This window comes from Adiantum capillus-veneris, chromosome 20 (assembly GCF_014529385.1).
Source record: "Adiantum capillus-veneris isolate H3 chromosome 20, ASM1452938v2, whole genome shotgun sequence".
Taxonomy (NCBI): Eukaryota; Viridiplantae; Streptophyta; class Polypodiopsida; order Polypodiales; family Pteridaceae; genus Adiantum; species Adiantum capillus-veneris.
In genome coordinates, this window is record NC_140950.1 from 33,826,239 (window position 1) to 33,970,353 (window position 144,115).

General features: G+C 43.5%; 1 protein-coding gene across 1 annotated transcript; it reads right to left on the reverse strand.

The window, feature by feature from the left end:
* Positions 1-21,344: 21,344 nt before the first annotated feature.
* Positions 21,345-112,103, reverse strand: LOC147432342 (uncharacterized). The gene is made up of 10 exons (XM_086492323.1): positions 111,740-112,103; positions 111,344-111,402; positions 111,048-111,248; positions 44,585-44,672; positions 44,423-44,508; positions 44,229-44,307; positions 44,068-44,127; positions 34,749-34,870; positions 34,572-34,643; positions 21,345-21,944 (listed from the first exon to the last, which is right to left on the reverse strand). The coding sequence occupies exons 1-10, from the start codon at positions 111,809-111,811 to the stop codon at positions 21,842-21,844; spliced, it is 942 nt and encodes a 313-aa protein (XP_086348449.1). The 5' UTR covers positions 111,812-112,103; the 3' UTR covers positions 21,345-21,841.
* Between the last annotated feature and the right edge of the window lie 32,012 nt (positions 112,104-144,115).

Below are 144,115 nucleotides of genomic sequence, written 5' to 3' on the forward strand. Positions count from 1 at the left end.
TCCACTCAAGAGCTCCTTCTCAAGAGGTTGAGCTTGGCTTCTCAAGCTATAGCATAGTGCTCTTGCTTATGGCTTCTCCCTTTTGTGCTAACTACACCCTCTTTTTATTGCAATTTTGAGGGCTAGGATTCCTCCTCTAACCATGGTTGGGTTAGATTTTCAGCACTTTATCTACTTTCTTTTGCTTAGAATTATCAAGAAGTTGGTGGGGATAGATGAAGAAAGGACAGAGGAGAGAAATGGAGGTGATAGAACTTTTCATAGTAGGTTAGTGTTAGTAAATTAGTAGAGTTATTATTTTTATTAATTTACAAATGGAATTGGATATTTACAATGGGAGTATCCATGTAGGATACAACTAAGGAAGAAAATCTCTTAAGAGGTAAGAAAAGATGGATTTCTTACAATGTTGATGCTCCAAGTGTTTTGAGTAGGGCCAATTTTGACGCTTGTTGACGGTCCACTAGCTTTGACAATACGTTTTTTCTCCATCTTGACCTTCCTTGGGAGCCAAGGTAATTGAAGATGAGTAATCAATCACCATGATGCTGTCTTTCAAGAGAAGAGGCTGAATTTTGTGGTTTTTTTAATAGATATGGGTAATTTGGAGGGAAAATGAGACTAGGTGGTCAATTTTGGGATGGAAGTGTGTATAGGAAGCATGAGCTCACCATGGTTTCTCTTATTCTTAAGGTGAGGAGAAGGTGAGTAGGATGCAGAGAGGAGTGGTGAGAGAGGTGGGGATGATGAGTGGAGAAGTGTGTGTGAAAGAGGAAAATGATAAAGTGGAAGAGGGAGTGTGGCTGCATAGCATGGGAAAACTGGGGTCCATCAATAAAATCATAGCTCACAGCTTGTAGTTCAAAAAAATATGAAAACATTCAAGGAAAAAGTTCAACTCACGAGCTACAATTCTTGTCTTTTTCACCTTTTCAAATTCGGAGAGCAAGTGACCTTTAAAAATTCAGCAAAACCGACTGTTTTTTTCCACTGCACAAAGTCCTTGTGGGGTCCTTCTTTGGATGATTCTTTTGAATGCCTCCAAGAGTGAGCCCTCCATAATTCATGCATGTATGCCACATATCCTTGACCTTATTTTGTAAGTCTGTAATTGAAGATATTGTTGAGATCATGATATAAGTGAATAGTAAAACTAAGGAAATCAAATAATGAGGAGTCTTGAAAATATGTACATGTCAAAATACAAATAATATAGGTGGAAAAATATAAAGGGGTCAACTTTAAATGTAAATCTCTGTCATTAATAAAAGGATGAATATTTTTGGTGTTGTAGTTTATGAGAGTAAAAGAGAATAGATGTAGGAAGGAAAAATATCACAATAGTGAAAAAATATACACGTAAATAAAACTAGTTTTTTCGGATTTGTATTGGGGTGTAGTTACACCAAACATAAGAGAATCTTGCATGGAATTATTTCTATATGGAATAAAGAGTATGCAAATTGGTAAGAAAAATTATGGTAGTGGTGAGTCAATGTACATAGCATAAATAACACACACCTAGGTAGAAATATTTAAATAAATACCAAAATAATTATTTTAAATTTCCTTATATTTAGGCCCTATATACAATGAAAAATTTACACACAAAGAAGCCATAATATACTTTTATTTTTTATCTTTTTATTTATTTTTTGCTCAACTAGCCCAGTGACTAGCTAATTGAGTGTTTTTTAAGAAGATATGGGGAAAGTCCCCTAACTCACACACACCTATGTACAGTGAAATGGTAGGGATAGCCACAATGTTTGGGTGATTTTGGTACGGTGAGGTAGCTCACTATGGCAATTTGGATAGCCAGAAAACGGCTATCAATATATAAAAAAAGACCTCTTCGTTGCTCGTCTAGTCTTGGGCAGCTACCTTTGCCACGTCTCAACACCTATGCCTGCCACATCATGGTTGCCCCTTCCTCCATCCCTCTCCCACGAGTCTCCAGCCTTTCCTCACTTCGGCTTTCCACGTGGCTACATCCCTTGAGTAAATGATGGTGTTCCCCTTCCCTTTTTCCCTTCAAGCTTACCAACTGACACACCGCATGCCCGCAACCTGTAACCCCCCCCCCCCCCCCCCCCCCCCCCCCCCCTTCTTTTCTTACTTGGTTTCCTTTAGCTTGCAAAGGATCTTATTTGATTTGCCTTAATTCAAACGTTGGAACTACCTACTCCCTAGAGTGGTTGTGGGAACTAGGAGAGGTGTTCTTAGAAAAGGTTATTGCATTTTTTGTGTGTGAGAGGAGTAAAAAATTTTAAGGGAAAAAATCATACTCGTCACCTCAGATAGTGGTGTTTCAGGAGATATCTAGCTAAATATATTGTTGCACAACTTCTAAGACGGGGAAATCACATAATTTCTAGATCCAAGTGCTAGATTTTCATTCAATTGCAGCAATGGACCGCTTGAGTGAAAACCTCAAAGAAGACAGTGACTTTCGGCCTACCAACTTGCGAGCTAAGTGCAGACCCCAAGCCCTCCGGCAGTGTCAGTTATTGTTTCCTTCCATTCTCTATATTAAAGCCCAAGAGGCCGCTCAATTATTCATGATGTTGTTACTTCAAGTATTGTTGGCACCTCACATGGCCACGTTGTTCTCTTTGTTTTTGTAGACGTTGTTCTATCTTGGGGCTTAGGCTCTATCTATGTCACCATACATTGGCGCTTGCATTGTACTTTTGCTCCATTGCAAATATTTGGGGTGGCTTGCACTACATCCTCATGCTACCACATACATATCCACAGCCTCCCTTTCATAACACAAACACATACAACTGACGTTCTAGTTACGGGTTTTTGGTGTGCACCCCTCCAGCCATGTGAACAGTAGCCATGGAAGGTGCATCTCAAGATGAAAATGGCATGATGGCTTACAATTGTCCTACCATGATCCACACAAGAGTACGCATCTCTGCTATGATAAAAAATTAATGCAAGTATTAATGTGATGGTTGTGTGGTCGAGAAATGCTCTTCAACATGGATCATGAGGAATGTGTGCCATGCTCATAGCATCCTTACAAAGAAACACTAGCCTAAAATTGGCATCATTCGGACTCCCTCCCCCCCCCCCCCCCCCCCCCCCCTCTCTCTCTCTCTCTCTCTCTCTCTCTCTCTCTCTCTCTCTCTCTCTCTCTCTCTCTGTCAATTGTGAATTATATCACAAACACACACACACACACAATACAAAGCTCTCTTGGTCACACAATACAATCTTGCAAGCAACGAATTCATGTATGGAATCTAAAGCCAATACAGTGTCAACACTTGTGGCTATGAGCAAGGTCTGAGTCACCTGGATGGGAGAAGAACGCGAGCACTATGTAGGAGGTTGTGAGTGGGTTGGGCATGGAACTATGTACGAGAAGAGAGGTGGTGGCATCAAAGGTGGTAGCAAGGATGGATACCCCGCTCGTAGTTAGGCAACCCCACCCCCGTCATTCAAGGTGACCCTCCCACAAGTCAAGGTAGATTGGTGCAAAGTGCCCAAAGAGTGATAGTTAGGAATTTCCTCTCATATACGAAAGAAGAGGGGCAGCCAATGGCAACCACAACTCAAGTGAGGAAGCCACGATGGCATTTGATGTGGAGAATATGGAGAAGAAAAGAAGGCCCTTGTTGAATGTATTTGCATACATGTGGAGCCTCACTCTTGTTTTCTTAATATGATAGTAGATAGTATATGAAAGGGTCCATATACTCAAAGGGCCTAAGACAACCTTCTCTTTGTTGAGATATCACTCTCAACACATGTACACCTCAATGACTACTTGCTTGTATTTATCATTGGCATGAGGTAGTCAACACAAGGATCATTGCCAATTGTACTACAACTGGACTACACCAACATGATCGACCTATCGAGAGTGACGGCCACCTATCTTGTTAGCTCGATCACTAATGGTTTCACATTGACCATTATATATAGTTCTTATTATGTTGTATTTCCCACTTATTTTTTGTATTCCTTATCATCATTTTGAGTGGTGAAGAAGAAGAAGAAGCAAGCTTGTGCCTCTATGTCTATTTTGTGTTGTATTGGTTGTGTGTGTATGTGTGCACGCACGTGCATGCAAGCTTGCAAGAGCTCCAGCTCTCTCCTTCTCTGTCTCTTTACATGGTATTAGATCATGTTGTGTCTAAGGAGTTATGAAAGCCACGCAGAAGCAGTTGAAGAAGCAGCTAAGGGTAAGGGTTTCTCCATTCTTCTCCCATGCCCCTGAGGATTTTGGGAGGCCTCGACAAAAATCTCAAATTTGGTAATTTTTGTGGGATAATGTGGCTTGAGATTTTGTATATTCTTTAGGACTTTAGGGTTGAGGTTTTGCAGGCTTATTTCAATTTTAGGTAGATTTCAACCTCCACTCTGGAGTTAGAGTGTGTTCATGTTGTGAAGGATTATGGGGTGGCCTCTATAACACCTCCATAATCAGACAATAGATGAGAATGAAAATAGTAGCTATCACAAAAAGATGTAGACCAATCTCCACTCACAAATTACTCACCCTTGCACACACGCAACCTCACTTATACATGACTAACTTCCCTCTACATTGCGATAAACCTAGCTGTGATGATCAATCTCACTCAAGGAAGCAAAAACCCACTAATTTTTTTTCGTGGGGGGGGGGGGGGGGGGGGGGAATCAACAAAAAAACTAAGAAAAATCTATGCACGTGGTCATAAATACCACAATTTCACACCATCCTAAGAGCCCTTGCATATGCAAAATGGGGCTCCATAGATCCCACCATGCACATAAATTTATCAAAACCAATTCGACCAAGACTCATATTAAACATAATAATCTTCATCCGAAACACTCAAGAAAAACATGGAGAACATGGGGAAGCACTCTCCCATTCAAATATATAACAAAGGGCCTAGGGTAGACTCCTATCTTGGTAGAGTGAGCATGAGGCACATGGATCACACCAACTCAAGGAGTTAATTTTTGAACTTGGTTAGGGTTCAACCTCTAACCTCTGCTGCATGAGAAACACTAGTGTAGGGATCAAAGACAAGCACAATACCATTGGAAAAGGGTATCGGTATCAATTTTGCTGCTTGAGGCTTGAGCTATGGGGGTAAAGAGCAAGGGAGGTGCAAACAAGAATCAAACGAGGACGATTGATTGGAGAATGCATGAAGAAATATGCCACTCTAAGCTTTACAATTGCATTGCTAGCTTCATTATAGAGAACAATCAACCATCAATTGATAGGGTCACAGGGTGCTTTTTTTGCAATAGATTTTCAGGTTGTGTATATACAATGTTGAGAGCAGCACACAAGTGGTGGGTTAGTATCTAGGGTGGTGAAGAACAATGCAAATTTGTATTAAGAGACTTGAAGTGAACTATGTTGAGGATTTTCTAGATATGTTTGCTTCAAAGGAAACCTTGACAAACAAAAGCCAACACAAGGTGTGGGGCTTTATAGAGCTTAGTATTTTGCAAAGATTGTCAGGAAGGAAGGAAGGAAGGAGAGAGAGAGAGAGAGAGAGAGAGAGAGAGAGAGAGGAAGGATGTAGGTGGGAAGGGGGTTACACAAGAGGTGTAAATATATTATTTTCTATTAAAATTATAAGGCAACAAGTGTTGTGCACTACCAACAACACTATGACAAGGACAACGCATTTGTGGTGACAATTTTGTCCACACCTTCCAACTTTGAAGATTGTTAATGGTGACCATTGGATCATGTTAAGGAAAGATGGCATCAGGGGAATTTTTGGGTGTCAAAAGGTCTCTATAAAAGGAGTCCATGTCATCACCTACCCATTAAATTAGATATCTAGTAAAACATTTTCCAAAAAACTCCAAACTTTGTAGAGGTGTTACAAGTGACTTTGACTTTGTTGGTAAAAAATAATATTCCCTGTAGTCCCCACCTTCAACTTACAAACCCTATCAACTCATATAACACCAAATAGTTATGAACAAGTTGAATCAAAATCTCCAACCTCTGCAAAGTTCCATGTAGCCCTCACCTCCCACTTCCAAAACTTATCAACTCATATAACACATAATAGTTCTTGACAAGTAGAATCAAAATCTCCAACCTCTGCAAAGTTTGGATCTTGCTTGTAAAATTTTATTGAATTCCAAATTTCGAGTTAATGGTAAGTGTACAAATGCATAGTGGTGCAGTAGCAAAAACATCTAAATACACCATCATCACTTAAGAACAAGTGGATTTACAATATTTGACAAATAATTCTTGTTTAATCTTCACTATGAACACCTGATACCAGGTGATATAAATTAGTGGCAAAAATGAGGATCTTATAACAAAAACAAAGAGAAAGAATGTAAGTTATTTAGATTGCAAGGCCTAAAATTTTGATCACCACTCGTGTGCTCTCAAGGTAGAGCTTAGACCACATTATAGACAACAAGATCATTGGGCATACAAGAAGTAGGGATTGGATACTTACAACTGAGAATGCCTTGGCTCATGGCTATAACCCATAGTTATAGTGGTTGCACATAGGTGGTAGGTGAATGTCTAATGCTTGGGTACTTCACGCTGCATTGACTATGAAAGCTTACCATCTTTGTATTCAAGCCATAGCCTATTGGGAGCCTACCAAAAATCATCGTTTAGTAAACAGCATATGCATGTGGCCTAGTATCTCAAGGAATATTCTTAGAATATTCCCTAAAATATTCCTATTGCTTGGGCAAACAATGGTTGGGTACATCAAAACACTCATCAATTTTCAAGACAAATCCCACCAAAGACATGTTTTGTGAGATGGATCGGCAATCACCCATCAAAAGCTCCCTCTATCACATGCATTCAAGAGAATTTTAATATTACCCCAATATACATGTTATGGCTACATAGTAGACCTATTTAAAAAGACACCACTCCCCCCTAATGTATACATAAAAGTATACATTTTGAACTCCTACGATCCTTTTTTTCATTAACTCACGTGATATATTGATACACATTTTGAAAGGTGACCACCCTAGGTGAGGTTTAAGAAATACTCTCACTAGCTCTCTTTTTGGTAGTCCTACTTCCTTTTTCCTTCTTCCTCTATTTTTTCTCATATTATGAGCATTTACCTCCCCTTTCTAAGAGTTGCATATGCATGAGTGGTTGACGGTCTACATATTTTGATCGACAAATACCCTATCCTTTTTTGTCTTGGTCTTGTGATACTAGATGGAATCCCTAGGAGATTTTTAGTGGCTTGTAAATGTTTTTGGAACCTTTTAGCAACCTTTCTAGCATCTAAAATTTCCACTTTTAGTAACCTTGTCAGCATCAGCATCTGACATTTACATTCTCTCTAAATCTTTATCTCAAGCATCTTATGCATGTTTCAATGATAATCCACTGTGGCATCTATGGCTTTGGCATTGCCATTCTTGCAGATGTCATGGCCCGTTTTGTAACAGATCGTTTCTCCCTCTAGCCTAAAGATAGAATATTTCTTGTGGCAAGTCATTTCAATCATGGAACAATGTTTACAAATGATCAAAATATCAACTCTTTTCTTGATAAGAAGATTTAGACTTTACCAAAATAATAAATTTGGTGATATTACCCCGCCTTTACATCATAGTCATCCTTGACTATGAGTGCATTAACGGAGTAAATACACATATTGCACTGGATCTACTTATTGAACTATATTATTTTGAGATAAATTGCTATATTGTCTGATGTTTGAGAGAATTATTATGCTCCAAGAATGTGATGAACATGTAGCCCTACATAATTTTGCAATAACATGCTAAACTATTTCTTAAGAAGTATAAAGTTGTTGGAAGCTTCCATGTAAATGATCATGCATACTAGTCTCATTGTACATAATGAAGACAATAGGCAAAAAAGATACAAAAGTCAAGTCCATTCAGTATGTGTGGTACGATTTTGGAAGGGTTTTTTTGAAGGGAATCTAACAAAGATGCACTCTAGAGAAGCTTTGTGAATGAAAGTTGTGTGTGTTTTGTGTGTGTGTGTGTTGGGGGGGGGGGGGGGGGGGGGGGGGGGGGGGGGGGGGGGGGGGGGTGTGTGTGTGTGGGGGTGGGTTAGGGCAGGTGGTGGCCATGTAGGCGGGTGAAAAGGAGGAAATGATGTGCCAACAATGCACGAAGGCAGATGCGATTGATGCAAGAGGGCTCACACGAGCCGCACAGGGCATCGCTGTAGGCAACGACGCACGGGGGAGGGGGGGGGGGGGGGGGGGGGGGGGGGGTTGATGGGGCACGTGGTGGCTATGTAGGTGGGTGCAAAGGAGGAAATGATGTGGCAACAGTGCACGAAGGTAGATGCGATTGATGTAAGAGGGCTCACATGAGCCGCACAAGGCATCACTGATGACAGGCAACGACATGTCGGGGGGGGGGGTACGTGAAAAACGAGTAGAAGGCGGGTACAGAGGGAAGTTTTTTTTTTGCTTTTGGGTCGGCTATGGGGTAGCACACACCTTGTGGTGCAGTGGCTCGGGCCAGTTGACAAGATTGGAGGCTGGAGGTCTAGGGTTCGACGTCCATGTAGAACGGGTTTTTTGCTAAGCGAGGTGTGAAGATTGCAAGTGGAATCTCGTGGAATCTCTCAAGATTCCACCTTATGGAGCAAGTAACAGCTTATACATAGATGTCTTATTCATCACTAAACCCATGTGTGTGGTTATAGTTTTCAATTGATGAGAGAGAGTCTTCAAGTTGAGCTTCCATCATCCATTTTACATCATCAAAAGAGTAACTAAATAGTCAATGCTTCACGACTCTCAGCTCCACCAAGATTACATTTCCAACTCCGAGGAGGTTAAAGTTATCCGTTTTCTCAATCCTCATATGCAACTCAATCAATGCTGCTACTAAATGGACAAAGATACAGATAAGCAAGGGATCTTAGGTGCTTACGCAGCCTCCTAGAAGGAAGAGATCTCAGCAATCCAATATGTACAGGTCTCCCTGGAAGAGTCAAGTAATGGATTTCAAAAGTGAGGTTGGAAGAAAGACTATCAGTCAAAGATTTGGAAACTTGAGTAAAACCCAGTCATCATCATTGAATGTGAAAGGATGGAAGTGCTTATCTATAGCTAATTTTGTTTCTATCGAGAGTATCTTATAACATCTAAAACTTTTATACTATGAGATCCATAAATCATGCTCATCAATATTGAAGAGGCTTGTTGTGTATTCTAAAAACTAAAAACAGGAAAAACCTTAGATCTTTCATCAATAATCTCAAATGGAGACTTTAAAATAGGAGGAATATTAGATCTTCCATCAATAATCTCAATGGAGACTTTTTGATAGAAGTATGCAAATTTGGGGGGAGTATCTACCAGTGGTAGAATATGCATATAATAATACATTGCATACTTCTACCAAAAAGTATCCATTGAGATTATTGATGGAAGATCTAATAGCAGTTGTGGAGTATCTACCAGTGGTCGAATATGCATATAATAATACATTGCATACTTCTACCAAAAAGTCTCCATTGAGATTATTGATGGAGGATCTAATATTCCTCCTATTTTAAAGTCTTCATGGAACTCTGGAACTGAGTTGTTGCATGTCTACTACTTTTGTACCTCTATATTGTGTCAAATATGCTCATACATGGGAGCTTTTTAATACTTTTGATAGGTTTGAGGGCTACATATATATATCTGTAACTCCAACATGAACTAAGAAAGCTTACAATTAGTGGTAGTAATGAGCGTGGCTATATAAATGTTAATGACATATCACTAGAATGAGAAAAATGTGAACTTTTGTATGTACTTCTATGTCTAGGCAAAAAAAATATGGGAGCTAAGATAACCTTGCCATGTGATCCAAAACCCATTGAAGTTTATGGGAAAATTAGTTTTATAGTTTAAAAAAATCCCTATCATTCTTATTATGTGATTGACCCCAAAAAATAGCTATGTTGAGTAAAATGGAGTAGCATATCACATCCAAAGGCTTACCATGACCAAATGGTGATCACGAACTTTGTAGGTTACTCATTTTTTTCATAAGTATTGGTCTCTTAACTTCAAGCGGGAGAAAAGATTTTGCAAAAAAATATATATTGGAAGAATCAGAGTTTTTTTCATCAAAACATTGCAAGGACAATTTTATGTCATGTTAGGTTACCAAACTAGTGATAACTATTTACATGGTAGCTACTAGCAAGAGAGCCTGTAACCAAATAGCTCGATAACTACGAACTTGGTATCTATCACACTGGCTAGGTGGGAAGAAATATGGTAGAGAGCTACCATCATATAGTAGGTAAGAAGATGCGAAGTGTTGTTGAAAGTGGAGTCTTCTTTAAGAGTATGAAATTGAGGCGAACTTGAGAAACGAGCCTTAGGAGATAATATATAGTGCAAAAAAATAGTGTGCTACCCCTCGTTGGTTTATATTGCTAGTCAAATTGCAGCAGGGTTGATAGCAAGCCACGTATTCTCTATACATGGCAACCCCTACCACCCCACTCGCACAAAGCACCAGTCAAGTCCGTAGAGGCAAATGTGCTAAGCAATCTACTATACGAGGGCGATTGAATGGTTGTCCAATTTTCCTCCTTATCCATATGAATGAGTGTGTGCATAAGAAGAGAATTTTAATGTTGTGGGAATAGTAATCCCAAGAGGAAAAGAAAAGGAGAGAAAAGGGAGGGGGGGGGGGGAGGGGGGGGGGAAGAAAGAGAGAGGAGATATCTCAGACTGTCCATTTCTTAGTAGGGGCCAGGGCCATGGAAATATAACTAAGCTAGTCTATAGAAGAGTGTGTAGAGTGCAAGGAGTGAGATAACGAGAAAAATAATGAGAAAGCGTCAACCAGCTCATGGCTCAAGAGCACTTTTTTTAGTAAGTTGACACTCTCTCAATATCATGGGCGCATGGGCGCACACTTGTCTCTCTTTCTCCCTCGGAAGCAAGCAAGACTTCGTGCTCTCAAGCCTCAAGGTCAAGGAACACGTAAAAAGACTACATCATGGCTCTGTCTCTGTCTCTCTCTCTCTCTCTCTCTCTCTCTCTCTCTCTCTCTCACACACACACACACACACAAGGCTTTAAGGTCCGCATTCTCATATTGTCAATAGACGTATCAAATGGCGCGTTAAGCGCACACTGCATGCTTGCATGCTTGCCAACTCTAAAGATCTTCAAGCTGGCTTTCCACAAATTTCATTAAACAACCCAGCCACGCAAACCTTCCTAGACAGAGGTTGAGAGAGAGAGAGAGATCCACAAGAAGTTTTGGTCCCACATTGTGACTTACCTCAACATCATGAGCTTCTGTTCGGGAGGCGTCACATACCTAGCTAGGTACGATTGGGGACAGGGGGCCGCTGGCCCGGTGGGGGGGTCGGTGGTCCCGTGCCCCCAATCGTACCTAGCTAGGTATGCGGTGCCTCTCGAGTAGAAGCTCATGATGTTATGCATTGTATGAAAAACATTGAGAAAGACTCCGTTTTCCTACATGAGAAAATTTCTAAATCTTCTTGTGAGAGAGAGAGAGAGGAGGGGGGGAGAGGGATCGACGACAGACGTATGATCGGCGGGGCATGTGTGATTTAGGTCGTCCAATCGTCGTGGGGGGGGGGGGGGGGGGGGGGGGGGGGTGGCAAGATTTTATACACGTGGCCACGCATGCTCTGTATCAATGCGCGGCAGTTCGGGATGGATAGGACTCGAGATTGCAAGGGGGGGGGGGAGGTCATGGGTTCAACGGGTTGCCGCGATGCAGGGAACCCTAATTTTTCCAAGTGTCACATATAGTTGGGGGGTCCACACAAATTCTCAATGTAAGAATTATTGACAAGGCATCTTTAAGCAACCTTCTTCATACATTATTTGATACCACTATTCGATACATCATGAATTTCATGTCCAAGACCATCCAAATTTCTACAAGTCATCATTTTATGGCTCCCACCATTCAAATGACATTACAATAGTACATCAGACACACAGGGAATGAACTAGACACACCAGCACTTTGAAGGGTGACTCCAGTGCTCGAAGATTTAGTGTAATCCCATCTACAAATTTCAAGATTTCTACCTCTACATTTTATATTTGAACATACACAATTCAAAACAAAAAAGCTATTACAACATTTAAATATAGTCAATTTTTCCCTTATATTTCCCATATGTAAGTTTGCCAAGTTTTTGGAATACGAATTTTTTTTTTGCACTCGGGACCGAAACTCTACTTGTCATTTTCAAGGACTAAAAGAAAATCCTCGTTTCTTTCTACACAAATTGGAAGGGCATACTACCTTTTTTTGAATTTCTTGTAATTCTTTTGGAGGATTTGCTAAGGATGTGGAACTTTGTTGGTCAACACCCCTTAATACTACACTAAGTGCTCCAACCGGTTAGTATTAGAACATATGCATGTATCTAATTCACCATAATCTCACTATTAACCCTCTTATGCTTAGCCACAAGTAGACCTTGAGCTCCCATAAGTTGTAATCAATAGCTTGCCAGCATAAGAAATACCAGAACCACTAAAGGATCAATGCTTCAGAATTCTCAAAAATCTAACAATCTAATGAGCACTCCTCCACTAGATACACAACTAATGATGTCAATACAGTTTTTCAAAGGCTTAAACTGTCGACTTTGTGATACTTACTACAAAAACATTTTTTTTCAAAGGCTTAAACTGTTGAGTTTGTGATAGTTGTTGCGAAAACATTCGCTTAAAGTTTATTGTAGTTGAGTAGTTTAACAAATAATTGATTTAGTTAGATAGTTTAGTTATTGTTTAATCCCAAGGTTAAGTTTCCTCTTAGATTTGATAAAATCATTCAAAAAATCAATGATAATGCTTATAGGCTAAAATTACCTCCTCATTAGCATATAATTGATTGTTTTTATTCAATTCTACTATGTCCATCTAGGGGTAATATTCATATTGCACTTGTGAGGATTGATAATCCTCCTCTCTTAAAAGAAGATGTACAAGTATTGACCCTTTAAGGATCATGATGTGGCTATCGCCTATGTTGGACGACATTATCATAGAGGTTTCTTAAAGTATGCAGACCATTCACTTGTGAAAGCTCAATGGAATCAAACATCACTTCTTTCTTCTGATATCCGTCACTCATATCTACAAATCACACATTAGACAAAACACAGACCTCCAAGTGAGGTAGTGTATGATTAGCCTTGTGTAGAGCACAGATCGAGGCAACACAATTGTGTTGAGTAGCAGCTGAGGAAACATACATTTGAACTTTCACATTTGCACTTTGTTAAACTTTGGACCCGTATGTTAAAAAAATGTAAATAAAATAATTTATTTTTTCCCACTTTGGATATTTTGTTGATGAGAAAGACGATTAAAGATGTCATTGGTGTGTGTTGGAAGATGAGTAGATGCAAATATGAGGACTCATTGATTTTGTGCATCCCCCACTTTTACAATAGAGAAAAAAGTCTATTTAGCCCTCATCTAGCTCTTAGTTTACTCTTTTAAATTAAAAAAGTTAATTTTTTATCAAACATGGAATATACCTCTCTTTTGCATGGGGCCAGGTTGGACCCAATCTATACATGTTGTCTTCCCTTTTCTGAGTTTTGTGTGTGTTCTCTATGTGTAGCTATTCAGCGTATCACCGCGCATAATATAGACACTTCCAAAAATAGTCCACATATGATTGCACATTCTCATTGCTACTTTTTTTCATAATATCTCATTGTCTTCATGCTTTGGATTTGTATTTTGCAAGCAAAATTTTACGTTTAAGAAGCTTTTGAATTGCATGCCATATGCAAGGATGATTTTCGTGTTGCTCCATGGCATTCCACTAGAGATCATAACTATTAGTGAGATGGTTAACATCACACTTCACCGCGCCACACTGGCGCAAGCGCTCATCATGAAAATAATCATCCAACTAGCTAACCCATGCAAATATAGTGCTCCTTCACTGGTGGCATCGTTTGTACCATCAAAAATCTTGAAAGAGAAATCCTTTGAACTAATCTTGCTCTTTTTTTTTAGAATGCATGTGCTCAACGTTTCATGAATGTAGTAGAATAATTATAATTCTAACAGCAGCATGTGCATTCATAGGCTAAGCTCTATTACAGATGGCGTAATTATTTGGCTATGCCAAGGGCTTAAGGAATATGTGCCATGGTGTAGATAATAGCAATAATTAAGAAAAATAATATTAAAAGTATTAATTTCATTAAGTGAGTGTTGTCCATGGTTGAAGTTTTGTCCATGTCAATGCATGTCAGTTTGAGAGCGCATCAAGTTTCGATTGTGTGTGTGTGTGTGTGTGTGTGTGTGTGTGTGTGTGTGTGTGTGTGTGTGTGTGTGTGTGTGTGTGTGTCCAACAATTTGGTAGATAACATATTTTCGTCTCGACCTGCATCAATGCCACAAGTCCTTACCTCAACAGTCAGCAATTGTATATGGAAGAAAATTGAACTACAAAGATTGTTTTCTCTTGCACTAGCATGATCTTTTCTTTCACTTGATACAATTGATGAGCTTACAAGACTCTCTCTCATGCTCCCTGCCACAACATGGATTCTCTACATGACTTAATCTAGGTAACGCTTGCGGTCCGCTCTACAACTCTAATTGGGCACCTTTTTTTTTTGTAGCCCCATTCTCCTATACATAAGCCCCAAGATACTTGAGCATACTAGCTCTTCAACTCATCAAAAATAAAATCCATGCTCATCCTCACTTGACACTTGGCGATTTTGTAGCTTTTACACCCTCTTCAACTCAACAAAAAAGAACATCCATGCTCATATTCACTTGACACGTGACAATTTTGTATCTTTTACACCCTCTTTGCTCAAGGAAATAGCTGATAAACCCACATATTTTAGCTTCTGGATCCAGCTTTGTTTGCACCATACCTAGCCTATGCACATAAGGAATACATCCAACCACCTTAGAGTGCAGCCAATAAGATTTTATGCCAGTAAACTTCTCCTTGGGCATCATATTATGTACAGGAGTAGTGGAGTCCTATGTGAGTACTACATTGGCTTGTACACTCTTCTATCACTCTTTTATGAAGTTGACACAGAGGTGTAGCTCTATTGTTACATAGATGTGGATTGGGTTGATAGTTTGTCTGATTGGCAATCTACCTACAAGTTGTGCTCCCACTTAAGAGTGCTTCTATCACTTGAAGTATCAAAAAGCAATCCAAGTTTGCTTTATCAAGTATTGGGATGTTGCAAGGGCAACACGTGAGGTAACATGGCTCCATATGCTACTTGGAGAGTTGGGCATAGAGGTTCAAAGGCACATTTAAGTTATGCACGCATGCGCGCGTGCACACACACACAATCTTGCAATTTGATTCATGGGGAAGTGCATGTTTAGAGGGATTTTACAAATACCAATTGAATGCACATTCTATAGGTGACTTTAGGCCTAGGGAGTTGATGTTTCGAGATCATTTTAAGAGCAGAGGTTGCAAGTGGACTTGTGGTCCTTGTTGAGACTCCAATAGTCTAAACATTAAAAAGAAAGTGAACAAAAAGAGCGAGAAAAGAAAAACAAGCAAAAAGGCCGGATCTATTTTACGTGCATGTTTATCTTGTGAACATTGTAATATCGTAGCACTTATGGATCTTATTGTTGTACAACCTACAATTGGGACATTTCTTTTCAAATGTAGCTCTTTGTTGGATGTTCTCAACAAAGAAAAATCAAGATTTATAGTAATTTGGTATCATCATAACTCACTGCTTTTCTAGAATGTGAGTAATTGAGAGAGTCCTACCCCTATTGTGGCCTCGTCATCCAAGTATTTTTTGCTTTTGGACCATGCAATGGTCCTATCTTCCCTTTGAGGATCCATGAGCTCGCCATGAAACTGGTTTCTTCTTCTGTTGTTTCTGTTGTTGAAGCAAGTTTAACAAAGGACGTGTTGGATGGTGGTGGCAGCTTCATTCTGCTTTGTGGCATCCTTTGGTAGCTGTGCTTTAGACTTCAAGGGTGCATGGATCAACCCAGACACTTTTCCTAGTATAGATGGTTTCTTTGTGGGTTTGTTTCTATGAGATCATGCACTAGGTGATTTGTCTTAGGTGATGGAGACTAGGGCCCCGCCCTTCTTGCAAGAATATGCAGTTTTATTTGGGTCCTGTTACTTAGGTTGTATCAAGATGGGATCCCTATGAAATCCCTACATTGTGTGTCCACTTGTAATTCTTTTTGGGTATGGTCTCCATGGGTCATGTTGAGCATGGAGCTGCAATATGGGTGGTTGATATTAATCTTGATATTGAGTGAGATTTGATAGAGATATTTCAATTTCTTGGATCTAGCTCCTACATGCACTTCAAAAGTTTGAAATTTCATCTCGTTCAAGATGTTTGATCAACATCAACAATTAGACTGAAGGTAGAAGGCAAACTTTGGATTTAAATTTGTGACGATGTTTTTTCGTTGGCTTTGATTTGAGATTGAGGACATTTACCTATAAACATGTCATACCTTTGGTGCTATAGGTATACTACAGTTGGTGCCAAGGAAGAAGAAAACCCGGAAGTATATTGTCGAAGGAGTGTAGTCAAACATCTTCAATCTAAGGGCCATGTTGAAAGGAAGTTTCAAAATTTTCACACTTATTATAGAATAATGACACATGTTTTTCTTCCACATTTTGCCAATTATTGTTGTATCAATTGAAATTGTAAGGGGGTGAAAACATGAATGGGTGGCACACTTATAAGGGTGGGATGTTGCTTTTCAATAGCTTATATTTCAAAAGTGGGGAGTGATAAAAATTTTAAAAATCAATTCTAAAATGTTGCGCCCAATATAGATTTAGATTCTCCTTTTAAAGAGCTATCTAGTGAAATATACCATGCTCTAGATCTTTTTATTTTGGTCAAACACTTCCAAAAATAGCTATGTACTAGACAAAGCTTTTTTGTCCACCCACTCATAATTTCACCCAAGGGGTATAGACGCGGCCCATGCAGATGCAAAAGGTAAGATCACCTTGTCAGTGTGTTTATGCCTTGCACTTTAGGCTTCTTGTTCTGTTGAATTATGGGGGACTTCTAGTCTTGTACCAAGTGGTTGTTTGTCAGATGTCTATGTTTATTATAGTCGGTCTTAAGGGGGGAATGTTAGTAAAAGGACACCTCCCAATGCACCACTAATTTTGATGGTTGAAAAAGAGTGATGGCGCTCAATTGTTTCGTAAGCTTCAAAAATTCAATATAGACATTTTATAGACTCATTAGAAGAGATCTTTGCTCCTACTCCATCTCCTCCTCCCCACCTAGCCCTCGAGCAATACTAGCACACTCACATACATATCTTCCAACACTCAATCATATTAACACTTACAATCAACGATGAAAAACTATCTAGCTTTGCTGCCCAATCATTTGCCCTTTTACAAGAATACTTTAAAAGGAGCCACATTAAGCTCCTAAATTCCAAGTTTCCTCATGGTGTGATCATACCAAGCTGATGTGAAAAACTATCTAGCATTGATAGACATATCTCTCACCACACAAGGATTAAAACCCCGGGGGCTTCACCCTTAAGAAAATTATTATATCATGTCCATTCAAGGGTTTAAAAGAACTTCAACCACATATGCATATTTTGATGCATAAAATGGTCCCTCTTTCTTAAGAAACTTCTATTTATTTTTTTTGAATTGCATTGACAAAACATTTATTTTTTCAGGTCCTTTTCATTGAATATACCCTTCCTGTTGTTACATCTACTAGTAATGAGGAATAATTTTGAGCTTAGTTTTATTTTGTGAGGATATTCAAATCAATGTGCCTCACTTGAAGAGATGTAGAATGTATATTAACATATGCACAACTGGCTAGACAAATTGTCCCAACTCAAAGAGGGTAGAGTCATGGATAGCCAAACTATTTGTCTTCACTTAATATATAGGCAATAACTTACACATTGGTGCAGTAGTATTGCAAAAAAGTATCACATCATCCAAGTCTTGCCTCTCTCACAAGAAGATTTAGAAATTTTCTCATGTAGGAAAACAAAGTCTCTTTCAGTGTTTTTCATACAATGCATACCATCAGGAGCTTCTACTCGAGAGGCACCGCATACCTAGCTAGGTACGATTGCGGGCAGGGGACCACCGGCCCCACAGGGCCGGTGGTCCCCTGCCCCCAATCGTACCTAGCTAGGTATGCGGTGCCTCCCTCACAGAAGCTCATGATGTTGAGGTAAGTCACAATGTGGGAATTATTGTGAGAATTTATCCAAAACTTCTTGTCTCTTCTGAACCCATTTAAATCTAAAGAGTCCTTCTATGTGTGCAAGTCTCATGATCATGCATTATAAACAACTCTCAATTCTATGTGTGCAAGTCTCATGATCATGCATTATAAACAACCCTCAACTATTACATGTATGGATGATAGAAAATACATCAAAAATATCAAAGCCAACTTTCTTTGCACATTGGCAATGGAAAATGTTAGTGTTTGAGGAGAACATGGGTGCTAGAACATCTCGTGATGGACTTGTTTTGTGCACGATTGAACAATCATAGTGGGATGGTATAGTTTCAGAGGCTCATGCATTGATTGCATTATTTATAAAGCTTCCCAATGATATTTACACACTCAATCAACACAAACAACAAAATAACCTTACCTACTATGTATGCAAGTCGTAGTGGTGCAAACATTGTTTACCTATACAAAGAGTTAGGCAATGGTCACACGAGACTCAGTTAGCAGTTATTTGGATAGATAACTGAGCTTGCGTTGTGGTCATGCGTACGAAACTGTGCTGGCTAGCTTTACTATGCTTGCAAACTTGCTACTATGCCTATTTGGGCACAGTTACATTTGGTGAGGCTCAATTACAAGTTACTGGAAACTGAGCCTCGTGTGACCACACCATTAGAACCAAGATTTTGCAAGAGGAGGTTGAAATGACGTATTTCTTATGGAAATTTTAGATTTAAAAGGAGAAATTGATTGTTGTTGGTGAGGGGCCATTGGTCCTGTATTACAAAATCCTTACCAGAGTTTTGGGCTCCACTTGTTAAAATTTAATTTCTCTATTCTATTTATTCTTAGCTATATTGATGATTAAATTATCTAAACTTATATCAAGGTGAACTACAATAGGCAAGGGTCACGTATCAACAAGTTGGAGACACATAAAAGCATCTACCATACGCATTAACCTAAACACATCAAATTACAAAAGAGGCTCATGATGTCCTCTCTCTATGTATAATCTACACAAAGTGGGAAATTGGGTTAAGTAGTCGAGCCTCATGACTAACGCCTCATGACTAACCTGAGGTCTTTAATGAAGACCCGTGATGGGCTCAACGGCCACGAGCTAGGCGCACAAGATGTAAGGTAGACTTGGCCATCCGATTTTAAAGGGACGTGTCCTAGTTTACTTTTGCCCAGCAAAGTTCACTTTGTAGGTTCAGAAATGGGCATAGGGGGCACCTAAAGGCACACGCCTACATGGTTAGGCCATCATGTTGCCATAGCTTAAGTGACGGCCATGGCGCCTTGTCAACGTGTTCAATTTGCTTACCATCTACCCGCCTCGAGATTTACGCTCCTAGCTCCCGACCATTGATCATATCACAGGGTCTTCATTAAAGACCCCGTGTTACTTAGTCTTGTGGGGAATCACGGGCAAATATAGTCTACAACCTCTAGTTTATAAAGCATAAGCATTATGAAAAATAACTAACACATCTGAAACTCTTTAAGAAGTATTTCTTGCAAAGTATGCAATTTCTCTTTTATTTTATGCTTGAGATGCCTGAAAATTGAAATAACTTTTAAAGAAGAATTTTCTGAAATTGGCATCCTTGCGTTTAACATGGTACATTGCTGAAAGGGAGAATTTCCTTGCACCGCGTGCAAAACTCAGAAAGATGTCGATTTTTCTCACCAAGGCGACCCTGTTGAGACTGATTTTGATGAGATTTGTGCAAGCCGACGATGCTCTTCTCTCATCTACAAGCAACTACTCCTGGGAAGCTTTCTGAGCCAAGGCCTTGGAGGCTATGGAGGATCAAAATCCCATGGCTCTGATACCATGATGGGGAGCTAGATGGGGAGGAAGAGATAGAGACGTGCACCACAAAACTTCTCTTCCATTAAAAAATTAGTCTATAAAATGCATATATTAAGGTTTTGAAAATTGAAGCTCATGAAACTGAGCCTCACCATTGGTGGTGCATGCTCTAAGACCTTATTCTCACCGGAGGTGGTCTTTTACTCACAAATACTTGCTAGAAGGTATATATGTTGGTGCTAGATAGTTGTTCACTCAGCCTTGAGTAACAACTATGGGAGCACGTGGATACTAGGAGTTGATATGCCCTGCCTTCGGTTTCTGGGTGCATAGTCCTGGTCATTCTTCTTGTATACCTTTTTGGTGTATGAGGGGAGGGGCCGGGCGTGCCCTACCCAACTCCGAAAACAAAACAAAAGTAGATATGCCTTATTTTCATGAATAGAGAATATTCTTACTTATATATCAAAAGTGTGGGTTCTTGAGCTTGGCTTGGATTAAGCATCAATGTGTATTAAGATTAAAAGCATCAATAAAAAATTTGGATTGCACACAAATTCACATGTAATTAAAATGCAAGTTGAAACTTGAGGGGTGGATTTGAGAGAGAGAGAGAGAGAGAGAGAGAGAGAGAGAGAGAGAGAGAGAGAGAGAGAGAAGAAGAAGAAAAGAAGAAGAGAGATCTAACGTCAAAGGAAACTATCCCAAGAAACCTTGATTATCTAGCCGAAGAGAGAGAGAGAGAGAGAGAGAGAGACCAAGTCATGCAAACAAACTAATTATGCAACAAATCCATCAATGAAACTTTATCATTTGAAGCCAATGATATCTCAACTCCCACAAGATTTCACTCTGAAAGTCGTGAAAGTTCATCACACCCATCCTCTGATTCAGAAATAGGTGGCAATCCATGCTTGTAAGAGTCAAGGCCAATGATGTATTTTGGAAGTCTACTTTTTGAGGCGATGGCACAGGATAGGTAGCACTCTCTTTCTCTCTCTTTTTAAGATAGCATAGAGTTGAATCACTAAGTTTAAGTAGATCCCTAGGATACTAGCAAGAGCCTGTCACCAATGAAATATAAGAAGTCTATGTACATCAAGGTGGCATAAGAGAGGAGCACAAGATACTAGGAAGGAGCATAGTGCTAGGAAATCCTCATTTGGGCAGACCCATAGGCAATGTGAAGAGTGAAAACCACATGCAAGGCACCAAAGGATCTCAGTTGAATCAAAGTCGTCTACATATAGACCACTCTTGTTCTAGCGAATCGCACTCCTCCAAAACTCTCAGATTTGGAAATTAGCCAAGACAGATCGATTGTGGGACTCAAACTTACACTTGATCCAATTTCTCACATCTAAATGGATTTGAACCCATTCTTACAATCCCATTCAAGCAAGACACAACAGTACACCAACTCTACCTCTCCGCAGTTCTTATCATATATGAGTAGCACTCGCAAAATCCGGATGTACCTGCCCATACATTTTCGGCATCCTTAATCCATCAATTGAGAGCAAAAGGGAAGGGCTCGATGTCTCCGCTGTGTGGCTATCTGAGTATGACACAAAGCTACCATTCCAATTTAAAATTCCCATCACGATGGTTGGCTTTGTGATTTTGGCTTATCCAAGAATCGAATGATGTTGCAGCTCTTAATTCTGAGTTCCATTGCTTCTCCACCTGAGAACCTGAAATTTTGCAGGCCTTTGTGGAATATTGAACATCTGACAAGGATTATAACAAACTCAGAAATAATTAGACTGGCATTAACACGCTTGCAATTCCTCTTGAAGCTAGATCTTGAAAGACACATGGCCCTCCTCTTCAGAAGTAATCTCCTCGTTCCAGCGGCCTACATCCTTTCCTCCAAATATAACTTGTTTGATACCCAAATAGCTGAAACAAAAAAGCTGTAAAATAAGTCCTCTGCGCTCTCCACATTGTGACACTGTCATTAATATCATGTTTCTTGCCTCACCCCGTATACCTTGATAAGTTCAAAATAGTCTGAACTCACAAATTAAAAGAGGGAATAAAGCACTCGTAAAACTTAAAAGCAAGGGACACAAGAAAAGAAAAACAAAAAATTAAATCATTTTATTTGCTACGAAACAAAACTAGATAAAACAAAACATTATTAACTTTAAAATGTTTTTAGAAAAGGCATGCGCAAAGTAAGTTGACACAGCTTACTTGGTTAAAACTTAAAATAGGTTAACACTTAAAACAAGTACTCAACTTTAAACAAAAAAGGATAAGGCATCTTAAAAACTTAATCCTAGAAATCAAACTTCACACAACAACTTCTAAAGAGACAAATTCATAACTCCTAACGCAAGCTAAATACATAATCAAAAAATAAATACTCCTACAACCTACGAAGAAGAGGCTGCAAATAACCAAAGAAGTACAAAGATCCAAACTTTTGACAATATGTGACCTCAACTTCCCTGCTTGTCCAGACAGGAAGAATAAGATAAAGGTGATTATCACCTTTATCATGCATACCTTGGACAACAGCTATGACATCCCTACTCACGTCGCCAGTGCCCAAGAGTAGGTGCAGGTTTGTATAGAGGTCATTTATGCTTTGAACGTACTCTACAAACCAACGACCTGAGTTTCTATCACCCTCTAAAGGTGATGGGCATACTCAGCCATGATAAAGGCTAGCATTTGTCAAGCTAGAGTATAAATACTAGAAGCGCTAGAGATCAAAACAACAATTTTTAGTGTGTTACTAAGTCAAAAAGTAAGTGGGCTTTTAAGCTCCCCACTTTTATTAAATTTACTACTGATTATCTTGAACATTCCAAAGGAAGAAACATTAAAAATAAACTTACTACAATGCAAAAATGAACGAACGTTTTTCATGATTCTTTTAAATGAGTATCCTATCTTAACAAGTAAAGAAATAAGATGACACGATTGAAAACAAAAGCAGATTTACTAGAACAAAGACAAGAAAATCTAAATAATTGAGAGCAAATGACACTGTACTTAGCTAAAAGAAAAATGTTCGAAGAAATGTGAGGCTTACGGATGATATCTAGATTGGCATATTTTGGTTCAAGGCATTTATCATAGATATCTACTAATAATCCCAAGGGAGTCTGAAAAATCTTAAGGTCTAAAAAGGCACAACAATCACTATTTGTGGTACAATTAAGTTCACAAAACTCCTTAGGATAAATTCCTCCACCTACAGAACTCGAATTCAAGTACATAAAATCTTGAAAAGGAGGAACGTCAAGAACAAAAAGATCATCTACAAAGCGTCTTACATTGCATAACTTGTGCAAAAATATTGGGCAAGTGTTAGCAAGGACAAGACGTCCATAAAATCAAACTCGTAATAAAAAGATAGAAATTAGCAAGAAAAACAACACAATTAGTGCCCAAGGGATACCAATTGTTTGCTTGAAAAGAGAGTCACCAACAGTTATATATAAATTATTCAAAAGAAAATCTAACAAAAATATGATGTCAATGTCATCTACAATCCTGGTAAATCTCTTTCTTCCTTTGTCTACATTTAAATTCCTACTTTTTAACCATAAGAAGTCAAAGTTCAAGGCTGACTTTTCTACTAGCAATGCCTTGTACCTATCCTTCTCAAGCTTGTATGCAAAAACTTTTGAAATAAGCGACTTGACTCTGAATTTGAGGTCCTCCAAATTTAGCTTTGTATATAGCGTTGTAAAGTCAAAAGTTTGGAGACATAAACGAGAAGATTTCTCCTTAAGGCTTCTTAAAGAGTTCATAAACTTTATAACAGGAATCATACCTACTGAATCAAAATCCAACTTGAATCGGTAGGTACGTCTGCTTCCTTTATCAGATTTTTCACAATTCATTTACGCTAGGTAAAATGGCTTTGAAACAAAAACTAAACCATTTGGAAACATAGGTCAAAGAGGTGTTACAAGAAGCAGCTATAAATCTAGGCTTTATAGGGTTCTTGTGGAACTTCCAAACGGTATATAAAAAAGGTAATTTAGGCTGGCACTCGAAACCAAAAGACTTACAAAAGTCTTGATGTTTCAAGATAACCTTTTGCATTGAAAGATCACAACCATTGTAAGTATGAGAGTTTACTTCACCTAACAAGCATTCTAAATAGAACTTTTTGCACGTAACAACAAAGTTATTCGAACACTTATCTACGTAAGAGATTACTAAATCACGAGGAAATTTCCTAAGAGCATCACGATCAAAAGAAGATAAGCTATTCCTTCCAGACGAAACGCTCCTACAGCAAGATGCTAATTTCAAAGAAGCTTTCTTGAGGACTACAGACTTCCAATGGTTAAAAACGCCTTGAACTCCTAAAGACTCCTCACACTTTACTACGAAACTAGAAATTCCTTTCTCTGTGGCTTTGAGAAGGCAAGAGTCATTCGAGGAAGGGAGCCTATATTTAGTACCGCTTGAGAAAAGGTCTTTCAAGGAATCCGAAGGAAGAATAGAACAATCAAAGATAACTACATGACCCAAAGCTCCATTTAAATAAGAAGAAAAGGCAAATTTACTACAAGGGCAATCAATACTTGAGATTGCTAGCCTTTCTTGCTTTTTAAGATTACGTCCGATGTCACTATAGTTGAAAGCCAATGCATGAAAGAATGGTGATTGGGTCGGGTGTGTGTGTGTGTGTGTGTGTGTGTGTGTGTGTGTGTGTGTGTGTGTGGAGGTTTCCCACTTGTAAATTAATCCCAAAGATTTACAAAAAATGTGTGTGCGCGCGCGCATCTCGCCTTTGGTATCTCAGATGCATATCAATATGGACACAGCTTGGTTTTGCTTTGTTATGCGTGTTCAATGTGTCATCCAAGATTATGGCAGGTATTATTTGTCGCAATTAAAAAAACAAGTTAAACATGCAAAAGTTACTTGTGGCAGATTAATGCACTTGGCTATCGATTCCTCTCTTATTGAGACCCACATGGCTGAGTCACTCTCTGCTCGCACTATGTTTTGACATAATGATGAGATGAAATTGGCCAAACGGCAGACTCCAGCTCGCCAATAGGCTTTCATAAATAAAGACTGCGCTTCTAAACAATTCTTCCAACATTTACACCATTCTAGGCAGTCTCAAGCTATCCAGAGAGTGAAACTATTACCATGGGGTGGACCTCCTCCTTACAGGAGCTTGCTGTAGCAGGGAAAGTGTCGTGCTCTCTATAGTGGGTGCTCCTCATTGTAAACCTCACTCCAATAGGAAGAAAAAATCACACAGCAATGGAACAACTCAAAGCACAATAACAGACTCAGAACTTACTGTAACTCAACAACTCATAGAACCATACAGACTCTGGCTGACATCACACTCAGTTCCAAGGCCAGGATTCACAAGTACAATGGGGGTGTCGAGGTTTCAATGAGCAGGGAGGGTGCAGTTGTGCGGTGTTGGACTCAAGACTCAAGACTTAAAATGCTAGACCATAGAAAGTGGATGATGATCTCGACAACTAGAACGAACTACAAATATACACAATCATAAAGGGCCACCAACGGCTAGCAAAATATCCCAGTCCAGCTAAGTCTATCTCCAAATTGTGGTGGTGCCACGATGTCCACTAGACCACCACCCATATCACTCCCACGTGTCATTGCCTGGGCAAATGTCCGTCCAGTGTGAACTACAAATCAACTATAACTAATTGTCTACATTGTGCCAATGACACCGTCTCGGTGAGAGGTAACACTGAAACTGCTATGTAGACCAAGTTAATTGAAAGGAACGACAATCCCAATATTAGCAGTTTTTCTGGTACCTTGATCTGTTGTAGGTTAGCTACTGCTTCCAAGAAAGCTTCATCAATATCGGAGAGCAGAGATGAAGATCCTCGCTTGCCACTAGAGGATGGCTTGTCGACAGCTGAAAGCGGGGTATCCACTGGTGGGATAGTGGGGGGAAGAGTAAAACATGTTGGAAGGCTAAGACCTAGGGATGCCCTCTGGGCCCGAGTGAGGACACCAGTGCGCTCCTTTACCAGCTAGAACATGTGATTAGGGGCCACCACATGAGTAGAAGGTGACAGTTAAGGGATGGTGCTAACTGCTATCAAATTGATTTTGAGAAAGGTGAATTCAGGTTGCCAGCGAAACCGCGAAACGCGTTTTAGCAGGTTTGAAACGCGAAACGGGTGAAACGGCCGAAACGTTTCACCTGCAAGGTGAAACGCCTAGAGTGAAACGCCTTTTTTTTTTTTAAATCCCTTTTGAGAATTTGGGCATTAAATAATTATTTATTAATTATGTATATGCTATTTCAAGGTTAACATAGCATGTGTATTTACTCACTGCACTGTGAACACCTATTTTGTCTATACATAACACTATATACACACAAAATTGGCGTTTCGGTCTGACGTTTCAATGAGGCCTTAGCCTAGGGTGAAACGTTTCAGGTCTGAAACGTTTCGCGGTTACGCTGGTTGGCTCTAACTTGGGCTCGAAGACACTGATGCGCGTTATTTTGGACACTCCTTGTTATAGTGATCTTGGGCCTAGGGGCAATGTTCGCAAAAAGGACACCCTTCTGGCAAAGGACATTTGCTTTGGTAATGCCCATATTCCCCGTATCTGTAGCACAAAATGGACCGATTGAATGGGCGAGTTGGAGGACGAGGCGGTCTTTGCTCCTGCTACACGGAGCTGGAAGCTGAGGAGCATTAGCTTTCAGTGGCTAAGGGAGCATTAGCACGATAAAAGTTTTGAGATGGAAAATTGCTATGCATACCTTGCATGGGGGGTGTATTTAGCAAAGGTGACATGTAGTTTGGATGGCCATAGGGGGAAACCATGTTGGATGCACGTGCCAACCCTTGTTGAAGAGTAGGAGCAAGAATTTGTTGTATTTGTCGCAATCCATTTCGGTAGTAGCAATCCTTGTCCTCATGTCCAGACTTTTCACAAAAATGGCAATAAGCCCGAAGGGGGCATTCATGTGGAGGGTGCCTTGGAGAGCAACATGAGCTACACCAGACCACAATCTTAGACTCCTACTGAGCCCCAAGCTCTTCTAGCTCCCGCTTGATCTGGTCCAAAGCCTCTTGATGTGGAGGCTTCTCTTGTCAAAAAGAGAAGGATCTCTCCTCTTGAAGAGCACGTTGTTACGCGCATTTTGAGAACCCCATTTTTTTGTAAATTTGTACATACGGACATGACATCCGATGTCAAAAGTGTGTGTGGGCTTTATTTTTGTGGGGTTTTTAGCTTGCTTTAGCAAGCACATGTACATGCACTCCAAGTCGCTAGTCTAGTGACAGTTGTTGGGCTATTGTAAGTGCCCGTGAGTGAGTTTTTTGAAGTGAGCCTTGTATATAACTTAAACTCATGTACAAACTTTAAAAAGTTCAGTCAAATATCATAAATTTGCATGTTTTGGGTCGTTGTGGCTTCTTGATGCTTTTGGATGCAGTTTTTTGCCCTCGACTAGCTTTCCTATGTGTAGTCGGGCCATGGCAGCTTGCTGTTCGCGCCAATTTTGCACATAGAGGTACATAGAATTGAAATTTGTGGTCTTCAGAGCTTTTGTTGTAGAAAATGCAGAGAATTTTTGAGGCTTGAAAGCATACCTTTTGGAGTTGTGGTTTGGGAGATACACTCTATTTCCCACAGCGCACAGGATATGGCATCTTGCAGGCAGTTTGGTGTATGGTAGGTTGTGGAAGCTCTCTTGTTTGGAGATGTGTGTACACTTTAAAATTGTGTTTTTGAAGAGTTACTTGGTGAAGGTGAAAGCTCTTTCTCTCAAGTGCATTGGTCGGCGTGTGCTATAAATCCATGCCAGGGCAAGTGCTTCCTAATTTTCATGGTGGTCTTTTGGGTGGACGTGTGCTGGTAAATTCCCAAGAGATCACTTGTCTTTGAGTTGTGGGTTTTTTGAGGTTCTTTTGATACCGTTTGTGGTGCTGATCTTGTGTCTTCAACGCTCTTGGGAGACATTGCTATAGAGGTGCCCCTTGCTCTTGTTTTCCCAACAATGTTTTGGTGCCCGCCACCGAGGAGTTGCTTCAAGTGACCTTCAGTTTACAAGTTTGATTGGATTGTTGGCTTGAGTTAACTTCAATTTGGATGGTTCATACATAAAAGTGCAACCATGGTTAAGCTTAGTGATGCATTGATTAGGATGAATGATGCGATGAGACAATTAAAGCTAAGCAGGTTAGAAGACTTGGACATGCATTACATGAGGTTTTGCTCTCTCAAGCAAGAGTTAGAGGTGCTTGAGGATATGGTTTTGGATGCAACAAGAGAGAGGTTCTTGTTCATTGGTACTCTTTCAAGATGTATGGGCATTGAGGTTGCTTGCACAGACTTGTTGGATGTGAGAAGCATTGTTGATTTCTTGAAGCAAGAACGATGGTTTGAAAATGTAAATCAGTCTTGTGCTTCTTCATGGGTTTCATGTGAGAGCCCCTCTATCACTATTGGTGATTGTAGCACTGATGTTGAGGTTGATTCAAATGTAGAAGATGATTCTTTGTCTCTTGATGATGTACATTTTAATGAGGAGTTATCTGCAAGTGGTATTGTGAAAGAAAGAACCTTGGAGTGCATGTATGACAAAGAGGGCAACAGTATAGCTTATTTGGATGCATGTCTGAATGATTGTAAAGATGAGGACTTGTCTAGCTCTATGTGCTTGCGTTATATGCCTTTGGATGATTTTGGTTGTGATGTAGATGACATGCATATTGAGATTATGGATGATCTTTTCTCTCCTCCATCTTATGAGTTGTTATGGTACCCTGATGAGTTGTGGGTATGTGGACCCATTTGGGATACTGAGATTAATGTTTGTGATGTTGATGAGACTATTGGTGAACATTGTGAGCAAGAGGATGGTTTGAGTGATGTGGATTGTGATGGTAGTCTTGATTGGGGCTTTCATCACGCACAAGTTGAGATGGATGAGGAGATGCAAGTTAGTGTGTGCCATGCATTGTCAAGGGTGAAGAAGCTTATGAAAACCTCACATGCATGTGTGGATGTTGAAGAGGATTGTAGCTTGGAAAGTTGGGATAGCCATGATGACATAGATACAGTGGATGTTTTGTCTTGGCTTGATGTGAGTGATACATCTCATGATGGCGAGAATGTTTATCCATGGTATTTTGATTTGTATGACATGTACGTTGATGGTTGGAGCTCACTAGTGATTGATGATTGTTCTTATGACTTTGAAGTATGTCATTATGTGTGCACGATGGATGCAAGGGATAATACTTTTCCATTTGATCGTGGTAAGGGTATATGGTGTTGATTCCTTTGTACATAAGCTTTTGCATAGTCTACTGCTGAGCATGAATGCTCTAGCAGACTAGGGGGTTTGGCAAACCATGTTACGCGCATTTTGAGAACCCCATTTTTTTGTAAATTTGTACATACGAACATGACATCCGATGTCAAAAGTGTGTGCGGGCTTTATTTTTGTGGGGTTTTTAGCTTGCTTTAGCAAGCACATGTACATGCACTGCAAGTCGCTAGTCTAGTGACAGCTGTCGAGCTACTGTAAGTGCCCGTGAGTGAGTTTTTTGAGGTGAGCCTTGTATATAACTTAAACTCATGTACAAACTTAAAAAAAGTTCAATCAAATATCATAAATTTGCAGGTTTTGGGTCGTTGTGGCTTCTTGATGCTTTTGGATGCAGTTTTTTGCCCTCGACTAGCCTTCCTACGTGTAGTCGGGCCATGGCAGCTTGCTGTTCGCGCCAATTTTGCACATAGAGGTACATAGAATTGAAATTTGTGGTCTTCAGAGCTTTTGTTGTAGAAAATGCAGAGAATTTTTTAGGCTTGAAAGCATACCTTTTGGAGTTGTGGTTTGGGAGATACACTCTATTTCCCACAGCGCACAGGATATGGCATCTTGCAAGCAGTTTGGTGTATGGTAGGTTGTGGAAGCTCTCTTGTTTGGAGATGTGTGTACACTTTAAAATTGTGTTTTTGAAGAGTTATTTGGTGAAGGTGAAAGCTCTTTCTCTCAAGTGCATTGGTCGGCGTGTGCTGTAAATCCATGCCAGGGTAAGTGCTTCCTAATTTTCATGGTGGTCTTTTGGGTGGGCGTGTGCTGGTAAATTCCGAAGAGATCACTTATCTTTGAGTTGTGGCTTTGTTGAGATTCTTTTGATACCATTTGTGGTGTTGATCTTGTGTCTTCAACGCTCTTGGGAGACATTGCTATAGAGGTGCCCCTTGCTCTTGTTTTTCCAACAACGTTGTAACTTCAATGCTTCTAGTTCCTTGCGTAAAGTAGTCAAGGGGTCAGATGGACTTACCAAGATTACTGAGGCAGTCTCTACTTGAGGAGGGTCGTTGAATGGCTTCCTTGCCCCTTCTATCCTAGTAGCAGCAGCGACAAACTCCTCCAAAGTGGCTTCAAGTTGGAGAAGCTCTCGGAGTTTTTGTTGAGAAGTCTTGGGGAGAGCCTTCTCCACCCACTTTTTGACCATGAATTCTCTTGGTTGCTGGGGAAGCTTGGTGAACAGAGACTTTGTTATTGTCATGAGTTCTGCAAAAGTCTCATTTGGCTGGAGTACTAGGTTTGCCAACTCATCCAGAACCCATCTTGTAGTCCCCTCCTTCAGCAATTTCCATCATATGCTGTTGCCCCTATGGGTAAATCTATCGGTGAGGCTAAACAAAATGGAGTCTCTATTGCTAATGTGGCTCCCAATGTGAGAAAAGGGAAAACCAAGCCTCCTCGATCTGTTGTTCCTAGTAATGGGAATATTGTGAAAGGCAAAAACGTTGGGTCCACTAATACTAGCGGTTGGGGGTGCCTAAAAAGACAGTAAAGATTCACACTCAACCCTCCTCTCGTAATTATCCTCCACTTGTCAATGCTAATAAGAATGCATCGTTCAAGCAATTTCCATGTAATGATAATCGCACGTTGGTTGATGCATGGGAAAAAGCAATGCATTCCTACAAGGATGTACTCATTGGTAAGGTTTCCACTTCTCATACACCCTACGCTGAATAGCGGATTGGTTCTAGCACGGATGTGGTGGACGAAGATGTACCCATGGGTACTTCTACTTAATTCCTTACATTCATTTGTCACTTGTACATATGATCTCCCATGCATAATCACATTAAATGCATCTTGTACAATGTGTGTGGGTTATGCAACCTTGCTAAATGGACGGCTAACCTGGCACTATGTAAATACATGTAGGGCGGATATAGTTGTTTTGCAAGAACACAATCAGCATGAGTTAGTTGGTGAGCATTCCTGTTTTGTGGGTTATTGGACTGTGTATGTCAGCTTGCATGGTTATTCGGGATTATTGATGATGGTTCGTCATGAGCTTCAACCAATTCTTGTAAGTAACAACCAACGTAGCCGCTGGATGATTGTGCAATGCTTGTTGAATAGTCAGATCTTTGAATTTAGAGGCATCTATGCATATACAACCTTTGGGCAAAGGGCCGCCTTATGGCAAGACATCTCTTCTTATCCATGGATCTCCAACGCATTCCGTTGTGACCATTTTAATAATATTTCTGATATGCATGATAGCACTGCAGGCAATTCATACATGTTGCTTGTGGAAAGGCAAGCATGAGATCATCTTCTTGCTTTTGCACAGATGCTTGATTTATGGAGTTACTTGTATCCGGATGTCTCGGAATTACTCTTCAGCATGCTACTCGTTCCTCTTATCGTACACGTCTAGATCGTTGATATGTGCTCAACTTACATCAGTATGATGATTTTGTATGCGATATGAGGATGGATTACACCTTGCAGTTATCGGATTATCACCATGTTTTGCTGGCATTATACTCTAGGTGATCCCTTTGTGATCGACCTCCTCTTTCTCGAAAGTGTCTATTGCATATAAACAATGCTTATCTCGCTCATGAGGCGTTTTGAGATATGATTTTTGGACTTATCCCCCCCTTGCTTACCCATATGCATTTTGATCTTAACCCTGCTTGGTTCCATTTCGTTATGCGGGTGCAATGAGCGATTCACGACTATGGTAAACAATACATGCAACAAATCCGCTGGAATGTTAATGCTAGTATGGTCTCATTCCACCTCGCCAAATCATTGACAACTTGGCTAATGTTCTAATTGGCAATGGAGTATGCAAAATACACGCAGCACGATGTACTTGTTATGCAAGTTGACATTGAAAAGGCTTTTGACACTATGCAATGGGACTATGATGCGGTGTCTTGGGTTCGGTCCTGAGCCAATATCGTTTATTTCTTGTATGCTCGCAGTATGTCTTCGGGGATTCCTGAAGGTGAACTAACGGAATCTTGGTCTCTTCGTTGTTCAGATAGGCACGGTTGCCCCCTTAGTGCATTGTTGTATGCTATTGCCACTCACCCCCTTGCGATGTATCTTGATTGTTTGACCTCCACTGATCGTCTTCATGGCTTGCAGTCACCCTTGAGTCAACTTTATTGGGTAGGCTTATGCAAATGACTCATTGTTTATGCCTTGCAATCACCATGCTGATGTCCAAGTGATTATGGATGCTTTGGAGCTGTATGGGCCTTACAACTGGTCTTAGAGTCAATTTCTGCAAATCAAAGCTTGCATAATCTTTTGCGGCCAGGTGAGATCATTCCTTCGAATGTGACTACGTACGAGGCATTTGGGGTATCCAATTGGATGGAATGTCACTCGCACTCAGAAACTGGACTCAGTTACGCAACGCTTGAATGTCAAATTGCGTTACTGGAAATTATCCACATGGCCTTTGCATGTTCGACTGCAAATCGTTCAAAGTGTCTTGATGGCTTACGTTCACTTCTATTTGCCATTGTTACATTGGCCTTGTCATTGTGACATTGGCCTCGTCATTGTCTCAATTCTCTTATGATAGCTATTTTGTCTCATTTGTGGCGAACCCATGCTCACAAAAAAGGCTTGCGTTTCATGTTGATTGGGAAACTTTGTACTCCTAAGCTCTTTGGTGGCCTCAATATCTTGGACTCGCACAGGCATGGTCTTGTTAGAAAAGCCATATTGTTGCCTACCCTTGTGCAACAAACTCAGCCTAGGACTCTTATGCTTGCCTACTTGTGTCAACATGCTGTTACTTACTCCTTTGGTCATTGGCAATCATCTCTCTCAAAGGTAGTGTTTTGCAAGATGGAAGGGCACATTCCTGGATGTCCGTTTACTTCCAATTTGATTTCTGCTTGGAAAGATGTTACAATTCATTTATCATGGCATGGTCGACGGTAGCGGGAAGGGAATTCGCTTCTTTTGGAGAGTCCTCATTGGAGTCAGGCATTTTCCCTTGCTTTGGTTGACCGTTTGCCTCAGCACGCATACTCTCTCTCTTAGCGGGAAGGGAATTCGCTTCTTTTGGAGAGTCCTCATTGGAGTCAGGCATTTTCCCTTGCTTTGGTTGACCGTTTGCCTCAGCACGCATACTCTCTCTCTTATCGTGGCCTTCGCATAGTTGGTGATGTGGCTGATGAGGTGGGATAGACTTTCCAGTTTCACTTTGCCACTCTCCGTTTTGGATTGAGTATGCATTACCTTCAGCTCTAAAGAGAACTTCAGCACTTGCTGGTTAACATTTTACCCATTCTGACTTTGGCTGATGGTAGCCTCATGTCTGATAGGAATTTCTGTGACACGCCTTTTGAGGCCATTTCTGCCAATCGGGTTTATGCTCTTCTTCTACCACAGCCTTGGCTTGCTGACCATTGTAATGCCTTATGGTCCATGCACAAGTCTCATAATTGGAGGAGGAAGTCTCTCTATGCCCTCTGGAAGAGCCACTTGCCTTTGAAGAAGCGATTGTTTCTCTGGCCATGCTTGCTTGGAGTTCTCCCGGTGGGCACTTTTCTCAGTGCAATCATATCTACTCTTCTCGTTGTGCCCGATGTTTGACTTCGGAAGAGACTGTTAGTCACCTGCTTTACTAGAGGTTTTCATCGCCGCATATCAGCTTGTATGCTGCTCCGTTTCCCCTCTATGGTCTTCCACAAACGATTTTGGCTTTTGGCATTCTCCCGCCTTCCTTGCAACGATTTGCGGTCTTCTTTATGTGGGTCAGATTTTGGGCTTATTGGACCCTATGGCACCAACATAATGGCTGCATCTTCCACAGTTCTGATGTAGATCCTTTTCCATTTTTCAAGCATTCCCTTGGGCAATCTTTACATTTTTCCATGGAAGTTGGTGATATCACCCTTGAGATACATCAGCTTGCCTATGAATGCTTTTAGCCCTCTTTCACAGCCGAACACTTTTGTGTTCTTTCTTTTGTATATGATCCTTTCCGTGGGTTTTCCTCGCCTTGAGGTTTCCCACTTGTAAATCAATCCCAAGACTTACAAAAATGTGTGTGTGTGGTTTTTTTTTTTTTTTTTTGGGTGGGGGGGGGGGGGGGGGGTTGGTTGGGGTGTGTGTGTGCTTGCACATGCATGCGCATGAGTGTGTGTGTGTGTGTGTGCGCGCGCGCGTGCTGAATCAGTTGGTGCCAGCACTACAGGCAAGCATAAATTGCAATGCAAAGCTCGACTTACTCTGAGCTAATGGATGACAAAGTATTAACAAGCACATCCAACGCAAGCGGGTCTGAAGTCCCCAAGTCCACCCTGTTAGCCAGAAACAAGCAATCACAGAGACGTTGCACCAATTAGAATCAACAATAACATGCAAAACAGAGGATAACATTAGGTGGCATTTTGACAACTCCATACCAAAATCTTCCCCAGTTATGCTGAAATTCCAGTTCGCCAACATTAACGAATCGAGCGGGCAAAAAATCATCGTCCTTATACTCCTTATAGGTTAGGCGCTCGTTCACAGGTATTTTAGTCAGCTGAAAAAGAAATCATGACTGACCGAGTCATTACACGAAAAGAATCAACATTGAAAAAAGACCCTGCTTAAAACACATCATTCAAACGAAGTTTGCCTTCAAATGCTTCAAACTGCAGAATGATTGTGCATATACATAAACAACCAGGAACAGAATATCGCACTTTTATCCTTCAAATCTAACAAAAATAGCAGATAACCTATTCTATGCTCATAAAATCACAGAATAGTAGTAAGGAAGACACCACTTGTTTCACCAATTAAAAAGATCCACTACCAGTTGATCAAACACCCAAGGGGTTACAATGATGCACCTTTGTAAGGTAACGGAGTTGGGAGACTCTCTCAAGGTCCAACAATGACATACATTTCAGAGTAGCCCTTATTCTTGTGCCATCCTCTGTCGCAAGAATAAGGGCCCAACCTGCTAGGCACTAATGAAAGCCCGCTGTCTTTGCTCCAAGCTGTTTGAGCTGCCTTCCAAGAGTTCATACTAACCTCAGTGGTCTTTATGGTAGGCACCAAAAGATCCTCAAATACGCCAAAAAAGAAAGGCCACCATATGAGGTTAAGATTCAAGAACCAATGCCGAGTCCCAACGCTACTCATTAGCCTCCAAGTGCCACTTATCCCACACTCAACTCCAAAATTGCACTGCAAAGTGTAGCAAGTGGTTATGTCACAGGCACACTGGCTTTGTATGCCATGAAACATGGTACTACTAGCGAAGGCTACCCTTTTCGTTCGACTTGGGCTAGTGGCTCCCCTGTGACCTCAAATCGGCATGTAGATGGTAAGGGAGTGGTATGAGGAACACCCAAGACCATGTTGGGTCAGGAAAAGGGGAGTAGATGTACCCGAAAAGCAATGTACAGTGTTGTTGGGAAGAGGCAAGGGGCAGTCAGTAAGAGATGGAGAGAGAGACAACAGGTAGCAGCACTGCTAATAAAGAGTATACTGTTGGTGATGATTAGCAATCCCGAAGGCAAGACTCAAGCGGGGAACGCAGTGAGGAACAGCTCTTGCACAGTCAAACTGTTTAGTAAACACCAGAAGTCCCAATGACCGCAGCTCCTGCCTGGTCCGGTCAAATCAGCTACCTGCTAAGCATCGTCATGAATAGCAGCAGACATGTGCATGACGCAACAGCAAGAGCGCGAAGCAAGGTAAAATCAGGCCGCTGACAAAGGGCTACAGGCAGCATGCACACAGCAAAGGCAACCTGTCATGGGTCAGCAATGGCGAGCAGCAGCCAACCGGCAGCGCACAGGTGAGTAGACCAGCAAGGCAACAGAGCTGATAGCAGGGGAAGGCAGTGCTGATAGCATGCAGGCTGGGAAGTTGACACAGTTACTGATGGTGAGAACGCAATGTGGAGCGGCGTTCAAATCAGCTCTTGCCTGGTCTGGTCAAATCAGCTACCTACTAAGCATCATCATGAAAAGTAGAAGACATGTGCATGACACAATAAGTGCACGAAGCAGGGCAAAACCAGGCCGCTGCCAAAGGGCTACAGGCAGGATGCACACAACAAAGGCAACCTGTCATGGGTCAGCAATGGCAAGTAACAGCCAGCCGGCAGGGCGCAGGTGAGTAGACCAGCAGGGCAACAGAGCTGATAGTGGGGGAAGGCAGGGCTGATAGCACGCAGACTGGGAGTTTGACACAGTTACTGATGGCGAGAACGCCATGTGGAGCGGGCGTTCAAATCAGCTTCTGCCTGGTCCGGTCAAATCAGCTAACTGCTAAGCATTGTCATGAACAGTAGCAGATGTGCATGACGCAACAAGTGTGCGAGGTTGGGCAAAACCAGGCCGCTGACAAAGGGCTACAGGCAACATGCACACATCAAAGGCAACCTGTCATGGGTCAGCAGTGGCGAACAGCAGCCAACCGGCAGCGAGCAGGTGAGTCGACCAGCAGCGCAACAGAGCTGATAGCGGCGGAAGGCAAGGCAGGGCTGATAGCGCGCAAGCTGGGAGGTTGACACAGTTACTGATGGCGAGAACACAATGTGGAGCGGGCATGAGTGGCACGCAGCAGCTTCGCACTCACACTTAGCCATTTGTGATTACGTTTCGCAGTAGTCTCTCTCTCTCTCTCTCTCTCTCTCTCTCTCTCTTGCGCCCCCCCCCCCCCCCCCCCCCCCCCCCCCCCCCCCCCCCCCCCCCCCCAAAAGTCAGGGGACCCTATGAAGCCTGGGAACTACCGCACTGTCATGATTGGACACACATTGGCACGGTTGTACGCATCCATCCTTGAGCACCAGTTGAGTAGATGGGCAGAGAGAGAGGGTGTACGGGCTGCAGGACAGGCAGGTTTCAGAAGAGGTTTCTCTGCTCTTGATCATATTCTGACACTCAGAGCCATTATTGAGGAGGGGAGATCACGTGGGAGATGGCTCTTTTGTTGCTTTGTGGACTTCCGCAAAGCCTTCGATACACTGCCCAGAGCAAGATTGATGCACAGACTACAAGAGATAGGGGGGTTCTAAAAGAGTTGATTTGGGGGATCATGGCTCTTTACAAGTCAGTAGTGGGCCGGGTACGCACTCCAGAGGGGATTTCTGATTTGGTTCACTCCACTATTGGGGTGAAACAGGGCTGCCCGCTATCTCCTACACTAGTTGGCATGTATGTGGATGAAGTTGCTGACTACATTGAGAGGGATGGTGATAGAGGAGAACAGTTGGCAGCGACATGGATCCCACTATTGTTATATGCTGATGATATTGTGCTAATTTCCAACTCCTCTGAGGGGATGCAGCGTCATTTAGATGCTTTGTACACATTTGCCCATGATAGGGGATTGTCTGTTAACCTGGGGAAAACCAAGGTTATGGTGTTTTAACACCAAAACCACCGTGGGTCAGGAGGTCAGCACCTAATTTTACAAATGGCCAGGAGACGGTGGAGTATACAGATGCATACACCTATCTTGGGGTAGTCTTCAATGGACCGGCATTTTCATTGAGGAGAGCAACAGAGACTAGATTGACGAGAGCTTATGCAGCCTAGGAGGTTTGGAGAAGATGAGTTCACAGGTTTAGTTTCACGAACCTCAAACAAAGCTGTGGTTTTTTGACACTCTAGTGGCTTCAGCTATGCTCTATGGGGTTCAGATATGGGGGCCCTCAGTGAACCACCAGGGTAGATCTGGTAGCACTAATGGATGGAGATGTATGGAGAGGCCTCTAGTCTCTATGATCTCTCAGATGACTCGGGCTAATGCCTCAGTGCCACATGAGATTATTCGGGCTGAGCTAGCTGCCCCTCCTCTCGTAGTTGAGGCCCTTACTAAATCAGTTTCCTTCATGCATAATTTATGGGACCTTCCCAGAGACAAATATGCTCGGCTAGCACTTGAGTCGTCCCACGAGCTAGCGCTACAAGGGGACACAACATGTTGGTATGGGAAGATGACATCAGTGGACCACCAGGGCAGATCTGGTAGCACTAATGGATGGAGATGTATGGAGAGGCCTCTAGTCTCTTCTCTCAGATGATTCGGGCTAATGCCTCAGTGCCACATGAGATTATTCGGGCTGAGCTAGCTGCCCCTCCTCTCGTAGTTGAGGCCCTTACTAAATCAGTTTCCTTCATGCATAATTTATGTGACCTTCCCAGAGACAAATATGCTCGGCTAGCACTTGAGTCGTCCAGCGAGCTAGCGCTATCAAGGGGACACAACATGTTGGTATGGGCAGATGACATCAAGGTTTCAGTCACATGGCTTCAGCATGAATAGGCTGCCTCCATTCCAGTACACCTTGAATGCACCCTCCCTCTCTCTCAGACGGACAGACACCACTAGACTTATACGTCAGGATTTCATTCAGCTAGATACCAGAAGCACATGGATACAACCAGCACAAGAGTTGGGCTGTCACAAAAATACGGAAGCGTAAACTGACTTTTACTTGTACTTCAAATACTCGAGAGAATTAGAGAGAGAGAGAGAGAGAGAGAGAGAGAGAGAGAGAGAGAGAGAGAGAGAGAGAGAGAGAGAGAGAGAGAAAGCTCGACACTTCATTTGGGGACCAGAAGATGGGTCCCAGATTGACCTCCTCACAAGGTCTGGAGGTGTGGCTGTTGAAGGTGTCTCTATAGTCAAAGAAGAAGAAGCTTCCTAAAGCATAGAAACATTATGAGTCAACATATGCTTCCTGTAGCCAACATAGGGAGAGTTCCTCAAAGGGTGAGTCATTTGACACAGCGGGTGTTTTGAATCTGGTTGAGGGTTTAGATGAGGAAGAGGTGTTATCTACTCAGTTTATGTACTTCAGTTTTGAGCTGGGACGCTCGTTGCTACTACTGCCCCATCCCGCCGCTTCCCCTCCTCTACGTACCCCATCCCACTCGCCCTCACTCTCCCTCTCTGCGCGCAACCCAAGCCCCCCCCCCCCCAAAAAAAAAAAAAAAAAAACTCGCTCCCTGCTTGGCTGCTTCAGCCCTCCCTCTCTCTTCCATTTGTGCTGTCCCGCGGAACTTTATCTCCTGCTGGCAGCATTTCTGTCCCCTTTGCCTAGCATCCCCCCTCCTCCCTGCTTGCTCGGGCCATTTCCCCATGGTGGGCTCACAGCAAGGAGATTCCTGCCGCCCTCTCTTCTCGCAATAGCAGACACAAATGGAGGCATCTACTTCTCCTCAGAGGGACTCAGCCTCACCCGACACCCCAAAACCTACCATCCGACTTGCTCTCTCCCCGATGGAGCAAGCGAGTCTTGGAGCGCCTTCAAGCCACCTTTGTCGTCCACAAGATTATTGGCACCCGACCTAGCAGAGGCGAGGTGCGCGATCTCCTCCAAGTCTGCCTTCTCTCTAAGGTGGGAAAGATCATTGATGTGCAATTGCTCAAGCGTGGCTACTATCATATCGAGTTTGAGACGCCTGAGTTGGCGACTATCATTGCGATGAGTCCTCTAGCCACCCGAACAGTCAAGGCCCATTGTCGACAGTGGCACCATGGTTTTGTTCCAGCTTCAAATGTTCTTGTCAAGAAAGCAAATATATCCATTTCGGTTTGCTTTCCCAGGTTGAGAAGAGAATACCTCCCACTTTTGTCCAAGATTGATTCCATCATTGGATAGTCTTGGAGACAACCTGCACGGCAATTATTGTTACGATACACGTTTTGGTTGGGGATACCCCCACTCTCCCGAAGGTAGTCCTTTTGCCTAGGGTGAGTGGTCTGTGGTTTCGCCAGAGCATGGAGTATTCAAGACTCACGAACCAGTGCGAAGGCTTCTACTCGGAGAACCCAACCTGCAACATAGACTCCGCCTACCAAGCTGATGGCTGGAAGCAAGTGCAAGGCCAGCAACATTGGGTTTCTATGTGGAACCGTTTTGACCCTCTACAGCAGGATGAACATAAGGAGACTCCTTCCACATCGGCCTCGTGACGGCCAGGCCCCCCCCCCCGCTCACCGCCCCGCCTCCACCTCCCTCTTCGCCACTCACACCCCCCTCCCCCGCCCCTCCCATCTCACCCACCTAACCCTCAGCTTCGTCTTCCGGCCCATCTCACACCCCACAACCAACTCAGGGGGCAAGACACTCCATAGCATCTCGGAGATCTTTTGGTAACGCTTTTGCCACGAGCCAATTGGCTCGAGAGGGACTACCCTACCTGAGGACACCACTATGGTGCGCGCTTCTCCCTTTGAGTCGGTCCCTGGAGAGTTGACCAAATTTGACATTCACCGGTGATGGGATGTTTTTGACTACGACTTTACACCCTGTCCTGGCGGCCCATCTCCTGACCTCGAGGCAGCTTGCTTTAGAGTGCATGTTCTTTTTGTGGCAGCCAGAGGTGCAGACGCCTTGGACACAATGGTTGGTGCCTTTTTCGATGAGTGGCACGGACCACACATAGTGGCCTATGCACATAGTACTGGATTGACTACATGTCCAAGCTCATGAGTTCTCTTATCACACGGGGGGACCTCAGAGTGGCAGACTTCATACAGACCCTATGGTCTTTGGCCAATTATCTGTGACAACACCTAATGCAACAGGTATACTTTTTTTGCAGACACCTAGAGTGCACCTTGCTATGTATATGTAATGAGGATACCTGGACACATTGTGGTATACTTTTTTTGCAGACACTCAAAGTGCACCTTGCTATGTATATGTAATGAGGATACTTGGACAAAGAATGTAGCTCTACAGATTGCACGCTCATCTTGGGCATGGGTGGGACAGACACTTCATTCACGCCTATCTAGGGGTCACTCGAATGCGGACTACTCCCGTCCAAGCCGGCCTCGAAGACTGTGAGGTTGGCTACTACGACAGCATCAGAGAAAGCCTGGATTGGATGTAGATGAGACTCGCTGCTTTGAGCAGTCCTTGCTATAATGATCCTTGGACTCTGGGCAATGTCGGCATGGTGGAGACCCTCGAGGAAGAGGACACTTGTCAGCTGTAGCGGAAGGGTTTAAGGATTTTTGCTCGAATCTAGTACTTCGCACAAACACAAGGCTACTTCACTTCACTTGAAAGAAACTGAATTTGAACACAATGAGAGAGAGAGAGAGAGACAGAGAGAGAGAGAGAGAGAGACACCACCGCATGTCGGGTCCCAACCACCCTCAAGCCAGAGCAGGTACTTGCTTTAATTACTTGCACAAATGCTGAAACAATGGCTAGATGCTGAATAATGATGCTGAAATGCTTCATGCTGATGCTTCATGCAAAAACGCTAGGCTAGATCTGATGCTGACACTAAGGATCTGCAAAACACTAAGGGTGATCTGATGCTATAGGCTGAAAACGCTGATCTGGTGAAAATCGCTGGGCTGAATCTGATGCAAAAACGCTGGCTGATCTGCTGCAAGAACGCTAGGGCTGAATCTGATGCAAAACGCTAGGGCTGATCTGATGCTGTAGGCTGAAAACGCTGGTGCTGAACTGCTGGGCTGAGGGTACTTACAATGATGAATGTGCTTGTGATGGAAACGCTGGTGACAGCTTGTTCTGCAGGTACTGGATTCTATTGTCCGAAAGCCTTGGGAAGAGCTTTCTCCACCCAGTTCTTAACCAGGAATTCCCCAAGCTGTTTGAAAAGCTAAGCCACTAAGGCCTTCGTGCTCGTCATGAGCTCTGAAAAGGTTTCATTGGGTTGGAGCTCTAGGTTTCCCATCTCATCCAAAACCTTCTCTTGGAAGTCACCAAGTCAGAAGGCCTCACAAAAACTTCACCTTAGTGTCGCCCAATTTGCAAAGTGATTCTCAGCAAACTGACTATACCATTTGTCTGCTAAGCTATCCAAGGTCGAACAAAAAAGCACTAAGCATCCTCATGGTTGAGGCCACGACCTCAACACAGAGGGACAAACCTACTTACATGGTCATTTGCATCCTCTGCAGAAAGACCCTGAAGGTAGGAGACTTAGATTTTTACTTTAGCCAGAATGCTTGTCAGTTATTCCATTGCCACCTGCTCCAGTGCTGGTTCTGGAGAGGGTAAAGGAGATTGTATGAAGTGTGGCCGAGGAGATGAAAAGGGTGATAAAAAGTGGCTGAGCTGGATACCTGGGGAGGTAGTGGCAGTGGGGGCGTGGTACTTCTACTAGGTAAGAAAGGTTGATGCTTTTTGTGGTAATATTGCAAAGAGCTTTAGAGGGTTGGAACGATCTTTAGCCTGCCTTGCATGTGTCATGCATGAGCAGCCTAAGAGTCAACCACTAAGAGGGAAGAGAACTTCCGAGCGCTATTAGACCTCTCGCTTGCTCGAGTCTAGCTAGACCAGCTAGACCTGCTAGACCAAGTTTCCCCACTCGACCTGCTAAACTTTCTCGACCAACTAGATCAAGCCTGTTGGACTCGCTCGACTAGCTGGACCAGGTCGATCTACTCAACCAGCTGGACCAAGTCGACCAGCTAGACTACGTCGACCTAGTAGACCTCTTGCCCAGCTAGCCCAAGTCGACCTGCTAACCTACTACTCGTGCTAGTCGTCCCAACTTTTCCACCTTGGCTAGCTGTTTCATTGGCTGCAATGAGCAATGGAGTGAGACTTCAGTTGAGGTTCCACCAGGGGTGCCAAAAATGACAGCACCTATAGCAGGAAATGTGGGTGCTCCTCGAGCAGTATGCAACAAACCTTACTCCATGGCACAAACTAGACAATTGAAATGTGACATACAACAGAAATGTAGGATGGGGTGAAGAAGCTGCAGCGAGTCATCAAGAAACCAACAGCCACTCTCCAAAGCAAATTACCAACAACTCAGAACTGGAGCAACAAAGGAGGAATTCTCAGACATTGAAGAAACCAGTCCACTTGCTCAACGTTGCTCCTGAAGACTGCAAAATCCAGCGAATCTCAATCAAGAAGGCAGGAGAAAGAACCGGACAAACTCTGATGCAGACCAAAGTGTAGGGTGACTTAAGAAGGGCAACGAGAGAGGCCCCGCTCTCCACACACAAACAAACCAACACCCAAAAAGCAACAAGCACACAAACAAGCAAATGTCACCCCACAAGCCCATCCCACCCACCTAACCCACACACATAACACACACACACACACACACCCAAATACTCGACTCACCCACTCGCACACCAAACAAACAAGCACTTACACACACGTAACGAACAGAAAAACACGCACTGTCAAACTCACAATCACAAACACTCAATACTTTTGCTTTTGGGTTGGATCATCTAGGCTAAGAACCAAAAAAAAGGTTATTCCATTGGCTCAACTCCTGGAGGATAAGCAAAATCATGGTAAGCCCAAAGCGACCAAACTAGTAATGGTAAGCATATCTCTCCTATTGCAGATTTTGCATTACCACATGGTGGTGTTTAGTGTCACACGTGGTGTTTGATACAGATGTGCATATGATCATTTATCAGACCATAACAGACACAATTACTTGGTTCCTTATTGCTAACGGATGTTTCTTGTCCTTCAGGACCATCTGAATGAACCAGAAAAGAACTAAAAAAAACTGATGAAAGAGCTCTTTAAATGAACTCTATCTAACATCTTTGGAACACTCAACTAAAAAGACACCAACAGTCAAGTTGCAACACTTCAAACTCTTGCAGCATTTTGCAACATTACATAACCCTATGCACTAAAACAAGGAATAAAGAAGAATGCCGAGCCTGCGATGAGAAATAAAATCCAGTTGTTTAACCTTAAAAGTTACTTGAATATGCTAGTTGGTAATCATACAGAACCTGTGTATTTAACGAATTGTAACCGCCAAGACAGCCCAGCACGTACCATGAACGTAAAGCCTGGCCAATAATGGAGTTTAGTGAAACTATCCACAAGTCCTATACCTCATGTTCATAAAATTTGTGAAGCTTTGCAATGTACATTTCACTTAACAGCTTACACTTCCTATGATATCAATGTCCTTTTCTGAAGGACCGCTGTAAAGTTCCATCCAGATATAAGAATCGGTGGCATCAAAACTGCACAAATTAAGCTGCCAATCCGAGTCAAGACCTTCAGGATGCTCAGCCACTACATGAGCATGGATTATGTAGAGGCAACTCACAACAATGCTGGCAAGGACAGAACACATACTCACAAAACGACACTTTCATAGGAACAGAAGAACCAGTTTTCGCTTGAAGTATATCCTTCTCCTTTCTTTTGATCCTTTCATTAACCTGTCAGGATTCCTTGCTTTTAGGTCACAAATAAGTCAGGAAATTCTAGCTACATTGAAGATGCATAAAAGCTTACACGCTTTCCCATTTCCTCTGGATCTTCAAAGCTATTTTCGATGATTTCTTGAATTTCCCTATCATCTTTGAAAGCCCCGTCCAAAAAGCTGCATTTATGAGTTGAATTGATAAGGTCCCTCTCATTCATGACAAGATGCAACAATCATGTATGTCATTCCCTTGAACAACTCCATACAATGCTTGTTACAATATGATTTTGATTTTACGGGAAGAAATTGCCAATTATTTGTGCTTAAACAAAAGTAAATGTCTAAAATTCTAGACTACAAGAAGAGCTATATCAAAACACAAATCAAGAGACATGAGTCTTCCTATAAAAGATAGAAAATTCATAATTTAATTATGTAGAAGAACAAACACCGGTTCCTCTTTATAGATAAATTGCACAAAAGAAAAAGACAAACTATGTCAGCCAAGAATAATTGACAAAAGCTCTACTTTAAAGTCATGAGGCAAAACACAAAGACTTGATTCCTTTCAAACTATGATAATGATACAAATCTTATGCATATAAACTGAAATCAAATTCTACAACATGAAGACGTTGAATGAAGCAAAGTTACTATTTTGTCAATAGTTATGTAGGAGGCACACAGAAATGAAACGAAATGGAATGTTATATCAAAAGGCCAAAATGACCTATGAGACCAAACTAATAAAATCTTGGTGGATCTAATCCAATGTCTAGGTACAAAAACAAAAATGAAGTGAAGTTAAGTGAAAGATTAAGATCATCATCATCATCATCATCAGTGCCTGAGGATGCCCGGCATTGGGGCGTTGTCCGAGAAAGTACTGCATCGATCGCTGAAGAGCTTCATCAATGTCCGCCTCTGAAAATGATCGTACTGGGCGTCTCCCATGTCGTGCTAGAACGGTCCTAACCCTCTAATGGAGCCTCTCCTTCCTCTCACTCTCAGTCAGAAGCAAAAAAGGACAAGAAAGAATGGAGGACGAGCGTTTGCCCCGTTCCTGTGCTTGTAAAGATTCTCCCTTAGTAATAAAGATATTCTCTTTATGGGGGGTACCAACCCATCTTCTTGTCCCCAATGATGTGTCAAGCTTTCTCTCTCTCTCTCTTCCCCCCCCCAATTCTCTTGAGTATATGGATAGCAACTAAAAGTTAGTTTACGCTTCCGTCTTTTGTGACAGTGATATCAAAGCAAGGTCATCTCTCTCTTTCTTAAGGGATTGACGACTCTTGGCAGACTGCAAAAATGGAAGGAAGTGAGATAGAGTTCACTCTCTTCTAGCACCACGTGGCAGAGTTACAGAAAGCTCTCTCCAATCCAGAAGTTCAAAAGATTCTTCATACCCTTGAAAAAGGGAAGAAGAAAGTGCCGTTGGAGTCAGAGAAATCCCGCACAACCCAAAGAGACAAGAGCCTCAAAAAGACCCTCTAGTCGGAACCTCCCGCATGCAGGAAGTGCAATCGAAGGAAAGAACTCATGTCAAGAAGGATTCTAGACATAGAAAGAAGGAGCATCATAAGAAGAAGCACTGCAGGTAGAAATCATTCAACTCAAGTGACAAAGATGTAAAATTTGATTCCTACAACAGACGGCGGGATAACGACAAAGCTCTAGCTTTCATCCGCCAGTTTGAAGTCGCATTTGCAAAAGGGAATTTTAAAGAAAGGTCTAAGCTTCACCTTGTCAATATGTACCTGAAAGGCACATCCAGCAGTTGGTGGTTGACTCGATCCTCAAAAAACGCAAGCATCAAGATTGGACTGGCTTCAAGAAGGAATTCTATCCCTTCCTCCCAACTATGAGGAAGAAGTAAAGAAAGAATGGGATCGGCTTTCTCAGTTAGAGAACGAAACTGCTCCACAATATGTAGATAAGTTTTGGGACATTCTCTTGAAAGTTACCTCATTCAAGAAGATTGAAGATTCGGAGAAGATGAGGAAGTTTGAAGCGAGGTTGCATGAAGCTTTATCCACGAGGCAACTTACAAATACTTATGGAATCACCTCGCATAGCTGATGCTATACACCATAAGGGAACTCCCAGGAAGCTGGAACAAAACACTTATCATACTACGCAGAAAGCTCTTAATAATCAGTCCACTTCTACTTCTTCTTATCAAAAGAAGAAAAGAGCTGCCTCAAATGCAAAAGCAAAACCCAATCAGCCCAAGAAAGGGAAATATCTCTCTCTTGCAGAATTGAGAACATATATTAGTGAAGGGAGCTGTTTCAAGTGTGGACAAATTGGACACATGAAGGGTGATTGCCCCACTAAAACCCCGCAGCCGCCTTCTTCTAATGCAGTAACAAATGTGTACAGAAATAGAACAAAGGATGGTAAAGAACGCTCTCTTCTAAAAGCATGGGCAGCATCAACAACTAGCGGGCAATGTTTGATCCAGGCTGTACGGATAACTTCATCTCTACGAAGCTTGCCGAAGATCTCAATTTACAGCCCAAACGCTTTGGAGTCTCTATTAAAGCATCATCTGCTTTCAAAGGCCAAAACTCCAGTTCTACTCCTATTATAAGGAAGCTGACTTTGAAGGTAGATAACTACAAAGATTAAGAATCTTTCTTGCTAGCTCATTTGAGGGATGTGATATAATCTAGGGAATGCCTTGGCACTACAACATGCACCCCATCCCTGATTATGTTCAAAAAACCATGTCCTTCGATCATAAAGGAAAGCAATATGTTGTAATTGTGGATGCAGGTGAAGGGCGTATTCCCATCGCCAACCACATTGCAATTAAGAAAGAAATGAAAAAGTGTATTTCAACGTACTTAATTTTTGCAAGAGAAAAAGGTGTGTCTTCTTCACAACTTTCTTTCTCTTTAGAGCAAAATGAAATTAAGTTGTTAGAAAGTTTTAAAGATTGTTTCGTAGATGAACTTCAACCTCGATCTGAGGATAATACAATTGATTTGATCCCAAGGAGTTCTCCTCAAAATCAGCCCCCTTATAGAGTCACTTTACTACAGCAAGAGGAGATCCTCAAGCAGGTTAATGAACTTTTGGAGAAGGGTTTAATAAGGCCTAGTACTTTTCCATGTTGTTCACCTGTCCTCTTAGTACACAAAAAGGACGGCATATTCTATATGTGCATAGGTTATAGATCTCTAAACAAGATCATAATCAAGAATCGACACCCAATCCCTCGAATTGTTGGCATTCTTGATAAGTTACAAGGAGCAAGTGTCTTTAGTCGTATAGACTTGAAGAGCCAATATCATCAAATCTGCATTGCTTCTCAAGATGTGCATAAGACTTCATTTAGAACAACCTTTAGGTTGTATGAATAATCAGTGATGCCTTTTGGACTCACTAATGCACCAACAACATTCAACAGAATGATGGATAGAATTTTCTATTCATAAAGAAGATTTACAAGTCTTCTTTGATGACGTCTTAATCTTCTCAGAGACAAAAGAAGAACATTACAAACATCTTGCAACAGTGTTTGAAAAACTATGCAAACATAAGTTATTTGTAAATGCTAAGAAAAGTGAATTCTTTTTAAAAGAAATTCATTACTTGGGCCATATAGTATCTCACAATCAGGTGAGAATGGACCCTGACAAGATTCAAGCAATTGTAGAATGGACTACGCCAACTACAGTACATGAAGTTTGAAGTTTTCTCGATCTCTTTTCCTATTATCGGTGTTTCATCCGAGCTTTCGCCGCCATAGCCGATCCTCTCCATGAGTTGACGAAGAAGCGGATTTCATTCCATTGGTGATTTGGAGAAAACCAAGCTTTTGAAAAGCTTAAGTATTTCCTCCATCACAGACCTGTCCTCACCGTCCCTGATCTTCGCAAACCTTTCGAGGTGTATTGCGATGCATCTGGAGATCGTGTAGGAGCAGTTTTGAACCAAGAAGGTCACGCCATAGCTTATGAGAGTCGACGCCTTAGAGATGCAGAATTGCATGCTTCCATTTATGAGAGAGCTAATGGCAGTAACTCACGCTCTTTCCATATGGAAACATTATCTTTTAGGAGCTAATTTTGTAATTAAGACAGATCATCAAAGTCTTCGCTACTTTCTCACACGGAGAAAGTTATTAGAAAAGCAGATGAGATGGGCCAACTTTCTTCCAATGTTTCATTTTCAGATTTTGCACACTTCTAGAAACAAGAATACGCCCTCTCCAGACATCCTAAGGTTGCTACATTGACAACTATATTTCATGAGGAACTAGAATCTCTTGGTGAGATGTATCCTCAAGATCCAGATTTTGCTACAATCTAGGCCGATCTTCAAGCAGGACATTCAAGGCCTCTTTATTCTATCAAAGATAATACACTCTATCATCAACAATCTATATGCAGCTCCGCCCTTGCGACATAAGGTGATGGAAGAAGCACATATTTCTCCCTATGCAGACCATTGAGGGGTTTTTACAACTACTACAGCTCTTGAAAGGTTTTTCTTTTGGCCAATGTTCCGGACGGACAATGAAAAATATGTTCGAAAGTGTTTGGTATGTCAAAAAGTGAAATATGACAGACATAAAGTTTATGGTCAGTTTCAGCCACTCCCTATGCCTGACACGCCATGGGAAAGCATTGCCATGGATTTTATTACAGACCTTCCTAAATCAAAGAATGGAAATGATGCAATATGGACTATTATAGACACATTCAGTAAGCAAGCACATATCCTTCCAATTAAGAAAACAATTAAAGCTGATCACATGGCTAGAATCTTTCTAGCTCAGATTTTTAAACATCACGGATTGCCAAAAACTATTGTCAGCGATAGACATCCTCGTATGACTAGTTTATTTTGGCAAGCAATATTCAAGAATTTGGGAGCTTAGCTTGATTTTTCGTCAGCTTATCATCCTCAATAGATGGTCAAAGAAAAATCGCTAATGCCTGTGTTTTAGACCTTCTCAAGTGCTATGTTTCGGAAAGACAATCCGAATGGGAATAGTACCTACCTTTACTTGAGTTTGCGTATTATAATACCATGCATTCCTCAATTGACGAATTTGGGCGCGATATAGATACTGCCTATCAACAAGTAAAACAAGCAATTCTTTGCACTCAAGAGCAGCAAAAGACAAAAGCAGACAAGCACAGAAGAAATCTCACCTTACAGAAGGACAACATGTTCTACTTAAGTTTGAGAAAGCTAGATTAAAAAAGCGAATTGGAAAAGGGAAAGTTGTTAAACTTTCCCATAGATTTTACAGCCCTTTCAAAATTACAAATAAAGTCAATGAAGAGACTTTAAGATTGGATTTTCCCTCTCATTGGCGCATCCATAATGCTTTTCATATACGTTTCCTCCGACCATATGTTGGTTCTCCCATGGCTCCACTACAAGAAGACCCTCCAGAAGTCAAAGAGACTGACGAGATCCTTCAACCAGAACAGATAATACACCACTCGGAGCGACAACTAAAGTCCGGGAGACTACATCGAAAGTATTTAGTCAAGTTTAATAATTACACCCTTTTAGATGCTAAGTGGATGACTGAGTCAGATCGCAAGGATTACCCAAACATCTTGCACAGTTATGTTGATGCTCTACAATTGAGGTTTAGAACCAAGAGGGATGTAGCTATGTCAATTTTTGTAAATAGATAATTTATTTACTAGAAAAAAATTTATTTAAGTAGTTGTGTGCACATCAGAATAAAACAAGTAGTTCTAGGGCCTTAGGTGCGTCTAAATGTGGGCCAAAGCACCTCATGGAGACCCTAGCAGAAAAATATCATGAAATCCTAGAGATTGGGAAATCGGTCTTTCAAAAGGGGTAGACAGTAGCCTCATATCTTAGGCTCAAAAAATTACGTGCGTCAGTGCGAGCACAAGAATGAGATGGGGTCCTTAGAATAGAGATCCTAAGGCCGGGATTATTTTTAATAAGGCCTTAGGATAAGCTAATTAAACTAAGTTTAATTATTTGTGCTCGAGCTAAATCGTCGGACAAGTGTGAACAGGTGATGCAGAAGCAATGCCGGTACGGTATTATGTCGGGGAGCATCTGATGTTTTCATAAGTAGCGTTCATTTGATCAATTATGAGTTAATTGCACATTTCATTAATGGCTTAGGAACTTTTAAAAGTTAAAAGTTAAATGGTTTTTGAGTTATTAAGTGTGCCACTTGGCACACACTTACACATGCAAACCAAAGTTACTCGGAACGCGGAACGTGGAACGGGAACGGCGACGGGCCTCCCTACGGAACGAGGGAACGGGAATGGGCCCAGAACAGGAATGGCGCGGAACGGGAGGCAAAAAAAACACCCAAATATTGTTTTTTTTAGCGTTATGTGTTTGAATACAAGTAGTACTAGAGTCCTTTGACTCTAATACCCACAAAAAACACGATTCGAAGACCATTCAACCTTATTATGACTTGATTGGGATGTGCAGCGCCCAGAGTACATAGCACATATACAACATTGAGCAAACACAATGCCCATACACAATGCTCTCAAATAATTGCAAGAGTAGTAGTCAGAGATAACACTTTGGAATTAATTATGGCTAACAAGCCTCAAGGGCCGCCAAGGTGCTACAAAAATTTAAAAAACCAAAGGGGGGCAAACCAATGACCACAATACCAAAAGACTGAAGGTGACAAATACCATAAAGATGCTAGTAGCTACAAATGGCAAAGAGGACAAGGCTCAAGCAGCCATACAAAAAGGTAAGGATAAATGGCAAAGACTCAACACTCAAGAGCCACTAGCCTGAGAGGCCTCCCAATCCGTAGTAGCCAGCTATAAATCATGCACATCCTCCCATTCCTCATCATCGAGCTCTAGGCCCGGCTCGATCTCGGCCACGGATGAAGTACCTGGTGTTGGTGGATGTGCATCTCCACCTGCCTGAGGAGCCTCTTGCTCCATCTCCCACTGTGTAAAAGAATCTGTCTGTTTGTCTGTACTCTTGCAAAGCATTTTCAAATTTGCGCTGACGAAGACAAGATCATTAGCCTTCTCCACTCCAAGCCGATTCCTCTTCTTGGAAGCAATGTGGCTAAAGGTACTCCACAATTGCTCCAAGCATGAGGTACTAACTGACTGGCTGAGAATACGGATCGCCAATCTCTGAAGCTCAAGGCCATCATAGCCATAGTCCTCCCACCATAGCACTGAACCTTTTCCTGCGATCAATCTGAGCATCTAGACTGCCAAATGACCCCCGCATCTCTCTGTACTGTCTCAACTCATCTCTGACAATGTGTCGCCCATCTCTGTCTAGAACCATCTTGTTTAAGATCTCTGTAAATTGGTTCATGACTTCCCTATCTATCTCTTGCCTTGCACCTTGGAACTCTGCATCCACCATGTACGTTGCCCCGTGTAAAGGAGAGGCATATGAATTCCACCTTGAGATGCAAAGCGCATGGATCTCCTCATATCGCTCTACGTTCAACTCAAGTTGTGCAAGCTGCTCAATCATGCGGTCCATTGCCTCATAAATCTTGCCAATGCAAGGATCCATGCCATCCAGAACTCAAAGCAAATGAACCACCGGTTTTACCTGTGCGTCTAGACTCTTGAGCTCCTTCCAGAACTCAAGATCCTCTGCCTTATCCTTGCACAAAATCCCTGCAACTATCTTTGCATAGGGGGAGGTGCACGCGGAGGGGGTAGTACGAGAAGAAGAGGCCATGGATTATCCGTGAGAGAGAGAGAGAGAGAGAGAGAGAGAGAGAGAGAGAGGCTTGAGCAATGAGACGTTAAAACTTGAGATAGAGAGCTTGAGAGAGAGGCTTCAACTCTTGAAAGTTGAGACCGAGAGACAAAGAGCTTGAGCCTTGAGCCTTGAGGGTTAGCCCAAGAGAGAGAGAGAGAGAGAGAGAGAGAGAGAGAGAGAGAGAGAGAGAGAGGTGGAGAGCCTGAGCCTTGAGCCTTGAGGGTTAGCCCAAGAGAGAGAGAGAGAGAGGTTGAGAGCTTGAGCCTTGAGGCCCTATGCCTTGAGAGTTGAGAGCAAGGGAGAGAGGGCCTTCAACCTTGATGCATTTGTGAAGAATGGGGGTAGAAGGGGCTATTATATAATCTATGGAGGTGTGCACTGTAAATGGACGTTGCTGCCCCAAAAAGTCAAATTTTTTAAAACTCAAAAAAACAGCCGTTTCTAGCCATTGGTAGCCGTTCCGATGCGTTCCCTGCCGTTCCAGTCACAGACCGCCTGCCGGAACGTCCGTCCGTTGTGGAACGTTCCCTTCACTCCCAGCCGGCCGGAACGCCGTTCCGGTGTTCCAAGGCCTCTAAAATCCGTTCCCCGGTAACTCTGATGCAAACTCTCTCTCTCTCTCTCTCTCTCTCTCTCTCTCTCTCTCTCTCTCTCTCTCTCTCTCTCTCTCTCTCTCTCTCTCTCTCTCTCTCTCTCTCTCTCTCAAATATGGTCAGGAGATTGTGGAGTATACAGATGCATACACTTACCTGGGGGTAGTCTTTATTGGGCCGAGATTTTCCTTGAGAAGAGCAGCAGAGACTAGACTAACTAGAGCTGGTGCGGCTCTGGGAGGAATGGAGAGGATGTGTTTGCAGGTTCAGCTCCAAGAACCTAGGACAAAGTTATGGCTCTTTGATACTCTGGTTGCCTCTACTATGTTATATGGGGTGCAAGTTTGGGGACCTTCTCTAGGCCAGGAGGGTTGGAGGCGTATGGAGAAGCCCCTGGTATCCATGATCTCTCGGCTGATTAGAGCCAAGGCTTCCGTACCACATGGTATCATTCGAGCGGAATTAGCTGCCCCCCCTATGGAGATTGAGGCGCTGACTAGATCAGTCTCCTTTGTACACAATCTATGGGATACTACCAGAGAGAGATATGTCAGGGTGGCTCTAGAGTCCTCCAGACAATTAGCTCTTAATGGGGATACATCATGCTGGTATGCACAGATGGCATCATGGTTTCAGACACATGGTTTCACCATGGACAGGTTGCCTCCTTTTCAATACTCTCTACAGGCACCCTTGAGGTCTTTGACGCGGGTAGAGATTAATAGACTCATTCCTCAGGATCTGATCCAGCTGGACACGAGGAGGACATGGATAGAGCCGATACAGGAGTTGGGCACAAAGATGGCTTTTTATAGAGAGCATTTTCTCCACCTCACAGGGGATGGGTTTGTGATTAGACCTAGCTATCTGGACATGCATCTTTCTCATGGTGTGCGATGTGCCATTGGCCAGATACGAACGTCCACTCATCAGCTCGAGATTGAGACTGGCAGATTCAGAGGGACACCAGCAGATAGCAGGATATGCCGCTTATGCCATCTAGAGCTAGAGACAAAGGTACATTACATATGTCACTGCACAGTGTACTATGAGATAAGAGGCCGTTTTCATTGTCTATTCAGAGAAGGTTTTGGGCCTCTATCTAGGGTCATGAGATACGAGGATCAGAGATGTCTTGGGCTATATCTACTTGAGCTACACAGGCATAGAGAAACTTTACTGAGGAGAGCTGAAGAGAGACAACCCCAGAGACAAATCACAGATTTCTTTACACTAGATATTGTACACCCAGAAGAACAGACAGAGGAGCAACCAACAGTGGAGAGGTCTACCCGCACTACTGGCATTCTCATTGACCGAGCATTTGAGCTAGGGAGATCTAGACGACCCCGATGGAGAAGAGGAGCTACACAGTTTCGAAGGAGGCTACAGCAAAGGATTCGAGCCATACTTTTTCGTCGTCCAGAGTGCAGATGAAGATGGATCTCTATGAAGATAGATCTCTAATTCCCTCCCAAATTGTCTACACATTGCATAGTTACATTGGACGGGGGGGACGGGCCCTAGGGCCGGGGAACGGCCGTAACCAGGGCCGGGAACGGCTGGGAACGCTGAGGGACGGACGGAAAACGGGCCGGACGGGCGGGTCGCAGGAGGGACGAACCGGGGACGGCCGAGGCCGGACCGGGGTCGGACGGACCGGACGAGGATGGCAGGGGTCGGCCGGGGTCGGATTCAAAAAAGTGACCGTTTTTGACCGTTTGCAACGGCTCTGTGCAGCCCCAACTGCCATATTTTTTAAGCCTTGGCCCTTGGGAGGCTATAAAAGGCTCCCTTGGGCCTCTTAATACTCATAGTCTCAATGCTCAATGCTCATTCCATTTCCCTCAAGCTCAAGGCTCAAGCTCATTCCATTTCCCTCAAGCTCAAGGCTCAAGTTTGGACTTTGAAGCTCTCCTCTCCCTCTTCTACCCACTTTGAAGCTCTCCTTTACTCTCTCTCTCCACACAAGCTCTCCTCTAACCCTTCTAACTTCTAAGCTCTACTCTCTCGAGTCTCTCCACCATCATGTCATCTCAAGCCAACTCCACTTCTCAAGCCGCTTCTTCTCGAAGGAGGCCCGCCATGCAAACGTGGTCGTGGTGGGATGAAGTTGACTTTAGCTCGCGTGGCAAAGGTGGCGGTGCAAGACCATGGACGTGCAAGCTATGTCCATACAAGAGATCGGGTGGTTCAAACAAAGTGCGAGCCCATCTTCTTCATGAACCCGGTCACGAGGTGAAGTTTTGCCCTCATGTAGCTCCCGAGAAGAGGTTGGATCTTCTTGAGAAACTCACGGTGTATGAGGTTGCGGAAGCGGCCAAGAGGGGCCGTTTTGTTGCCGTTGATCCCTCCGCCACGGCGACACCGCGAGAGCAAAGGGAAGCCAACCTTGACGACATCTCTCGAACCTTCAAGAGCCATGGATCTACACCGTCCTCTTCCCTTCCGCATCGCCAAACCACTCTCAACGAAAATTGGAATCCTAAATTGAAGGAAGAGGTAGATAGGTCGGTTGCCCGATTCTTCTTCCACGACCACATTGCCTTCCATGCTTCGCGGTGAGTTTCCCTTGGCATATGCACATTGCAATCTTCCATTTTGTATTCATAATGGGTTATAATTTCTCGACTCTCCATACTAACGCAACATGCTCTATTTTGTGTGGATAGGTCTCCATACTTTCGAACCATGGTTACGAAAATAGGGGAATATGGCTCCTCTTATGTGCCACCTTCATCGGAGAGGCTTCGCACCACCCTTCTTGACAAAGAGAAGCTTGCCGTGGAGCAAGCGGCCCAAGCAACAAAGGATTTGTGGGAGACCAATGGCGTCTCTCTTCTTGTAGATGGATGGAGCGACACCCGCAAGCGGTCCATCCACGGGGTGGTGGCCTACTCTCGGGGGGAGATGTACTTTGTGGAGTCACATGATGCATCCGATAGTGGCAAGGCCGCCGAGATGCTTGCTGCGGAGTGGACAAGCACCATAGAGATCACCGGCCCGGAGAATGTCCTTTGTATGGTTGCAGATGGAGAGGCGTCAAATAGGGCAGCCGGAGCTATCATTGAGGGCATGTATCCCAGCATCCATGTCACATTTTGCATGGCGCATTGCCTCAATAACCTCCTCAAGGACATAGGGAACTTGTCATGGATTTCACCCACCATTGGTGACGCCTCTCGAATTGTCTCCTTTGTGCTCAACCATCAAAAAGTGCGCCATGAATTCTCAAAGAGGAGCCAGTTGTCTTTGCTCAAATATTCAGAGACAAGATTTGCATTCAATTGGCTTATGCTAGGCCGCTTGTCTACATGTGGCGGAGCCTTAAGGGGCCTCTTTCTCAGTGATGAGTTCCAGGCCATGCCGGAGTCTACATCAGCAGTAGGATTGAAATGCCGAGAATGGGCCGACGACGCCGCTTGGTGGGAGGAGGTGAAGACTCTTGACGCCATGGTCAAGCCTATTCTACACCTACTTCGAGTGGTGGATGGCTTGCAGCCATGCATTGGCAAAGTCTACGAAGCCATGGATCGGATGATAGAGGCACTTGAGAAGCTTGTGCCTGACCCTGTTCAGTATGCGGAGATTCATGGCTTGTGTGAGTCGAGGTGGAATGGATACTACTCTCCACTTCATGCGGCAGCTTATGTGCTTGACCCTGAGTTTCAAGGAAGGCGTCAAGAGACCGACAAGGAGGTGAGCAAAGGATGGCGGCTTGCATTGGAGCGCCTTGAGCCTAGCAGTGACATTAGGCGCAAGATTACAGACGAGCTACTCAACTACAGGCAAAAGAAGGGCTCCTATGGATGTGTAGATGCACAGCTTGATCGCAACAAGATTGGCTCGGTTTTGTGGTGGGAGGACTATGGAGGAGATGGCCCACATTTGCAGCGCTTGGCTATTCGTGTCCTTAGCCAAGCATGTACCACTAGTTGCTTGGAGCAACTATGGAGTGTGTACAACCACATTGCCTCTAAGAAGAGGAATCGCCTTGGCGTTCAGAGGGCCAATGATTTGGTGTTTGTGAGCGCTAACTTGCGCATGCTTGCCAAGAGCATCACACACAAGGCAGATCCTTTCACTGAGTGGGAGATGGCACAAGAGAATCCATCTATGGCCGATACTCTTTTGGAGGAGCTAGAGGAGGATTTTGAGCCTCAATGCGAGCCTCCCGAGCCGGAGCCCTCATACGTTGCTGACGACCTCGACTACGACGACGATGTGGATATTCAGCAGGCGAGCACTTCTTGAGTTTGATGATCATTGATCACTCGACTCTCGAGTCTAGACTCTTGAGTCTACGACTCTACCTACTACATAGCCCTTTGTACTTTTTGTTATCCTTGAGGCCTCAGGCTTGTCCTAAGTCCTTTAGGCTTTTTGACTCTTGAGCCCTTGTGGCATGCACTTCTCATTTTGTATCCATCGATCATCGATGTTTTATTAGCACATTTCAGCCTATATGACTCGTGTTCTTTGGTCTATTTAGTGTAAATTTATGGTCAAAGTGATGCTCTATGTGTGTGGCATGTGTGTAGGTCAAAAAATGCCAAAAAAACTCTCTTTTTTTTTTTGCCGTTCCGACCCTCGTCCCCATTTCCTGACTTTTGCCGTCCCGACCCCGACCCGCCGTCCCATGTAACTATGACACATTGTATAGCTCAGTTCACACATCACACGCCTTTCGCCTTTCACACCTATCCGCTTAGTTTAGGATTCCGCAGTATTTATATCTTGTTATCCCTAGTTGGATTTATTTTGTTAATCTGACTTGGTATCACATACACCGCATTGTAACTTCCTAATCTCTTTGGTCACTTTGGCCTTTTGAAGACGTTAATATAACATTTCATTTCTCTCTCTCTCTCTCTCTCTCTCTCTCTCTCTCTCTCTCTCTCTCTCTCTCTCTCTCTCTCTCTCTCGTTTTCTAGCGCCCCCTCTTCTTGATGGATATAAAAGACCAACACCTCTATCACTAGAGAGGCTAGCAGTGCACACACCCCCCCCCCCCCCCCAATGTGAGCATGCTCTGCTCCTCATTGAAGCTTGAGGATCAACCCTTGTGGAGTATGTGGAGACCTTGAGCTCCCATCACCTAGAACAAGGTTTCTCTTGATCATAGGCTGCTGTGGAAGAAGAGTGGTCGCGGGAAGTGGAAGGAGACTCGTCTTCTCTCGCGATTAGCTGCTGTAAATTCTCCGTTTTCAGACCCTAATCACCTCTATTAGGGTGAAATTCAGCAGAGCACTCGTAGAATCTCAATCTCCTCTACCTCCCCTACGCATACACGAAGTTTGGTGCAATTCCATCGCGGAAAAGGGCTCCGTTTTGGCATTGGTGAGTGCCAAGGTAAGAATTTCAGGTTATGTGCAGAAAATTACAGCCAGTGAATGTGTGTGCATTTTGTGTGTTTTCCTCCTTGTGTTCATTGCAAGAATGATTAGATATGAAAGGGACAAGTTAGCAGAAGATGGACTCTCTTCTTTGAGAGCTTCAGAAAAGATTTGTGGAAGATAAGACACTCATTTTAATGAGCTTCCAAAGTCTTACAGAAGAGGGAAATAGCCTCTTAGCAGTTATGTTATGTCACGCTTACAAGAGAGGGGATCTAGCCTAGACGCCGTCGGGATAGGCGTTCAGTGTCCGGGCGAACGTAGTGTGAACCCGGCCAGTGTGGCCGGCCATTATTATAAAGGGAGGCCAAGGCCTCATTTGTAGTTATCGACCACCACTGGCAGAGTGCCAGTGGTTAGCCCATGAGGCTAGGAGTGCGCGAGGTCACCTTGAGGAGGTGAGGCCGGGTGGTATTGGACGCTCAGTCTTACAGGTGCATGCCTACGTCCTCGGACGCTGCCCCAACACGGAGGAGCTACCGGATAGTGGCTATGGTCGGGTGGTTCGTCTGGCGCGTGTCTGTAGGCAATCCGTGTAGCCAGGAGATCCACTCCGCTTGTTTGTTTCATGGTATTAGAGCTGGCTTGGCTGCAGGAAGGGCCGTGTGCGCACCTACGGATCAATTCGAGTCGGATAACCTTAATTTTGCGTAATTCTTAGTGATTAATTACTAAAATTACTTGTTTTTCTTCTCGTAAGCATGTTTGCAGGTGAAAATTGGCGCCGTTTTGCTGGATTTTTATTAAAACACGGCAATTTAACAGGTGGGGGTGCTGAAAATTGAAATTTTTTGGTGAATTCTATTGATTTTCGATGAAAATCATAGAATTACTTGTTAATTTGCTATTAATTTACAGCATAGAGAACTTTTTGTGCTTTCCTATGTGAAGCACTGACAGAGAGAAAACACTAGCTCTCCTTCTCTATCGTCTCCAGTGTGGAGCAAAGAGAGAGAGTTACCTCTCTCTACCATAAGGCTCTCCTGCATAAGGGCGTGGGAAGACAACCGTTGTTGCAGCAAGGGAAGAGAGTCACCAGCGTGAAAAGTAAGCATCCACGTAGGCAGCAGCATCATGATCTCTTCGTGTGTGGAGCACAAGCGAGCACGAGCCAAAATCCACGCGTTCTCCTCGCGGGCAGCTCTCTCTCTCTACCTCCACACGGCACCCTTCGCAGCCTCAACGCTGCTGATTTTTGCTGCCTTAGTGTTATATTTTTTAATAGGGCCTCCTTTGTTTTGTTATGGCCAGGACACTGAGTTTTTTTTATTAAGGGTGTTAAACCTATTGATTATTAAAAAAAACTTACTTCCAGAGATTGCAAAAGCATACAGAGAACTCATTTTCAAGCCCTCTGCTTCTCTTCCGAGCCTCCTTTCCCTCACCCACTCACGCTCACAAGCTCTCGCCAGCACTTGCTAGCCTTCGGACGCTTACGCCAACGCCTAGAGCTCCTCAGAATTCGACTTTACGCGATCAAAAAGTGCAAAAAAAGGCCCGTTCTTGACTGAAATTTCCAGTTTTTCACCCAATTTTGCCATGGGTTCTTCCAGCTCGGATGCACAGCGTGACGACACACCAGGTAACATTCAAATTCCGTTCACGCATGCTCTGTAGACATGGATCACAAGCACTTTCCAGAGCTTCGACCATCATATTTCCGCCCTGGAAAACGGGAATGTTCAGAGGAGCATTCGCTTGACCTCACTCAAAGGGTCCGTACAAGGGTTTAACGTCCGGCTTACCGCTCTGAAGATATAGCTCGGTCGACGACTGCATTTCCGAGGGCGAAACCCATCTCTAGCAATTGCAGATGCAGGTTGCTGCTTTTGGACGTTCACAAGGTGGTCCTACTGCCACGATTCCGTACAAAACCACTGGTTTCTCAGGAGAAGAGAAGGAATGTACAAAACCGGCCGTAAATAATTGGCTTCACCAATGGACCACGTATTTCGACCTCCATGGGGAGCATGATGAACAGAGGATTCAGCAATTTCTCTTTATCTGCGCAATAAGGCACTTATCTGGCGGCGCGACATGGCAGAGAAGCCTACAATGTGGACTGATTTTTGTGTGAAGTTCAAGAAAGACTTCGCCAAAATGGATCCCTTGAAAGCGTACGCAAAATTGCAATGTCTTTCGATGAAGACTATATATGTTGATAAATACACGAAGCTTTCAAGGAAGCGCTCACCTTTTGTAAGGTGGATTTCATGCACGTTGTGCACATGTACCTGCTGGGATTACACGAGGATTTCCATTGGGCCTTAATCAAAGACAAAGCCCCGACTGACGTTGAGGATGCAGTGGCAAAGGCCAAGACGTTCCATTTGATAAATGGAGCGAACTATGAGAAGAAAAGATGTTCAGACCACCAATCCGGCAAGGGCATTTCGAGGAAGCGACCTCGATTCAAGCAAAGGTCTAAATCACCGTCGAGACCTTCTCAAGAGAAGAAGAAAGCCAGGAATGTTGCAGTTGCTGATGCATTGAAGAAGGGGGCTTGCTTTGGATGTGGCCAGACGACCACCACATCAAAGATTGTCACAAAAAGAAGACAAAGAAACCGCACGGTCGTCCTTCGGTTCAAATTCACGAGATCTTACGTAACTCTCATGTTATTCAAGTTGAAATCCATCATTTAGCGCACAATTCATGCACTGATTGTACTTTTAGCACCAAAGTGTTTGATAAGCACGATCTTCTCCGTTTCCCCGGGAAGATCAATGGTCACGACGTGACAGTACTCCTTGATAATGGAAGCTCACACAATTTTGTGGATGCAAAATTGGTGCAGAAACTGCGTCTGCAGACGCGGGACAATGACCATGAGTATCACGTGAAGCTGGCTCATGGCGAGGATATGGATGTATGGAATCAGATGGTTCAAGATTTGTCGCTCGAGCTAGCTAATTACAAAGAGAACCTGGATTTCCACATCATGCGCCTCGACAGAGCATATATTATTTTACGAATTCCATGGTTTTATGATAAACAAGACTCATTGTACATAGACTACGTACATCACTCTCTTGTTTTTGTTAAACAAGACATGCCTCGTGTATCTGTGTCACTTTGTAATCAGATTCCATGGTTTTATAATAAACAAGACTCATAGTATATAGACTACGTACATCACTCTCTTGTTTTTGTTAAACAAGACATGCCTCGTGTATCTGTGTCACTTTTTAATCAAATTTCTGTAGATAATGGTTTGCAATAACAAATGTTACTGCTTTGGAAATGTTTAAAGATACAAAGTCTTTTGATGTTGACTATTATCAATGTCTAATATATGCTTGGTTTGATTCGTTAGTGCTTGGTACTTCTGTCACTGAATTTCGTTAAAAAAAAAATAGTGTTGTGTTGAACTATGAGATTCCAATGAATCAACCTTATCCGAAAAATCAAGACTAATTTCAAGGATGTTTTTCTGGATGATCTACCTCATGCCTTGCCGCCTTCGAGAGGAGTAGATCATGCCCTTAAGTTAGCAGCTCGTAGTCAGTCTTTCTCAAAGCAATTCTATCGGTTTAGTAAAATCAAGGAGGGCGAGATTCAGCGGCAGCTGAAAGATTATCTAGACAGAGGTTTTGTCTCCAATATCAAGAAAAATTAATAAAAATAAACAAAAAGGGCCATCTTTTATGTAATTTCTGATAGTATATACACTATTTACACTCATCCGGAAGATTATATCAGCTGAAATTCCCCTGCTGATGATTTTTAAGGGCATTATTAGGTAATTTTGGAAGAAACCACACGTTAACATCCAACTTTTTTCTCCCTCTTCAAACATTGCACTTAATTAATAAAGTGTCCTTCCACCCCTCCTATATGGAGTACTCCGGGACGACTATGTGCATGGATTGAACAACGTGTCTATGCATAGCCGTGGTTGGCTCTACCATGCTTTGAAGGTCAACTGTCACAAGACAAGCACCACGTGCCAATAGCAAAGAACAGACTGAACAAACTTTTAGCACTTCAATAACAACTGAACTGAGAGAGAGAGAGAGAGAGAGAGACGACACGCGACACGGAGTGGCGGAATTCCATCCCAGAGAGTATTGGCCCCAAGCCTTGGCGCCCCTTTCGGTATTTCTTTATATTGCATCAACACAGTACAAGCCGGTACTTCAAACTCTGCACCTTCTCCCGGAAGCATGCCAGAGTGAAACCGGCCTGTTCAATCCAAAAAGGGCGGTAGACTTTACTTCAAACCTTGATTTAGCTTTCACCCATTATTAGTCGTCTATTTTACCTGTACTTTCAAGACACAACAAAGGGGAGAGGGATACAGGCTGCTAGATTGCACCTGTATGAGTAGACGGACACCAGATTGGCCCCTAACTTAGGCGCCCCTTTCGGTATTTCTTTATTGTTCAAAAGAGGGAATAAACGTTGTGGTTCCCTACAAGCTGCCCCGTACAAACTCGGCTGAATTTCCACTGTTCCAGCCCGATTTCGGCAGCATAACTGTACTCGAACCCTTCACAGTCAGTATTCCCACGCATTAAATGACTTTCCCGACGCATACGGGCACTTTGCAAAACCTGGCGAGAATCTGCAGCACGCTGAATTCTCTGTTTTCAGCCCTGAAAATGCGCCAGATCACCTGTACAGCGGTCCCCTTGCCTCCCCGAACCTCCTGGGGGTATTAGGGTCTGTTTAGGGCCAAAACCCTAAACCTGCAAAAATACACAGCAGGCTGTAATTTACTGTCTCGGGCTCCGTTTCGCATGCCAGTCGCATCCTTAGCAAGTCCTCGAGCTCCCGCACCTGTAGGGCTACTTGCCCTTTGAATCGGACGAGATTTCTGGCGTGAAACCTCTCCGAATTCACCTGTACCTGCGGGGGATTAGCCGCTAGCTAATCCAGTACCTGCGCAAGAGGCTCTTGCCTCGGCAATCGCACATGAACCCACACAACAGTACATTGGTCAAATGAAAAGCCCACTAGAGGGGCATAACATACTGCCAAAGGGGAGAGAGAGGGCAGTGCGTAGCGTGCAGGGCATCACTCCTCGCACCGCACTGTACATAGGAGGGAAAGCAAGCACTCCATAGCTCTTAACCTGTGACAGGAACTTGCAGAATGAGCCTCCCAACTATAAATCACGTTTTTGCCTTCTCTATAAGTAGTAAACTGGCCTCAGAGTGCCAAGTGTCACTCATTTGTGCATTTTCCCGCTTTAGACCCTCGGGTCTAAAAATATCTCACCTGCAGCCTCTGTTGACTTGGCCACAGAGTAACAAAATGATCCCCATGTCAAACTGCACGTAATGACGCGAAGACATTTTCAGGTCCCAAAATAGCAGTTCCCTAAATTTTAGGAGATGCTTCCATTGTATCAGTCTAGGTCATCCGACCCTCTTTGTACACTGTGGCCACATCCAGAACTGAAATGTAGCCTCTGTAGCAAAGGATTCCACTTTGGCTAGTCAATGACCCCACTTGGCTAACCATAGTCCTTGTCCAACCTTAGTGCTCTCTTGCCCTCAGGCCTGGACTCCCTCTGGACAGTTCCACACTAGCTATGCAATGCAGGGCAGTTAGATTTCCCGAGGGGTGTTTCCAAAAAGTGAAAGTAAATAGATAATAAGAAAGAAATCAACAAAAAGGATAGATAGTAGTCACACGCTGGTGACACAGAGAATGAGCCCTAACCTCAGATTTAAAGGCCCTAGGCCCCAAAAGCAGTTATACATGAAAAGCCTTCAAACTCAAAAGCTTTTGGTCCAAAAGCAATGTCAAAAAGCTGTCAGCGTAAATCACAGACATTCGTACACCCTGCCAGTCATCAACCAGCGCAAAAAGCGGAAATCCATACAACATGCCATGTCATCAGCCAGCATGATTTTCGAAAATCTGCCACGTCATCAGTTTTTGTGTGTGTGCGGGTCCTGCTTTATTTTAATCCTTTATGTCACTTGGGGCCCCATCGAACGGGGTCCCCATAAGTTGGTAGGACTTCTTCTTCTGTTACTTGTTCTTCTTAGGGTTTAGGCCCCTCGGCCGACATCTGCAAGTTGTCCCCCTTCTTCAGGGCTTTGACACATCAACAGTTTGTTACATCTCCCCTTCTTGAAAGAGAGTAATCGTCCGCGATTACAACATATCTGCAAAACAACTCAAGTTAGCTTCTCCTTTCTGCTCTTTTGATCAAGGAGTTAGCTTCTCCTTTTTGCTCTTTTGATCAAGGAGTTAGCTTCTCCTTTCTGCTCTTTTAATCAAGGAGTTAGCTTCTCCTTTCGTCCAGATCGGAACTCTTGATATCCTAGCGTAGTAAAATTAGCCATCACACCCAGATCGTACTGTTCTCTTCCACGGGTGTCTTGATGCACTAAAATTACATACACGGGCAATCTCATCCAATTAGGAATATTCAGTAATTGACACATCACAATGTAACACAAATGCTCACATATGCATGTTACAAGAAATAGAAACATAAAGCCGCCGATGAACCCCCCCCCCCCCCCCCCCCCCCACAAATAACCATCTAGGTCCGAGCCATGAGTTGTTCAACGACTCCCTCATCACTCCTCCCGTAAATAACCTAAAAAGGTCCGGGCCATGAGATATAGAGGCCTTTTGACAACCAAACGCCCCCAAGACTGCAGCCTATGTCGTTTGGAGGTGCTGAGAGTAACCACTACTCAGACTTCTTAAAACTCCCCCCGTAAATAACCACACAGGTCCGGGCCATGAGTAACAACAACAATACTCCCCCCATAAATAACCACAAGGGTCTGGGCCATCTGTAAAAACAGCACTTCTCAATCATTCAATACTCCCCATGCAAATAACCACAAGGGTCCGGGCCATGAGTATGAACAAGCATTCTCAAACATCATTTCTCAGTACTCCACCTGGGAGTAAAATCACTAATCATTGAAACCAGTATTAAAACCAAAGTCAAACATTTCAAATCGGCACCAAGACAGGTTCAAAACAGATACCATCCATTTCAAACAAATTCCAAATAGGATCACCAAACAAGTTCTCAACCAGATTTCAAACTTAAAAAGCAATCTCAACATCAATCGAGCTCGAAAAGTCGACTGACTTTCCATCCTAGAACCTGCACCAAAATTAGGGTTAGGTTCATTCCGTAAGGTCGTAGCCGAGCACAACATGGTCCATCAGCTCTTGGACATACAGTGTTTCTTTGGTGGCGATGGTAGTCCCAAGATAGCAATCGCACTGGACCTCTAAGGTCATCTGATCGTGAAGAGACATCTATTGAGAGATGTCGAGAAATTTCAAGTTATAATCTGCTAGGGTTTCCATGGCAAGCATTTCGGGATACCCCACTCTACCAGAAGTTGCACTCCAAAGGAAGATATCAGAAACCATATAACTTCGGGCAAAATTTTCTTGAAAGCTTGCTAAGTCCTTGGAGTGTGCTGCTTGGTAGCTATAGACATCAACATCTGCATGACACTGCCTCTGAGAAAAACAGCAGCTCGAAACAAATCTTGGATCCTTCTCTTGCAAGTGATCTTAATGGCTTATGCCTTGTAAGTCATGAGCGGTGAAGACGGGAGCGCGCCCGATGCGCGATGAAGTAAGGGTGGGAGTGGCTAATAAGTCCGGGTTGGAGTGCTAATAAGTCCGGGTTGGAGGACGAAGTGCCTCAAACAATAGCTTTGTCTGCTCTTTTGTAGGATCGGTATGCTTTCAAAAACGCACACGCCTGATGCTCTGATACCACTGTCACAAGACGAGCACCACGTGCCAATAACAAAGAACAGACTAAACAAACTTTTAGCACTTCAATAACAATTGAACTGAGAGAGAGAGAGAGAGACGACACGCGACACGGAGTGGCGGAATTCCACCCCAGAGAGTATTGGCCCCAAACCTTGGGGCCCCTTTCAGTATTTCTTTATATTGCATCAACACAGTACAAGCCGGTACTCCAAACTCTGCACCTTCTCCAAGAAGCATGCCCAAGAATGAGCCCTAACCTCATATTTGAAGGCCCTAGGCCCCAAAAGCAGTTATACATGAAAAGCCTTCAAACTCAAAAGCTTCTGGTCCAAAAGCAATGCCAAAAAGCTGCTAGCGTAAATCACGGAAATCCGTACAACCTGCCACGTCATTAGCCAACGCAAAACGCAAAATTCCGTACACCATGCCACGTCATTAGCCAGCGTGATTTTCGGAAATCTGCCACGTCATCAGTTTTTGTGTGTATACGGGTCCTGCTTTATTTTAATCCTTTATGTCACTTAGGGCCCCATCGAACAGGGTCCCCATAAGTTGGTAGGACTTCTTCTCCTGTTACTTGTTCTTCTTAGGGTTTAGGCCCCTCGGCCGACATCTGCAAGTTGGCCCCCTTCTTCAAGGCTTTGACATGTCAGCAGTTTGTTACATCAATGCAATTCAAATCATTATGTGGTGCAAGAGTTGGGTCTTGAGTAGTTAAATCAAGGGTTTCCGTGGTCGAGGTCAAGTGAATCTCTATGGGGAGCGGCTGTGTTACTTTCTCGAAAGAAGGATAGCACCATGCGCTTCTGTGTGGATTACAAGGGCCCATTAGAGGTGGACTATTGTTCAGAAATGGAAAAATCTGCGTGTCGGAAATCGATGAGGTTCGACAAAGGATTTTGTTTGAAGGCCACGATCTTCCTAGCACTGGGCACCCAAGCATCCTGGTAACTTTGGCATTAGTCAAAAGATATTTCTATTGAACAAGGATGCGCTCTTACATAGAGAGCTATGTGAAGAGATGCACTTAGTGTCAAGTCAATAAGGCAGAGCGCCTTAAGAAACATCCATTGGAAATCCCAGATGACAAGTGGCAAAGTATTTCCATGGACTTCACCGTTGGTTTGCCAAATACTAGTTAGGGCAATGACGCCATTTAAGTTGTGGTCGATAGACTCACAAAAATGGAGAAATTCATTCCAACGAAGACGACAGTAAAAAGCCATGAGCTGGCGGTTTTATTTGTCGATCAGCTTTACAAGTTGTATGGTCTGCTAGAGGATATAGTCAATGATTGAGATACTAAGTTCACTAAGCGATTTTGGCGAGATGTGTTTGCTCATCTTCAGAGGAAGTTGAGTATATCGTCTTTTGACCATCCTGAGTCCGATGGACAAACAGAGAGAATTAATCAGACGTTAGAGGACATGTTGAGAGCCTCTCTCTCACAGGCAGTCCGATTGGGAAAAGTATCTTCTACGATTAGAGTTTGCCTACAATAGTAGCAAGCATTTTGCTACTAGATTTAGCACATTCATGTTGATGTATGAATTGAGCCTAAATCCCTAATAGCTCGTGATTTCTTCTATGACATGCAAGAAATGCTCAAATTAGCTAAGGATAGTATAAGAACAGCTCCTGATCGAGTCACTACTTATGCGAATCAAAAGAGATCTCCCAGGACTCTAGAGGTGAGACAATGGTTCTATCTGAAGATATCCAAGGATTCCAAGACTATGCGAATAGGAAAGCATTGTAAGCTTTCAGCTAGATATTGTGGTCCATTCTTGGTTACAATGAAAATTGGCCAGGTTGCCCATAAACTGGTTCTTCCTTTGGTTGTTAAGTACATCCAATGTTTCATGTCAATCGCCTTAGAGTAAAATTAGGCAAAGCCGATGTTGTTGTGCTTATCGAGGAAAATGTATGGCAAGATATGCAAACTAAGTATATTCCTCAAGAACCAAAGGCTGTTTTAGATCATCATACCCGTCATTCGCACCAAAAAGCTTATGACGAGTACCCAATTAAATGGAAGGGTCGATCTAAAAGGTTTGCTACTAGGGAATCGGTTGGAGCTTTGAAAGCTCTGTATCCCCACTTCATTGATGAGGACATCAATGGTTCTTAAGGGGGGAAGTATGTTATGTCATGCTTACAGGAGAGGGAATCTAACCTAGACACCGAAGGGATGGGCGTCCAACATCCGGGGGGGACGTAGTGTGAACCCGATCAGTGTCTCCGGCCATTATTATACACGGAGGCCAAGGCCTCATTTGTAGTTATCGACCACCACTCGCAGAGTGCGAGTGGTTAGCCCGTGAGGCTAGGAGTGCGCGAGGTCACCTCGAGGAGGTGAGGCAGGGTGGTGTCACAAAGCGATGATGTGGCAGTACTGCTCGGGACACAGTTGATGACGCGGCAGAAATTGTATGGACAGGCTGTACGACAACTGACGTGGCAAACAGTATGGCTTTCCACAAATTGCGCAAGCTGCTTTTTGGGGCAGATTATGGAGCCATTTGCTTTTGGACCAATTGCTTTTGAGTTAGATTGCTTTTGGGGCTCTACTTTTGGCATCCCTTGTAAGAATAAAACGAACCAAGGGGCCTCGCTCTTCAAGGCATCTGGACGCAGAGTCTGAGAGCAAAGGACCCCTCGGGGATTGCATTTTGCTCAAGCATTAATATAATAAAGAAATACCATAAGAGACACCAGGTTCTGGGGCCAATACCTCAGAGCACGGAACTACGACGGGCCATGTCAACTCAAGTTTTAAAGTTGTGAAGTATTTTAAGTGATTCTCTCGTGTGTCGTGCCGGATTTCCGACTTGGTGTGCCCAAGTCTGTGACAGCGGTATCAGAGCATCAGGCGTGTGCTTTTCTTAAAGCATACCGGTCCTATCAAAGAGCGACAAGACACTTGGTCACTTTTGAAATTGATACTGAAGAACCTTCGTGCCCCAACCCCGGACTTATTACGCACTCCCACCCTTACTTCATCGCGCATCGAGCGCGCTCCCGTCTTCATCGCTCTATCTTACAAGGCATATGCCATAAAGAATCCCAGATTACACATGGGTTCTTGTGGAGAATCTGACAAAGATAACACCTCTCAGAGGAGATATTACAAAGCGAGGAGATACTCGCTCCATAACAAATTTTGGAAAGAAACTGAAAGGGATACTGATAACTTGTTGTCTGTGTGCAAATGACTAGTAGGAACGAGGAACATGCATATGAAAGCGTTTGGAAACATGGACTGGACATCGACTCTTTTGCAACGAGTTGAACCATTTGCTTAAATTTTTGCTTGTTTTGCAGGTGAAATCGAGAATAAGATGATGAAGAATTGGGAGCGATGACAGCTCCGCAATAAACCCGATCAGGATTTGAGATATAAATCATGAACTTTGAATGAATATATATACCTAGATGAATCCAGGATAAGCCCAGAATTTTGAATGAATGATGATGATTCTAATGCATCAAGATTCCCATATGAATGAGATGACTAGATACTATTGTTCCTACGGGATTAGATGGCTACACAGGGATCTAGGTGCATTAAGACTTCTAGAATGAATGACTGAAACATTGTGTTCGGTATGAACTGCGAGAGTACATGTGTGCGGAAAAAGAGAGAGAGAGAGAGAGAGAGAGAGAGAGAGAGAGAGAGAGAGACCACAAACGCAAGATATGGTGAAGAGGGGGCAAACAGTCCCCCCATGACTACCATGAGCAAAAGACCCAATACACAATGACCAGATAATGGAAGTGGGTACCCCCCTGGCCCCATAAATAGGTGCCCAAGGAGAGGTAGGGCAATGCCAAATAAAATCCCCCACGACCCAACAAGAAAAGAAATATATATATGAGGGTGCCCGGACAAGGTGGACGGCCGGCCCAGTAGTGGGCGGCCAAACAATGCAGCCTATATGCATATGCAAGCATGGGTGGCCAGCCCGAAGGCACACTAGTTGTACATCTATGCCCTAGACCTGTGAAGTAGCAGAGTGGTGTAAGTCTAACACCCCTTCTCAGCACCGGATGCTAAACAAACCGCGTAAAGCCGAAGATGTAAGACAAATGATGAAGATGTTTGTTACGATGCCCATCGAAGAACAATACTCCAAGAGTGTAGCAACAGTCTGGGGTGTCACAACCTCCGAGAGATCTCCATGGTAAAGTGCCGTCACGAGCAGTGTAGCAAACTGCTGTACTCCGCCGATATAGGGTGAAGATATTGCATGAAGGTCCCGAACTGAGTGTGAAAACAACTCCTTGTCATAAAAGAAGTGCCAATAGACCTGCAAGTGTCCTGCCCAATAGGATCTATGGTGTTTGTAGTCAAACCGTCTAAAGAAAATGGGGAAGCCCAGGAATCGTCATGAGAATGACCGGAATCCTATCAATGCATGAACCTGCAACCCAATGTGGCCAGGTAGCTAAGTTGTGTAAAACTTTAGGAAGGAAGGCCAGATGTAGCAATCTGTGTTGTAAACGTCCTCTAAATCAAGGAAAGCCAGACTAAGTAGTCTACACTGTAGAAGCTACCGTAAGCTGCAACAGTCACCGAGAGACCGCACGGACCACCACCGGATGGTGTCTTGTGAGTAGGTAGGGTAATCCAAGATGAGGGGAAAGCCGGACTCAAGAGTCTGTTGTGCGAAGGGCCTCTGAGAAGAGGTGGGGTCATACCAAGTTGTCTGCACCGTAATCATCCTGTACGACGAAGGGAAGCCAGGCTGAGCAGTCTGCCCGTCTTGCCTGTATCTCTTGCCTCCAATCCTACGGTGTCAACCAAAACAAAATCTGTGCCAACAACGCCACCAAACCGGAACTCGGTGTGGCTCTCAATGTAAATGAGCTGGGAGTGGCCTGCTGCCCAGGTCGGGGGATAAGTCTGTTGTAAGGTTACCGAGGGTGAGCGTAAGCAACTCTGAAGGTAGCAATGCAAATGATCAAGAGTGTAGAAGAGCAACTGCACTACCATCCAAGCCAAGCTCCGGGTGACTCCAGATGTAGTCGCAGGATGCCTGATCTCTCGCATCTCGTGGGAAAACTCTCCAAGAGAGTCCAAAGCACTGAAGTCCCACTCCAATTTGTAGATCCAAGCAATGAACCTGTCCAAGAAGAAATCCAAGATCCTCTCTCTAAGTCCATGTAGATGCTCCAGTGTAAGCAAGCGATCTGGCATGTCGAGGTCAAGTGGTAAGTATCTGTCCACCCAAAATGGTGGTGTCTTCTCTGGGAATGTCAGAACCCCATATGCCATGAGCATGGCCATATGCCGTGTGAACTCCTTTGATGAGTGCATAGGTGTGTCCATAGCAAACCACAAGTCACCACCCCCTCTCGAGTGCGCAACCACCGAATGATGGCTGGAATGAATGAATCTCCCAAGGATCGTAAGCCCGTAGATAATCAAGCCGATGTCGAAGATCCGTGTACTGCAACAATCATTGAGAGACCGCACAGACCACCATCGGATGGTGTCCTGGCAGGAGGTAACTTCATCCTCTGTGAAAAACACAAGCCAAGAGGTTGTTGTCCACCCAAAAACACAACTCCGAAGTGATGAAAACGCTGATGTCCAGCGCAAGGTTGCATCCGTACGTACGTATGGAACCTTCCCGTATGGTACAACCGTACGGTACGGTTCAATACGGTTGAATTGGTAGCGATAGGGTGCGGAATTGGAACGCCAGCCATTTTGGCTTTTGGGTAGTCTGGAAGGCTAATAGCCAAGGGTTGCATGCTTAATACTTATTGCACGTAACGATTTCAGATTTCCAAACAAAAGCAAACTGTGGAGAAGTTCACAGACAGGAGTACAGAGACTTGTACTTGAGCCTTTCCTGCGTAGAAAGGTAAGCTCCGCTCTCTTTCTTGCTCCTTCCACTCTTTCTTCCTACGTTGCGTGTACTCTTCGCGACCCCCCTCCCTCTATTCCTCATGTGTTTGCACTCTTCGCAGAAATTCATCATGCCGCGCAAGACCAACCCCAACTGGCAGCTCCACACTAATGTGTTGAGTGTAATCACGACCACTTCCCAGCAAGGTTCTGGCACGCGCTTATGGCAATGCAAGTATTGCAGGGTCCAACACACTAGTACCATAACGCGAGTCAAGAGGCACTTGACAGGCATTGGGTGCACTGATCAAATTGGTGCATGTGAAAAAATACCAAAGCCTTTGAGGGAGCAACTCATTGAGGAGTATTTTCCCGGTGGTGCACCTACAGTGCAAGGTACTCCCAGCATGCAGGATGCTTTACACGATGCTTTTGTTGGAGACTTGGAGAGTCTGGGTACGCAGACACAGGTCGGGGAAGGGGAAGGTTTAGCTTCCACGGAACCCCCTGCTGGTAGGAAGAGGGCACGTGTTGGCGACGATGATGATGACCTCTTGCCACGTGATACAGGTACATCTGACAAACCAAAGCAGACTACTTTGCCTAGTCGCATCTCTTTGCAGGCTTGGGCTAAAGAGCGTCAGAGGGCGGCAGAGATGGAGATATGCCGCACTCTTATTGAGTGCAACATATCTTTCAATGTTTTGCGCACAAATCAATGGAAAAGAATGGTAAAAGAAATTGCACATGTTGAGCCTATTGACACATGGACCGGTCTTGATTACACCAAGATGCGGACCACCATGTTAGATGAGCAAACGCCTTAATTGAAAAGGCACTTACTCCAGTGAAAGCAGGATGGAAGGAGTTTGGATGCACCATTATCTCAGATTGGTGGGCCGACATTCGCAAACGCCACATAATAAATCTTCTTGTGTCCTCTTGTTTGGGAACCTATTTCTTGCGTGCTCTAGATGCAAGAAAAGCAAGGGAGAAGATCACAGCTCAGTTTATATATGGTCACATCAAAACAGCGATAGAGGAGGTTGGCAAGGAGAATGTTGTGCAAGTGGTGACAGATAATGCGGCAAATTGCAAGGTAATGGGAATGATGGTCGAGGAAGAGTTTCCCGGCATAGTGTGGACTCCATGTGCTACACATTGTTTAGGTTTTCTTATGGAGGATATTGGGAAACTTTCATGGGTGCAGCCCATAGTTGCAGATGCTACAAAGGTCACCACGTTCTTCCGCAAAAAGCATCAGGCTCTTGCCATTTTTCGCAGCCATAGCACTTTGGATATGGTGCGACCTTCCAAAACCAGGTTTGCGTACATTTACTTGGTTTTGCAGAGGCTCTACAAGCGTAGAGATCCACTCCTTCAAACAATTGTGGATCCAAAATGGCGGCACGGGTCTAAATCCCAGGAGGAGCCTACAAAGCACTTGCAGAGGCAGATCCTTGATGAGAGTTTTTGGCAGGAGGTGCATGCTCTTTCAGTGGCACTTCAGCCTGTGCACATCCTCCTTCGACTTACGGATATGGAGGGATTGACCTTGGGTCTAGTCTTTCATCTGTTTTTGCAAATGAAAAACCATATCTCCAAATGCTCCTTGTTGACTGCCGATCGGTAAGAGGTTCCCCCTTATGTACTATGATACTATCTATCAAAGAGTGCACACTATGGACTCTATTTGCTATGCTCAACTCAATTTTCAGCCGATCCGATATATTGAGTGTGTGGAGAGACGATGGACTTTCATGAGCCATCCCATCCATGCGATGGCCGCCATGCTTCATCCTCTCTACAGGTTGCCAGAGCAATGGAGTGATACCTTCCTCAGCACAAAACAATCTAAGTATGTTGGGCTCATGTTCTCAGAGGATGATCGGCTTCAGATAAACAAGGAGTTCACCAACTACATGAACGGCATCGGCGCTTCTTTTACGAGGGCAGTAGCCTCAAGGAAGGAAGCCACAAAGTTTCCTTTGACGTGGTGGCACTCTTATGGGAGGGTTAATCTTCCTAACCTCTCACGCCACGCTCTTCGTGTTCTTTCTCAAGTATGAGTCCATTTAACATTATACTTTTTCATCTTTATATTATAACGAGAGCATAAACTTAATTCCACGCGCAGGATTGCTCGGCTGGAGCATATGAGCGCAATTACAGCTCTTACTCTCTCATTCACACAAAGATTAGAAATTGCCTTAGCACTTCTCAATTGGAGAAGTTGTGTTTTGTAGAGCTAACATGAGGCTCGTGCGGAGTAACCAATCTTTGGGGTAACTTTTTTGTTCACTACCATTTATTTTGCTCTTCAACATGTGGATGTGACACAGCTCAAGATGGTAGATGATCCTGCTCCAAAGAAGATGGACCGATAGATTAGAGATGAGCAGGAGGTGATTCTCAAAGACCTGCATAGAGAGCTTCAGAGTGTGGATCGTTGTGTGACTAGATCACATGCACGAGCTCTCAGCATTCCTCTATGCTCGACGCTTCCAGACCCAGACACAGTGAGACGAGAGAGTATTCGTAAGGGGAAGCTTCCTGTTCGTTCCTCTCACACACGAGCAAATGAAGCTGTCCAGTTCATTCACACCGAGATTGCTGATTTCTCTGAGGAGGCTAGCGGTGCAGAGGTGCTTGTTCCAGATGCCACGGTTGTTGAGCCAGAGTTTGATGAAGAGGGCAATGTCCTTGATGATGGGGGCATGCTCTCTTCCAACGATTCATGTTCGGCATCTGACATAGACTTTTGAGGCTATAGCCATGCCGCCTAATAGCCTATGTGCATGCTTTGGCGAGCAACAGACTTTTATTGTGTTTCATTATTTTGATTCAGTTTGTATGGCATATACAGTGCCAGCTTGTGGCACATGCCATAGACATTATACTATTAGATTTACACTACTCTGTTGCTTCACAGGTCTAGGGCATACTTGCACGGCTAGTATGTCTCCGGACTGGCCACCCATAGTCTAGGTTGTACTTGGTCCGGCCGCCCGAGTTTGGGGCCGGCCGCCCACTTTTGTTTGGGCGCTCACATATATTTCCATATATCATTTTTCTGTTGGGTCGTGGGGATTTTTATCAGGCCTTGCCCTACCTCCCCTTGGGCACCTATTTATGGGGGCCACAGTTACAGGGGACGGGGGGGACGGGCCCTAGGGCCGGGGAACGGCCGTAACCGGGCCGGGAACCGCTGGGAACGCTGAGGGACGGACGGAAAACGGGCCGGACGGGCGGGTCGCAGGAGGGACGAACCGGGGACGGCCGAGGCCGGACCGGGGTCGGACGGACCGGACGAGGATGGCAGGGGTCGGCCGGGGTCGGATTCAAAAAAGTGACCGTTTTTGACCGTTTGCAACGGCTCTGTGCAGCCCCAACTGCCATATTTTTTAAGCCTTGGCCCTTGGGAGGCTATAAAAGGCTCCCTTGGGCCTCTTAATACTCATAGTCTCAATGCTCAATGCTCATTCCATTTCCCTCAAGCTCAAGGCTCAAGCTCATTCCATTTCCCTCAAGCTCAAGGCTCAAGTTTGGACTTTGAAGCTCTCCTCTCCCTCTTCTACCCACTTTGAAGCTCTCCTTTACTCTCTCTCTCCACACAAGCTCTCCTCTAACCCTTCTAACTTCTAAGCTCTACTCTCTCGAGTCTCTCCACCATCATGTCATCTCAAGCCAACTCCACTTCTCAAGCCGCTTCTTCTCGAAGGAGGCCCGCCATGCAAACGTGGTCGTGGTGGGATGAAGTTGACTTTAGCTCGCGTGGCAAAGGTGGCGGTGCAAGACCATGGACGTGCAAGCTATGTCCATACAAGAGATCGGGTGGTTCAAACAAAGTGCGAGCCCATCTTCTTCATGAACCCGGTCACGAGGTGAAGTTTTGCCCTCATGTAGCTCCCGAGAAGAGGTTGGATCTTCTTGAGAAACTCACGGTGTATGAGGTTGCGGAAGCGGCCAAGAGGGGCCGTTTTGTTGCCGTTGATCCCTCCGCCACGGCGACACCGCGAGAGCAAAGGGAAGCCAACCTTGACGACATCTCTCGAACCTTCAAGAGCCATGGATCTACACCGTCCTCTTCCCTTCCGCATCGCCAAACCACTCTCAACGAAAATTGGAATCCTAAATTGAAGGAAGAGGTAGATAGGTCGGTTGCCCGATTCTTCTTCCACGACCACATTGCCTTCCATGCTTCGCGGTGAGTTTCCCTTGGCATATGCACATTGCAATCTTCCATTTTGTATTCATAATGGGTTATAATTTCTCGACTCTCCATACTAACGCAACATGCTCTATTTTGTGTGGATAGGTCTCCATACTTTCGAACCATGGTTACGAAAATAGGGGAATATGGCTCCTCTTATGTGCCACCTTCATCGGAGAGGCTTCGCACCACCCTTCTTGACAAAGAGAAGCTTGCCGTGGAGCAAGCGGCCCAAGCAACAAAGGATTTGTGGGAGACCAATGGCGTCTCTCTTCTTGTAGATGGATGGAGCGACACCCGCAAGCGGTCCATCCACGGGGTGGTGGCCTACTCTCAGGGGGAGATGTACTTTGTGGAGTCACATGATGCATCCGATAGTGGCAAGGCCGCCGAGATGCTTGCTGCGGAGTGGACAAGCACCATAGAGATCACCGGCCCGGAGAATGTCCTTTGTATGGTTGCAGATGGAGAGGCGTCAAATAGGGCAGCCGGAGCTATCATTGAGGGCATGTATCCCAGCATCCATGTCACATTTTGCATGGCGCATTGCCTCAATAACCTCCTCAAGGACATAGGGAACTTGTCATGGATTTCACCCACCATTGGTGACGCCTCTCGAATTGTCTCCTTTGTGCTCAACCATCAAAAAGTGCGCCATGAATTCTCAAAGAGGAGCCAGTTGTCTTTGCTCAAATATTCAGAGACAAGATTTGCATTCAATTGGCTTATGCTAGGCCGCTTGTCTACATGTGGCGGAGCCTTAAGGGGCCTCTTTCTCAGTGATGAGTTCCAGGCCATGCCGGAGTCTACATCAGCAGTAGGATTGAAATGCCGAGAATGGGCCGACGACGCCGCTTGGTGGGAGGAGGTGAAGACTCTTGACGCCATGGTCAAGCCTATTCTACACCTACTTCGAGTGGTGGATGGCTTGCAGCCATGCATTGGCAAAGTCTACGAAGCCATGGATCGGATGATAGAGGCACTTGAGAAGCTTGTGCCTGACCCTGTTCAGTATGCGGAGATTCATGGCTTGTGTGAGTCGAGGTGGAATGGATACTACTCTCCACTTCATGCGGTAGCTTATTTGCTTGACCCTGAGTTTCAAGGAAGGCGTCAAGAGACCGACAAGGAGGTGAGCAAAGGATGGCGGCTTGCATTGGAGCGCCTTGAGCCTAGCAGTGACATTAGGCGCAAGATTACAGACGAGCTACTCAACTACAGGCAAAAGAAGGGCTCCTATGGATGTGTAGATGCACAGCTTGATCGCAACAAGATTGGCTCGGTTTTGTGGTGGGAGGACTATGGAGGAGATGGCCCACATTTGCAGCGCTTGGCTGTTCGTGTCCTTAGCCAAGCATGTACCACTAGTTGCTTGGAGCAACTATGGAGTGTGTACAGCCACATTGCCTCTAAGAAGAGGAATCGCCTTGGCGTTCAGAGGGCCAATGATTTGGTGTTTGTGAGCGCTAACTTGCGCATGCTTGCCAAGAGCATCACACACAAGGCAGATCCTTTCACTGAGTGGGAGATGGCACAAGAGAATCCATCTATGGCCGATACTCTTTTGGAGGAGCTAGAGGAGGATTTTGAGCCTCAATGCGAGCCTCCCGAGCCGGAGCCCTCATACGTTGCTGACGACCTCGACTACGACGACGATGTGGAGATTCAGCAGGCGAGCACTTCTTGAGTTTGATGATCATTGATCACTCGACTCTCGAGTCTAGACTCTTGAGTCTACGACTCTACCTACTACATAGCCCTTTGTACTTTTTGTTATCCTTGAGGCCTCAGGCTTGTCCTAAGTCCTTTAGGCTTTTTGACTCTTGAGCCCTTGTGGCATGCACTTCTCATTTTGTATCCATCGATCATCGATGTTTTATTAGCACATTTCAGCCTATATGACTCGTGTTCTTTGGTCTATTTAGTGTAAATTTATGGTCAAAGTGATGCTCTATGTGTGTGGCATGTGTGTAGGTCAAAAAATGCCAAAAAAAACTCTCTTTTTTTTTGCCGTTCCGACCCCCGTCCCCGTTTCCTGACTTTTGCCGTCCCGACCCCGTTCCCGACCCCGACCCGCCGTCCCATGTAACTATGATGGAGGCAAGGGGGTACCCACTTCCACATCTCTCATCTCACATAGATCATACTGATTGTACTGAGGGTCTACTGCTCTAGTAGTCAATAGGGGGGTTGATCGCCCCCTCTTCACCATATCTTGCGTTTGTGTCTACACTCTCTCTCTCTCTCTCTCTCTCTCTCTCTCTCTCTCTCTCTCTCTCTCTCTCTCTCTCTCTATTTTTTTGGAAAAAGTCAGGGCTGTATATTACTGAGTACAATATAATCCCCAGCGGATGCCAAAATAGCCTATCACGTGGGGTGTACAAGCTGAATGTAAGGAGGAGAGCCACTATAGTGACAACTCAACTAAAACAATCTCATGGTGGTCGGTGTGACGAGTGGAGGAGAAACCACCGAGGAGGGGCATAATGCCACGTAATCTGGCCACCTGTAAGTGTGAAGAAGAGTGGGGATCGTGCCCAATGCCGAAGGAAGGCAAATCGGCGAGCCTCGGCTGCTCGAGATGCACCTGAGGAAGAATCCCACTGCCTAATCAGGGTGTGAATGATGTCCAGCCAAATGGCAGTGAGGGTATCCTGAAGGAGCTGTGGAGCCGCACTTAGAATGTGGAGACAACGAGCTCTCCAAACATTCCAAGTGTAATACTAGTGATGACTGAAAAACCCTCATCACGTGTCTGAGAATCCCCTTGCCAAGCAATCTCTGGTAGCATAGCCAAAGTCCCTCGCCGATAACCAGCCGAGGTAAGCATAAAGGCTGGATCTGTGTCTGAGCCCTCGTAAAAAAGATGGGGGCCGGGCTGAACGCCTGCTCTGCTAAGTAGAAAGCAAACTGCAAGCCACACAACATGGGAAGCTGAGCATGACCAAAGACAGTGTGCAGGTGACTCAAGGAGTCGCAAAGGACAGCGAGTACATAACGGATCATGACCCATAGTAGCTAGCCAAGTCCCAACTGGAAGTCCCGCATGTGCAATCATCCACATGAAAAAAGAAATACAACGAGCCGCATGTAAATCCCAGATGGCGGACCAAAACTGCTGCAGATAGGCATGAGAGAGGCCTGAATGTAACCAGAAACGCATACGAGTGGGCTGCTCTGGCTGTTGTCTCATCAATGCTAACCGTCCAATCCTGACAGTGTACTCAAAGAAGGATACAGGTGCACATGTGGGGTCAGAGTGGGGCCAATGCCACTCTCCTGGGTCCCAATAAATGAGATAGGGCACGACCCTCCCACACCCAAAGCCTCCAAAGTGCAGCATCAGCGGAAGCGAAACGGGGGTCAACACAACGACGCTTTCCGCGGGAGCCAACTACTCTGATGGCCTCCCATCGAGCTACGGGAAGGACAAGGTGCGGAGAGGTGGCATCATATGTCAATCTAGCATGAATCCCCTCAGACTAGTCAGTATCAACTATGAACAACATGGTGTCTAAACGAACTAATAAGAGAGTGCTCTGAGCAAAGAGGCCTTCCCAGCCACAATGGGGAGGCATCTGAACCGTGCCTCTCATGACTGCATCCCACTGTGAAGGAACGACGGAATCAATCTCAAGCAGTCTGTCTGTCACCCCGCAACCAATGTCATAATGTTCTGCCACAAAATCAGCATCTAGCATCCGTGTCTCATGAAACAACCGCATAGAGGCAGCAGGGCCGGCATCCCAGGCAACCCAATCAATGTGAGTCCTCTCTCCAAGCTGACGCGGTGGATCAACCGAAGAATCAAGAACTGCAGCATTCCAAATGAGAGGGTGGCGCTCAATCTCCTCACGACATGAGGGAGGTGAGCATATGATAGCCCGTCGCATGGAAACCCAAATCTGAAGGAGTGATCGGATGAAGGGGGAGAGGGAGGTGGAGGACAAGGGGGCATCAGTAAAGAGAAAACGATACCCTGTCTGCCAAGTATGACCATCTCTAGTGCCGAGTCGTGGAGTCACTGCACAAAGAGCGGCCTAAAGAAGCATCTTCCAAGGTTCTTGTCCGGGAAAAAGACCCCGAACAATAAGCTTGGTAAGGAGGGCGCGGCTCTGTAACTTTGGATCAATAATGCCAAGGCCTCCCTCTGACCTAGGACAAATAATCGTGGACCAGCGAACTCAAGCACGGGTATCAGTAGTCCCATCTATGCCACTCCATAAAAAGTTCCGCACTAGGCGACGGAGCGGAGCTATCACACCAGAATGTAACATCCAACAAGAAGCTGTATACAATACTCTAGCCAGAATGACCTGGTTGGCGACCAATGCACGGCCAGCCAACGACAAATGACGTGAAGACCAATGGCATAGCTTCCTGCGAATAGACTATAGTACGGGTGCAAACTGCTGCTGTGAGGTAACATCTAATCCAACCTGAAAGCCCAGATATCTACATGTCTGACCCGGTCGCAGCCATGTGAAACCATCAGCTACCCCCCAAGTAGGTATGTCATCGCTGCCAATCAGTAACCCATAGGATTTATGCCAGTTAATGCGTGCACCACTGGCAATGCAAAAAACCTCTAGGGCCTCCCGCATGGCATCAAGAGCAGCTAGCAAATAGCGTAACATGAGCATAGTATCATCAGCAAACTCCTGATTGATAAGGTCTGGAGCTGTAGGTACTGGCATGGTTAAGCCACAAAATGCATGACTCTGAGAACGAAGAAAGTCGGACATAGTCTCTCCTACAAACAGATACAGATATGCTGCTAGAGGACATCCCTCTCTCTCTCTCTTGATGAGCACGCAGCGGTGTGTGCAAGTGATAGAGCACGCGAAGAAGTGCAGGAGTTGTGACTTGTAGAGGAGGCAAAGGCCAGCAGAGGGGTAGCGCTAGAGAACGAAGAGAGAGGGAGAGAGGTAGCGCACGATTTTGGAAGGGGAAGAATAGAGTGAGTAAAATGACTCACCTTCCCTTTATTAAAAGTATAGGACCAATTTTAAAGTTAGTGACCAAGTTCAATGTGAACTTGGCCAAAGGTTAATAACCTATAAACTATACACAAAAGGGGGCCATTTGGGCCTTCAACCCAACAACCGTCCACTTAAAGGCATAAATGGCGCCTTTAAGCTACGTGACTCCCACCATCTCTATGCATAGATGATGTTGTGCTTTGGATAAGCACTTAGTGAGAGCATCTGCGGGATTTTGTGATGTATGGACCTTAACCAATGTAATAAGGCCATCCTCAAGCACTTCTCGTATGAAGTGATACCGCACATCAATATGCTTTGTGCGTGCATGAAACATGGCATTCTTTGCCAGGCATATGGCACTCTGGCTATCACAACCAAGCATACGTGCCTTGTCAGGCAAACCAAACTCGCTGCATAGACGTGCTAACCAAATGGCTTCTTTGGAAGCCTCAGTGGCTGAAATATATTCAGCCTCTGTCATAGACAATGCAACAATCTTTTGCAATCTAAAACACCATGAAACAGCACCTCCCGCAAGAGTAAACACATAGCCACTTGTGGATTTCCGTGTATCCACATCACCAGCCATGTCAGAGTCACAAAATCCCTTCAACTCCAATGGTCCTTTACCATAGCAGAGGCATTTGTTTTTAGTCCCTTTCAAGTACCTCATAATGGACTTCACTGCATCCCAATGCAACCTGCCTGGATTAGCCATAAACCGGCTCACAACTTCCACTGCATGGGCTATGTCAGGCCTAGTAGCAACCATAGCATACATAAGTGAACCACAAGCTGAAGCGTAAGGCACACTTTGCATGACATTGGCTTCTTCCTTTGACTTGGGGCAATCATCCTTGGAGATTTTAACATATGGCTGTAATGGCACGCCAAGGGGCTTTGCTTTAGCCATGTTAAATCTGTCCAGCACCTTTTCAATGTACTTTTCTTGCGACAAATACAATAGGCGCTGGTCCCTTTGCCTTCTAACACACACTCCAAGTATATGTTCAGCTACCCCAAGGTCTTTCATTGAAAATGCAGATTTCAGCTGCCCTTTAAGAGCATCAACAGTGCTTTTCTTTGCAGCTATCAACATATCATCTACATAGAGCACAAGAATGATAGGGCTGCCATCCTCATCACGTTTGGTATACAAACAATGGTCTGCATGGCTTCTTTTGCAACCACGTTTAAGCATGAAGCGATCAAACTTCTTGTACCATTGTCTACATGATTGTTTCAGCCCTTACAAGCTTCTATTGAGCATACATACCAAATGTTCCTTGCCAGGAATAACAAAACCCTCAGGTTGCTTCATGTAAAGCTCTTCTTCCACATCACCATGCAAGAAAGCGGTCTCTACATCCATTTGGTCCATTTCCAAATCAAGAGCAGCCACTATGGCAAACAATACACGCAAAGTGGTCATCTTCACAACAGGAGAGAACACTTCCTGAAAGTCTATGCCATTGGTTTGAACATATCCCTTTGCAACTAGCCTTGCCTTATACTTGGGTTTCGCATCAACAGTCTTGATTTTATACACCCATTTGTTAGGAATAGCTTTCCTTCCTTTGGGCAATTCCACCAAATCCCAAGTATGATTACCATGCAAAGCTTTAATCTCTTCCTGCATAGCAAGCTCCCACTTGTCGCTGTGCTCACATGTCTTTGCCTCTTTATACGTAAGAGGCTCTCCCTCATCTGTCAACATAATGTAATGCAAAGAGGGATCATATCTGCTCACAAGCCGTCTTTGACAAGTAGACCGCCTCACCCAATGAATGATCCACATTATCCGGCAATGGGTTTACATCAGGTGGCATGATAAAATCATCAACAATGGGCTGTTGTACATCATTTTCAGCACCATTTTCAGCATTGTTTCGTGGTTGCAAACGCCCTTCAGGAGCCTGAATTTGCTGCCCAACATCATCTGGCTCAAACACCACTCGATCATCTACATTTTCAACCATATGTGGTGCATCCTGAGGGTCAAAAATAGGCCTAACAGGTGGCTGGTCATGCTGAAATTTGACCCTTCTATGGTGATGCTTTGAGGCACAATTGTTTTGAAGCAGCCTTGCCTCATTAAAAACAACATCCCGGCTATGTACAACCCTTTTAAGTTGAGGTAACCAAATCCTGTAACCCATTTCGCCTTCTTCACCATATCCCATAAAGAGGCCTTTAATGGACTTGGCATCTAGTTTACTCCTCAACTCAGGTCTAACATGCACAAAAGCCTCGCAACCAAAAAAGTGTAAGTGATCATATGAAGCAAGCTTGGCAGACCAAACCTCTTCAGGGATGTCACCTTTCAAAGACATGTGAGGGGATCAATTGCATATATGCACTGCAGTTTTCAAAGCTTCTCCCCAAAATCCATGAGAGAAATTAGCTGTGGACAGCATGCATCTCACCTTCTCACAAAGTGTCCTATTGAATCTTTCAGCCACACCAAAGGGGCTGTATGGCACAGTAAGCTCCCTCTTAATGCCCAAATTTTCAAAAAAATTGTTAAATTCGGCACTTGTGAACTCCCCCCATTGTCCGTACGCAAGCATTTTAGCTTTCTACCTGTTTGGGTGGTCACAAATGCATGAAATCTCTTAAACGCAGCAAAGGCTTCATCCTTAGATTTAAGTAAATAAACCCAAATTTTCCTAGAATGATCATCAACAAAGGAGACAAAATAGCATGCACTTCCCATAGACTTAGTAGGCATGCTACATACATCAGAATGTACAAGATCAAGCACACAAGATTTACGAGAGACACCAAAGTAATAAGAACGCTTTACTTGCTTGCCATATTGACATTCATTACAAAAGTCAAGCTTTGTGCCTTTAGCATCAAGCTTGTTCAAAGTACAAAGCTTAGAAAGGCCCTTTTGGCTCATATGACCAAGCCTCTTGTGCCACAACTCCATGTGAGTTAATTTCAGCCAATGCAATAAACTTGTCCAACACGGCCTTTCCATGCATGCAGTAAAGTGTCCCTTTCTTTGTGCCCTTTACAATCAGCCTTGAGCCTTTAGTCATTTTCCATGATCCTCTCTCAAACAAGATGCTGTAACCATGCATATCCATCTGACCAACAGAAAGCAGAGTCTTCTTGATTCCCGGCACGTATCTAACGTCATGCAAGACAAGCTCATTTGTGCCATCTATGGAGAGATGCACAGTGCCAATACCCTCAATGGAACATGCATGATTGTTTCCAATTTATACATGGCCATGCTTGCCTGCATCAAAAGTAGAGAAACGCTCCTTGATAGCAGTCACATGAAATGAAGCACCGGAATCAACAATCCAAGTCTGGGATAATGCATCATTGACAGTCAACAAAGCATCAAGAAGATCACTCTTAGTGATCTGCATGTCCTGTGATGAACATTAAGAGAGGCATCAATGTCATAAGCATCATCATCTGACAAAGTGGCACACAAGATGTCCTCTACATATGACAGCTCCTCAATCACAACACTAGAAGCCACATTGGCCTTCTCTTTGTCCTTTGAGCTATCCTGTGCATCTGGCTTGACTTCCTTCTCTTTCTTTTTGTCTCCGCCATTCTTTTTCCGTTCTAACTCGGCTTTATAGTACCTGCAATCGGGTTTCTTGTGACCTTTCCTGCCACACTGATAGCAAGTCACATCACCCTTGCCTTTGCTGGCATTTCCCCTTTCCTTACTCTTACTCTTACTCCTTTGTGCATAGGCATTCTTCTTTTTTGTCCTGCCTCTAACCATGTTGGTAGAGCTGCCTCCCTCTCCACTTGCTTTCCTCCTGATTTCCTCATTCAAGATAGAACCCCTAACACCATCAAAGCTCAAATTGGGGTTATTGGACAATGAAACCACCAATGTTTCCCATGACTCATGGTAAGGTCATAAGTAAGAAGATAGCTTTCAGCTTAATATCAGAAGGAGACAAGCCTGAATCCTGTAACTGCGACAAAGTACCTGCGAACAACGACAAGTGCTCTGCAGCGCTCTTGGACTCATCTAGTTGCATGCCAACAAGTTTTCGCATCAAATGCACTTGGTTGACTGACATTGTATTCTCATGCATTCCCTTTAACTTCTCCCACACATCAAAAGCACTTGTGAGACCTTTCACATCAATGACTGTTTCATCGGTCATGGCCATTTTAATGTATGTAACACCCTTTCTGTTCAAGCTAACCCATGCTTCATCCGTCATATTTTGTGGCTTTACCTGTTCAAGTGCCCCTTCACAATCCTTAAGAAATAGGATTCTCTGGATCTGTCTTTCCAAAGGTCGAAACCTGTTCCATCGAACCTCCTAATCTCGAAGAGATTCTTCACATCGGAAGAAGATGAGGCCATAGTTGCACGAATAAGAGGACTAATACGCTGAATTTTTGGACAAAATGCACAAAAACCGGAGTATAGTCTCACAGAGGTGTGCACTACAGCTCCAAATGGTCACAAGAGCAATTTGAGGCAAAATAGGTCGATTTAAGCACAAAAAACACTTTAAGAAATTTATGCGCAGGAAATTTCAGCGACCGAATTTGTGCTCAAAAACAACAATTTTAGTTGTTTTTAACCTCACAGAACATACATAAGGCTAATACATAGTCTTTAGAAGCATGTATGAGCAAAAGCCCCAATTTGTAGCATCAAATTGCACGAAATTGAGCCACAAATGGTCATACATAGCCAAAACTTGCAAATGTGCGTAGATTGCATCAATTTGCATTTTCCCCTCGCATCATAAAAACACTTGCAAAAACCTGCGTAAATCTGAAATTTGCTAAAAACACCTGTTTTGGGAGCTGTTTTTCAGCAATTTCAATGTTTTCGAGTAGCGGGGACTTAGCAAAGATGTTCCCACACCTTAATACATGATTTGCAAAACCTGTATTTTGCTGTCATAACCTGTAATTTGCTAATATTGACCTAATGTCAGCCTGTTTTAGGTCAATTTGACTTGCCGAGAGCTCTCTAGTGTCCAGAGACGAGTCCTTTGGACATGAAATTGCAAAATCTCGCGTGAAAGTTGACCTCCTTGGCTGAAAATCAGCGTTTGCAGGTTTGGGAGCAAACCCTAATTAGGCTCTGATACCAGTTGATGAGCACGCGGCGGTGTGTGCAAGTGATAGAGCACGCAAAGAAGTACAGGAGTTGTTACTTGCAAAGAAGGCAAAGGCCTGCAGAGGGGTAGCGCTAGAGAACGAAGAGAGAGGGAGAGAGGTAGCGCACGATTTTGGAAGGGGAAGAATAGAGTGAGTAAAAATGACTCACCTTCCCTTTATTAGAAGTATAGGACCAATTTTAAAGTTAGTGGCCAAGTTCAATGTAAACTTGGCCAAAGGTTAATAACCTTTAAACTATACACAAAAGGGGGCCATTTGGGCCTTTAACCCAACATCTCTCTCTCTCACTTCCGCGCATGCACACTCTCACATGGTATCAAAGCTCAGGCATCACATGGTATCAGCAGTTTCAAGCTCTGCCTGTTCTGAGGCGCTTCATCGCATCAGGTTCTTCTCCCAAGGGACGGATCAGCAAGTGTTTTTGGCAACTGGAGCCAGATTTGCCATTGTTTTTTACATTAGCCAAGCAAGCCCAGAAATTGCAGAGGACCTCACCTCAACCTGCGCTTTGGACTCTCTTGGAGAGTTTACCCACAGGATGCGGGAGATCAGGCGACTACATCCGGAGTCACCCGGAGTTTGGCTTGGATAGTAGTGCAGTTGCTCTTCTACACTCCTGATCATTTGGATTGCTACCTTCAGAGTTGCTTACACTCACCCTCGGTAACCTTACAGCAAACTTATCCCCCGACGTGGGCAGTAGGCCACTCCCAGCTCATTCACATTGAGAGCCACACCGAGTTGCAGTTTGGTGGCGTTGTTGGCGCGGATTCTGTTTTGGTTGACATCGGAGGATTGGAGGCAGGAAATACAGGCAAGACGGCGCAGACATCTCAATCTGGCCTTTCCTCTTCTCAGAGGATCTTCAGAGCGCAGACTTCTCAGTCTGGCTTCCCTTCTTCATACAGGATGATTACCGTGCAGACAGCTTGGTCTGACCACACCTCTTCTCAGAGACCCTTCACAACACAGACAGTTGAGTCTGGCTCTCCCCTCATCTTGGATTACCCTACCTACTGACAGGACAACATCCAGTGGTGGTCCGTGCGGTCTATTGGTGACTACTGCAGCTTATGGTAGCTTCTACAACGCAAACTGTTTAGTCTGGCTTTCCTTGGTTCGGAGGAGTTTACGGTGCAGATTACTACATCTAGCCTTCCTAGAGTTTTACACAGCTTAGCCACCTGGCCACATTGGGTTAAAGGTTCATGCATTGACAAGCTTCCGATCATTCTCATGACGGTTCCTGGGCTTCTCCATTTTCTCTAGACGGTTTGACTACAGACACCACAGATCCTATTCGGCAGGACACTTGCAGGTCTATTGGCACTTCTTTCACGACAAGGAGTTGTTTTCACACTCAGTTCGGGACCTTCACGTAGTACCTTCACACTGTATCGGCGGAGTATAGCAGTTTGCTACACTGATTGTGACGGCACTTTACCACGGAGATTTCTTGGCGGTCGGGACACCCTAGACTGTGGCTACACTCATGAAGTATTGTCCTCTAGTGACATTGCAACAGACATCTTCATCATTTGCCTCAATCTTCGGCTTCATGCGGTTTGTTTAGCATCCGATGCTAAGAGGGAATGTTAGATTTACAGCACTCTGCTGCTTCACAGGTCTAGGGCATACTTGTACGGCTAGTATGTCTCCGGGCTAGCCACCCATAGTCTAGGTTGTACCTGGTCCAGTCGCCCGAGTTTGGAGCCGGCCACCCAGTTTTGTCGGAGCTCACATATATTTCCATATATCATTTTTCTATTGGATTGTGGGGATTTTTATCAAGCCTTGCCCTACCTCCCCTTGGGCACCTATTTATAGGGGTGTTAGAGATGCAGCGGAAGTGAATGTTGAACTTTGAGTGCTCCGAATTGTGCTCAAGGTTCCTTTTACTTATGGAAGGGAGAGCCTTTTGTTCCTTTAGTGAGAGAGTGCAATGGACACAAACAAAGTGGATAAACACTGTGAATGAAGGTGTTGAGACTGAGAGATAGAGAGAGAAGAATACGACACCAGAATGTTGTCAAACCCTCCTCCGAAGGCCCCACTCTCTAACGCGAGAGCTGTCTACTTATGATTGCACAAATCTCTACAATGCTTGGACTTGCTCACGATGTCGACGACGATGAGACGGGCTGAAATCTGAGAATGCTAAGGGCTGAAATCTGTAAATCTTTATCTGTTGAATTCTAACTCTATGTCGATGACGATATCGATGGCGACGATGTGACGACGACGCGCTGAAAACGCAGATGCTGAAATCTGCGTTTTCCGGGCTGAATCTGCAAACTACGCGGGATCTGACCGTGCGGCGAGGATCTGTTGTGGTAAGGTGAGATCTACGAGGTTTGGGGTTCTTCTGCAATGCTGAAAACTGAAAACGCTGATGCTTGTGGGGATTCCGTCGTGAAGATCTGCAAAAACGCTGAAGTGACTTGCAGATGCAAAAACACTAGGGCTGAAAATGGTCTTGCTGGGGAGAATCTGCTAATGCTGGGGAGTCTGCTGCTTCTTGCTGCTGCCAATGCAAAAACGCTGGCTGATCTGGTCCAAAACGCTAGCCTTCTGCTATGATGCAAAAACGCTAAGGCATCTCGGGATTCTGCTGAGAAGTTGCCTATTGAGCGAGTGCTCCTACTACCTCTTCTGCCAAAAAGTGCTAACTCTGGTTTGCTTATATATTACCTTAGCAAATTGCCCTACCTAGTTCCCAATAAAAGTTACTTAAAAATAATAAGTGAAAAATGTCAAAAATAGGAAAAATAGGTATATGCACTGTAAAAATGCTCTTGATGGGTTCTGATGAAAATCTGATGATCATGCTGTGTGCAACCAGAGAATATCCATCTACTCTAAGTGTCTGGACATGCACGGTCAGCGAACACTCACAAAAGTGCCAGATCACTTCCTATTCTAGATTGACTTGACTGAACTGAACCCTGTTTATGATGTAGCTTGTCCACGGACACATAGGGTTGGATGTGTCACGTGACATCCCCTCCTTTTCAAAGTGAGATACTGGTACCGAACTGTATGGCGTTGAGGGAGATCGCCAATAACATCCGGAATCTTGGAAAGGACTCTTCGCCGGCCCACTCTGATGTGTGGGTCGTGCCATATTTGAACTTCATAAAGGTCTGCAATGCCTGCTTCTTTGGGCCGCGCCGAAAGCGACACAAAGTCTTCTGAGTCTCCTTCAATGCTTCCACTTCTTCTATGGACGTAGGTCCACCTTCTTCAAGAATCTCCGAGGCTGAAAATTCATGAAACCACTTCCAAGAGAAAAACATGAACATACCCATTCCATGTAAAGTGACTGGAAAAATTCTAGGCCTACGAAGAAGAAATGGCAGCCATAGATCGTGACTACGAAGAGGAAATGGCAGCCATAGAACGTAAGTACGACTTGGAAGAAAAAGAAATTCAAGCCAAATTTGATCGTGAGAACAAAGCAAGACAAGCAGAATTTGATCGCGAGACCAAAGCAAGAATGCAAGAGATGTTGCGACTCTTTTCTAAAATTCAAGCACACATGCAAGAGAATCGGGAAAAGGAGACTCTGAGTCTCTTCTTCTCCAAAGCATGACACACAGGATTTGCATGATTGTGAGAAGCATGATGAATTGAATGACAATGATTTGCATGATGATTTGAATGATAATGATGGGCATGATGATTTGAATGCCGACGATTTGCATGATCAAGATGTGATTTCTCACGAGCATGATGAGTTGCATGAAGATGATGTGATTGTTCACAAGGATGATGTGTTAGTTGATGCTTTTTCTAGCGAAGCTAACCTCGTTGTAGATTCGATCAATCACGAAGAACCGATCTTGGCTCTCGAGTCGAGGTCCACAGAACCCCCACAGGAAGATTTGATCAAACAAGAAGAAGCGATCTTGGCTCTCGAGCCTAGGTCCACAGAACCCTCACAGGAAGTATTATGTGTTCGCATGATTGATACGCACGCATTGATCGAGTGTTTCGTTCGTGATCATTTCCTGTCTTTTAGTCAACATCTTTATGTGATCCCTTTTCCTAGACATGACATATTGTACGTTGAGCACGTTTCACTCATGGATTAGCACGAATGGATGCGGATCTTTCATGAAAAGCTGAAAAGTATCTATGTAAGGAAGTCACATTCCATGTCTCTTCCTTGGCATGACACATTCGTAGAACGAGCACATGAAAGTATGAGCACCAAGCATGGGCATTTCCGTTGTGAATTGCCACAGTAGAGAAAGATTCGATCTCATTGTTTGCATGTGTTTGATGAACGGTTTGTCACTCCGTCTCTATGTTCATCTACATTGCATACACAGTCTTTAGAGAAGACAAGATTTTTTCCAGTCACTTTACATGGAATGGGTATGTTCATGTTTTTGTGTTGAAAATGGTTTCAGGAATTTTCAGCCATGGAGATTCTTGAAGAAGAAAGAAGCATGACTCTAAACGAAGTTGAAGCATCGAAGGAGCCACAAAAGACTTTGTGTCGCTTTTGGCGCGGCCCAAAAAAGCAAGCGTTGCAGACCTTTATGAAGTTCAAGTACCGCACGACCCACACATCAGAGTGGGCCGGCGAAGAGTCCCTTCCAGGATTCCGGATGCTATTGGCGATCTCCCTCGACGCCATCCAGTTTGGTACCAGTACCTCACTTTGAAAAGGAGGGGATCTCACGTGACACATCCAACCCTATGTGTCCGTGGACAAGCTACAGCATGATCAAGGTTCAGTCAATCCAGTCAATCTAGATTAGAAGTGATCTGGCACTTTCGTGAGTCTATTCGTAGACCGTGCATGCCCAGTCACTTAGTGTAGATGCATATCCTCTGGTTACACACAGCATGATCATAAGAATTCCCATCAAAATCCTTCACGGGAATTTTCCAGTGCATTTAGCCTACTTTATCTATTTTTGACATTTTTCACTTATTATTTTTAAGTGAATTTTGTTGGAAAGTAGGCAGGACAAATTGAGTAAGTTTGTATATAAGCAAACTAGAGCTAGCACTATTTGGCAGAAGAGGCAACAGGAGCCAGCTCAACAGGCAGCTTCTCAACAAGACCTTGGCGGTTTCCCCCACCAAGCAAGAAGACTATCGCCATCAAACCCCTTCCACTAGCGTTTTTGGAAAACTGCTCAGCCTGGCGTTTTTGCATCAGTACACCATCGCCAGCAAGTCCCAAGCATAGCGATTTTGCATCAGCATCCTCGCCACCGGAACACAGCAGATAGCGTTTTTGAAGACCAGCAAGATGGCATTTTTGGAATACATCAGCCCAGCGTTTTTGAAGGTCCCGATTTCAGCCCTTGCAGATTCAGCATGCAACGTTTTTCATCGTTGAAGTACCTGCAAGATCAGCCCTAAAAGGTAGCAGATTCAGCCCGGTAAGAACCTCAGTTTTCAGCCCTAAACCTGCAAATTTTCAGCGTCAAAGACCCACCGAAAACAGCCCCCAAATCAGCGTTTTTGGACTAGTCGCAAATTTCAGCCCATAGCGTTTTTGGACAGCAAGTAGAAAGATTGCAAATTTCAGCCCTTAGGTCGGTCTCGTCCTCACCGTCTTCATCGCCAACATAGCTTAGACTTGCATCAGCCTCATGCATACCATTTGTACCAGTTTGTGCAATCATAAGTAGACCACTCTCGCCGACGAGAGAGGGGCCTTCGGAGGAGGGTTTTACGTCTCTGGTGTCGTATCTCTCTTCTCTCTCTATCTCTCAGTCTCATACACTTTAACGTACAATGTCCATTCACTTTGTTTGTGATCATAGCATTCTCTCATTAAGAACGGAAGGCTCTACCTTCCATAAGAACAAAAGGAACCTTGAGCACAGTTCGGAGCACTCATCTTGAGCAAAGCGCAAACATTCATTCCGTTGCACCTAACACGAATAGACTCACAAAGCCAGATCACTTCCTATTCTAGACAGACTTGACTGAACTGAACCCTATTCATGCTATAGCTTGTCCACGGACACATAGGGTTGGATGTGTCACGTGACAGTGGGGGTACCCACTGCCACATCTCTCATCTCACAGAGATCATACTGATTGTACTGAGGGTCTACTGCTCTGGTAGTCAGAGGGGGGCTGATCGCCCCCTCTTCACCATATCTTGCATTTGTGTCTACTCTCTCTCTCTCTCTCTCTCTCTCTCTCTCTCTCTCTCTCTCTCTCTCTCTCTCTCTCTCACTCACGCGCACTCTCACATATACTTGTAGTTGAGTTTCTACCTGTGTTTCATGTTTTGTTTCAATTTGTATGACATTTACAGTGCCAGCTTCTGGTTGACGCCAGAGACAGTATGCTTGTAGTTGGACTTGGTTTTATGATTTATCATTGAGGCTTGAGACATTTGAGTTTTATGTCCAATTATCAATATATTTATTCTCAGTATTGTAATTTGTAATGTAAATTTGTTTATGAGTCTATGGGTTTCTCACTAAAACATGGGTTTTTTACAAATGGTACGTACCTTTTACGTACATGAAAGGTGGTTCAGTACGGTAATACGTTCCGTACGTACCTAAAACATGCCGTACACTACATACCTTTCCACCTTGGTCTAGCGAGCTCATTCGCTTCCGGCATGGTCCGAAGCGGTGCAGAGGGTCTGGGGAGGGTGGGGAATCAATGTAGCAACCCTGGGTGGGCTGAAAACACAGAAAAACAACAATGAATGTATGGCTGAAATCTAATGATATGGAGACGAAGGTCGCCGGCAAAGCACCGGATGCTAAGGTGGGCCAAGGCTAGCGCTGCCCTCTTCGCTGAAAGCGTTGCCCTGTTGTCCAAAAACGCAGGTATTTCAGCCCTGCAGACACAAATCTGGCTCTCCAAAAACGCAGATGAAGCAGAGGGGTTTTTCAGCGAGGAAAGTGCCCAAAAAGATAGCGCTGGCAGCCAAAAGCAAAAAAACGCAAGGTGTGGGAAAAAAAAAAAACGCAGGTGGAGGGGGGTCCTCCACAACAAAAAAAACGCCAAAGTCCATCGCATGCCTAGCTTTTGCAAAACGCTGGCAGATTTGCAGAAAACGCTAGCTGATTTCATCCCTTGGGAGGAGAACCTCATACTGACGGTGAAGTGTTGGTCCCATGGAGAGCCAGAAGTTGTTGATACCATGTGAGTGCGCGTGAGAGAGAGAGAGAGAGAGAGAGAGAGAGAGAGAGAGAGAGAGAGAGAGAGAGAGAGAGAGACCACAGATACAAGATATGGTGAAGAGGGGGCGATCAGCCCCCCATGACTACCATGAGCAGAAGACCAAATACACAATGACCAGATGATGGAAGTGGGTACCCCCCTGGCCCCATAAATAGGTGCCCAAGGGGAGGTAGGGCAATGCCAGATAAAATCCCCCACGACCCAACAAGAAAAGAAATATACAAATGAGGGCACTTGGACAAGGTGGGTGGCCGGCTCAAAAGTGGACAGTCGGACAATGTAGCCTATATGCATATGCAAGCATGGGTGGCCAGCCCAGAGGCACACTAGCCATACATCTATGCCCTAGACCCTGAAGCAACAAAGTGGTGTAAGTCTAACATGAACTAAGTGTGTGATTTGTGAACTACATGGAAATTCCCCAAGATCAATTTGATTTATGTATGAAATTAATGTTATCTGGAAGAACTTGCTAGTTGTGTGCAAATAATAGGTGAAAACTGAGAATGAATTGATGATGAATTCAGAGGAATGACAGCTCCAGAATGAACCTGACAACCATAAGAATCACGAATTTTGAGTCATGAATGATTCAATGGAACTGTCGTGCGCGCATCAAGAGTTCCAACGGGATGAGATGGCCACACAGCTAGAACTGAATGATTGAACCACTCTATTGAATATGAACTCAGTGTGTGATTGATGGATTGGGATACCCGGAAATGATTACCTGCACATGAGAATGCTTGAGTACAGATGGAATGATTGACCAAACGTCTCCAACATTTCGGTCTCGGAAATCTATGGACATCAGTGAGATCTGGGATAGATCTAGATGTGATTGCTAAATGCGTAGCCAGGAATCATGGTCCTAGATCAGAATGGAATCCATGGACGTAATCGCAATATGGGATAAGTTAAATCGACATCAGTGAGGTCTGGTGTGGATCTATAGGTGATTGCTAAATACGTTGCCAGGAATCACAGTCCTAAATTCTATGTGATGTGATCTAAATGTGATTTGAATGTGATGTGAATGTGATATGATTGCTATAACAGACTTGGACACTCCAAGTCAAGAATCAACCGCGACAGCACCAAATAACCACTTCAAAACAATTCACAGATCACAATAGATTTGCACTGGCCCGGCGGAGTTCCGTGCCTAGAGATATTCGCCCCAAAGACTGGCGCCCCTTTCGATATTTCTTTTTATATTAATCAAATCAAAGTACAAGAGTGTGGCTAGGGTTTCACTCTCAGACTCTGCGTCCAGATGCTCTGAGAAGTGAGGCCCTCACCACTAATTTAAAGGTTACAAGGGATGCCCAAAAGCAGAGCCCCAAAAGCTTCAAATCAAAAGCAATTGCTCTCTCTCTCACAGAGAGTCAAAACTTGAAAGCAAAATCATTCTCTCTCTCTTTCTCATATTGTAGAGAAAAAGCAAAATTTGCGTTGCTCATCATTTTCAAAAAAAAAAAGAATAATAATAATAATAATAATAGCCTCTGCGATTTCCGGAAATTAGGGTTTTTGGCAAAAATTAGGGTTTGCAAGAATTTTAGGGTTTTTGGCAGAAATTAGGGTTTTTGCTGTCCGTAGCCACGTCATCACTTTGTGACATACCCCCCTCTTGAAAGCATTGTAATCGACCGCAATTACGCCTGCAAAACCGACAAAAGCCATAAACCGTCTTAGCAGACACTGACTGTTAGTACCTACGTACTAGGAACACACATCTAGCACATGTACAAAATCGACAGTCACATCACAGGACATCACCAAACATCACATGGCATTCGACATTCATTCGGATCTTAGACCATGATTTATCGGCAATGTAGCTAGCAATCACATCTAGGTCCAATCGGGACCTCATCGATGTCCGATTGACTAACCCCTATTGCAACCATGTCTATTCGAGATCAATCAGACCAAAATGCTACAGCCATTTCGTCTATCAGTTCCTGCACTCAAAAGAAGTCAAGAACAAATCACTATCATTATCAGGGATTCCATTTCATAAAGTCATCCAACAGAATATTGTCAGCTCTCAGTATCCCTGAAGCTCAAAGAGACATCAGTGACTTTAGTATCAAAATCAAGGCATCTGTTGACAAAGGAACGCCCCTCTTATGCATCCTATTGCACCAGATCTTCGGCCAAGCTGAATTTCTCGGTTCCGTTTGGAGTAGACTATGCTAAACCAAAACATTGAGGTAAAGTTTCACAATCCGAGGAGTATCTGCTAGGTCCTCCTCCTCCATCCACTTCGCATCAAATGGAGGAAAGTTCTTGAACTTAACCAAGAACCGCCTTCGGACTTTACCTTTCTTCGTATCGTTATGTGCCAAAATCTGTTCAGGAACAAGGATCTCCTCATTTTCTTCCACTTCGGGTTGCTCATCAGGCTCCCCATCATCAGGCACATCACCCTTAACAGGTTCAAGAGACTCACATGCAATGCATTGTGAATCCTCCAAGTATCTCGCAGTTTCAATCGGAAGGAGACATCATTTATCTTGTCAGTGATCTGGAAAGGTCCGTAGTATCGCATACTAAGCTTTGGAAAAAGCCTCTCCTTTCCCTTTTTCTTTCGTAGGCGTGCCTTCTCAGAACGTAAGAGCACCCACCCAATCATCCTCCTTCAATTTCAAGTCGCGACGATGGCGATCCGCTGCCTTTTTCTGTCGTTCTTGAGACTCCTGCAAAGTCTCGCAAACCTTGGCTAAAGCCGTATCCAAATCTCGCGAATATTCATCCGCTTCAAATATCTAATCTTCGTGCTCAGGAAGGATGGAACCTTCGTAGCACTTTCAACAATCTCACATGGCGTCTTCCCCGTCGAAGAGTGTATCGTGTTATTGTAGGCAAATTCCACCAAAGGTAAGTTCTTTTTCCATTGAGTCTTCTGATCCGAGATACAAGACTTCAATAAATCTAAAATCACTGAATTGGCAATCTCAAATTGCCCGTTAGTCTGCAAGTGGAACGATGACGAGAACTGCAACTACGTGCCAATGTTCTCCCAAATTGCCTTCCAAAACAAACTCATAAATCTGGGGTCTCTGTCGGAGACAATCGTCTCAGACGTGCCATGTAATCGGAAAATCATCGTGATCATTCTGTGTTCTCGGGAGATCAAAAATGAAATCCATTTCAATATTTTCCCAGGGGCAGGTGGGTATGGGTAAAGGCTATAACAATCCCTGTGCCTTATGCCTGTCAAACTTGAGCTTCTGGCATACTGCGCACAACTCTTCCATGTCCTTTTTGAGTCACGGTCAAAAGAAGTATCTCTCTACCCCTTTCATGGTGGTAGCAATGCCGCGGTGACCCGTAAAAGGTGGACAGTGGCATTGACTCATAACCTTATCCCTCAACGGCTGTGTAACGCACAACATAGTCTTTCTCATCAAGTAGCCTTCCCGAAGGGAGTATCCCGCTACTGTCTCCCCATCCCGTATCCGTGTGAAAATATCTGCAAAATCTGTATCTGTGGCATACTAATCGACCATATCCTCGAAGCTCCTATGATGTATCGCGGAAATAGCCAGAACCAACGGTTTCCGAGACAAAGCATTTGCCACCACATTCTTTTGTCCCTACACATGGACAATCTGGAAGTGGAACTGTGACAAGATGTTCGCCCACCGCATCTCTTTTCCGAAAGCTGCTTCTATGACAAGAAGTAGCGCAAACTCTGATGGTTTGTAAAGACAGTAAAATCCGCTCCGAGTAGGTAATGCCGCCACTGAGTAAGAGCATGGATAACCGCCAAAAGCTCTTTCTCATAGATCTGTACTGTCATCTCCGGCCTAGAGAACAAACGACTCTCGTAAGCTATGACATGGCCTTCTTGCATCAAGACTGCACCCAGACTACGACCACAAGCATCACAATATACTTCAAATGACTTCTGCAAGTCCGGCAAAGTCAAAATAGGTCCCGTAGTCAATTTCTCTTTCAATGTCCGAAAGGCAGTCACCTCTGTGGGTCCCCACGAAAAAGGTACTCCTTTCTGTGTCAAGGTATGCAAAGGGGAAGCAACCTCTACAAACTTTCGTATGAACCGCCTATAGTACCAACACAGTCCCAAGCAGCTTCTAACTTCATGGACGTTCCTCAAATCGGGCCAATCACGGATAGTCTCTATCTTGGCCGAGTCCATTTGCACTACTGCTCTGCTGACACAATGTGTCCCAAAAAGTGTATCTCTAGTAGGAAAAATTCACTTTTCTTTGCATTAATCACTAATGTGTGATCTCGTAATGCCTGAAAGACTTGAAGCAGATGATCTCTATGTTCTGCCTCATTCTTGGAGAAAACAATGATGTCGTCAAAGAAAGTGCCAACAAATAGCCTGTACTCTCGAAAAATCATGTCCATCATCCGGTTAAATGTTGCAGGAGCATTGGTTAAGCCAAAATGCATCACCAAAAACTCAAATAACCCAAAAGTCGTCCGAAAAGCTGTCTTGTGGACATATCCTGGCGCTATCCTGATCTGATGATATCCACTCTTCAAGTCAATCCTGCTAAAGCACGAGGATCCCTGTAACTTGTCGAGTATATCATGGACCCTAGGAATCGGAAATCTGTTCTTGATGGTGATTTCGTTGAGAGTGCTATAATCGATGCACATTCTCCGAGATCCGTCTTTCTTCAAAACAACAACACTGGAGAGCAATACGGTGAAGTACTAGGCTGGACAAGACCCTTTTCCAAGAGGTCTTTCACTGGGTTCATAATCTTTTCATTCTGTACTCGGCTCACACGGCAAGGTGGCCGATTCGGTGGCGTGCTTCCAGGCATCAGATCAATGGTTTGATCTGCAGGCCCTCTAAAAAGCAATCGGCATGAGTGTGGAGAAAAATCTTGGCGTTCTTTTGATCAGGTCAAAACATATTCAACCTTTATCCATCGTTCAGTTCTCTCCCAAAAGAATGAGTAAGAAACTGAAGTTCATAAAGTACAATCTCTAAGCCCTTCATTTATCAAAGTCGCTTTCTCGGAGTCCACCATGGCGTAGTTCTTGTGGTACCAAGGGATCCTGAGTAGAACGTCACTCGCGTGCCCTGAACACCCCTGTCATTGCAAACGAAGTTTGCCAATGCTCGGTGTAATGGCAACATCCCATCCAGGTGCCAGTCGAACTACCTCCGCCTGTGGCATCAGTCTATCGGGCGTAATTGCAAATCAAGCCGCCAATTCCAAGTGAAAAGGAGTTGGTCTTGGCTCCTTCAAAAGAGCTTCCTGATCCTTCACTTTGCCCCAAAAGCGGCAAAGTTTGTACTTTCATTCATTAGATTCGGTGCAAGTCCCACGCCATGTGGTACCAATTCTGCTTTTCTATCTGCCTTTTCTACCACATTCCTCGGCTGCTCTCGAACTCTCAGGCCTGTCGTCGTCTTTATCATTCTGTTCTTTCTGTGCCTTTTTAGGGCACTTCGCGGAGATATGTCCATGTTCCCCGCATCCAAAGCACTTCCCCTCTCTCATGAAGCGAGCTCTCTCCTCAGGAGTAAGCTTGGGTCGTGCATCTTTTTCTCTGGGTTGCTCTTTTTCTTTCTACTTTCATTCCCAGAAGTTTGTTCGGCTCATTGTGTCATGGCCTTATCTGTGGGGTAGGTCAAACTGCCAAAGTGAATGGCAAAGCCCCGCTTCGCATGACTCATCGACTCCTGAATAGAAGCTGACTTCTGTTTCAAGCACTGATCTCAGATCTCTGTGGGTAGACCCAAGGTAAACCGCTTAATCTGTTCTCTGAACGAGATCTTCTTGAATGAAGAGGCGGGTAGAAAAGAGCTCCAGAATCTTTCACAATAAGCATTGATTGTATCTTTCTTGGTCATCCGAAGATGGTTCCAAGCAGCTCATATATCTCGTTCATATTCTTACGTCAACCAAGAAGAAATAAAAAGATTTTTAAATTTCAGCCATTTAACTGGCGCAGTCTTGTTTAAAAGAAGCGTGGACCACAGTACGAGCATTCCTCTTAAAGTAAGAGGCAGCTCTTCGAATCTTGGAGTGCTCTGAATAGCATCCTCCCGCGAAAGCGATGTCAAACTGCTGTATAATTGACAAATCCTTCGAAGCATCTGAGTATCCTGAAAAAGTATCAAACTTGATCGAGTGGCCACCTTCCTTAAACTCTCGGACTTTCTTGCTTTTATCTTCGAGAAAGTCATACTGGTTAGCTTTGTAACAAAAAAATTCTTCTTGAAAATTCGCATAAAAGTTTTCGTCAAACTGAGTAAGCCTTCAAACTTGACACGCTTCTTCTATTTCTTTGCCTTGTCAAAAGTTGACTGACGACCCAAATAACCTGGAAAGTCAGTGCTTTTCTTCTGTTTTTTGCCGTGCTTTTTGGCTTTCTTTTGCGCATCAAAAAGCTGAGCAATCCGTGCATCAACCACGTTCTCCAGTTCCTTCTCCGTATATTTTCTTGGAGACAGAAGGTTTCTTGAGAGCGGGTTTCGGGAGTGGTGTTGTGGTTCTCTGCCACTCCGTCTGTACCTCTTCCAAAGAGGTCTAGTTCATATATTTTGCCATCTTCAGGTCCTTAGCAAAATTGAGCATCATCTTTGTTACATTGCCAATCAATTGACGACGCTCCATCTCTCTTTGCTCCGCCTGAGTAGGCCGAGGCGGGCCATACTCTCTGTCTGAATCTTCGTTGTGATCCCAGACCGCATCTCCAGACGTAGAGGGAGTCGATTGATCATTGCTTGAAACCATAGGTGCCACAGGAAAAAATTTTGGGGATCGGATTTCCCGTAGAAGAGAAATCTGTCGTGCTCTGATACCACTGTAACAGACTTGGACACTCCAAGTCAAGAATCAACCGCGACAGCACCAAATAACCACTTCAAAACAATTCACAGATCACAATAGATTTGCAGTGGCCCGGCGGAGTTCCGTGCCTAGAGATATTGGCCCCAAAGACGCGCCCCTTTCGGTATTTCTTTTTATATTACTCACATCAAAGTACAAGAGTGTGGCTAGGGTTTCACTCTCAAACTCTGCATCCAGATGCTCTGAGAAGTGAGGCCCTCACCACTAATTTAAAGGTTACAAGGGATGCCCAAAAGCTTCAAATCAAAAGCAATTGCTCTCTCTCTCACAGAGAGTCAAAACTTGAAAGCAAAAGCATTCTCTCTCTCTTTCTCATATTGTAGAGAAAAAGCAAAATTTGCGTCGCTCGTCATTTTTATTTTTTATTTTTTATTTTTTATTATTTATTTATTTTTTTAATAGCCTCCGCGATTTTCGGAAATTAGGGTTTTTGCCAAAAATTAGGGTTTGTAGGAATTTTAGGGTTTCTGTTGTCCGTAGCCACGTCATCACTTTGTGACAATTGCCGCCTTTATACAAGTGCTGGATTTGTGTTGTCTAGTGCGTCGATACTTAAGACTCAGTGTCTACTAAACTAGTTTATGGCTTATGTCTAATTTTGCAGCGTAATCAAGGGCGATCACAATTCTTTCAATAGGGGGGATATACAACAAACTGATGACATGGCAAAATTGCCTGGGACAGACAGTTGATGACGCGGCAAAAATTGTACGGACAGGTTGTACGGGACGTGGCAGACAATACGGCTTTCCATGATTTGCCTTGGCAGGTGCTGACGTGGCAGCCTGTACAGATTTTTGCTAATTGCGCAAGCTGCTTTTTGGGACAAATTTTGGAGCCAGTTGCTTTTGGACCAATTGCTTTTGAGTTAGATTGCCTTTGGGGCTTTGCTTTTGGCATCCCTTGTAAGAATAAAAACACCAGAGGAGCCTCACTCTTCAAGGAGCCTCACTCTACAGATTTTTGCAAATTGCGCAAGCTGCTTTTTGGGACAAATTTTGGAGCCAGTTGCTTTTGGACCAATTGCTTTTGAGCTAGATTGCCTTTGGGGCTTTGCTTTTGGCATCCCTTGTAAGAATAAAAACACCAGAGGAGCCTCACTCTTCAAGGGCAATACTGCAGCAAAGCCTTTTGTGCCTCCCACAAAGAAACCCTCCATTCATGAAGCTCACACGTCCAAGAAGCAGTCTAAATCTTCTTATGGGCGAGGACAAGGACTAAAGGCATTTTTCTGGCAAATCTTTTGAAGAAAGGAAAGCTCTAAGAGAGGCCAAGTAATGCTACATTTGTGAAGAGGAGGGACATTTTGCGAATGAATGCCCATAAAAGAAGTCACAAGATAAGGATGACAAGTCGGAGCATAAAGGAAAGAAGCCAAAGCCCAGTGCAGGACTTGTCCCAGATTTGGCTGGTGACCAGCCAAACATAGATGCCATGGAACTGTACAGAGCTTGGGGCAAAGTTAGAGACCAGACAATGCTGGTTTTCTTTGATCCAGGAGCCCATGCAAATTTCATGTAAGGTGCAGCGGAAGTGAATGTTGAACTTTGCTCAAGATGAGTGCTCCAAACTCTGCTCAAGGTTCCTTTTACTTAGGAAAGGGAGAGCCTTCCGTTCTTAATGAGAGAGTGCAATGGACACAACAAAGTGAATGGACACTGTAAATGGAAGTGCATGAGACTGAGAGAGAGAGAAGAGAATACGACACCAGAGACGTAAAACCCTCTTCCAAGGGCCCCACTCTCGATGGCGAGAGTGGTCTACTATTGATTGCACAATCTGGTACAAGATGTTGATGCAAACCTAATGGGGCTATGTCGAGGCCGACGGTGTGGACGACAAGGACGAATCTATGGCTGGAAACTGAATGCTTCAAACATGTAACTGTGGCACCAAGTCGGGGGATGATCTGCTGACTTCAGGGCTGAAAACACTCTGCTTCCTATGGCTGAAAACGCTGTTCTTATGGCTGTTCCAACCACTGGATCTGCTAGCAAAAACGCTGGCCTGCACTGCTGAAAAATGCTATGTATGCTGGCTGAAAACGCAGGTTCATGGGTTGGTTCAAAAACGCAAATGCTGCTGGGTCAAAACGCTGCCAAACTGCTCCTAGAAGCGCCTAGTGCAGGCTGGTATAGCTGAGGATCTGTCGCTGAAATCGCTGATGTCTTAGGCTGCAAAAACGCTAAGCTGAATGGCTGAATCTGCAAGTGGTACTGGATCGATGGTGGCGATGGAGTTCCTTGCTAAAAACGCAATTTGCAGGGGCTGAAAACGCTGGCTGTTAGGCTCCAAAAATACCAGGTTGAAGGGGGGGGGTCGTCCTGCTGAGAAGGGTCTCCAGAGGCCTGCTACACTGAGTGCCTGATGCTCTCCTTCTTCTGCCAGAAAGTGCTAGCTCTGGTTTGCTTATATATTATCTTAGCAAAATTGCTCTACCTAGTTCCCAACAAAAGTCACTTAATAAACAAGCGAAAAATGTCAAAAATAGGGAAAATAGGTTTTAATGCACTAGAAAATTCCCCTGATGGATTCTGAAGGGGATTGTGATGATCATTCTATGTGCAACCGGAGGATATGCATCTAATAAAAGTGTCTGGACATGCACGGTCTGCGAACAGACTCACAAAAGTGCCAGATCACTTCCTATTCTAGACTGACTTGACTGAACTAAACCCTGGTCATGTTGTAGCTTGTCCACGGACACATAGGGTTGGATGTGTCACGTGACATTTCATATCACCAGAATTGGCATCAAAATTAGGCATTCCTACAGAGGAGATAGGTATGACAGGTGAAGCAGGTTTGGCATGCCCAAGTCATTCAGAGCCTGTTACTCCCATTTTGGGGAAGCTTCGTCGACACATTCAGAGTTATGTGGATGCGGAAGAGTTTCATATTATGTCACTTGAGGGCTATGATGTGTTATTGGGTATCCCATGGTGTTACAGGTTGCATGCTATGGTGGATACTTACAACAAAAAGATTACCCTTGTACATAAGAGGAAAGACTCATGTCCTTGATGTAAAGCATAAAGGTGAGTCTGTTCCAGTTGTTTCTGCTTCTGCTATTTCATCTATACTAAAGAATCATCTTTCTGCATACTTGATCTTTGCAAAAGTGGTATCTGAAGTTGTATCTAATTTGTCTACCTTGGATAAAGACAGGTCAACTTTTCTAATTGGTTCAGTGATTGTTTTTCGAACTCTCTGCCAGGGGAGTTACCTCCTGAGAGACTTAAGGATCATACCATAGATCTTGTGTCTGATTCTAGTCCACCGAATAGACCACCGTACAGAGTTAGTGCAGCCCAGCTGAAAGAGAGTACGAGTCAAGTCAACGAGCTTTTAGAGAAGGGGCTGATTCAGCCCCGTTCATCCCCTTTTTGTTCATCTGTACTCCTAGTGCAGAAGAAGGATGGTTCATGGCGCATGTGCATTGACTATCGCGCCTTGCATAAAAATACCATCAAGAACAGGTTCCCCATATCGAGGAGATGACATTCTTGATCGACTTGAGGGAACGTCATTGTTTACAAGGATAGACCTAAAGAGTGGGTACCATCAGATACGCATTAGGCCAGAAGATGTCCATAAGACTACATTTAGGACAACATTTGGTCTCTATGAGTTTCTTGTCATGCCATTCGGTCTCACAAATGCTCTTGCCCGTTCAAAAGAATGATGGACAGAATATTTAGACCACATAGAAACTTCATGAGCACCTTCTTTGATGGCAAGATTGTCTACTCAAAGTTTGAAGAGGAGCATAGGGATCACTTGACCGCAGTTTTCAATGAGCTACGCAAGAACAGGCTACTCATTAATGCGAAAGAGAGTGAATTCTTTTTGGAATAGATTCACTTCCTTGGACACATTGCTTCAAAGGATGGGGTACCCATGGATCCGGCCAAAGTAGAAGCAATTAGGTCATGGCTTGACTTGAAGTCCGTACATGACATTCGAAGCTTACTAGGCTATGTTCCTATTACAGGAGGTTCATCCCAAATTTTGTTGAGATTGCTTCTCCACTCCATGCACTGCAAGGAAAAGGAGTTACTTTCAAGTGGACAACCAAGGAAATTTTAGCGTTCAAACACTTGAAAGAGAAGCTGACTTCAGATCCGGTAATCATTTTGCCAGATCTTTCAAAACCTTTTGTGGTTCAGTTGATGCATGTGGCCACAGTCTTGGTGCAGTTCTAATGCAGAATGGCCGAGTAGTCGCATATGAGAGCATAATTCTTTTGAAGACCGAAAGGAACTTGCAAGTTTATGGGAAAGAATTGCTCGTAGTAATTCATGCTCTCACTAGTTGGAAACATTATCCGCTAGGGACTCATTTTGTTGTACAAACAGATCATCAAACCTTGAAATACTTTCTCACACAAACGAAGTTGTCTGAGAAACACATACGATGGGCAAACATCTTGCCAATGTTCCATTTTTAGATTGTGCATGTGCAAGGGAAAAAGAACGTTGTTGCTGATGTGTTGTCACGAAAGCCCCAAATTTCAACAGGGTCAATTCCATACCATTGTGAACTAGATGAAATGAAGACACAATATGTTGAAGATTCAGATTTTACAAGGATCTATGATCAGCTTGTTGATGGGCAACATCATGAGCACTATATGCTTAAGAATGACTTTCTCATGATGCATGGAAAGTTATGTGTTACTATATAGTTACGGCCAAAGGTTTTGATGGAAAGTCATGCTTCACCATATGCTCGGCATCATGGAATTGATGCAACAGTGAAAGGGGTTCAGGGATTCTTCTATTGGCCGGCTTTGCGTCAGGATGTTAACACATTTGTAAGATCATGTTTAGTATGCCAAAAAGTCAAATTTGACAAGCAAAAGCAACCGGGATTGTTGCAACCATTGCCAATCCCTGATAGGCCATGGGAAAGCATAGTGATGGACTTTATCTTTGATCTTCCAAGAACGCAAACAGGCAATGATGGGATTTGGACTATCATTTGTAGGTTCAGTAAGCATTTGTAGGTTCAGTAAGCAGGCCCATAGTGAGACAAGGATCCACGTATGACGAGTCTTCTATTGGCCGGCTTTGCGTCAGGATGTTAACACATTTGTAAGATCATGTTTAGTATGCCAAAAAGTCAAATTTGACAAGCAAAAGCGATCGGGATTGTTGCAACCATTGCCAATCCCTGATAGGCCATGGGAAAGCATAGTGATGGACTTTATCTTTGATCTTCCAAGAACGCTAACAGGCAATGATGGGATTTGGACTATCATTTGTAGGTTCAGTAAGCATTTGTAGGTTCAGTAAGCAGCCCCATTTCATTCCTGTTATGAAGAAGATAAAGCCAGAACACATGGTCAAGATATTCATGACCAATATCTTTAAATAACACCGGATGCCTCAGTCAATTGTCAATGAGACAAGGATCCACGTATGACGAGTCTTTTTTGGAAGGCATTGTTTGAGAACATGGGCACTACGCTAAAGTTCTCATCTTCGTTACATCCACAAACTAATAGACAATCAGAAGAGGCAAATTCTATTGTCCTAGATCTGCTCAAATGTTATGTGTCAGAGCATGGTAACACCATCTCCCATTGGTTGAATATGCTTACAATAACACTGTGCATACGTCAACAGGTAAAGCAACATTTGAGATAGTGAAAGGAGGGAAGAAAGTCCCACCCATTTTGCAAACTAAGGACAAGATATTTGAGGCAGACAAGTATGTGCAAGATATGGATGAAACATACAGGAAGATAAAGATTGCTCTTGAGAAGACTCAGGCTAAGCAAAAGAAAGTTGTTGATCGTCACCGTCGTGAACTTGTATTTCACTTGGTGATTGGGTACTTTTGCGCTTTGAAAAGGCCAGGTTAAAGAAAAGGAAAGGCAAGGAACATTTGTTTCCAAAGCTCAGTATGCGATATTATGGTCCTTTTCAGATTTCAGAAAAGATCAGCCATCTAACTTACAAGTTGAAGCTACCAGAAGGCTAGAAAATACATAATGCTTTTCATGTCAACCTGCTAAGGCCCTTTGTTGGTGATGTGCCAGAGAATATGCCTGATGAGGAACAACCCGAAGTGGAAGAATAGGATGAGATTCTTGTTCCTGAACAGATATTGGCACATAAAGAATGGAAGGTTAGAGGAAAGGTTGCAAGACACTACTTGGTGAAGTTCAAGAACTATCCATCTTCGGATGCCAAATGGATGGAAGAGTCTGAATTGGTTGATTCACCTCAGCTATTGCAATTATGCCTTGAAGCCTTCGGGATGGAACCCACAGTGACTTGATGTAACCCTTTGGAGCAAGGTAAGAGCGTGGTGCATGATGCTCAAAGGAGTAGTTAAGCAATTGTATCTATGCTTTCCATAAAAAATTTGGCTAGAGAAGTTTGTGCTTCAGAGTACACCAGAAGACTTTTGTGCTTGATATATGTGTGGTAGCCAAGTTGGTGGGATTGTTTAATCGTCCAACACTACAGTTATGCAAGCATGTATATCTTGGATTCCCATCATAGAATATATGTGAAATCAGGAGATATTCGCATGTATTATTGGCATGCAAGCGAAGTCGCTTGTAGTATTTCAAGGGTGGGGTTTGTCACCAAGTGGTGTATTTTTCATATTGCCTTCTCTAAATATGTACTACATAGACATTGCATGGCCACTGTAAACGGCTGCGGCCGAACGGGTTTCTTACATCGGGAGTCTAGGTCGGACTGGGATAGGTCGGGCCAGTTAGCAGTGAATTCTGATGAGTATGGAAGCCTGACTGCGCCAAATAAAATATGGGCCACTAGGAAAGTCACTTACAACTTTATAAGTAGGTGGGAACTAGGGAATTAACCAAAGGGGCAAACTGGACACTAGGCAAAAGGAGAGCCACCTGCAGGACACCTCAACAAGAGGGGATGCCCATTTTGAAGTGGAGGCTGATTTTTGCTTCATTGTGACCTGTAGTGTGTGTGTGTGAGTAGTGGGTGCAGGTTTACAGCTTTAATGGAACATAGTAACAGGGAACCGGCGGAACGGACCCTAAATGTTCCGAAACGGTGTTCCGAACGGGTCTGGCTCTCGAAACGGAGTCAGGAACGGAACACCGTTCCGGAACGGGGTGTAACTTGAACAGCGACCCAGAACGGGGCGGAACGGCACCCGGAACGGGACTCCGGAACGGTCAAACCAAAAAGTCAACTTTTTTTACTAGCCATTTGGGGGAATGTTTGGGGGCTATTTGGGGTCAGATTTGGGGCTATTTAGAGGCCTGATTTGGGGCTGTTTGGACTCTGGAGGCTCGTCTCACCTCCTCCCCAAGCTCTCAACGTCTCTACTGAGCTACTCTCCTTGCTAAAGCTTTAAGCTTGGACATGGAGCTCTGGCTTCTTCCTGTTCCTTTTTGGCGGAAAGCACAACACCCTCAAAGAACAAATGTGGCTTCTACCTCTCTTTCTCAAGCTCCATCCCTCCCTCTCGTGTCTCTCTCTCCATTCCTCTCTCTCTCTCTCTCTCTCTCTCTCTCTCTCTCTCTCTCTCTCTCTCTCTCTCTCAAGAGTCAAACTCCATCCTTGTCTCAAGCTCCGTCATCGTAAAACATGTGTAAATATGGCTCTAATTAGGATGGTCGAATTCAAAAGCTTAGCTTATAGTTTTTCACTAACATATGAGCTTATAATACATATAATATATATAGTTTCTTTGGTCTACCGTTCTGGCCCCGTTCCCGTTCCCGTTCCGTCCCCTCTCCTCCCTCCCGTTCCAGTCCCGTTCCGCACCCTACCGTTCCCGTTCCCCGTTCCCGTTCCGGGTAACTATGTAATGGAAAGCTAGCCTTCTCCTTTGTCTCATGTAGCGCGATAATTTGCTCTCATGCAACTCTCTCTCCCCTTTGCACATATGGTAATGCCCCACTAGTTGGGCTACTCAGTTGACTATGTACAGTTCTAGGGTTTTATGCGCGTTTGCCAAGGCAAGAGCATTCTAAACAGGAACCGGTGAGTGATCTAAGTGTGCGGATCGTCTATTAAATAAAGAAATACCAAAAGGGACGCCAGTCTTTGGGCCTACAAGGTGTCAGTATCGTGTGCGTAGTGACATTCTAGTCCTTCGACGCAATCGTGTTCTCTTTTCTTCCCAGTGCTCTGTGTAAAGTTAACAGGTGATTGAAACAGTACCGCCCTCTACTATGTACAAGCCGATTATACCACCTCTCCCCATTCCCCCCATTACCACCCCCTCCCCTACCATTCCACCCACTAGCCCCCTTGCTCCATCATCCTCTCCCGCTCCTACCTCACAGCCCGCTCAAGGGACAAGACCTTCATTGTCTGCTAGGTCTCTTGGCAGGGCTTTTGCCACAAGCCACCTGGCAAGAGAAAAGCATTCCTGCAGTCTCGGTGCAGACGTCACCTTTTGCCGCAATCGCTCGAGGACTGACGAGTTTCGACATTTGTCGCCACTGTGACTTCTTCGCCTATGACCACACAATTCCTCGACGACTCCACCAGATTTTGAGGCAGCTTGATTCAGAGGTCATGTACTGTTTCTTGCAGCTAGAGGGATACGACCGAAAACCAATATAATACCATCAACATACATCATGATATGGACTAGAGTAGATGTCAAATCGACTCGGTTGCCTCCACCACACGCAATGATGTCAGCTACCTCATCTATGTGTAATCCAAACAATGTGGAAGAGAGTGGGAATCCTTGCTTAACACCAATGGTGGTAGCAATGGTCTCTAATAGGAATCGAACTCTCCCAAACACTTGCTCATATAATTTATAAATGCCCACGTCATATCTAATGGTATATCAAATGACTTTAAGAGTTGGAAAAGCCTTTCGTGGCATTGTATCAAAGGCCTTGTGGAAATCCACAAAGCACAAGTTCATCTTTCCCTTTCTAACCCTGGTCAAATCAATCAAACAACTCAAAATGGTCAATGGTAGAGAAAGCTCTCCTAGCATATTTCTCACACATTAAACTAAGCTCTTGCCCCATATAGTTCGGCAAAGATGTGGGCACCCATGATCATCCTGTAGTGCTCAGTTTGAGCATATCCCCTACTTTGTGCATCGGCACACGCTTGTGGATTGGCACAATGGTGTGCATCGTCTACTCAGCAAGTAAACTCTCAGCTAGTGCTCTAGTGAATAGGTGTGCAATGGAAGGGGGAAGTGTCCCCGCAGCACAGATAAGATGCTCCCTCTATAAGTTCATGAGGTCGAGTGCTCACCCATGTCGAAGGGGACGTATGGATTCCTTCACCATCGAGTGGGTAAAGAAAATTGTAACGATGGTTCGAGGCTCCTATGTTTGTGGAATGGGTGGCTGTTGGGGAACATGGATGATATGGTACAATCCCTTTGCATAGGTGTGCCACGTATGCGGTCAGTGATGGGTATCGAAGTCCGTGGATCCCTGAAGCCCTTCCATGAGGTGGAGCTATCTCAACCCAAGAAGTGGTACATCTCTAGCTTTTGTCTCTCTCCAAATGTCCACCTTTCACACCGGTGAGTCTCCCCATCTCTCTCCTTGCCTCTCTCTCTGTAACAGTCCCCAAACCTCTCTATATGCAGAGGCATGAGTGTAGAGCTCTCCACTCATCGTCATACCATCAGTTCACGGTCCAAATCTAGCTGGCTCCCTTGAATGTGGAAGATTTGCATCATAGTTGTACATAGCAATGAGGCCAGCTATGTGGTGCAACGGTGATGTTGTCCATAGGTGTCAATGGGTCCATGAGAAAGGAGTCCATCATGTACTCTATTAGCGTATATGTCAGCCATGTCATGGTAGTGTGGGGGGTCAGTAAATGAGGTGTTGATATCATGTATGAAGTAGATGCTAATGTGTGGGGTCGGTAAATGAGGCCAGCTATCTGGCGCAACAGTGATGTTGTCCATAGGTGTCAATGGGTCCATGAGTAGGAGTCCATCATGTACTCTACTAGCATATTTGTCAGCCATGTCATGTATGAAGTAGATGGTAGTGTGGGGGTCGGTAAATGACGTGTGGTGTCATTGGTGCACCATTTACATGTATGAGCAACGTCAATGGGGTGTGGTTGAATAGAGAATGAGGTAGCTAGGTGTGATGCCTCTAATGACCCCATACGTAATCCACCACCATGCCTCATGTCCGTGTAATCCTCCATGTGAGAAGCATGTCAACACCCTGAATCAGGCCACGTGTCATCTCGCTATAAATAAGGACACGGTGATGTGATCCCATCTCTAGTTAGTGATCCCCATGGTGGCCTCTTTATAGCTTTGAGTCCTCCATTGTGCAAGTTGTCCCCACCTCTGCTGGGTCTACTCATAATCATATCATCACACTAGCGGCTTTGTGTAGGAGCATTGGAAGTCCTCCATGATAAGACCTCTCCCTATGTAGAGTAATACATAATCTCCTCTGAGTGAGGCTCTCGTCTCCTCCTCCTCTCATGTGCCCTCCTTTGCGATGGCATAAGAGGAGCTTGACGGGAAGAATTATCATAAAGCAATGTAGTTACCCTGTCCTGTGTGAGCTATATACTGATCCACCGGTAGAGACCGGAGCCACCACTAAAGAAGAGGGGAAACTCTAACAACATGCACTTTCTTGAGGCAACCTTCACTGTTGTTGAATGACTAACACAACTTTGGCCGTTACATCAATTAACTTAGCTCAGTGACTAGTGACTCTTTCATAAAATTTGAAAGCATGAATCAGTGTCTATAGCTCAGCCAACACTACTACCGACAGCACAAGCAGACGGCCACAAATTTTTCCAAGAAGCCAACTGGAAGTGCAAAGTCACCTATTTAAAAGTCCAGTCTATGATAGTACCAGCGAGCATAGCCAGACAATCAACATTTTGTAATAAAATTCGACTGCAAATGCAACATACGCTGTCATATCCTCATAGCTCCCCTTACTCTCTCCAAACATTTCAGCTTCCACGTTAGCTTCTTCATTTTTTCCTTCATCCTCCTCTGTCTCATCTTCATCATCTTTTTCTATTACTTGTTTCTGTTCTGTAGAGAAACTGCTTCCATTTCGCACGTGTGCACTTGCCAAGCATTGCCTTCTCTTAATCACAGTAATCAATCTGCTTGGCACAGGAAGAAAAAGGACCCTTTGATAAAAAAGAAAACAGAATTGACATCACTTGCTTTCTCCACTTTTGACAGGCCTAGAACCCACCTAGAATCGCCCTGCTTGAATAATTTGAACGCCACATTAGGATGGGTCAATGTTAAAGACTGTAATACCATGAAGAAAAACTGTGTGTCAAAATCCAAATTTAATATTTAAAAAAAGACCTCTGGAACTATCTTTAATGCTGCACAAATAAGTGAGCAGTGTAAACAAAAAAATTTAAGCTCAAACACTTTTTTTCACCAACTTTACATGCACACATGCCATAGGTGCACGCCCGAATGAGAATTCAGCAATAATGATATAAAGTGACGACCATTCCAAGTGCCAACATGGGGAGAGATAAAGCTGTATGTTTGAAAGGAAGGGACAGAACAGAAGAAATGGGCCTTCTCTGGCCCAAAAAGCTCGACCCACCAGTTTCTGCGAGAGGAGCTTTACCTCGAGTTGGAGGTGGGTTTGTATGAAGGGGGATGAGAACATAGACGAGCCAAGCATGCGCGACATTGCCATCTTCGCTTACGCACCCACTCACTCACCAAAAGCTCCACTCTTCACCATCCCGGTGTGCTTAAAGTCTTCGGAAGGTTTATAAATGTTTATATGTAGGGTAAAACGCCAATAGGCTATAGAGCCACCTAAGAGAGGAGGCGAATTGCCGCCACTCTGATGCACTATTTTCAGCGTGGGAGTGTGCATTCAGGAGCTGAGCGCAAAGGCTATCAGGGACAGAAGCTGCATCGCGAAAGGTGAAGCACGCAAGATGCACGAGACAAAACAAAAATCCCACCCTCAATACAGAGACAACGAGGGGTGCAAGAAGCGTCATCGTGTGAGACAACGAGGGGTGCAAGAAGCGTCATCGTGTGAACGAGGCTTGAACATAGAATCGGACGGCTGAAATCGCAGCACCTCTTGCGGTAACCAGTCCACCATTCGCCTCATCGCGTCCTAAAATTGGAGCTAAGTGATCATCTTTGAGGGAGCTGACGGGTCCTAGCACAAGGACCCGGTTTTTTACTGGTTCCTTTACCCTAGTTGCGAAAATTCCCACAATGTGCCTGAAATTTGTAGACATTCTCAAAAATACCCAGTCCGACCGAGAACACTTGGAATGGCTGAAGATCTAGCAGACCTTGCATGAAAGGAAAGTGGAGGAGAAAAATCTCCTCAAGCTATAGGCCAAGGACAAGAGCATTAAGAGTGAGGATGCCAACAAAAACACATTACTCAGAGCTATCAAGGTAAAGCAACAGGCCACCATCTATCAACAACCAAGGAGTTCAAAAGTGGGATATTTCTTCTTAAGAACACTAATGTTTTTCCAAGTGGCACATTCTTTATACTTACCTTTCCACTTTATCTACTGCTTGGTGGTACACATGATGACGAGTGCATAAATCATGATAGTCAAGAACGTACTTGGGTTCATGCGACTACGTGAGAGGTTCAATAAAATCGACCAAACCCTGTCAATCAATTACATCGTCGTCCCTATACAAGCATTAACGTGAACGACTTACATGAAAAAATAAATGAATACGAGAGTGCATAGGTTAAAAAAGTTTGTAGGCTCTGTCTCCAACTCGCTTGAAACAAGAGATAGCGACACAACCATAACTTTTGTATTCATCAGACCTCAAATTGCGATACAACACGATGCACATGTACCCATTTACATAGTGACTTTGCCAAATAGGTACTCAACTACTCTATCTCTTGATATCTACCATTTACAAAATATAGAGCTTGTGAATGCTCCACACTAACAACAACCCCGAGTCGAACTCTGTACTAGGTAGCAATCTCAGTACTGCGGATCATCTAGAGACAGATGGTCATATTAAACAAGTTCATTAGGTGGTAGAGGATATGCTACAAGCATATGTTAGCAAAAAGCAATACAATTGGGAAGAATATCTCCCTATTCTGGATTTTTCTTATAATAGTGCAAAGCATATTACTACTCATTTTAGTCCCTTCATGTGTATGTATAGTTTTTGACCTAGGTCATTGGTTATGGTGGAGTTAGCCACAAAGGAAATTTAGTAGGTCAAGGGCTTTGTCCAAGACCATATGGATATGTTGAAAATTGATTGTCAAAATGTTTGACGGCGATGAAAAACATAGGCAAGTCACTTTCATGGAAGGTGAAGAGGTATTCTTACGTGTTCCAGAGTATTCATAAAGTCTGATTACTGATCCTACACTAAACTTGTCTCATGAACATTGTGGCCCATTCAAAATACTTACCTTCTTGTTCATTGTTGACTTGTCTGATGTTGTGGTGTGTCAATAAGTATTTGTGAAGAGCGTATTCATTCCCGTACCACATTGTGTTGAGCGTGATACGCTTTGACGACCACGACATGCGAAGGAGAGTGTAAGTTTTGTGGGCTCTATCCTATAGCCACCATGGAGCATGCCCCTAGTCTACTGGGCATCCTAAGTGGCATATGGCATGTGTAGCATTGCCAAAAGAGGCCTTAGTCACTATGTGGAGCATTTATAGCGCATAAAATCATATGTAGGAGTCATGTAGGCATAAATAAAACCCCCTAAATATGCAAATTTTAGTTTGGCTCTTATAATAGGTTGTTTAATTGATTATGTGAGAGCGTGTTCTTGGAGGCCCCAATGCCACTACTCTCATGATTAATGAGCATTCATTAGGAAGATAGTAGGTTCTTCATTAAGCATTTTAGGTTTACACTAATCGCCTTCTTTGCATTTAAGGTTTTTTCATCATCATTAGGCCTTGCATTATTTCTCCATTATTTAAGTTGGACACTCTTGAGGAGACAATTTTGGAGCTACACATTGATTCTTATTCTTGCAAAATCAAGTTTTGAAATGTGTCTGTGCAAGTTGCCCTCGCTACAAGCTTTAAGGAGAACCTTCAATCACTTCTTTTGTGCAAGATATGGGCAATTACTTGCTCAATTAAATTTGAAGCATTTTAATGGATTTTTTCTCTGCATTTCACTCCTCCAGAAAACTCAAAGGCTCCTTCTTAAGTGTGTGTGTGTGTGTGTGTGTGTAGGGGGGGAGCATTTAATGCTCAATCTCTTTTTTTAATCTACTAATAATGTGGAAAGGTTGCCTATATAAGGCAAATCCAACAGAGTCAAAGGCAATCCATTTTTGGACACCCATGTGCCAACCGGTCACCCACCCAACCTTGATCTATTGGAGGCACCAAAGTGCGTTTATTTATCAGTCAGGTCCGTGATCGGATGTCTACCGAGCGCAAATGCTTTTGCCTCTGACTATTCAAACCCTCCAACTGCCACCGTCTATGAATTATTTCATCATTCGGCCGACATATCTGACCTAAGCACAAAATTGCATTCGGGTCTGCCTAGCCAAACCACTTTCCCACCAACACTCATTGCTTGAGCCTCAAGGCCCAAAGCCCCAATGCCTTATTTACAGATTAGGCCTCTCGGCTTAAGGTCCCTTTCCCATAGCCATAATGTCTAAGCTATCAAAGAGGGGTTCACACCCGCCACAAAACTTTTCAGTTGCATATACGTACAAAAGCATTGCATAGGCATTATGCACTTCATATTTTTGTGCATCCAAGCCATGATAAAAGCTAAAATGATGTGTATGTATGTGAGGGGTTCCAAACACTACCATCCATCAATGGTAAGACCGTCGCATCACACATCTTGCATGACATTTTTTCATGAGGTGAACAATCTAAGTAAAGCAAAAGATCATGAGGACAAAGCTGATATCAACTATATAGCAAGGAAAAAGATGAAGATGGTGACCAAATCTGAAGATTTGTACCTTCTCCAATTTAAGGGAAGGTTCTATCATCCTTAGTGGATAATGTTTTCTAGCCTATGTGGATATTGGGTTGTATCTTCAGTAGTCACTCTAGTCCAAAACCCAAGGGGAGGGTTATAAGTTTCATGAGATTTATGCTAGAGTCACCATGGAGCCTAGCCTACTAGGCCTCTTAAGTGGCATGTGGCATGTGTAGCATTGCCAAAAGAGGCTTTGGTCATAGGCCATCCAATGTGGATCCTTTTTAAAGCAAAAAATCACATGTACGAGTCATGTAGGCATGAATAAATCCCTGTAAATATAAAAATTCAATTTTGGCCTTATAATAGGTTGTTCCAAGTTTTCATGCATGAGATAATTAGATGCTACCTCCTTTGTGCTATCTAAACACCCCTTATGTACTCATTTTCACCAACTCATTTTCACCAAGTAACGAAGTGCATTTGTGCATGTGTGTCAGTTTGATAAAACATATGAGTCCAATCAACATGGGGCGGTGGACCCTTTTTTAAAAGAAATAGTATTTGAACCTACGTTGGGTGGTAAGGCTTTCAAGTGGTTAGTGGAGTATGCTAGGAATGTCTTTACGGTTTGTGATTCTGTGAAAATCGCATTCTCAAATTGGTTCCCATCAACAAAAATAGTTCCTCAAGTGATGGAGAAAATAAGGAGGCTTCAACAAAAGAAGGAACACACTACATATTTTTTTACACTGTTGCAAAGATTGACAATAACGATGCGTCTTGCTCTCACTATTCTCAATGATTTGTATGTACGGGGTTTGCATATGAGTGTATGAATGACATAGGGAACAATTGATAAGAATACCATACAATTGGATTACGTAATTTGCCAAGCTATTCAATCGAGTGAATCTTTGGATGCAAATGGGGATTCTTTATCTAGAGAGGAGAGAAATTCTAAAATAAATGCATCAAAGAAAATGAATCACAATGATAATAGTTCAAGCAGTTCCAATAAAGACAGCTCTTTGCATGAGTTCGAGAAGGCCAAATAGAAGTCCAAAAGTTTGGAGACAGAAGGGCCAAAGTCCAACAAATCATTGAAACAAAGAAAGAGAAGCACGGACAAAGTGAAAAGTTTGCAAGCATATTGAAAAACAATATGGTGTACAAAATGTTGAAATCCAAGGTACTTGGCATCTGGATGTTCCTTAGACTAGAAAGTGGTGTCATGTTTCTTAGATGGACTCACATAATACGGGGGAGTGTTTTTACAATGGGCGAACTCAAAGAGCCCAAAATCTGAATTGGAAAATGGAGGGCATGTAAGAATTGGTTAATATGGATAAAGCTACTAATAATGAAGGATATAATCAGCTCGATCAAGGTCATTGCCCCAACCAGGGTACTAAAGAAAGATTTGGGTAGAGAGTGAAAATATGCGTGTTATGCACAAAGAAAGGGCATTAGCATTCCAAGTGTGATGAAGTAAGGAGTACAATAGAAAGAAGGGAAAAAAGAATGCTAGAAATAAATACAATGTCTTCATGGTGTAGTTGGTAGAATTACTTAAATAGGGACACCCAAACTTTGAGGTTAATCTAGTCACACAATCGGGAAGAAAGTTAGTCATGAGGATATAACCAAGCAACAATTCAAGTGGAATGAACAAGAATTTTTTTGAAGGGAGGTGTTGCAAATGGAGGAGATGGCAAATTTGAACGTGTTGGAAATAGGGTTGCAAGGAAAAAACACATGGCTTGAAAAAGACAAAGGAAGCTCAACTTAGTGTGTAATAAAAAGATAAGTTATCCCTAGAGTGATGGGCATATATACAATGCATGGGGGGAAAAACCTCCTAGTGAGGGAAAAAATGCCCCGGTGGTCCTAAGTGTGTTCACACACATCACTACCACATGCGTGCATATGGTAACAAATCTCCCATGGGACTGATGCGGTGAACGAGAGCTGGCACATAGAGTATAGGGAAGTGCCATGCCCTAAGGACATGATCCATTCACAAAGGGGAGTAAGCCCAAAGCTTTGCGAAAAGCTTCAAACTTCTCACAAGACAATGCCTTTGTGAAAAGATCCGCAAGGTTGTCCTGTGTTGGCACATAAGCCAAGATTATCTTTCCTGCTGAGAGCCTCTCCCTGACATAGTGGTAATGCACCTCAATGTGCTTTGTGTGAGCATGAAAAACTAGGTTCCTCGCAACTAACAATGAGCTCGGACTGTCAATGTAGATGGTGTTGGCAGTGTCCTGTCCAACACCCAAATCAACCATAATGTATCTGTGCCATACACACTCAATCGTAGCTGTGAAGACTGCCACTGCCTTGTTCCCAGCCTCACAACTAGAAGTGGCCACACTAGGTTGCTTCTTGCTCAACCATGATACGCATGAGCTGTCGAGCATGAAACAAAAACCCCTTGTGGACATTCATATGTCATAACAACCAGGCCAATCTTAGTCCCAAAAAGCATGTAAATCTGTTGACAATGATCCCCCCTTGGGATAAAACAGTCCAAGATGTAAAGTTCCACTCAAGTTTGTAAATCTATTGGCAATGATCTCCGCTTGAGAGCTTGCCAATGCTTAGACCATGGGCTATGCATAAATGTGCTGACATGTGAGATTGCAAACTGAATATGTGGCCTCGTGTTGCATACATAAATAAGGCATTGATAAAGAGTGACATCGGCAGGATCACCAACATCATGAAGAATCAATTTCAAACTTGTTTCCATGGGAGTGGCAATAGGTTTGCAATCCTCAAGTCCAAACTTACATAGCAATGTCTCTATGTAACTTGTCTAACACAAGGCAATACCAGCATTACACTGCTTAAACTGTATGCCCAAGTAATGATGCAAGAGCCCAAAGTCTTTCATCTTGAAAGTAACGTTCAAATCAGCCTTAAATTCAACAATATGTGCCTCATTCGGATCAGTGATCAGCAAATCATCATCCACATATAGAACAACAATGAGAAGTACATCACCCTCATGTTTTACATACAATGTGCTTCTATTGGACTATTACAAAAGCCTCGTTTGACCAAATGAGCGTCAACTTTCTCATACCAAGCATGAGGAGATTGATTCAACCCATAAAAAGCTTTCCTACATCTGCACACTTTATCTTCCTGCCCTTCAATGACCAAACCGCAAGGCTACGTTACATAAACTTCCTCAAATATTTCACCATTCAAGAAAGTAGTAACAATGCCTCATTGATGTACATCCCAACCAAAATGAGTTTCCAATGCACATAGAAAACACACACTAGTCATACAACAAGTGGGAGCAAAAGTCTCTCCATAATCTATGCCTTTTTGATGTGCATAACCCTTTGCAACAAGTTGAGCCTTATAGCGATCAATCTCACCATCCGGCTTGCGTTTCAACTTTTAAACCCACTTTGTACCATTGGCCTTTTTTTCCAGGAGGCAAATCACATAAAGTCCATGTGTCATTTTCTATAAGTGCATCATATTCTGATTGCATGAAGCCATCCATTTTTTTTGGATTTTGTGCTTCATCAAAAGATAGAGGTTCTTTAACATCACATAAGCTAGAAACGGCCAAAGCATAACAATCTGATGCATAATACTCATGGCAAGAATCTGAACGAGTATGACTAGACAAAGATGCATCCAATTTACTGTCACACAAAGTATGCACCAACCATTTTGGCATACCTCTAGCCTGCTCATTCTTAGCCCTTTCCTCATCAAGTACATCATGTACATCCGCATCAATAATAGGCTGATCTGCAACATTTTCAGAAACCCCCATACGTTGTACATTTGCCTCATTTAAATTTCCACCCTTGAAAAGAGGCAATAAACTGTCATAAATGTCATGTGAGCTTACATTACTGTCTCCAGTACATGACAACAAGGACTCAACAGAATCTTTCACAAACACAACATCCCATAAAACCAATATACGCTTTGTTTGCGGATGATGCAACTTGTAACCTTTGATTTCAACACTATAACCAACAAAAATGCACTTGACAGCCTTATCATTCAATTTTTTGTGCTGCATTTGTGGCACCAAAGCATAAGCCAAACAAAAAAAAATGCGCATGTGCTCAATAGATGGCTTTCTATCATGCCATACTTCATATAGAGTCATAGACTACAACGCTTTTGAGGACACATGTTAAGTACATAAGCGGCACACATAATAGCCTCAACCCAAAAACAATGTGGCAAAGCTTGACTTTTGAGCATATATCGTGCCATTTTCATAAGTCACCTGTTTTTCCTCTCAACAATACCATTTTATTGAGGTGTATACATCACTATACATTGGTGTTTTATCCCACGACTAGCCAGAAATGCATTAAATTCATGAGACATATATTTCCCCCTCGATTGGAACGGAGGGTGTCCATACTATATTTCGAGACATTTTTAGCCATAGCCAAAAATTTATTGAAGCACGTAAACACTTCGGACTTCGATTTAAGCGGATATACCCATGCATGCCTAGAGTAATCATCAATGAAAGTCATGAAGTATAGGTAACTGCCGAAGGACGGGGTTTGCATGGGCCCACAAACATCACTATGCACAAGCTGCAACTTGCATGTAGCCCTAATTGAGCCATCCTCTGAAAACTTCAAACGCTGCATCTTTCTTAAAATACAGCCTTCACAAACATGCTTAACAAGTGCTTCAAGAAGCGGCGAAGAAGCAACCATATGAGATTTTTACAAATGCAGCAAACTGGCAAAATTCAGATGCCCACAACGTACATGCCAAATTTTTGCATCTAAGATAGCCTTTGAATCCACAATTGCATTTGCAAAATTCTACCCACACTCATTCAAAGTGAGCTTATACAACCCACAACATAAAATTCCCAATGCAATAATTTCATCACCAAAACTGAGATCATGGACTGTACATATGCCATTCACAAATTTCACAACAAGATCACGTCTAGCAAGTGTAGATACAGACAAAATATTAGCTCAATCGTTAGAATTTGTGGATGTGTTTGCATTGGATTATTCATATATGAAGCGGTTGGACCAAAATTATATCATCATCAAATAAGGCTAAAATCAGATGCAATTCCAACAAGCCAATAGTAATATTGTATGAATTTTCATGTGGCTAAGAAAGTTAAAAAAGAGCTACATCGACTACTATGGGTCAATTTCATTGCACCCATTGATAATGGGTGTATTTGATTGTGATTGTACCAAAGAACAATAAGAAACTGTGGATTTTTGTGGATTATACAAAGATGAACAAGGCAACCATTGTGGATTCATATCCAATTCTGTATTTGGATTCTAGATTGGATGAGGTAGCATGTCATAAACCTTATTAATTGCTATATGGATTCAGTGGATACAATCAAATTCGAATGGCACTTGAGGATCAAGATTTCATCACAACTTGGGAATTGTTTGTGTGTACAGTAATGTAATTCAGATTGAAATGATCCTGCATCATTTTAGAGGATAATGATTCAAAATTTTGGGTCTTATCTTATAGAATTCATGAGAGTGTTCTTGGATGACCTATCCGTACTTGGCAATAAGAAGAAGCATTTGGAACATTTATGAATGTGTTTGTAGCGATTTCAAGAAGTGAATTTTAGCTTAAACCCGCTCAAGTTTGCTTTTGTATTCAAAAGTGGTAAACTACTTGGGCATGTGGTATCTGTGGATGGAATAGCTATGGATCTTGACAAAGTGTTCATAATAATGTTGTTAGTGCCACCTCAGTCACCAAAAGAATGTTTGAGATTTTTGGAGCAAGTGAGGTGGCATGGTAGACATATACGGTTTCTCGCACATGTGGTTGTTCCTTTAAATCAGTTAGCTCATATTGAAAAAGCAAAGTTTGTATGGACTCCGAAATGTGACCGAGCTTACCAAAATTTAAAAATTCATCTATCAAAGGCCCCAATAATTACACCTCCGAATTGGGGAAAGGCATTCCATGTGTTTATAGATGCATCAAACATGGTGATCAAAAGTGTAAAATACGAATCAGAAAGGAGTTTGTTTAGGCCAATGTATTATGCTAGCCAACGGCTATCTGTTGTGAAGAAGAATTACTCAATTACAAAAAGAGAAGAGTTGGAAATGATATACTTAGTGAAGAGGTTTGGCAAACTAGGAAGGACATTTGACTTTCATGTGCATCATTTTGCATTGTTGTACTTGGTTAGGTAGCAAAAATTGATGGACCTTTGGTATGTTGGGTGCTATTGTTGCATGAGTTTGAGCTTGAAGTAATCCATTGACCTGGGACAAAGCATGCAATAGAAGAATACTTGTCCCCGTTGGAAACTAGGGAAGCATCAATTGTAGTAGATGACAACTAAGTGTGAGTGCGCGGATGCGGTGCGCGTGCGGAGAGTGAGAAGGAGAGAGAGGGAGACAGAGAGCAGGACACAGGATGTGGGGTGGAGCTCCCGAATCTCACTGTATGAGTACCATGTGAGAATGTGAGTGAGAGCTCCTTATTCTTTGTATGTATAAAGAATAAGGAGATAAATGTGGGCAGTCGGACAGTGGCCGGCGAACACGGGCAAAGCATGGTGAGGCACACCGCCTTTACCTAACATTATCCCACTAAAGGCTGTGTGCCGATAAGTGGTGAGAAGACTAGCCTACAACTAGTATATACAAGAGGTGAGAGAAGATGACTCTCAACCTATGCCCACTGGCTCACTCCAAACATGCTCTAGTGTAGATGCAACATGCATACCACTAGGGCTAGAGCTATGATGGCACTCATGATGCAGGTATCGAGTGAACTTGCATGGCTCCACAATGCACAATGCCAGTGTTAGTCATCGCACAACTGACAACCCCCACTGCAAATACACCAACCGCATAAGCAAGATCAAGTCTTGAAACCAAAAGGTCAGACATGAGAGACTCGAAAGCTGACGAAACATGCACTAGGTGTTCCAACCTATCCCTGTCAGCAACCTCAGTGCCATATGCATCCTCATCAGGAACCACCCGACTATGCATCACTATGTCAGCATCCTCTGGCAAAGGCATATCTGCTGAGAATGACTGCAAAACCAAAAAATCAGCACCACTGCAATCACACACAACTGTTTGAAGGACACTGTCGCCCTCAAACGTATCAGACGCATCATAGAACAATGCATCGGTCTCTGGCTCAACTAATGTCACCTGAACTGATGACTGGCCAAGCTGTGCATCCCCAGAGATACCACTGTCTGCGTGAACGTTACTACAAGACAAATGCACAACCTGCTTTCCATGTAGCACATTTGCAAAAGAGACACGCCTCGTCTCTCGCTCCAAACATGGCTGCAAATACATGGAGACTACATCGCCTCGTGTGTCAAAAATATGCAAAGGGTATACCAGACCACTCCTAGCATCTCTGGCTATCACCAGTGATCCCCTATGCATCTGAAATGACCGCTCTCCAAGCAGTACACAATGTCCACTACTCTGCAACCGACGCACTGAAATGAGACTCTGATTGAGTCCTGGTACATAACGTACATCTCGTAGCGTAAGCAATGCACCGCTAGGTAAAGACATACATACATCTCCAACACCCTCTATGTCATATGATGAACCATCAGCAAACTGCACACAACCAAGTCTCCCACTAGAGAAAGAGCAAAACAAATCACTACGTGGTGTCACGTGAAAAACTACATGCTCGTCTAGTAAAACACGCGTAGACAATGTGCTATCCCAAGACACAAAGTAGTCTGAAGGCAAGCTAGACTCAAAAGTGACGTGCCCGTCACATGCATACTCTCTAGCATGTGTCCTCATAGTAGCACCATGCATCTGCCTCTTCCGTTGCCTCATACGCCTGAAGCAACGACGCCTAATATGCCCATCATGGCCGCAGTGCCAACATGTCAGTCGCGATCGTGAACGAGAACCGCCTCTAACCTGAAGCGTCTCCATGCCAAAACTATGGCAAACAATGCTCGAGATCACAAGACTCTCCCACCCAAGAGCAAACCACTGTCTCAAGCAAAGAAGGATACACAACTCCTCACTCTTGGGAGAGTGGATACAAGAACACCAAACTGTGTCCAAACTGACAAAACCTGTCAAAGTGAGAGTAAACACTCGATCACAAACTATGGCGAGAATCTGGGAAAAATCCGGTAGAGTTTCCCTTGAAAACTGAGCAAAAAACTCAAGTACAATCTCTACCATAAACCATAACACTACTCAATGCTAATGAGTAGAAATGCCAAAATGGCTCCACATTTTCACATACAATGGCAATCCGCACTCAACGTACATCAACGGAGTGACTGTGCATAAGCAAGCGCCAAAAGAGTTTCAATCCGGAAACTTGATCAGTGCGAAAACAATGCTCTCAAGAGAGCTCACCGGCACTTGAAATTGCTTGCCAAAATGCATGTATAATGGGCATCAACCATGCGCCATAACCATATGCAAACCATCCGCAAAGACCATGAATCCAAGCACAAAATCACTGCCAAAGTATCCTGTGAAAACTAATGAAAGAAGATCCACCTGTGTGCTCCAAAAACCGTGTCTCTCAAGAGACCGCTTTGATGGTGTGAACGCCTCCGTACTTCGTTGCCCAAGTCTACCAAAAAACCCTCAAACCACAAGCTTAACACAAGCTACAATTGCATCTTCAGCTCAAAATTTATGCACTCAACTTCAAGCATCTTCTGTGCTTCCAAAAGTGCATCAAACTCGCACACAATGCGACAACAAAAAATCTGGAATTTCTGTATACAGTCAGTCTGAGCTGAATATCAGCAAAACAGTGAGGAATTTGCAAAACATTTCTTCTGCAAAGTTGTAGACCATGTCAAAACGGATGGGTGGTGAGGACAGAATTCTCAGATCTGCATTCTACAAGGAGAAAAACGAATCTGAAAACAGTGCTGCTGCGCACACAGTTTTTAGGGCAGCACCTTCACTTACACACAATCTTCCACACTCCTTTCTGAGCTTCCACAAGAGCATACATCACTCTCAACTGAGCTCACAAGCTCCCATTGCATTCTCACAATGCTTCCAAGCTTTCTAAATCTCTCCACCATCGAGAGCGATCGAGTTATCACCTCGAAGCTCTCAAAGCCGTCGTGCTCTCCGCGGTCACCATGGCTCTGATACCAATTGTGAGTGCGCGGATGCGGTGCGTGTGCGGAGAGTGAGAAGGAGAGAGAGGGAGACAGAGAGCAAGACACAGGATGTGGGGTGGAGCTCCCGAATCTCACTGTATGAGTACCATGTGAGAATGTGAGTGAGAGCTCCTTATTCTTTGTATGTATAAAGAATAAGGAGATAAATGTGGGCAGCCGGACACTGGCCGGCGGACACGGGCAAAGCATGGTGAGGCACGCCGCCTTTACCTAACACTAAGTTCGAGATGCGGCTTTATATCGGATCAATTCAGTAAACATTGAGAGTTTGAGACTGAATTTTCCAATGTCCTAGAGCTGTTATGATGAGCTACTGGGATTCCTTACTAGTGGGACACTGTTAGAATATCTCATAAGCAATCAGAGGCGTCGACTGGCTTTGCATAGTTGGAACTTTGTGGAGATTGGTTGTGTATTATATCGCATGATAAGGCCAATGTGTTGATGTGATGTGTTCTACCCCATGAAATCCTAGCAGTCCTAGAGGAGGCTCACGTTGGTGTGGTAGGGGGTCATTGTGTTGTGGATGTTATTGTGGCTAAGGTGCATCAAGCATGGATGTGGTGACCGACACTACGATCTGATACACAAATATATTTATTTGAATGTGATGTCTCCAAAGAATGGGACAATCATCCCAAAATTGGGATCATCTCCCTTTACACCCAATGTTGCCTCTAGAAACTTTCTAGAAATGGGGATTGGTTGTTATTGTTTCTATCAAATCGATGACTTCCAGAATGAAGAACAAGGATATTTTGATAGCCATAGATCATACAAGAAGTGGGTAAAAACATGGGCTTTGCCCAATAATATTGCAGAGGTTGTGGCGTGTTCTCTCTATAAAGTTGTGTCTACCCAATTTGGATACCCGATTGAATTGGTCCCTGATCAAGGTGCACATTTTTTGAACAAGGCCATGCATGTGATGAAGTTTTTTTATTTGGTGTTGCACATGAAGTGTTTTCAATATTGCCCTTAGGAAAATGGGCTAGCAAACTCTTCTAATCAACAAATTGTGCAGACATCAACCAACTTGGTGAGTCTTCATTGGAAGGATTGGGATGTCAAGCTTCCCAACACATTGTGGGCGTACCGAACTACCGAATGGCATTCAAAGTGGAGACATGTCTAACACCATTTAAGTTGGCATTTGGTTCGGAAGCAATAATTTGAGCATGTAGTGCCCAAATTGTGGTTGATGGTCATTGGTAACAGATAAACTACTTTCAAAGGAATCTTTGGCATATAGAGTGGAAGTGTTGGTAGATTTGGAGGAAAATTATCTATGGACATTCATGGAATTGTAATTCTACGAAAAAGCCTAGGTGGATTGCCAAGCTAAAAAAATAATGTTAGTAAAGGAAGACATGGTTCCTGGTGTTCAAGACTAAGATGGGTAAACAAAAATTGTGGTGGTCCGGACCATTTGAGATTTTTTAAAGTGTGGATCGGAGTGCATTTTGGTTGGCTGATTTACTCGGTAATATTCTTTTGAATCCAATTAATGGATTTTGATTGTCAAAATATTACATGGTGGAAAGATTGATACGTCGGCTTCCAATTCAGAAAGATTTAGAGCCATCAATAATGATGCTTTCTATGCATGGTGGTTGTACAACGCAGCTAATGACCACTTTATCAAATGATTGGGTAGAGAATCAAGATATGCAAAGTGGGAGTTTATTGTGGGTTTTCTATTCACTTTGCTGCATTTCACCCAGCCACGTTTCCTATTTGCATTTTGCACCAGTTAAGCCTCATGTTTCCTCTTTGAGTTCTTTGTTGTTAGCACCATCATTGCCTTTGTTTTTTATATGGGGTGTGAAACAATCAAGGATATCAATGAAGATCATTTATGTGGTTAATCTTACCCCAATGCAACATATTTCGGCTACCAAAAGAAAAACATATTTGCAAAGGTTAGGATTGTCGCAATTTTCTAGCATCGATTGGAACAATGTCAAAGTGCATCCTATGGCAAGAGCAATTATCAAGTAGCTTTCAAATCATAAGTTGATTCACATCAACGGTGACCTGAGGTGGGTTCAAGCAAAGACTATGTACATATATGTGCAACTACCCATGCAAGGGGTCATGACCCCTATGGTTGATGTGACAAAGCAACATATGCATGATCAATTTGACGCTATGTCAGGTAAAGAATATCGGTTTAATGTGTGTTCAAATATAGTAAGCAAGAGAGGCTGCTACAAATGGATTGTGGAAATAGTGTTGTATATGGCCAAAACCTTTAATATTTTCTACAGGATGAATACCCTAATTGACACAATTCAAAGACAACCAATAAATTGGCCGACTGTATTTGTGGAGAAGGCACTTGTTAAAGCATGGAGGATTGATGCAGCTTCATTTGGCCCTATGTAGGTGGTTACTAAGCTTTGGTAATTTCTTTTAGTCTTGCTCCCATTCACACGGAGCACCAAGCACCAGTGCATCCAACCAACTTGATTGTGCACATGGAAGTGCAGACGGGAGTCCTGCTAGACCAAGTGGTGGACACTCTTCTGTCAATAGTAGTGGCTATGCAAACGAGAGGAGAAGATGCTATGAACCAACTGTCTTCTACGCAGGTTTGAGATGAAGAGAAAGACGGACCATCAATAGTAATGGAGGGGCAATCTCTTGTGTAGGTAACTATGGAAACCATGTTGGGAGAAGACTCTCAAAACTGAGTGCTCAATGCACTGATGGTGAATACTCTCAAGATGGAGGGAAAGGACCCTTGGAAGAAGGTGCAGGGGGAGTTCCGCAGTGGGATAATCATTGATGATCACTTTGTGGCTCAAGTCGATAAGTTGTAGTGTCGTACACCACTAGTGGTTTCCCACCAATTTCCCTTTGAGGAAACCCAAGTGGAAAGGTGACAAGCCTATGTGGAAAGATTATTGTCAATGAACCCCTGTGTGATGGATTTTCCTATCTTTGCATGGGTCATTTGCTTACTAATCAGTCCAAGTTTCATCTTTTGCACCATCGAGGCACCACCTAAGGCTTTTTTTTAATCTTGTGATATTCTAATCTCCATATTCCATTCATGTGCTATGTACCATGCTTTGCTACGAACATTTTTATCATCAAGCATAATTCAAAGTAGTCATCATATTGACCATGTCTGCCATGCTCATACAATTTAATATGAATGTGCATCAACTAGATGAACTCTACCCCTTGAGGTTTGATCTAACTTGTAATATTTTGGATCTATCTACAACTTGAAAACATCTCAACTTGCAATAATCAATCGTTGCTACTCTATGCATCTCTACAACATGACATCTCTTATTTAACAGGAATTTCTTATTTTTGAACCTTCATTATGGGAATGTAGTTGCTTTTCCTTACCATACCATCTATGACGTTATAGTCATTGGCCTAGGCATCATGCTCTGACTCCATAATCTCTTCAATAGGGAGATCCAAATCTATTCGATCACTTTCAAATTCTTTCTCATCATCATAGTAATTAGCAATACCTTCATTGGCCCTCGTGAAATTGTACAACTCATGGAATTCCTAAATTGCCATATTCCGTGTGCATAATAACATCCTCTTGGATATTGCCTAAAGTCTCGACCATCATAGCATTCTTATGGTTTAAATAATCATCATCACATTCTTCTGGTTTATACGGCATCAAAAAATCTTGAAGCAAGTCTATCCCATTTACATAAAAAAACAGACCACCATTACATACATCCAATATTGTATAAGCATATTGAATATGATTCTTGGGATCATTAAATCCACTCAGTTCAAACGTCCTACACAATAAATAGAATTGATGATTCATACAATAAATTAGATCCTAATATATGGTACAGTGAGTTTTTCGAGAACCATTTCACTACTTGGGCAACACTAAAGCAACATTTTTGTGAAGCTTTCAGACCGGGTGACTTCCAAGAGAAGGTTCTTGATGAGTCGGAAAACCTTATGCTCCAGCCAAATGAGACTTTTGCAGAAGTGGGTGGAGAAGGTTCTTCCCAAGACTTTTCAGCAAAACCTTTGAGAGATTCTTCGACGTGAAGCCACTCTGGAGGAGTTTTCCACTGCTGCTACGAGGATAGAAGGAGTAAGAAGTCTATTCAATGACTCTCCTTGGGTAGAGTACTTTTATACTCTTGGAAAGTCCATCTGACCCCTTGACTTCTCTACGCAAGGAACTAGAAGCACTAAAGTTATAATGAGCTCTTCAAGAGGAGCGATCATTCTCTCTTCAATAGGAGAATTCTCCACATGAAGAGGCTTTGGACCATACCAAAATGGAGCTAGACAAGCTCAAGACTCAACAGGAGTCTAAGGCTATGGTTTGTGTAGCTCATGTCATTCTCCTAGGAATCCTCATGTCTAGGAGAGGAGAAGCCTCCACATCAAGAGGCTTTGGACCAATCAAGCGAGAGCTAGACAAGCTCACGACTCAATAAGAGTCTAAGGTTGTGGTTTGGTCTAGCTCATGTCACTCTCCTAGGCCTCCTCTACAACAATGCCCGCTTTGGGCTTATTTTCACTTATGTGAGAAGCGGGGGAATGATGACATATATTGCTACTATCTGAAGGAATTGTGAAAATTGCAAAAGAGACTTGCAACTACACTTCAACAAGGTTTGACATCTATTCACCCAGCACCTGCATCCAATATGGTTTCCCCTATGGCCATCCTAACCACATGTCACCTTTGCTGACAACCCCTCCTATGCAAGGTATGCAGAGCACTTTTCCATCTTAACCATTTTATCATGAAAATTTTCCCTTAGCCCCTCAAAGATTCTACACTTAAACCTCCACTTCCATGTAGCAAGAGAAGTGGCCACCTCGCCCCCTGACTCACCCTTCAAATTGGACCCATTTTATGCTATAGATGGGGGGAATATGGGCATTACCAAAGAAAATTTACTTTGCCATAAGGGTCTCCTCCTTCTCATCATCACCCTGAGGCTAAGGATCACTATAGTAAGGATTGTCCCAACAAGCAACGAGCATCCATGCCTTCAAGCCCGAGTCAGAACAAACAAGAGTTCACATTTCCAAAGATCAGCTTGATAGCGTGAGCAACATTCCTTAGCCGTCACCTGCTACTCATGTGGTTACCCCTCAATATAAGATGTAGCAAGTGGAGGAGCCCATAGGAGTCCTCACTCGGCACAAAGGGTAGCCCTTGACCTCAGTCTTCCAAAAGGTACAACTCTTCCATCCCCACCTCCATACCCTAGTCTACCTGCAGCAACTGCCCAACCACCCAATGGTGCTGAAGGCTAACCTACCTCCATTGTTTGATATTGATGGAGCCTTCTTAGAAATAATGGCTGACTTGAAGCGGATCAAAGTTCCAGAGAAATCCCTAATCAAAGGAGAAACGCCTACAACAAAAACTATCTTGAAGAAAACCTTTTAGCAAGTTTATGACATGCTCCGGCTAGATGCCAATTTTTGAAGTGACACCCTTAAAATCATTCAATATCTATACCTCAGTGCAGGGTCTAGTGGTGGATACCTCTTGGTGTAGCCCTCAGTGTCCTACATGGTTTCATTCCCGGCTGCCCCCTCACTGAATGCAGGAGCCCTTGTCTCATTGTGTCTATTCTAGGGCAACAATTTTCAGGTGTAATCATGGATGGTGGATTTGGCATCAACCTGATGCCTTAGTTCACTATGCTAGAACTAGGTCTCTTGGCTACTAGACCCACCCCATTCACAGTGACTTTGGTGGAACAGAGAACTGTTTATCTCTTGGGCACATTTGACAAGGGGCCTCTGTAGGTGCACGACTTCACATTTAGTTTATATTTTGTTGCGGTTCGTCTTCCGTAGCTTGAGGGCAGCTTGTTCATTCCTCAAGCTCCAATTTGACACTTTCTACATACTTGCGGTTCGTCTTCCATAGCTTGAGGGCAGCTCTCCTTTGCTCATCTGTAGGCCATGGTTGTGGCACTCTAAAGCACTTCATAATTGGGGAAATGATGTTATGTGGATACATACTCCTGGCTCAACAATGAAACCTATTTGATTTGAAGGAGGCATGGATCCATTAGTGCATCAAGTTCTTTTTTTGTGGAGTCCAACCCCAACCTGGAACAGTCTACCCCACCTAAGGGGACCAAAGGGAGGACCTGCTTGAGTGGTTGGAAGCTACATAAACTATGCCTTGTTATGCGGCTTCTATCCTATCAAAGACCACGGACGAGGTAAAAAATCTCCTTTTCAAGAGTTTCCCCAACTCTCAACTTCCTCTCTATCTGAATCACCGACCAAGGTTTAGTTCTCTTGTGTTTGATGAACCCCCCTTTGATGAGCTTCCACAAGGATGGTTTCAAGAAGAATATGCCGATTTTAATATGGATCAGACACCATCCCATGAAATTTCAAAGCTCCAAGAGGCGGCATAGTCTTCATGTTTTGATGCATCCTTGCCAACCACACTTCTTGACCAAGTTAGAGAAGTCAACTTGCGCGACCTTAACAACCCTCAGCCCATCCTTTTAGCAGATTGGTTATGGGATCACCCCGTGCTGCTTGATCAGGTAGTCTCTTTTATGTACTCTTTCAATGATGTTTTTTCATGGTCTTACAAATATTTGGAAAAAATTCCACATGAACTGGGTGTCCACACTATCCCTTTGGTTGAGGGGGCTAAGCAGTAAGAGGCCGATCTCTCAAGCTCGACCCCAAGTATGTCGAAAGTGTCAAATTGGAGCTAGAGAAAACACAAGAAGCAGGGATGATTGTACCTGTGGAGCACTTTGGCTCCTAACCCTGACAAGATAGTGGCCATTATAAGATTGCCTCCCCCTCTTAATCCCAAGGGTGGTAGATTTGTAGGCCATACAGGTTATGATTGCCAATCCATTTGCACGTATGCCGATGTTGCCCCAACCCCTGACCTACTTGACCAGCACTGTTATACCCTTTCAATGGTCCATGGCCGAAGCCCAAGCTTTTGCTTATCTAAAAAAGTGTCTGACTAAAGCCCCTATTTTAGTTGCCCCAAATTGGGCTCTCACCTTTCATGTACATACTAATGCTAGTCAAACTGTCGTGGGTGCTATTCTGACTCAGCCTAACAAGGGGTTCAACCTAGATCGCCCCATTCATTATGCAAGTCAGTTGCTCACTAAAACTGAGTGCAACTACAACACAACACAGAGGGAAGGTTTGGCTATTGTTTATGCCCTACAAAAACTTTGGCATTATTTATTAGGGGTTCACGTCACCATTAATAATGATTATCATGCTCTACGTTATCTGTTGAATAAGCAACAAGTTGCATGCTGAGTTTGGCGGTGGCTCCCTCTATTCCATGGGTTTGATTTCAAAGCTATCCATCATCCATACAAGCATCATGTCATGGCTGACCACCTCTCTTGCATAAAAATAGGTGAAGAATCTATAGGTGTTGGCAACGAATTTCCAAATAGAAACTTCTTTACAGTGGATAGGACACTAGAATGGTATAGCTATGTGTTGTATTTGTTGTCCATTGGTCTCTATATAGAGAATGCCTCTCCCTTGCAGAAAAGAAGACTATTAATGAAGTCTTGACCATTTACTATGATTGGAGGTCAGCTCTATAAGTCTAGACCTAATGGTATTTTGCATTGGTGTGTCTCCCCTCGTGAAGTAGAGTATATTTTAGAAGATGCCCATACTGGTCCCACAAGTGGCCATTACCTTGGTCACATCACATCACATCACAAAAAATTCTACAGAGTGGCTTATGGTGGCCCCATGTGTTTAGGGATGCAATTGCGTGTTTAGGGATGCAATTGCTCATGTGAAGGTTTGTGGTGTTTGTTAGAGTTGTGCACCTAAACCCAGTAAGCAATCCAGCCATCCCTTACAGGTATCTATGGCATGGTTCCCATTTGAAAGATGGGTTTTCGACTTTGTTGGTCCAATTTCTCACCCAGCTCAATAGGAAATCATAAGTATCTCCTTGTTACTACAAATTATGCCACGAAGTGGGTGGAGGTACTATGACCACTATGGATTGCATAAATAATAATGTGACAAAGTTCATGTATGACTATATATATTTGCAGATTTGGGTGTCCCCTTGAGATTACCAATTGAGGTAGTCACTTTGTCAACAAACTGATTTCCACATTGCTGAAGAACTACAAAATCTTTCATCACAAGTCTTGCTCCTACTACCCCAAAGCCAATGGATAGGCAAAGAGCATTAACAAAGTTCTAATTTCCCTCCTCCGGAAGGCCTAGCATCTACATCCATCTTTTTGGGCTCAAGCAATCCTTGGCACTGTCTGGGCATATCGCACTTTCTTCAAATCAACCACAAACCACACTCCCTTTCAGCTGGCTTTTGGCTAAGAAGCAGTTGCCCCTTTTGAATTCAACTCCAGTACCTCTAGGGTGGGAAGATTTCGTGTCATAGCTGGATTGCCTTCACCAACCTCTCTCATTTATCCATGTTGAAAGAGAGCCACATGTTAGCTTCCCATGCTCTCCATGCAGGACAACTTTGTCGCAAAGCATGGCATGATCGTCATCTTTGCAAGCCTGAAATAGTGGAAGACTCGCTAGTGCTGCTCTATCGGACACAGTACCAAAAAAAAGCAAAGAAATTTGTCCTAGCCTGGCATGGGCCATACAAAGTGTTAAGTATGGAGCCTGATTTACCCTTGTAATTTTCTGTGGTAAAAGCGCACATTTGTAAGGCCCCCATTATGAGGAGAAGCCATTGTGCGTGAAGGAACATCACTCGTCGGAAACCAAAAATTTCACGGCAAAAAATCAGGGGCAACTTTAGGGGCCTCGGGGGCGGAAGCCCCCGAGACTTTTTTTTTCCCTCGTCGGAATATTCTTTTTCGCCGGAATATTATGGATGGACGGCGGCCGGAAAGTGGTCGGAAAACAACCGTCGGTTGGCCGGTGGCCAGTAGTCAATGGCCGGTGGCTTGTGGTCGGAAGTCAATGGCCGGTGGTGGCCGGTGGCCGAATTCAAAAGCGGACTTGTCTTCTCAAGGGCGGCCACACATGGGCGGATTGAAGGGTCCGATTGGGACTTATCTACACAAGGACGGCTACACATGGCTGCCTCTCATGAGAGAGGGCAGCCCTTTTGGCCTATAAAAGGAGGCCATTTCTACACACATTTCATATAGTGTGAAGTTGATGCAACAAGGTGAGTGTTAGGTGGTGAGAGTGAAGCAATGCGGGAGCTCCATTAAGGGTATAATCCCTTTGTAAACTACTTCTTGTTTTGAAGTATTAAAGCCATTGAGTGGCTGCTTTCTCGTGGACGTAGCCCACATTGGGTGAACCACGTATATCGTGTATACTCTCTCTCTCTCTCTCTCTCTCTACTCTATAATCTCTTGTGTGTGAAATCTATCTCACTCCATTAAGTAATCTACTCAAATATCTATTTAGCTACGTCTTATTTCCTAACAACTGGTATCAGAGCAAGGTTTGCTCATAGCTAAATTATCTCAAGGAAAGGATTCCTTGAATTGAGTGGGAGTTATGGCGGAGGAAGGGAAGCTCAAGATTGAGAAGTTCAACGGCAAAAACTACCAACATTGGAAGATGCAGATTGAAGACTATCTCTACCAGAAGGACCAAGCTTTTGAAAGCTTTTGTGCTAGCAAAGGCATTCGGAGGCAAAGGACAACCCCAAGGACACCTCAACAAAATGGGATTTCGGAAAGGATGAACAGGACAATCATGGAGCGAGCACGAAGCATGCGGCTACATGCAGACCTACCGCTTGAGCTTTGGGTGGAAGCTGTAAGTACGTCTGTGTACTTAATCAATCGGTCACCCTCAACAACATTGGATGGGGGAGTTCCAGAAGAGGCATGGACAGGTAAACCGGTGAATTATGCATTTCTCAAAGTATTTGGGTGTGAGGCTTTCATGCACATAGATAGAAGCCTAAGATCAAAGCTAGATGCAAAGTCCAAAAAGTGTTTCTTCATTGGCTATGGAGAAGGAGACTTTGGGTATCGCCTATGGAATCCTGAAGATGGTAAAATCTTAAGGAGTAGGGATGTAATTTTTAACGAACAAAATATGTACAAAGATTACTTGGAAAGAAAACAAACAAAAGAAACAGGTGATGAGTACATGGAGCTTGAGGACGGTGAAGACTCAAGGACTGCAAACGGTGACAATGTGCAACAACGTCAACCAATGAGGAGCCTCAACCTATTCCCCGAAGATCTACAAGAGCAAGTAGACCTCCAGAAAGGTTTATTCCTTCCTTCAACCATCTCTTGATCTCAGATTCTGGAGAGCCGGAATCATACGAAGAAGCTATGCAACATGAATCCAAAGAAGAATGGACGAAGAGCATGCAAGTGGAGATGGACTCACTATATCGCAACCAAACATGGGAATTGGTTGAGTTTCCTAAAGGTAAGCGGGCACTTCAAAACAAATGGGTGTACAAGGTGAAGGAAGAAGGAGGTGGGAAGAAAAGGTACAAGTCTAGGCTTGTGGTAAAAGGGTTTTCTCAAAAGAAAGGTATTGACTTCAATGAAATATTTTCTCCTGTTGTAAAAATGAACTCAATTAGGCTTGTCTTAAGCCTTGTGGCTGCTCATGATCTAAATCTTGAGCAAATGGATGTAAATACGGCATTCCCTCACGGTGACTTAGAGGAGGAAATCTACATGCTTTAACCAAAGGGATATGAAGTAAAAGGTAAGGAGAAAATGGTTTGCAGATTAAAGAAGAGCTTGTATGGTTTAAAGTAAGCATCAAGACAATGGTACTTGAAGTTTGATCAATGGATGTTGGATGATGGATTCACAAGATGCAACTCGAATCACTGCGTCTACACGAAGAATTTGGGAGATGGGAAATTCATCATCCTAATGTTGTATGTTGATTGCAAGTGCTAACATGCAGGACATCAAAGACCTAAAAGAGGAGTTGTCTAAATATTTTTCAATGAAAGATTTAGGTGCTGCAAAGAGGATACTTGGTATGAAAATATCAAGGGACAGGACGAAGAAGACAATAAAGCTATCTCAAGAAGATTACATCAAGAAGGTACTAGAAAGGTTTGCAATGCAAAATGCAAAACCAGTTTCTACACCTTTGGCTGGTCATTTTAAACTAACGAAGGATATGTGTCCAAAGACACAAGAGGAGATAGCCTATATGTCTAAAGTTCCATATGCTGCAGCAGTAGGTTCTCTAATGTATGTTATGGTCTGGACAAGGCCAGACACTGCACATGCAGTGGGAGTTGTGAGTAGATTCATGGACAACCCAGGTAAAGAGCATTGGCAAGCTATGAAGTGGATACTTAGGTATCTAAAAGGGAAAACAACAAATGCTTTGTGTTTTGGAGGAACTGATATTTTTCTAGAAGGGTATGCTGATGCAGATATGGCAGGTGACAAAGATACTCGAAGAGCACTACTGGCTATGTGTTCACGATTGGAGGCACAGCAGTAAGCTGGGCTTCAAAGTTGCAGAAAGTGGTCTCACTTTCTACCACGGAAGCAGAGTATGTAGCAATGATGGAGGCAAGCAAAGAAATTCTGTGGCTTCACAGATTCTTAGAAGAGCTTGGATTCAAACAAGACAATTGTGTCTTGTATAGTGATAGCCAAAGCGCTATCCATCTTGCGAAGAACTCAGCCTTTCATTCAAGGACAAAGCACATTGAGGTGAGATATCACTTCATACGCACTCTTTTGGAAGAGGGACAGCTAAAGCTAGGAAAGGTGCATACAAGTGAAAATCCTGCAGACATGTTTACAAAGGTAGTCAACAAGGAGAAGTTGAGTTTTTTCTCATCTTCAATCGGCATTCAAGGATAAGAAGCCAGGATGGAAAGCAGTCACAGGTTTGGTTTGGAGATCAGTCTCCAAGTGGGAGATTGTTAAGTATGGAGCCTGATTTACCCTTGTAATTTTCTGTGGTAAAAGCGCACATTTGTAAGGCCCCCATTATGAGGAGAAGCCACTGTGCGTGAAGGAACATCACTCGCCAGAAACCAAAATTTTCATGGCCAAAAATCAGGGGCAACTTTAGGGGCCTCGGGGGCGGAAGCCCTCAAGAGTTTTTTTTTCCCTCGCCAGAATATTCCTTTTCGCCGAAATATTATGGCCGGACGGCAGCCGGAAAGTGGTCAGAAAACAACCGTCGATTGGCCGGTGGCCGGTAGTCAATGACCTGTGGCCGGTGGTTGGAAGTCAATGGCCGGTGGTGGCCGGTGGCCGAATTCAAAAGCGGACTTGTCTTCTCAAGGGCGGCCACACATGGGCGGATTGAAGGGTCCGATTTGGACTTATCACACAAGGGCAGCTACACATGGCTGCCTCTCATGAGAGAGGGCAGCCCTTTTGGCCTATAAAAGGAGGGCATTTCTACACACATTTCATATAGTGTGAAGTTGATGCAACAAGGTGAGTGTGAGGTGGTGAGAGTGAAGCAAGGCGGGAGCTCCATTAAGGGTATAATCCCTTTGTAAACTACTTCTTTTTTTGAAGTACTAAAGCCATTGAGTGACTGCTTTCTCGTGGACGTAGCCCACATTGGGTGAACCACGTATATCGTGTGTACTCTCTCTCTCTCTCTCTCTCTATAATCTCTTGTGTGTGAAATCTATCTCTCTCCATTAAGTAATCTACTCAAATATCTATTTAGCTACGTCTTATTTCCTAACACAAAATACAAGAAATTTATCCACAAGAAGTGGCACAATTAGCCACTATGGATGGTGTTCCTTTGCCGCTTGTAAATGGCTCCAAAGTAAAGTGCTATTATCCCTCAAAGTAATCCATATGTGGTTGTTCTCTTTCTGATAGTACTTTGAAGCCGCAGCATCTCCATTCGTCAAATTTAGTTTCAATTCCACAAGAGAATTCTGCTCTTTGCCAGCCTATCATGTGTCCATCTTGTGTCCCAAGAATTATTCCATTGGCCTTCATCTCTTAACAACTATAACCCAATGTTCTCTCTTATAAAAGTGTCCATCTTGTGTCCCACAAATTCTTCCCCTCGACTTCATCTTTGCACGAATGTAACCGAGTCTTTCCCTTATAAATTCTTCTATTTGATTATTTGGGTCATTGTATTCATTCTGTTACACTACTTTGTTGATAATGTCAATTGTTTACCTCTCGTTTTTTGTGTACCTTTCTCATACCAAAATTTCATCTCTAACTTCCGCCCCTATCCTCTCTCACTCTCTCCCCTACCAACCATTTACATCCCTTGCCCCTACCTAGGCCCCCTCGTCCCTACCTAGGCCCCCTTTCAACTCTTGCCCCTACCCAGCCCCCATCACACCTCTCACCTCTACCCATCCCATTCAACTCTTTCATCTACCCTCTCACTCTCTCCCTTACCTGCACCCCTCGCCCTACCCTAGCACGCCTCACCCTACCCAATTCTCTCACCACCTAATCTCTACCTATGCACCCCCTTGCACCTATCTCCCTCCCTCTTTCCCCTATCCGCACACCCTTACATGCCCCTCATTCTAGGGCCTACCCTCTTTCTCCCTCACCCACAACTATTCTCTCCGCGCTAACCAATCTTGCCCTCGCCACGATTAAAAGTTACCCTTCAGTGTTCACATCCTCGGAGGCTTCCACTCGAGCATGTTCAACTTCTTCAGGATGATTCTCATCACACATACAGATGCTGATATATATGTTGTCTGTTGCCGAGAATTCCATGTATGCTTTTGTGGGATTTGGAGAGCATTTGTGATGGTGGTTTTGTAAGTTTCTGTGGTTGCTCCGCAGTCTCCTCTTGCGAATAAGTTTACTTTGTATGATATGCTACACGTGGAATAGGCGGTTGGGTTGCTATGGTGGAGTAGGAGGTTGGGTTGCTATGGTGGGTAGCAGCAAGCTGATGTGTAGAGAATCTTTGAGAAAAAAGCCTACTCCATTGGAGAGACATAGTAGTTCTACATATGATGTAGAATCCGACCAAAGTAGTCATGGCATTACAGAAATGACTTCTAGTGCAAATAGTGATGAAAGTTACAAGATGCCTTCAAACAATTTTATTCTGGATTCAAGCTCAAAATCAGGTTCCTCTAGCACCCAAGAACATGATCCCAAAGGCAGAAGGGAGAGCAACGATCAGGTAGATACACCATGAGATCAATAGGCTCACAAAATCTAAAAGTCACACAAAATTCAATCTAAATTTTCTCCTATAGACGCCCCATCTATCTCTTTGCAAAGTACTCTCCCGTGATCAACTGGAGAAACTATGTCTAACAACACTGGCTAATGCAGATTTATCGGCCAATGTTCCTGTCGCTATGGTCCATGAGCTTCTAAACCTCTTTTTAAGGTACGGGGTCACATGATTACTGCTACACAAATTGGTCATGCATTGGGAATGACCCGCTTCTTTTCCTTGAAGTTGGCTATGCACGCATACTCCGAGCTTTCTAAAGATGCTACTATTTACGCATGTCAAGAGTTACTCTGTGTGCTGATCACCCCAACTACGTGAGGAACAAGGATCTTTTGGAAATCTTCAAGTATTACTTTCTGGTCAAAGATGCCAAAGAGTCTAAGGAAAGATGCGATGTACCCACGACGTTCCCACATAGTGGTGGCCTCTACTGCCCGATCCACACTATACTTTGTGGGTTCATCAAATCTTGTATACATCACTACAGTCGAGGTCCAAAAGATTTAAAGCCCAGGTGCAATTTGTGCAATCAAGCTTTCAATGTTTTGCAGCCCCCATGTTGGCTTGGGTCATCAACATCCATGTTAGCCATTTGGACGTAGATGAGGACACACAATAAGTGCATTCAAAAGCGAAGAGGAAATATCTTGGCAATGCTATGGATCCCACACTGAAGAAGAAAAAGGACTTACGTGGCAAAAGTGGTGAAAGACATGGTAGAGTCACTACTTCCTTTGCCATTATCACAGAGTCCGACTAGGGTGACACACATCTCATGACGCTCCCTTTCTACTTCACCCCTAGTTCTACTAGGCCGATGATCAGCTCTGCTATTCCCGATCACCCTTATCATGTTCCATCTAAGGCTTCTCCCTCATATGCTCCTCTCCCTAGTTCTTCCATATTCACTCTAACCACAATGACTATCGCCCACATCCCATTTGTAGTAACCTCTTCCCCCATACCTATCTCAACTATACCCACTATGCATGCTACTAGCTCATTGGTTGTGCCACTTGCAAGCCCTATACCTATCTTAGTTATACCCACTATGCATGCTACTAGCTCACTGGTTGTGCCACTAGATGGATCTTTGATGGTGGTAGACTCTAGGAGGTACTCCAAGAGTCAAAGAATGCTATCATTAATTGGGCTAGGAGCTGAGTGGTTGGATGCTACTCACCAGTGTCACTCAGCCACGTACGCGGCCATGGAGGGATGTTTGCACGTCAGAGAGATTGCAATTATGGACAACAATGCTACCATGTTTGCTTTGCAACAAGCCTTGAAGGTGAAATCCCAAATCATCGACGACCTCAAAGCTCAAGTGCAAGGATTTTTGGAGATGCTACTACACGAAGGATACTACTACACGAAGATATGGGGGCTCATGTTCCTATTGCTATGGGGTGTATATGGAGCGGTCCAGTAAGACATGTACAGACTCAAGTATAGAATCTTGCAGGGTATACATAGCTAGGTCCTTCTCTACAGTTTATGGGACCTTTTACACAGTTCATGGGAGGTGCTCAGCCTCAAAATTTCCACTACTATCCTCAAGGGTTTCGGCAGCGGGTCTACATGACACACATGCAACTGACACAGAGAGTTCATTGTGAGAACTTTGTTGGTGCACATTGCCATGGGAGTGTTGATCGGTGGCCTCAATACACTTCAAGATAGGTGCTTCCATGTGGCTTCTCTTTTCACAAAGAGCCAGTTTGTACAGAGCAGAGTGTAGCAATCTATAGTCGAGCAGTAGGCTCCACCATTTATTAGATGGCTCCATCTCGAACGCTTGCACTTTGGGTGCTGCTGTGGCAAAAAATCTTTCTCTTGGGTGAGAGGATTGAGATGTTTAGCTCAGCCTCTTCATTGCACATATATAGTTCCTTCTTTTCAACTATTTCAATGCACTAGTGGTTTCTTTTTGCAGTTCCAGTGTCTTCTTGTATCTTGAGCGTTTCTCTCACTGAGACAGTGAGTGGTCTTGTGGCAAGAAACTTGTCGTAGGGCTACAAGAAGCTAGGCTAGAGTTCACACTTGACGGGCTCTCGCCTAATCAGTGACATGTGGCAGGGATACAGGTGGGGATCTAGTCAATTACCACAATTTGGAGATAGACTTAGGTGGAATGGGATATTTTTCTAGTCATCGGTGGCTCTTTATGATGGTATATATTTGTAGTTGGTTCTAGTCATCGAACATTATCATCCACTTTCTATGGTCTAGCATCTTGAGTCTTGAGTCTTGAGTCTAGCATTACACATTTGCACCCTCCTTGCATGTTGGAGCCTCAACACCCCCATTGTACCTGAGAGTCCTAGGCCTGGAGCTATGGGTGTTGCCTGCCAAAGTTTGTATGGTCCTATGAGTTGTCGAATTTTCCAATGGGTTCTGAGTTGTTTTTGTTCTTTCAGTTATTGTTTCATTGTTGTGTTTATGCACCCAAAAAACTTTTCAATAGGAGACCCTATTATTATAGTCCAGTAGTTATTTACATTCTTTACATACTCTCCACTATGCAAAGGTTTAACCCGATTAATGTTCCAGTTAGAAGGCATACCATGGTGAAGGCCAAGGTTGAACATATCACACATCCAATCATGTGTAAAATCTCATGTCCATTTAATCATTTTTGGCTTGATACCTTAAACATCTCCCGCTTTGCAAGCGACCGACTTTTCAAGCTCGTTGCACGTATTTTCAATAGTAAAAAAGAAGACATACATGGGAATGAACCATAAAATGTCATCTTTCAAGCAAATATAGTTGTCTACAATGCGTGTACATATACATAAGATTCAAGTTACCAAAAGTCTAAACCTGCTTGTCCTTCAAGTTTCTCTAGAATCTTATACATGCACGTGCCTTTTCTTGGACTTGAAAAATTTGACGCTTACTTTCCATGTTCTTCTCTTTTTTGGAATCAATGCTTTATATGTATGCAAATGGCTTTGATAGTTAACTTTTTCCATAGTTTCATCTAGCTTTATTGACTTTCAAGCATCTTGATATTATTTATCAAACCACCTTTTGCGTGATCTACCTTTGTTGATACCATGGACATGCTTTATAGCCGAGCATTCTTTGGCACTTTGGCATAAGAATAAAAAACTTTTTTAAAAGCTTCCCATTTAGTGTCTAACGGTGCATCATATTGAATCTTTGTCATCCATAACTTTTGCTCAACCATTTCAATATACATCAGTACAAAGAGATAAATTTGTATTATTTGGCTAAGGTTTTCATGCTTAGTTGTCTCTCCACATGTAAGGTCAATACATAAGGTCCGATGGTCTGATTCCAAGGTCCACTAGCCAAGTGTAAAACTACAAAATGCATGATGGCTTCAAAGAGTAGCATATAGTTAATCACACTATCCCCATTGTGTTTTCTACATGTAAATCCATCGGTTCCTCTCCATAAAGATACATCATTGACAATGAGCATACTTGTACTATTGCATATGTATAAACATAACTTTCCATAGTGATTTGGATCTTTCTCATTCATCGAAGTATAATAGTACAAGTGAACTTCCTTCAACTCCCTTGAAATATATGGCATATCAAATTGTTGTGTATAATGTTGCAACGTTTTTGTGGTGCGGACAACCATACAAACGGTTGCATTAGAGAGAGAGAGAGAGAGAGAGAGATAGGATTGATATTTTCAAGAGGGATAATTCTTGCTTTATAGGTTGCAACTAGCCTCCTATGCAATAGTAATTTTTTATTTTTTCACTCTCTTCCACTTTGCTATTCGAAAAGTGTTCAATATAAAAGTTATAGATCTTGCCGTTTTTGGCTCAGATAGATTGACAATTTTAGAGATCAACTCTCTATTAGGAGGTATCTTGAAAATAGTGCCACCAGGTCTCCTTTTGAAAGTTTAGCTACTTTTGAATCTTATCTTTATTCCTTACCTACTATTTTCCTCAAGGATTATCCACCACTCCTTGTTAAGAGGTGTGTGTGTATAGATAATTAGGGATCTTTAAGCTATATTCAAGCTAGCCCACATCTCCCTTTTAACTGGCGTTTCACGCATTTTTAAAGGTATTTATGACCAATTTTTAATTCATTTTAGTTCCGAGAACATTTGATTTTGGCATTAGCATTTATAAAGGTTGTATTATCCTTTTGGCACCCTAAGGTTTCAAGATGCACTTTAGACTAATTTCATTGGCACAATTAAACGTTGCTTCATCTTTTTGTCACCTTTAGACTCTGAGACACACCTTACAATTCTCTTTGTAATTTTGTCTTTTCACTCTTTTTATTTTCTCTCTTTAGAATGACCATTCTAGAAAGAGAAAATCATTTAAGTAAACCAAAAATTAAATTTAGTGACAGGTAAAACAACTTCCTCTTGAGTGTAAAATCCTACATGCCATCATTATCTATCAAAAAGCTTGCATAATGCAAAGCCTAGGTAGAAATTCCCATGGTATCTTTCATTGCTTTGGTCACTCCTGAATCATAAGTCATACATATTGTTTTATCTATGCAATTATCTATGTATAATCTATACATATGGGCTTCCTTACAGCTTCTTATGTCACTTGGAAACACATCCTTATATTGTAATAAGATGTCCATCATGCTCTCTAAATAAGCATTCCACTCAATTCATATGCATATAACTCTCATAGAAAAACATAAAGTATAGTATCCTCTTCGTGTTTTAAGACATCATCATATAGATTCATCTCTTTTACACAATAAAGTAGGTTCCTTTATCTACTCATATGTATCATATAACCTATCCATGGTATGTTGTATAGTAGTCAAATTATGGTAAGCATCTCCATGTCGCATCACATGGCCTAGAAGTATCATCTATATCACAAACTATCTGTGGAAACAATTCATTACCTTGGGATTGACATTTAATGCAACTTCTATATGTATAGTCTCTCAAGAATCACTTACCAGGTTTGATAAGCCTAATTTGGCCTACACAGCTTTGGCTATGTCCTCATCATTAGCATGCATCTATGACAATTCTAAGTTTGCTTACATTTGTTCTTGAGCACTTACATAACTTGGTATTTGCTTCAATAGGTCTTCTTCATCTTAGAGATAATTTAGTTCTTTGGAGGCAATTTGCTTCATTTTCAAGTCAATATGGACTAAACTGCTTTGTATAACAACCTACAAAAAATCAAAAACATCAACCTAACTTGCAGTATGTTTCCTTGCGAACTCCTGACGGAATTTTACATACACTAGTCGCTCAAAGAGTACAATAATCCAATACCCCTTTATCTTTGATTCATAACAAGTAATATTTATTCCGAATCATATCCTTGGAAGATATTCTACTCAGCATATACCACATCTAATGCTGCATCCATTGTTTCGTTCATTCGCTTCTAATTTGGGCATTGTCTCATAGGGGGTTTTCTTTTGGCAGTGGCTCATAGGTATACTTATTAAAGGGCTTCTTCTAGCACATCGGTGTATTTCTTCTTGCTATGTTGCTATGGCCAGTAGTGTGTTGAGACAACATCTCATAGTTTATGGCGGTGTTCTTATGCACAATATACTTTATCTACATTCATGACAAGCTTTACACATCAACAACGGAAACATGTATAAAGTAATGATCAGAACTCTGTGTCAACAAGTTATAAAGGTTCATTTATTTTATCTCTCTCCATGGATATGCATTTGCTTGGATCACACAACTAGACTACGGGACAAGGCACGA

Bases quoted from the DNA above. Each gene is read 5' to 3' on its own strand.
- LOC147432342 (XM_086492323.1), bottom strand. From the start codon at position 111,811: ATGGCAATGTCGCGCATGCTTGGCTCGTCTATGTTCTCATCCCCCTTC. The intron at 44,308-44,422 runs GTATGTGTTCTG...TAATTTGTGCAG, and splicing joins ATGAAAGTGTCGTTTTGTGA to TTTTGATGCCACCGATTCTT. The intron at 34,644-34,748 runs GTATGGAGTTGT...TCTGGCTAACAG, and splicing joins CATAACTGGGGAAGATTTTG to GGTGGACTTGGGGACTTCAG.